General features: G+C 53.9%; 2 protein-coding genes and 3 long non-coding RNA genes across 9 annotated transcripts; 2 read left to right on the top strand and 3 right to left on the bottom strand.

Annotated features, from left to right (window-relative positions):
• Positions 1-14,067: 14,067 nt before the first annotated feature.
• On the bottom strand, positions 14,068-15,354 carry FOXL3 (forkhead box L3). Its single transcript, XM_037137937.2, has 3 exons — positions 15,248-15,354; positions 14,703-14,871; positions 14,068-14,451 (listed from the first exon to the last, which is right to left on the bottom strand). Exons 1-3 carry the CDS (start codon positions 15,352-15,354, stop codon positions 14,068-14,070), a joined length of 660 nt encoding a protein of 219 aa, XP_036993832.2.
• A 7,841-nt stretch (positions 15,355-23,195) lies between these two features.
• On the bottom strand, positions 23,196-45,486 carry FAM20C (FAM20C golgi associated secretory pathway kinase). The gene is made up of 10 exons (XM_037137849.2): positions 44,215-45,486; positions 42,341-42,519; positions 37,271-37,349; positions 29,505-29,597; positions 28,623-28,738; positions 26,382-26,562; positions 25,743-25,852; positions 25,461-25,542; positions 24,695-24,754; positions 23,196-24,143 (listed from the first exon to the last, which is right to left on the bottom strand). Exons 1-10 carry the CDS (start codon positions 44,814-44,816, stop codon positions 23,894-23,896), a joined length of 1,752 nt encoding a protein of 583 aa, XP_036993744.2. The 5' UTR covers positions 44,817-45,486; the 3' UTR covers positions 23,196-23,893.
• LOC119043761 (uncharacterized) lies at positions 45,414-54,574 on the top strand. Of its 3 annotated transcripts, none has more exons than XR_008390042.1 (5): positions 45,414-46,373; positions 48,350-48,443; positions 48,881-49,452; positions 51,076-51,140; positions 52,166-54,574. It is a non-coding gene; the product is annotated as an uncharacterized LOC119043761 (long non-coding RNA). The 3 variants fall into 3 exon arrangements; XR_008390040.1 differs by having other exon boundaries at positions 45,415-46,373; positions 51,076-51,132; XR_008390041.1 differs by lacking the exon at positions 52,166-54,574 and adding an exon at positions 51,833-52,158 and having other exon boundaries at positions 45,415-46,373; positions 51,076-51,132.
• Positions 54,575-61,037: 6,463 nt separating this feature from the next.
• Positions 61,038-131,288, top strand: LOC119043753 (uncharacterized). Of its 3 annotated transcripts, XR_008390045.1 has the most exons (8): positions 69,727-69,918; positions 70,473-70,654; positions 70,826-70,927; positions 78,400-78,505; positions 79,605-80,002; positions 82,400-82,511; positions 127,962-128,018; positions 128,694-131,288. It is a non-coding gene; the product is annotated as an uncharacterized LOC119043753 (long non-coding RNA). The 3 variants fall into 3 exon arrangements; XR_008390043.1 differs by having other exon boundaries at positions 69,727-70,654; XR_008390044.1 differs by lacking the exons at positions 69,727-69,918; positions 70,473-70,654; positions 70,826-70,927 and adding an exon at positions 61,038-61,279.
• On the bottom strand, positions 124,815-126,814 carry LOC128626126 (uncharacterized). The gene is made up of 3 exons (XR_008390046.1): positions 126,656-126,814; positions 126,181-126,248; positions 124,815-125,068 (listed from the first exon to the last, which is right to left on the bottom strand). It is a non-coding gene; the product is annotated as an uncharacterized LOC128626126 (long non-coding RNA).
• Positions 131,289-139,910: the final 8,622 nt, after the last annotated feature.

Raw genomic sequence — 139,910 nt, 5'->3', positions numbered from 1 at the left:
TTGGGTGGGGCGGTGGCCTCTTTCCTGCACAGGCAGATGCACTGGAGAGTGTGAGTGTAGAGACTCCCCGGACCGAACACACTGAACATTCACGCCACCCTGCGCCTCCATGTGAGCTGTCTGCTCCGGGTGCCAAGGCAGGAACTCCACAGTCTGGGGGCTTGTACCCCACAGATGGGCCTCAGACAGGGGGCTAGAAGTCACCTTTGGGACACACGGAGCCACCCTGGCTGTGCAGTCGACACACTGTACACTGCACAGTGGAACCCCCCTCGGGGCAGCGAGCGGCTCTGGTCCTCGACCATCCAGGGGGAGACCCTGGCCTGGCTCCGCCGCTCTGGCCTGTCCCGGGGCACAGGCAGCCCCTGCGGGTCTGGAGCAGAGCCCCCAAGCCCGGCGTGGGGCCCGGGAAGCCCGGACGCTGAGTCACGCGTGCCTGTCAGCTCCCCTGCCAGCTCCGGCTAATTACTCAATTTGCACTAATTCTCGTGCCATTAATACGCTCTGCCTGAAATAACGTTGCCTAGAAAACGAACTCGTCTGCGACACTATTTTTATCACTTTTTGAGGAAAGAAGAGTCGCGCTGTCAGTGTTTCTAGCTGTTCCTCGTTTCGTTCCTTTTATTGGCTCCGTTTGGCGCTAAACTTAGAGAGGGGGGTTCTGGGAGGACATGGGAGGGGCGTCGGCCTGTCCGCATGCTTGCGCTGGACACTGCATCCCTCCGGCCAGCCCATCTCAGTGGACGGGCCCTGTCCCCTGGGGTGAGCTGGCCTGGGACCCGCGACCGGTGAGGAAAGGCAGTGGCAGCAAGTGGCTAGTGCTCGGTTCCTTGGCCAGTCAGCGAGACCAGTGTGCTGTCCCCCTCCCAGGAAGTGCCCACAGCCACAGCGGTCAGACAGGGAAGCACCCACCCTCTCCTGCCTCCTGAGAGGTCCTCCGAGGAACCCAGGTGAGAGAGCTTTCCCATACGTCTCCCTGCTGTGTGCGTGTGTGAATGTGAGTGAGTACACCTGCGTGTGCGTCTGGCCCGAGGACCCCCTGTGCCCACACACGTGTGGCTGTGGCCCCCGTGGGCGGGACACCTGTGCGCACGTGCGTGTGTGCCGGGCTGGGGGGCGGGACAGGATTTCCTGGAGACTCGAGCCCGTGAGTGGCGGGCGGTCTCCATTGTCATGTCAACCAAATATTTTCCGCCTCCACGCCCAGGAGCCTCGGGAGCGGGCTGTCTCCTCGCGGCTCCCAAACCCCCACCAGACTTCCAAACCGCTAGGCAGATTTGAGTCCCTTTTTTAGCTGCTGAATGAAAAGAAAGTAAGCAAACACAAATCTGCTGATCCCCGGCCACCTCCTCTTCTGGAGAATTTAATTTCCAAGCTTTGATCTGATACCAGGACCCGGAGGACTTGTTATTTCTAAATAATGAACCGAATGTTTGTGCTCCAAGCCTGAACTTTTCTGGTTTGGGGAAAAACATGACTTTCCATAGACGGCCTTTGATGCGGCCAGTGGTGGTGTCCACACAGGGATGAAAAGGCCTTTCAGGAGGCCGGCAGGAGGGGCAGCCAGCCGGCCGGGGGGGGGGGGAAGGCACGCCTGCGGGACCGGGGGCTCATCCACAATGTGGTCCCACCTGGGAGGGTGGGCGGCAGTGAGAGGGGCCAGGTGGACCTGTCGCTCCCTTTTGGGGGTCCTGGCACTCTATCTGCAAGACGGTCAGGGACCTCTGGCCTTTTGGGGGTGCCTCCTGGGGCTGGTAGACAGGGAGTGAGGATGAGCCCTGGACCTCACTGTTGTCACATGCAGGGGCCCCCCCGGGACTCCTTTGGAGCAAGTCCTCCTAACGGGGCATCTCAGAAAGGTTGGGGGCTGGAGGCGGGGTGGGCAGCCAAGGGGCTGGCGCTAGTCTTGAGGCACCTTGGGGAGTAGAGGAAGGTGACCGTTGTTGGGGAGGTGGACAAGGACACGCAGGTGCAGCCTTCCGGGTAGGCAGGGCCGGTGGGCCTGGCGCCTCCTGGACCCTCGCCCTGCGCCCCTCAGCCGGGCCCACAACCCTCTTCGCTTCATCTGCGGCGGTCCGAGGCCAGGCCAGGCGCTCAGGCCAGGGAGATCCTGCGTCTTCCTGCAGAACACGGCTCCTTCGCTCCTGCCCCTGGGCTATGGCCCAGGAGACAATTGTCCCAGGTCAGGGCTGGGGTGGTGTCTCGCTGGGGAGTGGCCGGTTTCACCCTTCTGAGAACCTTTCCCCGGGAATTTCCCACAAGCGGCTGCAGGACCCTTGCCAGAGGCCATGAGGTGAGCGCTGCCTGTCCTGGGCCCTGGTGACCATTGTCCTGGCAAAGTGGGGGCTGGGCCAGCAGAGGCCTCTGTCCGGGGGCTCCAGACACACCCGAGGTGCACCTGCCCTTGGCACTGTCTGCATAAAGTGTCTTAGGCAGGGACCCACGGGTCCTCAACCCCGAGTCATGGGTCGGGGCCCACTCCTGGGCCTGAGTAGGATTGGTATACACTTGAAAAAGGAAAGGAAATCATTTAATTAACAGGTAATACAGTCATGTGACTCAAAATCCCAGGAAGGTTGGGAAACAGCAAGGAACCCCGTGGGGAAGCGTGAGGACGCGCTCCGCGAGGGCCCGGTGCCGCAGTGAGTGAGTCCACCGTCTGTGACGCTCGGGCCAGGGGCAGGGCGCCTGGGGGCTCTGTGGAGCAGCTGGCTTCATGGCGGCTCTGCGAGTCCACAATGTTCCGAGGAGAGAGGTTTACTGTATTTATTTATTTTTCACCCTCACCGGAGGACATTTTCTCATTGCTTTTAGAGACAGGGAGAGAAACACTGACTGGTTTCCTCTCGCGCTCAACCCATCTGGGGTCGACCTTGCAGCCTGGGTGTGTGCCCCGAGGGGAAACAGACCTGTGACCTTTTGATCTGTGGGAGAACCCTCTAGAGCCACGCTGGCCAGGGCAAGAGGTTCATGTTTAAAAAGTGGGGGAACAGAGTGGACTAAGGCTCTGGGCTGCAGGACGTAGGGACTGGGGATGACTGTGACCACTGCGGCTGGTGGCTGCTGCTGAGTGACAAATCGCCCCAGCTCCCGTGGCTCCAAGTGACCAGGGTCCTTCCAGGGCCTGGCACAGGGGACAGAGGTGCTCAGGTCAGACCCGCCCAGGGCAGCCGCTGCAGCTGGGGGCAGGGGAGCGCTTCTCGCTCTCTCGCTCACGCATTCTCACTCTGTGCTCTGGAAGCTTCTCCGAATGGCCTGCTGGGTGGGCCAGCTCAGGCTTCCCCACAGCATGGTGGCCCTGGGCGCCCAGACACCAGCCCAGCAGCTTGGGGTTGTGAGCATCTGTCCCTAGAGGACCAGGGCGTGGCTAGCTGCCTTCTCTGACCCCTGAGGCTCAGACCGCAGCAGCACTTCTGCCGATGGCCCACAGCCCAGCCCACAGCCTGGCCCCGATGCCACCTTCCCGAAGTCCTCCAGTCAGAAGAATCACAAACTGTGGCCGTCCTGGAGAAGAGCGACGGGCCACCTGGCATTGCCGTGAAGGTTGGGGCAGCACACAGTGGGGGCAGAGGCGTCAGGGTGCAGGCCCCAGATGAGGCCCACAGGCAACCCAGCCACAGACCAGCACCTGTGCAAAGCCCACAGCTTGCAGATAACCATGGTCTCCCTGAGGCCTCCCGTCGGCCAATCAGATAGGACTGCCCTCGAGTTACTGTGTTGGGAAATGACCTCATAGCATTACAGCTAGTTACTGATTAATTTTGTTTAATGTGGGAGTCTGCACGATTTTTAATAAGGGCTACTTTGTAATCACAGACCAACGGCACCTTCCAGAGTCATGAGGTGCATCTCAGGGCATTTTAAAGGCACAGGACACAAGCCCAGCTCCGCATGCCTGGCTGGGGTGGGGGCTGGGGCTCCAGCTGCTGTGAATGGACACCCTGGGGGCTCTCACCCCAGAGGACATGGAGTCAGGCAGCTCTCAGGCCAGCTGTGGTTTTCTCCCCAGACCCACAATCCGAAGATCTGCGTGCCTTCCCCCGAGAGGTGGAGGTTTCAGCCTGTATGCTCTGCAGGGTGGGAACAGAGAAAATAAATATGGAGAAAACACCAGTTACCAAGGCAGGGGGAGGCCCCGTGGGCCAGCTGCTGTCCTTTACAAAGTTGCTGTGTGACCTGCCCCCAGAGCGGGCCTTGTTTTATGGGCAGTGGGTACTTTGGGAGGCCCTCAGGGGTGTGTGGTGAGGGCCAGCTCGCTGGTGGGCAGGGAGCAGCAGGCGGGGACCTCCCAGGCCCGGAGTGTGCGGGAAGACAGGCCCAAAGGTGCACAGACAAGGGGAAGCACACCCGTGGGGAGGCACTGGGCTGCAGGAATCAGAAGAACCAATCAAGCTGCCCAGCCCAGGGCAGGGACCAGCTCCTGGCGCTGAGGCCCCTGAGGCAGCCATGTCCACCCTGCAGACGTGGAAAGCAAGGAAGGGGTGGGCTTTCGGGGTCATGCAGCAAGCCAATGGCCACATCAGGTCCTGACACCAGGGATCTGCCACTCAGCACAGGAGGCAGCTGCTCCCAGAAAGGAGACCCGGACAGCTGTGCATGTGACAGATAGCAGCGGTCGGGAGCCCGCTCCCAGGGCGGACAGAGGGGGCAAGCGAGGGGTCTTGCTGACTTTGAAATGGGCTCTAACACACCCATCTGGGTTACCCGTGCCTTTCACATGAGGTCTTTGCAGAAACCGGACAATAACGCACAATCTGAGCCGAGGAGATCGGGTCAGTCCATCCAGGGATGGAGCCAGGGAGCCGGCGGGCGGACCTGCTCCGCAACACGGGCATGTTCTCCCAGGCGCCCCTTGTTTCCTGCGAGGAGCGGGCAGCATTTGGATTCTCCTGCTAGCTGGTTCTAGTGCATCCAGTCCCATCATTAAGTAGCAAGTTCAGTAAAACCTTTGATACATTTCCTTTGTAGGATAGTCATCATTTACCACTTAGAAATGAGCCTTCAATACCCTTTTGGTCATCGGAGGGAGGGGAGGGCTGGGAGGCCGAGGAGCCCCGAGGAGGGAGGGGGTGTGAAGCCAGGGGAGGGTCTGGAACAGGGCACCCAGGGCCTTCCCCCAGCACTTGAGTCTGGTGTGTTGCATGGATCCCTCAAAGGGGCGCCTGGGGGACCAGTTTGGGATTTCCCAAGGCCCTGGCATGGGGTCTGAGCAAGACCCCTCCTCAGACAGGCTGGGAGTGAATCCAAGATTGGGTTGGAGTTCACAAGGAGACCTGAAAGGTGTTTGCAGGGAAGGGGGTGTGGGGAGCGCTGCACCGGAGGGTCAGAAGCCTGTGGCCAGGGTCTGGTCAGGGTTTGTCCCCTTAGATATCGGGGGCATCTGTGCTCCAGGCTGCCCCCCAGATCACAGGGAGGGGGTTGGAGGAAGGGAAGGAGCCGGGCAGGTGGGCCAGGACCCGCACCTGAGGGGCCGAGGTGCTGTCAGCTCCGGGGCTGGGTTATGCGTCTCGACTCAGGCTGGGTCACACCTGTGTCCAGGAGGGTGACCTGCAGTGGCCCCTGGGGATGTCCACGGGGGGCCAGCCACCCTATGGGTCCCTGCCAGGGCCCACCGGCACCAGCCCACCCTCGGATCCCTTCCTCTGTCTGTGCCCAGGTGTCGTCACAGGTGACCCGGGCCGTCACGCAACGATTAAGTGACTGTCAGGTACTTAGAACAGTCCTGCCTCGGGAGAAGGCCACTCTCCTGGCAGAGACCTGCCTGCTGCCCGCCGCCCATCCTGGCTCCAGCATCCACCTCATTGATTTCATTTCAGGGTGATGCCTGGAAGCCCCTGGACCCCAAAGCGGGGCGCCAGTCAGTCGGCGGGGGCGGGGCCTGGGCCGCGGGGCGGGGCCTGAGCCTCTACCGCGCGGCCTGACCGCCCATGCCCGGAGCTCTGCTGCCACCTGGTGGGACAGCGTGTGCGTGCGCCCTCTGGGCCTCACCTGCAGGTGCGGCGTGCGGGGGGGGGGGGGCAGAGCGCAGGAGCTAGGGGTGCACTGAGACAGCGATGGGGTTGTTGCTGGGGGCTGCTGGCTGGGACGCAGGGGAGTTCGAGTGCTGACGTGAATGGAGACAGGAGTAGAGCGCATTCCCTAAGGCCCTGGGGCAGGAACAGCCAGGAGGCCCGTGTCGCTGGAGCCCAAAGAGTGAGGAGGGGGTTTGGAGAAAGTGGGATGAGGGGAGCAGACCCAGCCGCGGGGTTCCGGCAGGGGTGAGCTTCATTCTAGGTGCCTGAGAAGCCTGACAAGGGTGGAGGGAGCAGGGAAGGGGGGCACTGGTGTGGTCCCCTATGCCCCACTGTACTGCGGGTTAGAAAACAGCAGGAGGGGGCGGGAGGCAAGCTCACTGCCTTCAGGTGAGCCGCGTGACAACTGGATGGAGGGCAGGGAAGGGCTGGAAGAGGGAGTGGCCCTGGGGCTGAAGGCAGGCAGGATCAAGGCCAACTGCCAGGTGTCAGGTCCAAACCACACACAGGTGTGATGGGAACAGGGCCAGGTGACGTTTTTACACGGCCCCACTGGCTGAGCTTCGTGTCACATTGCACGCGCTATCTCGGTCACTTAGCGCAATAAGCAGGGTGTTCCCGGCCTTATCTCCCTCAGTTGGCAAACAGCCTGTGAGCTGGGCCCGTCGGCCAGATTCAGACCGAGGGAGACGGCCGCCGGAGGCTGACGTGCTCAGTTTCTGTCCCGGGAGCGCCTCCCAGGTGTGCCTGTGTGAGCGTGCGGTTTGAAACTAAGGTACAATCCACGTGACGTGGATTCGCTGTTCTCAAGTGCACAATTCCATGGTTTCTAGTTTATCCACGATGTGGAACAGCCAATACCGCTATCTCATTTCCATCATCTTGAGAAGAAGCCCCCTCCCAGGGGTGGTCGGCCCCCGGGGCCTGCTCCCTCCGCCCTTGGCCACCACTCTTCTGCTTCCTGTCTCTGTGGGTTTGCTGCTCTGGACACGCCACACAAGCAGCATCGCACCACCTGGGCCCTTTGTGGCTGGCTGCTCTCACGGAACGGGTCTCCCAGGCTCGGCCGCACCGAAGCGTCGGTCAATGCTCCGTCGTGCTCTCCAGCTGAATAATGTTCCTCCTCCAGGTGCGGCCACGGTGCACTGTGCTCACCGCAGCCTCTCCACAGTGGGCATTCCAGCTGCTTCCACATCTTGGCTGTTGTGAATAACGCTACCAGGAGCCTTTGTGTATGGGAGGGAGGGAGGGCAGGTGGGCAGGCCTCTCCAGCAGAGACTGAGAGATTATCACGAATGGAAAGAACTCCCTAGGATGCAACTCAGGAAGAAGGGACTTGACTCCAGAGGGAAGGAGTGAGGTGCAAGATCAAACAGTGAGGGGAGGAAAGGGCCAGCGCCTGGAGCCCAGTCCCCAGGGATGACAGGAAGGACGGCGGGAGTCGGGGTGATGAGGCCAGGATGGAACTCGAATCAGCCGTGATACCTAATTGCCAACAGCACATGTTCTCTGGCTCGGTTCAGCAGAAAACACACTTACTGAGGAGCAATCTTCGGGAGCCTGGGCTCTGAGGATGCCCTGGGAGCAAAGCCCAGCAGCGTGTCCTGCACCATCGGTTTTAGGACGGAGCCTCTCAGCAGGGCGAGCTGAGGGCGGTCCGGTTCATCGCCAGACGCCTGGCGCCCCCAGTCGGCATGCAGCACTGCCAGTGCCCTTCCACACTGCGTGATATGGCCAGCTCCGTGCCCCGGGCGGGGCGGCACCGGCTCTGGCCAACCCGAGATTTTGCTGCACTTGCCCTGGGGATGGGCTTCGGCCACTGTGCTCAGCAGAAGTCAGGGTCCCCCCCACCCACTATGGATCACTTACAGACCCGATGAGGGAGGGCCAGGTGCCCAGAGACAATGTGGCTGCCGGCCCAGATCTCAGCTTTGCATCTTCAGCGGAGGAACACGGACTTCTGGGCACAATTCTGCGCTCGGAGCCCACATCCCTGTTGTTACTCGGACAGAGCAAAACGTACTCACCTTCACCCTGAAGGCGGTCTCGGCGGTCTCGGGGTTCCCGGGCCCCTGGGGCTCCGGGCAGGAGCAGAACACCAGCCCTCTCCCCTCAGGGGCTGGACTTACAAGGACCTCGTGCCTGGCTGTTAGAGTGAGATACTTGTGCAGGGGGATGGGCGGAGCCCTGCCCCAATCGGCTCTTGATCGGCTTTAAAAGGCACCTGCCATTTCCCTTTGATTTATGTACTAACCTTTCCACACCATGGGCTGGTTGCGTCCCTCAGCTGCCGAGGTAGCTGCTCAGAGGACCCCTCTGGCTGTGCCCCCCTGAGCCCTCCCGGAAACAGAGCTCCTCTCGGGGAGCCCGAGACCCCCACCACCACGTGCCCCAGGACTCGGTCCACCTGGGAGCTCACAGGTGCCCTTCTTTGCACACATTTCTTGGCACAGAAAAGACTGGAAAAGAGGTTTGGGTTGAGGTCAGATGACACACACGTGTGACTGTCCCCTGTCCAGCCTTTTCTACACAGCCAGTGTGAGGGCTGGAAGTGGGGTCCCAGGAGACCTGATGGGCGGCTCCCAGGCAGAGAGGGTGTGGCTCGTCCAGGGGCCTGGGTTCCTGGGGCCCGGCTGCCTGCTGCGGAGACCCCGTGAGCCCTGCGCCCACCTCACTGGGCCCTCTGTGCAGACCGAGGCCCCTCAGCCAGTCTGCTGGCCAACATGCGGCCCGGTCAGAGACCTCAACAGAAGACAGAGGGAAAACCGTTCTGATCTTTTCAGGAACTGCCGACGCACATGGCCCTGAGTTGTGTGGAACACCCAGCTCTGGGGTCCCAGGCTTCTTGGGAGGTGGGGATGCGCCCGAGACGCACTCACGCTGCCTGTGTGCAGGGTCAGCTGCAGGCCGAGGATGGGGGTTTGGGGGGCTTCGGGGGCTGAGGCCCCGCCCCACCTGCAGAGCTCCTTCCTCCCTGCTTAGGCGCATCTGCCCCCTCAGGTGGCTGTGCCAGGGACGCTCCAGCCCCGACCCAGCCACACACAGTCCCCGAGGGCAGAGGGCACCAGGCTGCACCTTCCCGGCAGGCAGACACTTTCCAAAAGGCCCCACTGAGAGGGTGCACCTGGGCTGGACCCGTGTCTTTGGGGAGGCCACAACTGTTCCCTACCCCAAACACACCAGCCCCCGAGTCGGGGGAGCCCCAGGTATTGCCCCCCAGGTTCCTTGCTGGGGAACAGAGCTTCTTGTTTGCTCTTCCCGGGCTCGGTGGCCCAAAGCACCTGCCCCCATTAGGAGAGCACAGAGGAGTGGCCCTCGGGGCCCGGCCCCGTTTAGTGAGGCTCTTGGGCGCTGAGATGGGCCCAGGACTCGAGGTCTGGGTGCACCTCACATCCATTTTAAGGGATGGAGACATTAAACAAGGGTCTGCAGGAATGCAGACCAACACCGCTTGTGATCAGGACCCAGGGGACCCCCGTGAGCACGTGGAGACAGAGCAGGTCCAAATTGTCTTCTTCTTGCCCCAAACCCAGGAAGAAAGGTGTCCCATGCACTGGAACACAGTTTCTCCACTGTCAATCTGGAGCCCGGGAGCTGACTGGATTTCAGGGCTCAGGTGCTGAGCACTGGCCGTTGTGGTGGATTCTGGGTATGAAGGGTGCCAGCCGGCCCCACAGGTCCTACAGGTGGGCGTGCTGAGCTGGTGGATGTAAAAACGGCCGCTGTAAATGCAATAACCAGGGGTGGCTCGAGAGAGCAGGGGCAGGCCCTGTCCCCTCCCAGACGAGCTGCGGGAGATTCGCCCTCCCATGTGGTCCCCTGGAGGCACCGCATCCCACACACCCGTCAAGAAGGGGAGCAAAGTCCCAGTGCTGCCTCCTGGGTTCCTTGTCTTCATAAAACAGTGCAGCTGTGTGGCTGCCGGTGATTCCAAGCCCGCAGCGCAGGCTGCAGCTGGGTGCACACACCTCTGGCTTGGACCCAGGGCCTGAAGTCGCCTGGGGCCGGTGGAGTCTGATGGCGCAGAAGCACATGGGGGGGTCAGTGCAGGCAACAGTGGCCTGGCCAGCTGCCCCTCCAGTTCCTGGCCCCTCCGGTTCCCAGGAACCGGTTTCTCCAGCAAAGTGGTGACGAGGCCCATGCACGTGCCACGTAGCTGGCCTTTGTGACTGGATGAACACACGCAATTTCACATTGTTCATGCGAATCCAAAAACAAATGTATGGATTGTTCATGTGGCGGAAGACGAAGTCAAATGGCAGATAACAGACTGTCGGCATCTCCCCTTTGTGGTTCCCCTTTAAATAATTAGGTGAGGGCTGCTCTCTAAGCTGATCCCGTGGTGGGCGGAGGCACCTGGCCACACGAGGTCCACACCCTCATTTCATTCTGGGATTCAAGGTTCCCAATGCTCAGGGGTCGAACGGTGGCCACAGCCAGTGGGCAGAGGGGCCCAGGGGTCGGATTGCCCCACCCCCAGCCAGGCACTGGGTACTGGGGACCAGCCGAGGACCCCACTCTGCTCCAACAGGCTCTGGGAGCCTCAATTTTCTTCTGTGAGGGGGAGCAGTGCCTGCCCACCCCCCACTCACAGGGCTGCTAGAACCACAGGAGGAGGTTGGGGAGACGCTGTGGAGAAGCACCCAAGTTGCAAGACCGCATGGAGGGCCCTGGCGAGGACTCTGGCTCCGGGGAGACAAGGGTGGCCGCTCCACACCACCCTCAGCACCTGCACCTGGGCCTTGGGTCCCTGAACTCCGTGCACCAGGCCCAGGATGGGACAGGTCTGCTAAGAAGGCTTGGGGACAAGAGCAGAGGTTGTGGTGTGTGTGTGCTCGGTAAGTCGGCTGGTTTGGAGGCCACATTAACCAAGATAATGTGCTCAGAATATGGGAGGTGATTGTCCAGCAGGCGTTCTGGGGCAAAGTGACACACAGGTGTTTCGACGGTGAAAGAAAAGGGGGGCTTTGGCCAGGACTGGGGGGCCGGGAGGGCAGCCTGGGGTCCTCTGGTGCACTTCTCCTTTCTGGCACCTCCAGCCCACCACACTGGCCCTTGTCTCTTCTGTGAGCCCCTGCCCCGGCTCCTGCCCTACACGGGGGCTCTGCCTGCTGCCCCTGCCCGTCCTAGGGGGTCCTGCCCGTCCTAGGGGGTCCTGCCCAAGCACAGTCAGAGCTGGTTGTTGTGTGCTCACCCCGAGGGCTTTCAGGGCTGCGTGTGCCCGGTGGTGGCTTCGTTGCCTGCGTCGGGAACATAGTCGATGCCTCGGGTTCATAGCTGCCCCCTAGCACCGCGCACTGCCCACAGCGCCCAGCACGGCTCATACGTGTTCAGTGAGTGAGTGAAGAACAGCCCCAAATGTGCTCAGCAAGGGAGGAAGGAGTTTGGAGAGAAAGGCGGCCTTTCTGCTGTCCTGGGGGAGACCGGGGGTCAAAGGCAGTAGCTCGATGTGGGGGAAGTGTCTGACCTGGTGCTGCCCACGGAGAGAGGCCTCCCGGCGGGGGGGAGACCCACCTGAGGCTGGTCTGCACTCACAAGCCTGCCCACACTTCCCACCCCAGCCCTGGCCTTGCACAGGTGGGCTCCCTCCTCTCCCCAGCAGGGGTCAGGGCTGTCCTGGCTCCAGCTGCCTCCAGCTCCCAAGAAGATTCCTTGCTGGAGCCAACCTGTGCGAGCAGGGACACCCTGCAGTCCCCAGGTGGCTCGGGAGAGGAGTCCCAGGCCCAGGTGTGCCAAGCCCGGGAACTTCGCTCTGCACGCCAGCCGTTCGCTGGCATCTCCGCTAACTCGGCTCAGCAGCGCCTCCCGACTTTGTTAATGGAACCTGGTGATCCATAACCGTGCGTGGCAGCCATCTGCTCGGGGTGATGTGGCGGCAATGCACACATCGGTGATCAATCAGTGGATTTGCAAGAGAGGCATAAAGTATTTAATTATAATTGTGCGGGCAAGTCGGCGTGGTCTCGGCGACATTTGAATAGGTCAGCGCCAGCCCTCACCCCGCTGTGTTGTTTGGTATTAAATGCCACTCACAGGAAGGGCTGGGAGCCCTTCTGAAGTCTCGGGATATCGCACGCTGGCAAATTGAAAATGTCCCTTCGCTCTTAAAACATGATTGATATCCTCTGCAAAACAAATGTTACACCTTGTAGTGCACCGGTCTCGCCGCTGGGGCCACCCCCCAGCTCACAGGCAGCCCAGTGGGCTGCGCCCAGGAACGGGGTGGGGCAGGTGGACCAGCGACACTCCATCTCCCTCCCAGGCTGGGGTCCCCAGAGATCGTCTCTTCAGGGCAAAGGGTTTTCTGTTCTTGATCAGGCTTCTCTCCCCAACAAAATGCAGGCATAGAGCAAGAACCGGAAAGATAAAATGCACATTATTTCTGCTCAGTTGAGAGCAGAAAAATAGGCCTCCGGGTGCTCCAGACGCCACTTACTTGTGAATAGCTCACCCTCCAAACTGTGCCTGGCATCGCTTAAAACAATGCCATTAGCCCAACCAGCAAAGGGACGAAGTAAGAGGAATGCAGACAGACACACAGCACACAGTCAAAGCGCACACACGCCCACATCTGGCCGGGCCCTCGTTGCTGCCTGCCCTCGTCTGCAGCATGCAGACTGAGTGCCGGCTCCTGGCGGGGGCCCAGGACCACGCATGGTGGGCAACGAGCTCCCAGCAGTCTGGCAGCTGTCTCTCACAAGGGAGAGGCACCCCTGTGACAGGCCTGCGTCCTGCTCTCAGGAGGACCCTGTGAGGCAGAGGCTGCAGATGGCGGGCTGGGCCAGGCCAGGTGCAGGTGGAAGGGGCATGGGCCCATCGCCAGGGCAGACCCCCAGTGAGGGCCAGGCAGACATGGCATTTCTAAGGATCAGCCTCCTCCTCTCCAACAAGGAAAGGAGCGTGCGAGTCTCTATTTACAGGGCGAGGGAGCATCTCACAAGTCAGGGAAAGGTCTTGCGTCCAGCTCAGCGTGGTCCTGTGTGTGATCCGCCTGCCTCGCTACACGCCCAGCCCGTTTTTCAGTGCTCGACAATGCAACTATGCATTCCCCGCGGGAAGAGCAGCCTCTTTGGGTGTGTTTTTGCCATTTACAAAGCTAGGCAGCCCCAGTCACCTAGTCAGATTGGGGGGCATTCACATCGATGCTCCAGTGAAGCCACAAAGGGCAGTCGACTCTGCAAAAACGGGCTTGTGAAAAATAATAAGTTGTTCAAATAGTTTCACTGTGCACACCTGTGCTTTTTAAAAATGCCCATCTCTATATGGTGATGAAATAATTTACATTTACAAATGGAGGTGCCACCTCTGATGTGCAGAATCATGCATGCCTCCCCAGGGAGTGGGGTTGGTCCCCGCCTGCTGTGGGTGCGACCAGGTGTGTGGAACCTGCCTGGACAGGGGCTCCCTCCTCTTAGAAGAACTGAGGTGAGTTTTGCCCCATGTCGTCCCAAATTTGGGCCCCTGTTTCTTCCTCCCTCCCACCCTTCCTCCTTCCTTCCCTCTTCCCTGTAGAAAAAAGAGGGAATGGGCTTCCTGAACAACACAAGATGTATTTGTCATTTCCACGGACATGACCCTAACAGCAGCACGGTCAGAATGGCGGGGGAGGGGGCAACAGCCACGGGTGGATTGGCATCTGACTTCCGCGTTGGCACTTCATTGTCACTTTCAGCTGTGAGGAAGAGGCCCGCCAGTGTCCCTAACTGTCCCAGCACACACAGGCAGCTCCCGGGCGTGGCCACCGGTGGTGATGACCCTGAGCCTGTGCTCTTGGTCTCCAAGCAGGACTTCCCTGAAACTCTAGAGCAAACCCCAAGTGAGACAGGCAGCCGGTGGGGTGTCCTGCGTGGGCGACTTGTTCTGAAAGGGTGAGCGGCCGCCGGCCACAGACCAGCTTCCCCTCCAGCCCAGGCTGGATCCAGACTCAGCGTGAGCTGCAGGTTTCTCCGACGCTGCAAAACCTAGCTTCTTGGATTGATGGGAGACTGAAATCACCCAAGAGACCCCGACTGCTTGGGTGCCAGCCCCTCAAGGAGCAAACATCCTCAGCACCCCCTCACATTGCCCAAAAGTGGTGGTTCACCTGCTGGGCCTCCTGCCCACTGGGTGGCAACCGGGGCCCAGGAAAGGGGTCAGGGGAGGAGAGGATGTAGTCGATGCTGAACTTGATGTCCTTGTGAGGCTCCTTGCCCAGGCCGGCGGGGCTGGCAGGGGTCGGTGGCTCCTGGCGGAGGGCCAAGGACCCCGCGGCAATGGCCCGCTCCTGCAGACCAGGGGGACCCTGGGCACAGCCCCCTTTTGCCCCCTCACTCTTGACTCCACGCCGGCGTCGGCGCCGCCGGTAGTTGCCATCTTCAAAGAGGTCCAGCAGTGACTCGCAGCCACCAGCGAACGTCCAGTAGTTGCCCTTCCCCTTCCCGTGGCCTTCCGTCCTCGGCACCTGTGCAAGGGACCAGCGAGGGGGGCTCAGCTCTGGGCTGCGCCCACTCCTCGAACGCCCCTCCCCTCATCTGGGCTCACATAAGGCACAGGGTAGTTCCCTTCTCTGGGGGGCGGGGGTTGGCCTTGCTTGAGGAGCAGGAGGGGGGAGCCCAGTTTTCTGAGAACGACCTTTCCCTCGGAGGCGACTTGACCCAGGTGTCCCCAAGCCAGGGACGCTCGGGGATGCAGGAGGGGGGACTCGGGGCTCACTTTGATGAAGCAGCTGTTCAGGGACAGGTTGTGGCGGATGGAGTTCTGCCAGGCCCGCTGATTGGCGCGGTAGTAGGGGAACTTGCGCATGATGAAGTCGTAGATGCCCGACAGGGTCACCCTGCCCGCGGGGCTCTGCTGAATGGCCATGGCGATCAGAGCGATGTAGCTGCAAACCCGGGTGCGTCAGGCCGGGGGCGGGGCGGAGCGCCCAGAGCGAGTCCCAAGCGTCCTCCCGCCAGCCCTTCCCAGACCACCCCTGCGCCTAGCGCCTAGCGCGTTGGAGGGGGAGGCAGAGCCGAGAAGTTGCTCCGGGAGTGGCCTCTGGAGCTCCCTGCTCTTCGCCTCCTCCTGACCCCAGAACCTCTGGCTCACAGTTCAGCTCCCCGCCCCCAGCCCCCGCCCCTGCCCCCGACCTCTAAACGTGTGGACCGAGGTATCCCTTCTCTGAGCTCCGCCCGAGAGAAGAAAGCCCTTCCTGCTTTCGTCCCAGACAGGCTCCCGCTCGGAGTGCCCTGCGATGGGTGCCCTGACCCCGCGGTCACCTGTACGCCGGCCGCGTGAGCCGCTTTTCCTCGTCCGAGCTGCCCGCAGGGTAGTCGTCGGCGTCGTAATTGAAGCAATTGTAGGGGTACTGCGAGCTGTCAAACATCGTGGCGCGCACGGCGCTGCCGCCTCCACCGCGCTGTCCGCCGGTCGCCAGGTCTGCACTGCGGGACGCTTTCCTCCAGAGCTGGAACCTGGGCTTCTGGGGTCCCCGCCCGTGCCCACCCTGTTCTCTTCCATCCAATCCCGGCGCGGGGGAGGCCCCAGCCACCGTTAAAGAGGCGGAGGGGAGCGAAGCGGGTGACCCTCTGACCGTAGGGAAGCGGGAGGAGGGTGGGGCACCGGGTGGTCCCACAGGCGGGCGCCATCTGCTGCCTCTCCTTGCTGTGCAGTGTGCCCTTCCCAGAGCTCCGGGCGGGACCCCAGAGTAGAGGGGCTGGGGCCCTGGAGCCAGAGCTGGGGTCCTCCAGGGCTCCGCGCACTGAGGGGCTTCTCCTGGGAGCTGGTTGGTCTGTGGGGCCTGGGTGCACCTGGAGACAGGCAGGTCCTTCCTGCACACCTAGCTCCCCAAAGAGGACTTTTGGGCTGCAAATCAGAGATGGGGCAGGCTGGTGGCTCCCTTCCCTGCAAGTCCCCCACCGCCTCTTCCCCTCTTTCTGCCCGAGAGCAGAGGAGTCCGTCCACCTGGGGTGGGGTGGCCATCCATCTGGAGTGTCGCTGCCTGGATCAGAGCCTGTCCTGACACACTCGGTCCGCACTTCTCTGGCGCCCTGTGTCCACACAGCTCTGAGCATCAGTACTGAAACCCAGCTCCGGGTGCATGAGCAGCAAAGCCGCTGCCGCTTGGCTGCCCCTGAGGGCCGAAGCTCCTGCTCCCAGTGTAACCAGAAGAGAAGACCAGGGCGTTTAGGGAATATTAGGAAAAAGAAGTGAGGTGGGACTTTGGGGGGGGGCTTTGTTTCCCTGTGGAGGTGCCACCCCAAGGAATTTCCACGAATAATCCACAGAATTCTGCCCGTGATCCAAGCTCGTGCATCTGCCTGGTGCCAGAAAGCCAAATAGCATCCTCCAGAAAACCTTCCTTTGAGCAGTGCCCTGAGCTCTGGAACGGCCTGGGCTCTGTCCAGCCAGCAGGCCCAGGGGTGCCAGTGCCGCCCGAGGCCCCGTGAGGAAGGGTGGGGTGGGCAGGCCCGTCTTGGCGGGCACACTGCGGTCTGCTGGAAGCTCTGAGGTGGCCGTGATACCGCCACTCCCGCTGTGACATCGTGGCCAGCTGGCTTTGCTCAGCGGTCTGAGACCCACTCTGGGGCCCCCTGTCGTCACCGCAAGCAGGCACCCAGGGAAGCGTTCTGGGGTGCAGGGGCACAGTGTGGTGCAGCCCCTCTTTAAAACACTCTAGTGGTTTCCGTAAAAACTGAACATGCTGTGACCACTCACAACCCAGCAGCTGCACCTGGTGCAGTTTTCCAGAGGAAATCCCACCACACCTGTGTGCCGCCTTCACGGCAGCTTCATCTGTGTCACCCCCAGGTGGGCGTTGGCCCAGACAACCTGCCACAGGGAAACGTGGCCGGACACCACCTGGCAACGCAAAGGACCCAGCTGCGGAGAGCGGCGCGCCAGGTGACTCTCCGGCTGGGTGAACCGCGCTGGTCTCAAGGGTCCCATACATGTGGTGCCAAGTAAACGACCTGAAATGACAAAATGACCACTCAGAGAGCAGGCTCCTGCCTGCCAGGGGTTGGAGGAGGTGGGGGTCGGAGGGACGTGGTTCCTGGCTGCAGCAGGTGACCCGAGGGGCTCTGACAGGGTCCGTGTCTTGAGAGCATCAAGGCCCTGGTCCCGGTCCTGGTCCCGGTCCACACTAGGGTTCCCATGATGTTGTTGTGCAGAAACTGGGGACAGGGTGCACGGGACCTCTGGGCTTTATTTCTTACGACTGCATGAAATCTGCAAAGATCCCAAAATGAAGACTTTAATTAAAAATCCTGAAAGGCTCTGGAAGCCCCCAGAACCCTTTGTGCTGTGCTTACAGGAGTTGAATCCCAAAGATGCTGATGCCATGAGGATGTGATGACCCCGCAGGGGGGCTCGGGTGCTGAGTCACCGTCAGCCCCCCAGGGACAGAGCCCCCTCCCCGCCCTTCCGCTCTGTGTGGGGCTCACCCTGCTGAACTATGGTGCCCACACCCACTAGCCTGCCCCCATCCCCTCCTCCTTCTGTCTCCTTCCTTCCAGGAGGCCCGGTCCTGGGCTTGTCCTCCTGGGGACCCCATGGGCAGGCAGAAGCCAAGGGAGTGAGGGATCAGGGACCTGGCAGAGCTCCAGGCCTGTTCCCCATCCCAGCCTGTATCAGTGACCATGTGCTGTGGCTTAAACACTCACCCCTGTGACAGATGAAGCCATGACTTCACTCCAGCCTCTTGGGACTGACCCAAAACGAACCCTGCCTCCGGGGGAATTTCGAGTTGCTCCCACCCAGAGCCCTGTCCTCTGTTCTCCTCCCTGCCCGGTACAGCCCTCTCTTTGCGGGGCAGCACACTTTGGGCTCCCTACATCCGTGTGTGCAGACTGTCTTCCCGCGGCCAGGGTGCACTCTGGCCCCAGGGCACAGGGGACGGCAGTCTGGGCCTGCCTCCCACAGCTGGTGGACCCCGGGGCCCCGGTGTGACACCCACTCTGACTCAGCCGCACGTGCTACCCAAACCCAGGGCCGATGGAAAACCCTGAAGCCAAAGTGGCGTGGAGGTGAGCCTCCCTCCCAGCTGCAGGCTGCGCTCCTTTGTTCAGGTAGGAACAGCCCCAAACCCTACCAGGCCCTTTGTGACTCCACCCCCACCCCCACATGCACACACACCGCAGGTGCAATCCGGCTCCCAGTGTGAAGGTGGCAGACGCGTCCCAGGAGGCGGCCGGTTCTGCAGGAGCCTGTTCAGGGGCGCAGGCAGCTCATCCACCAGCTTCTGTAGGGCCAGACCTCTCACCTGTCCCAGCAGACCCTTGGGACTCCCTTGCACCTGCACGCGGGGCCTGGACAGTTTTTGGGTCACCTGCCGGCTGCTTCCAAAGCCACCAACACAGAACGCGGTTCATTTGCGGCCAACAAAGACAGAAGCCACCACAGAGGACGGTCATAGAGTGACCCGCTGAGCGTACCTTTTGTTGGCCACCCACGAAGACGAAGCCAAGCCCTGGGGCCCCTCTGTGCGAGAAAACGCTCCCACTCATCAGGCACATTCTCTGAGCGCTCGCTGTGGGCCGGCACAGCTCTGGGTTCTCCACGCATGCAGAACCCACTCAACCGCCACCAGCCACCGGTGAGCGGGCTGCTGGGTGGCGCGAAGCTCACACCTGGCAGAGGCAGGTGTTACGCAGACCTCAGCCTCCCTGTAGCAAAGACCTGGAAGAAGCCGCCCTAACCTGGTAACAGAGGTGACCTCTGGGGAGAGAACAGCCTCGGAGCTTTCATTTTTATAAGGAGAGTGTACTTCTTGTGTCATCAAGTGATGTATGAATCCACGCTGGTTTCTGCAGCATCTTTGATTGCTGGGTAACCCACCGCCACAGGCTTTGTGGCTTAACCTGCCACCTACTCACCAGCATTTGGCTCTTCGGTGAGCAGCCAGGCACTGCACACAGGGCACAGGCACCCTCGGCAGCAAGGCCAGAGCTGAGGGCTCAGGGCAAGAAGCCCCACTGCCAGGCAGCGCATCCGAGCCTGGCTTACCTGCAACCTGTAGCCAGTGGGAGGCTGGAGACCCCAGGGAGGCAGAAGCTGGGGGGTTGGCCCAGTAGCTCTTCCCACGCTCCCCCCGGATGTACAGGATGCGCCCCCTCCCCCCATGGTGGAGAAGTAGCCAAACTGTTCACTTGTTTAATGGAAGGCGAAGGCTGATTGGTTAAAAAAATCTTTCTAGTGGATTTCGGTTTCTTAGAATTCTGAAATGACTACTTGACTTCTTTTTATTTTTTTAAAGATTTAATTTATTTTTAGAGAGGGGGAAGGGAGAGAGGGAGAGAAACATCAATGTGTGGTTGCCTCTTGTGCGCCCCCTACTGGGGACCATGCCCGCAACCCAGACTCGTGCCCTGACGGGGAACTGAACTGGCAACCCTTTGTTGACAGTCCAGTGCTCAATCTGCTGAGCCACACCAGCCAGGGCTTACTCCTAAAAATAATTTATTAATTAACTTGGGGCCTGGCAGTGGAAAGAAAAACTCTAACCTTTAGCCACAATTTTCCTTAAAATACCACCAATAATGGTAGCATCGACAGCGAACAGAGGCAGGGATGTCCCACGGCGTTGTCACGAATACCAGCTTCTCGGACGATCTCACAAGTGAGGTGTGAGGTGCTGCTGTTCAGGCCATTGACAGGCGCCCAGAGGTGACTGACTAGCCCAGAGTCACATCAGCCCATGGCCCTGGGGAATCCTCCCATGTGTCCACCGGCCACTTGTGCGAGGTCGTGCTGCAGGGACGTCTGGGAACGGCGAGACTTCAGCCGGGGAGCTCTTGGAGACCTCGGTTAAGTGGACGGGCCTGGGTGGCCCTCAGCACCAGGGCCACTGGAATGTCCAAGTTCAGAGCCACAAATCGGTACTGCTGATGGATGTCACACGTGATTCCCCACACCAGAGTGGTGATAGGCAGGGCCCGGGGACTCAGAACCTGGCGTTGACAGGGATGTGGCACTGCTGGCGGGAGTCTGTGGTCTCCCAGTGCAGCCAGGACACACATGAAGCTCACAGGGGTGTGAATACCAAGAGGAGGGACCTTGGGGCTCTGCTTGAGGGCAGCAGCCCCGTGGGGAAGGCACACCCTTGGCTCTAGCAGCGTGGGGCACGGGGCACGGGGGGGTGGTCGGAAGTGCCGACACCAGGACGTGGAAGGAGAACTGGATGTGGCCAGGGGGCCGGTGCCAGGGCCCAGTGCTGGTGCGGGGTTTGTGGGGGTTGGGGAGGGGTAGGTGCCTCCATGGAACCTGCCAAGCTCAGCGGTAAGAGACAAGCAGCAGAGGTCAGCAGGGCCGACTGTGCAGACCTGCTCCTCAGCCTTGTGCAGCGAGGACCTGAGGTGTGGGGGGCTGTGCGGCAGGCACAGGGGTGCACGCCTTGCTCCAGCCTCATGGGGAAGCCATGGTGGCCATGTCGTTCCGGAAACACACGGCCTGGACTGTGGTGGGACGGCCTGAGGGAAGACCTGCAGAGGACCAGGCAAGTCCTCTCCCGGGGAGACGTGGGAGCAGTGCTCAGAATTGGGGTCAACACCATACTGCTGGCCCCAGGGCGGAGAGCTCTAGGCTGGAAGCTGTGCTTCTGGAAGCTTCCAGGGGGCCAGAGTACTTCTGTAACTTCCATCGACTTCCAGATGAATCCCAAACTTCTAGTTGAAAAGCTAATCTGCAGATATTTATTGTGCAGAACTTGTATTCACACTCAGCAGGCATCTTTGGAGCGCCAGGTCCTGGCAGGGAAGTGGAGGGCGGGATGCCTGGGGCTTCGGGTCTGGCCTGGGCTGGACACATGAGCTGGACACTGACAAGATAGGCTGGCCTGCTTGGAGCCCGGACGACTGGCAGGGGCCTACCTGGCTTGGGCCTGCCTGCCCGGCAGCGGGGGTGTCTATGTCACTCAGACGGGCATCCTGGCAGCTGGTTCTCAGGAGCAGGGGGACCCATGCCCAGGCTGGCTCTCTGTCCTGCCATTCACAGGTTGTCCTCTAGAGGGCGCAGTGGGACTGGGCCTGGCCTTATCCCACCTGCCAAGGGTGAGGGGCTTGCGGGAACCTCTGCCGAGTGCAGTTGGAGGAGGCACTGACCAGGGCTGAGGCCCTGGTGTCACCCCTTGCTGCCTGGCTGCCTGACCCCACACTGCCTGACCCAATTCTGAGCAGTCAGCCCCGAGGGCCCCTCCCCCTGCTTCCTCTCCCCACTTACCCCATGAAAGCCACGAGGCCACGGAGACGGGGTGGGCCCTGTGCCCAGCTCCCAGAAGGCCTGGGCTCCAGGCTGGCAGTCCTCCTGGCCCACAAACCCCTTCCTCTCAGATGCCACCTCCGAGTAGGTGAGCAAGTCCCCTTCTGGGTCCCTGGCACACACATGGGGGCTTTGTGTTTCTGCTGTGCGGACAGGTCTGAGGCCCACCTTCCCCCACCTCGGACCAGGCCCCCACCCCTGCCACCCACAGCAAAGGCCGCTGGGCCTCTTTGGGTGGGGGACCATGACCCACAGTGACTGGGCAGGGGTGGGGGGACAGGGTGAGGGTGAGCGCACTTGGGGGCCAGCGGGAGGGCCCAGCAGTACCCCGGTCTAGAAGGCACTGTTCCCTTCAGCCCCCAGCGGGTGGCCTTAGTCCTCGTCTGTGTCAGACTTCTGGATGGGTGCTGGGAGCGGAGTACGTCCCCGCACCCACGGTGGGCCCCGTGCACACCTGGAGTTACCTGCTCATTCACTGGCTCCGACTCTGGAAATGGCTTCTGCCCTCAGAGCCACCCGGTCTGCTGGCCTCTTGATCCTCCCACGTGAGGTCCCAGCTGACCAGGGAGGGGGATTGGTTTTGATTTTTCTCCATTTTATTTATTTTTAAAATAGTGTTTGGACTCTCGGCCACGGGCTCTCCTGGACCCTCTGGCAAATGCTGCCCTGACTGCTGACAAGGCGGCGGCTCATCTCTCGGGGGAAAGCGGACATTAGCCACGAGGGGTTGGGCGGAAAGCCATTTTCTTCCTCTCGGTCTGCTCCCTCAGTCCTGGGCCCACCCGCCCTCCCCGGTCTCCACTCCACATGGCTCTGCAGGCCCAGTGCCGGAGGCTGGGCACGCTGGGTTCTTGGGCGGGACCCCTGCCATCCAGCCGTCAGGCACACGGGAGCCCCAAATGCCACTGCGTCCGCATGGAACTCAGGAAGCCCTTCCGCCTGCCAGAGCCTGGGTCAGACACCGTAAAACGGCAGGACAGGACAGGGATCCCCGCAGCAGAGCCCTTTCAGAGGCCCGGCACCGCGGCAGGCGGGAGGGCGCCTGGGAAATTGTGGGCTCCGCACGGGCGGGCGGGCGTCACACGCCACAGCTGCGACAGGCAGACGCCGTGAGGTGGGAGGCAGCAAGCTGGGCGGGAACCGGGGTGGGGACAGGCGTCTGGGGCCACTCTGTCACGTCTGCGGCCTGGCACCTGTCGGCTCAGCTGTGTGGGCGAGGCTGCCAGACTCGAGCTCGGCCCCAGTGCATCCGGAAGCCCGGAGCCCAGGCGCTGCCATTCCTGGAGCCCAAACTGACCTCCGGACAGAGGGAGCTCACCCTCCTGAGCCTCAGTTTCCCTACCTGGGAGGTGAGGGACACAATGGCAGCTCAGCTCTGGACACCAGGAGCACTGGACGGGGACTGGGCCACACCAGGGTGAGCGGACGCCCAGTAAGAGGCGGGGAGGCTGATTACCAGACGGGGCTCCACGGAGAGAGGTCTCTTGTGCTCTGTGAGCACCGAGGCTGGCGTGACCCCTTGGGCCCCGGCAGCACAGGGCCCCGTGCACGCTCTCAGGAGACGCTCTAGCGCCTTGGAAAGTGCCTGGACCTTCCCAGGCTGGGCTCACTGAGGCTGCCTCATGGCCCGTGGCCAGCAGAAGAGGGGAGCATTTGGTTGGGGGGCTGGATCTCTTAGGCTCCCCTTCCTACAGCCACCGCCGTCCCAGCTCCCCTGGGTGACCACGATGTGTCCACCTGATGGCACCCATGGGGGCTGGCCTGCCTCTCAGAGCTGTTCCCCCAGGAGTGGGGCAGCTGGTGCCCCGCCGTCCTGCCCCGGGCTCTCTCCAGAGAGCTTAGCATTGCTCCTTCCAGCCCCAGGTGCCTGGCCAGCATGAACACTGTGAGACCTGGGGCCTCGGCCGTGTCCATCGCCAGCGCTTGCTCACCTGGAGGGCGGGCGGGATGGGCCCCATGGAGGCCCCAACACACGCTGGGTGTATCTTTATTGCACTTCCGTTGCATTGCAGACTAACCCACAGAAATGCACCAGGGGCGCGTGGAGGACCCCGTGGGACACTCGGAGGACCCTGTGGGACACGCAGAGGCCGAGTCCCCACAGCAGAGTCAGAAGATGAGCTTCGGCCCCGGCTGCCGCCCAGCAGAGTCCCAGGTACTCATGGGCAGCACTGAGAAACGGAGTCACTGGTCATTTTTGTCACTCTAAAACACACGCTCATCTGTCCACGCAAGTCCATGCCAGCCACCAGGGCTGTGTTCTCAAAGGGGACCCTCCCAGTGTGTCCAGGGAGGGAGGAGAAAGGGCTTTTATTCTCAGTTCGGTCAGAAGCCCGTGGGCCCTTGGCAGGGAACGTGGCCCAGGATGAGACCCTCAGTGAGAGTCTGGGGTCTGTGCAGGCGTCTCTACTCACATACGTGAAATCTGTGTATAAACACACAATGGGGAACAAGATTCCCGTCCATACTGCAGGGCGGGCCGCCCCGTCCATGGGCACCGCCCCCCCCGACGCTCTCTGGTCGGGGAGATGAACAGACACGTCCTGTGGGACCCACTGCCGAAGGGCCGCATGTCCGAGGTTCCGGGTCCAGGCGCGGTCCCGTGGGCTGGCGAGCGCGCGGAGTGGGCGCGTGTGTCCGTCGTCAGCGCCGGCCGGCGGCTGCGGTCACTACCTGTCGGTGGAGCCTCTGTGCCCGGGGTCCAGGTCGTCATCCACCACGCGGTGCAGCCCGTCCTTCCCCACACAGTCCCCGATGGCCTGCAGCACCAGGCGCAGGCGCCGGTCCAGGGCCTCCAGGTGCGGCTGGAGCAGCACGGGGGCCACGCGGTCCTGGCGCAGGGACTCGGCCATCAGCAGGCTCAGCTTGTACTCCTCCTTGGCCAGCAGCTGCAGCCGCAGGTAGGTGGACTTCCTGACCCTGCGGGGCGTGGAAGGTGCTGATGGGCTACACCTGGGGACCGGGACGGGCGGAGCACGGGTGCCTTGTTGGCCCCCGGTGGGTCCTGCCCTGAGGCCCGTGGCGCCCGTGAGGCCCAGCAGGCACTGTTACCCCAGGCAGACTCTGGGGAGAGAGGGACAGCCTGCTTTTGGGGCACAGTCCCCAGCTCAGAGCAGGGTGCACGGCAAGATGCACCCCCAGCTGAGTGCAGGTGGTTTGCCCACAGCCTGCCCCCCAACTGCGGGGCAGATGGGGTGGGGTGCCCCATAGAGGGTGGCAGAGAGGCTCAGAGTCTGGGCCGCCACGTTCCCAACTGCATGATGGGCGGTTAGGGTGACAGGAAGCTGAGCCCCTGAGCTTGGGCTGGGCAAGCGTCAGGGGAGGGCTGGGCATGCTGCCGGGTGGCAGGAGGGGCTGTGGGTCACACCTAGGGCGTAGAGTTCTGGCACGGGGTGGGGGTGGGGGACCTGGTGGCTGTGCCTGAGGCGAGGCTGGGCGGCAGGGCTCCCTGTGTGTGGGGGGGGTGGTACCTGCAGCACTGCTGTAGAGGCACCAGGATGGAGAGCTCGTCATGGGAGTATTTCCCAAACCTGTGGGAGGAAAAGCAGACCTGTCGAGTCGGCGTGGGGGCTGCAGGAGTCCCAACCCAGGCACCTTCTGGGACGAGAGCATGGGACAGGAGGGGGGTGGTTGGGGGCGTCTCATGGGTGCCCAACACAGGGCCTGGGGCTCTCTGGCCACTGAGCAGAAGCTCATGCCCACAGCATCAGGCAGCCCCAGGAGACAGCATGAGGCCAGTCAGCTGGGTCAGTGTGGCAGCCCCTTTGACAGCTGGGACCGAGTGGCCCCCACACATGAACCATCCAGGTGTCCAAAGCTGGTTTCTCTGAGGCACTGAGCCCTTGCGGCTCTGACCGTCGGAACAGGGCTCCCTGCCCGCACACCTGCTCCCCAGGGCACCAGGAACGACTCTCCCGCGTGACCTGGGCAGGGGATGCGGTTTGTCTCTGGGTGCCGGTCCCAGACGCCGGCTTGCGGGGTAGACGCCCCTGCCTTGGCCAGCAGCCTCCCTGGGCCCCAGTTTCCCCACAGCCACACGGGAACGTAACAAGGCCCAGCTCTCACGGTCACTGCGAGGATCGGGTGGGATGCTGTCACAGACCCCTCCTGCCTCCAGGAGCCCTGCGTGGCAGAGTGGGCCTGGGGGGGGGGCGCCTCCTGTCTGGACTGGAATCCAGGGAGGTGGGGGTGGGGTGGCGGCCAGCCTCTCGCAGCATCTGCAGCAGCAGGGCTCACCCCCTTCCGTTGTCCAAGTGGATGATGAAGGTCTCGTTCCCGAACTTCTCAAAGGTCTCGTAGTGGTGGCGGTCCATGTTTCCTGGGGAGAGACGCAACCCCGCCATGGCTCAAAGTCGCGTGCGGCTCCAACGTGGCTTCCCTCCCTCCCCACACCCTGCTGAGTCCTAATCACAAAATCAAAGCGGAGACTGAGGCAGGGAATGGGGCCCCTCTCCCCACCGCGGCTGCAGGGGTGTCCCCTCGGCCTGGTGCCTGGGGCTCAGGGCTGGTTGGATGTACCCATGAGGAAGTCAAAGATGGTCATGTCCATGATGTCCAGGATGCGGTGGCTGCTGTCGTAGGGGGGCGTCCGCTTCACCTCCTTGCAGTACTCGGGGTCCACTTCCCACCTGCAGGGAGCCGGTGTGAGAGGCCGGCCCTCCCAGTGCGGACAGGGAGGCCCGGACCCCCTGCAGGGGTGGCCTCACATGAAGGGCTGGGTGTGGGGAGCAGGCATCACCAGAAAACAACGGATCTACCGATGGACACGCCCCTGGTGGGCTGCCGCCGCTCGCAGGGGTGCAGGCCAGGGGTGAGGCAGCCACGCCGCTCTGCCCTGGAGTGACCACAGCTGGAGGCTAGTGTCGGCCCAGGGTGTGGTGTTTGAGGGGCCGCCGTTCAGGGACACAGGGGACCAGAAGGGTGGGAGCAGGTGGACACCCTGTGTGAACACAGAGGCCGAGCAGGCAGGGCGTCGCCCCTCGGGGTCTAGCTCTCCGAGTGAGGGCACCCCACCAGACCGTGTGATCACACACACTCCTGTGGACGAGGCCCAGCCCCCCTCCGGCCCCTCCTTCCTGCTGGGAGCAAGCAGCAGGCCCTCCTGAGTACCCGGGAAAGTCAGAATCGGCTGCCGCAGCCTTGGCGGCTCACACTCACTCTGCCTTCTTGCGCTTGTGGTAGGAGCGCCGCCACGGGTTCCGCCATGTCTTCCTCTTGGCCAGCGACAGGTCGGGCAGGAAGGCGGCCAGCGAGCCCTCGATCTGGTCGGGCCGCCCGCACAGGGCGTGCTCCGTGGAGCAGTAGTAGGAGCACTCCCCATAGAAACAGACGTTGTTGGCTGCGGGCAGGGGGCACGCTGGTCTGAGGACCCCTGGAGCCACGGCCCGCTCCGGGCCAGGCCGGGTCCTCCAGGGGGGCTCCCTGTGTGCCCCCCTTCCACCTGGTGGCCCACCCTGACCCCACGCTGCAGGAAACTGGCGCCGGGAGGGCAGCTGGCCGCCGAAGGCCACATGAATGTCCGAGAGGGTCTGAACCCAGGAGCTTCCTGCTCAGCCCCTCAGTTAAGGGACTGAGTCTGTGGGAACCCCAGAGTCCGTGCCCGATGGCTGGAAAAGGGGGTTTGTGCCGCGAGGAGAGGGAGGAGACAGCCCCCCGAGTGGGAGCAAAGTCTGCACAGCGTTGTCTGACCAGGACCCGGCCTTTACCCCATGCAGACAGCTCTGGCAACTTGACATGAGAAAGAAAAGTAGCCCCTTCACCAGTGGATGAAGGAATCTGACTATTTCTCCAGAGACCTTCCAGTGGCCAGCAAGGGTGTGAAAAGATGCCCGACCTCACTGCTTGCGGCAGAAACGCACGCCCCTCGGTGGCGAGATGCCACTTCCCGCCCACTGGGGCAGCTCAGGTCAAAAGAACCGCTCAAGAACCGCCCGGCATTAGTGCTGCCGAGGACTCGGAGAAACCGGAGCCCAGCGCGGTGCTGGTGGGAAGGTGACTTGGGCGGCTGCTCTGAAAACAGCTTGAGTGTCCTCAGGAGTGAGACACAGAGTCACTGCAGGACCAGCGAGCCCGTCCCCAGGCTCACCCTGCAGAGCGGGGGGGAGGTGGACCCAAACTGCTCCGCCTTCTCAGCGCTGGGGCAGACCCACCCACGGCTATCAGGTGGTGCGTGGATCCACCTGACGCCGCTCCGCCCTGGTAGCACCGAGGTGCCAGTGAGGGCAGTCGGACCCAAAACCACGTGCCCTGTGACTATATTCACATGCAGTGCCCAGAACAGGCAAACCTGGATGGGAATATTGATGGACGCCGAGGGCTGGGGGAGAGAACAAGGGGGGTGACAGCCAACAGGGACCAGGATGCTTTGGGGCAGGGGAACATTCCGGAATCAGGTGATGTTGCGCCACATCTCGGATTGTTTTAAAGCCACTGAACGATGCACTTCAAAACGGCGACTTTCATGATGTACAAGCTGTTGTCTCAACTTAATAAAAGAGTAATTTAGAAAGAGCACACGGCTTGCCGCCGCGCCTGCTAGGTGCCCCGGCCCGCCCCTGTCCTGCAAGGCCCCGGCAGCTGCCTCCGGTGAATGGGGCCGGTGGTGACAGCTTGCTCCTGCACCTCCCCACGGGGAGCGTGTGCTTCGGGGAATCACCGCACTGGTTTGCTGGAGAAACCTCGGTGGCCTGGGGTGTGCAGGAACGTGGGGGCCGAGCACCCTGAATCCCACTGTCCAGCCCGAGGGGCCACACCTGAGGCACCTTCTCATCAGCAGCGGAGCCCCTGGCCCCCTCTGCCAACTCTGAGACCGTCGTTCGGGCATCTCCACAGTGAGAGCCCTGGAAACAAGGCGTGGACCTGCGTCTGATGCAGAAGGATGCCAAACTGGGTGGTGGGCACAGGAGAACCTGGTGTGGTCTAATTTTAGAAAATAGCCATAAAAACTGCACCAGAAAGCGGATGGGGGAGTCCACATGCCCAGGCAGCCCCGCAGGGTGGTCCTGGGGGCGTGGCCCGGGCCAGACCCCAGGCGGTCAGCACCAGCAAAGTCTCCAGGGGAAGTTTGGAGACCAGTGGTCTCCCTGGCTGGGCCACCTGGAGAAGATTCCGGGGAGCCAGGCAGTTTTCCAAAATGATTTCCTTTTGCCTTTGAAAACAAGCAAGTGGTAGAAACAAGCCCTGCGCCCACCCAGGGGCCAGGCCAAACAGGAGGCCACCACCCACCGGTGTGGTGGCCCCTCGAGGCAGGAGTGCAGGTGCAGGCGGCAAGAGTAGCGGCCACTGGAGGCCAGTGCGCCACACAATGTCTCAGTTGCCAGGAAAGGGAACTGAGCTCCCAGGCGCTGTGAGCAGCAAGCCGGGCGGCGGTGGGGGGAGGGCGCCGCCAGGTGAGCTCACCTGGAGAGATGAAGAAGGTTCTCCACAACTTCTTGTCCCGAGTGACGTCCCGGATTTCCTTGGTCATGTTGATCATCCTGCCGGCCACGGGAGGGACCCGTCGGAAGTCCAGGATCCTGGCAGGACAGGGGTGTGGGAGGGAAGCTTCACCTCACGTCCCTGTCGCCTGCTCGAGGTGGGGCCCAGTGAGTGCACCCCCCGCTGCCTCCCGGGCCTGTGGCCTGCCTGGTCTGCAGGACCAGGGTCAGCCCGTGGCTCTGCACTCCAACCAGCCTGGTAACCTCGTTGCTCTGGGCCCTGCACCGCTCCCCGAGTGTGAGGCCCCAGAGAGCCCCGGCGAAGTGGCTGGACCCCAGAGCCAGGCATGCAAACTCCCCCCCCGGAGGAGGCAGAGCTGAGTGAGCCCAGGAGCTGCTGACTGTCCGTCCCTCCTGGTCACACACTGGCCACCTGGCCACCTCCACAGCAGCAGGGGACTTTGTAGAGATCAAAGAGGAATTCGTTCTGCAGGTGGAGGTGCCCCCAAGGCAGGTGACTACGGTGGGGGTCAGTTTGTGAGAACTTCGTCCCCCAGTGCCTCCTTCACCTGCCAGAGAAAGTTACCCGTGCAATCCCCTGTGCCAAACTCCCAGCACGAGATGCCCCCCTTCCCTCTCCCTTCGTTCCCAGCAGCCCACCACCCACCCTGCGTCCCCAGCCACTCCCGAGTCTGTCCTGCAGATGCTGTTTTAGGTGAGGGCACAGCAGGGCACTTCCGTCTGGGTTGCGTCACCGAGGGCAGGGGCCAGCCCTCCCGCAGGGGAGGGACAGTTATGCACCCGGGCTGCGGGCAAACCGACCTCCACCAGCCTCCGTGGGGAGACACAGGTGGGCCAGGCTCACCTGTCCAGGTGGAAGGCAGCGATCTCCGCGTTGTGCCTCTCGTAGTCGGAGAAATAAAAAAAGTCAGGAGGTGTCTCTTGCTCTCGAGTTTGCCTAGAGAAATTGGACAGAACAGAAAGGGCTCATCCCTGAGAAAACCTTCCCGAAGAAGGGCACTCGTGGCTGAGCCCAGTCCCACCTGGACCCTGGGGCGCGGTCCCCCTTCTCGCCGGCTCCCAGGCGCCTCCCAACCCGGGACTGTTACAGTCAGAAACCTCTGTCCACCCCTCCAGCCCGCTCTCCTGGCCCAGCCTGCAGCTCTGCCACCGCTGACTCCCAGCAGCCCCAGCCCTGGTCCTGCCTGGCCCCGAGCCTTCCCCAGGCTGTGCCCACTTCCCCTGACCGGTCTCGGGCCCAGACAGGCTTCTCCACGCCCCGGGTCACTGAGTGCAGGGCCTGGGTGGGAGGGCCTGGCTAAGCATCTGCTCCGAACCAGCACTCAACAGAGGGTGGGCCGAGGAGCAGCGGGGAGGGGCAGACGTCCCCGTGCAGCGAGAGCTCCCTCCACTGTCCTTTCTTCAAACCCCATGTCACCGCCATCCTCCTCCTCACCACCATCACTGTCACCCCCACCGTCACCTCCGTGGCCCTGTCCACGACGCGTGTCAGCCTCCCCTGCCCGGTGTGCAGTGCGACCGCTATGATGTAGAACGGCGAGCACTTCTGCCGGGCAGCGCTCTGGCCTCTGTCCCCTCTCCTGGCCTCTGGGCCAGTCACACACCCGGGCCATAGGTGGCTCTGGGAAGAACCCAGCTACTTCCTACAGGCGCAGTGACCAGGGTCCAGGGAAGTTCCTGGTTCCCTGCCACCCGCCACCCCAGGCTTTCCTCCGTCCCCTGCTATTCACAGCAAGAGGCAGCTTGGTCCCAGCCCGAGGCCACACAGGCCCCCGTTGCTCTAATGTCCAGACAGATGCTCCCTCCCCAGAAGGCCCGGAGTGCAGGGTCAAGGTCAAATGTTTTTCTGTCCTCACACCTGAGGGGTGAGGGGCCCTGGGGCTTCCAGGCTGTGTGGGCGCCCCTCCACCCACCTGTGCAGGTGGCTGGTGTTAAGGTTCCTCCCGGCCGGGAGCTCCCGGGACAGGGGCCCGATTCAACCTGATCCCAGAGGAGGGTGCACAGGCTGACAGCGGACCCCAGAGGGGACCTCCCTGTCCTCTGTTTCGTCAGACGCCCATGGGTGGAAATGGAGGTGCCCGGGCTGGCTGGGGGCTGACTGGCCCCCTCAAGGAGGCTGCGGGAGTGCACTCTGGCCGGCTCCTCACCCTTGGCTTCCCCGGCCAGGATGCAGGAATCCTTTCTGCACATCTCCATCCTCACAACATACTCAAGCAGGGCTCTGGGGTGCGGCTGGCGGGCCCCGGCCCCGCTGGCCCCTGAGGGGTCCCCCCGCCAGACACACAGGGAAGGAGCATGAGGAAAGGCCTGGACTGGTGTGGAAGGCCCCGTGAGGGGCAAGGCTGAGAGTGTGGTGCAGACCCGTGAGCCGTGGACGACCAGTGATGTAAGGAAAGAAATAGGGCCACACCCCCAGACATCTAGGAGATGACAGCCCCCTCAGGCCACCAGCTCGACCCCCGGCGGCAGCTGTTCCTACCGCCAGCCCACGCCCGAGGAGAGCTCAGGCGTCTCAGAAGGGCGAGAACTTGCTGCAGGGGCCAGGCTGGCTTTTCTCAGGGCCCGACTGCCCAGCAGGGACGGCATGGGGAGCAATGCGGGGAGGCTGCGACCTCCTGGGCTGCACTGCAGGACAGCAGGTGCTGCCGCTGACTGAGCCGTTCGGGGAAAACACTTTGGAAAAGTACTGAACCCGCTGCCCCAGGCCGGAGGCTGGACTCCCTGAACCTGGTCACCTGGCAACCTTCCCTTCCTCCAGGTGTCCAGGCGGAAGGTGTGCCCGGGGTGGGAGGAGGTGAAGGGCAGGGCCCAAGTGGCTTCTTCCTAGGGTGGGGGGTACAGAAGGGGAAGGGGACACTGCCAGACCTGGTGAGCAGCCTGCCCGATGAGGTGGGGCAGACAAGGAGGCTGCGGACAAGCGTTTCCTGGAACAGCACCAGGAGCACAGTGCGCAGAAGTCAGGGTGCCCTGCGGATGACAGGGGCCAGCGAGCGAGCAGCGTCCCGGTCGGGCCCTGGGCCTTCTTGGCCCCTCAAGGGGCGGGGTGAGTGCCCTGAGCCTGTGCAGCAGGAAGTGGAGAAGAAGGGCCAGAGGCCAACGTTCCTGGGAAGCAGCGGCTGTGGCCCAGTGGGCTGTGGCCTTGGCAGCCGGGACAAAGGGACCGAATAGGGGAGAAGAGGCAGAACCTGGAGAAACGAAGAAGAGCTGGGATTGCAGGGTTCCCGTCTGCGCCTGCTCCCCCTGGAAGGCCCCCAGCAGCCTGCTTCTGCCTGGCGCAGGCGGTCACACTGAGCCAGGATGCCCTGAGGTCGCCGGTGCCAATGGGAAACCGAGGCCCAGAGAGGGGCCTCACACACTCCACCCTGCAGCACAGAGGCCACGAGCACCCTCGGGGAAGGGCAGTGTCCGTGGACAGCAGTGCACACGCCACGCAGCCAGACACATGCACACACACCATGTTCACACCAGACTGCCCTGGCACCCTGCCTCACTCTCTCTCACATAGGCCGGTGAACGAGCCGGTGCAGGGCCCTCACTGCGCTGGTACCAGAGCCGAGAGGCCTTGGGTGTCTGAGTTGCCTACAGGGACCCCCTCGGGGTTGTGGGGCAGCAGGGTAGGGGTCTCCCAGAAACACGGCTCCTTTTTTGGCAAATGTCTGCAATGCCATAAGCCTCACAGTGACCACACGGGGCCTATGCGTCTTCCTGCCAGCACTCGGTCAGTGAGGCCCAGGCCTGCGCTGCCCCTGACTGCTCGGTCAGGGCTTCAGAACTGTGGTGGGCCACCACGCAGGCAACCACAAGGGGGCTTCAACCTGCCACGTCCCCAGGGGCCTTGGGGAGACACTGAGACCCCCTTCCGAGTGGGACGCAGAAAGAAAAGGGGCTCCTTTCTCTGGTCAGGAGAAGAAACCAACCCAGGAGAGGCTCCCAAAGCCGTTAGAGTCAGTTCAACGGATACCAGTCATTCAAAGTCGACTCAGAAATTGTGACTGTCGGGACGATGACTGCGGTGACACAGCCCGGGTTTCGAGGGCAATGGGGGACGGACATGCTTTGCAGTCTCAGATCTGCATTTCTAACACCCTCTGTGGCTCGTCCAGTGCTTGCAGAGGTGACTAAGGCACGAGAATGAAGTGGAGACGAGATCGCCCCCCCCCTCAGTGGGGGCCCTGGGGTGCAGGTGTGCACACAGTCGCTGTTTCATGAAACAGGAAAAGACGAGGTCACTGCCGTGCTGGCCGCTGCGCCTTGGAGGAGACCCTCGCTTAGCAGCAGGACCCCGGCCATGCCATGGTTTCCTCCAGCAGGAGGGACACACGGGCTCTGTAGGCGGGCGGCTCTCGGGCGGCTCCTTCTCAGGGCCGTGCAAGGAGCCCTGCTGTCTGCAGAGCTCCTCCAGGAGGAGCCGCGAGCACCGCCAGGCCCAGCCACACCGCTCTTGGGGGCAATGCCCCGCCTTCCACTTTCTTCCCGTACGTACGAGGAAAACGAAGACCACGTCCTCTTCCCCGCCTTTTCACCCCCCAATTCATGACAAGTAGGGTGCTGGCCCACCCCCGAACCAGCCCCTAGGAGCTGCAACAGCCAGAGAGAACACGGAGACACACTCTGGATATTGCCGTGCAGGAAACGACTTGCTTTGATTTTAAACAAAGGGGACGATCTTTTCCAGAAGCCCCCAGGGAATTGTTGTCTCCGTCAGCGAGGCGCTGGGAGTCCAAGGTGGGGCAACGGGAGGTCTGGGCACCGCTCCCCGCGCGGAGGGCAGGCCCAGGGGGCACCCTCCGAGTCTCCTGGGCCCTGCCCATCTTCCCACGTGGGGCTGCAAAGCAGTTACTGTTCCCTCTTCCTTCCACCTGCTAAGCAGGTAGTTCTCAGCGGTCACGCAGAGCAGAGGTGAGCGAACAGGTGTCTGGGGAAGCCAGGTGGCCTCAGTGGGCAGAGAAGCTGGCTTGGCCCCTACAGCCCATGGAGAGTTCGGGCCAGTGCGACGGCCGGCCCCGTCCACAGAGGGCCTCGCACGTGGCCGGCAAGCACTGGCGCCACACATTCTGTGAACCGGCAAGGACAGCCACTTCCCATGAGGGCTCAGAGAAGCCTGTGCCCACCTTGCCTCTGGGTCCTGTTCCTGGGTCACGGCAGAGGCCCGGCCTGGCCACAGGGCATCTCTGCCACAAGGCTTGGCTTGAGTCCTCCCCAAGACTGACCCTCCGAAATGTTCCCATTTATCTGTTTGCCTGGCTATCGGCTCCTGGAGAATTGTAGCTCCGTGCCAGGCAGGGCTTTCTGCGTCTGGTCGCTACCGAAAACTTGGTGCCACAATAGCAGCTACCATCGGCCTTGATGACTATGCCAGGTCAGGGGGCGGAAAACAGGGGAGGGATGACCCTGACCAACAAGGCTGTGGGATGGGTCTTTGGACAGGGTCAGGGAGGCCCCTGGTCGGCCTCGAGCCGGCAGTTCCAGCCCACGTGGGACTTGGGGCCCGGCCGCTTCCGTGGAGCCAACTCAGACCTGAGGGAGGACCCTGGCTGGGGCCCCTGCGGGGAAGATGCTGAGGTCCTGGAAGCCACAAGGAGGGCAGGGGTGGGTTTGGAGGCTGCCCAAACCCAGTGTGGACACAAAAGGGTCCTTGTCTGTCCCTGGCCAGGGCTCTTGCTGGCTCTACACCCAGCGACGGGCTGTTGGGCAATCTGTTTGCCTCCGGGCGGAGGGAGGGCACCGCTCAGAGAAAACACCGAGTGTTTGTCGGGAGAACGCAAGTATGCAGATGCTCCTAACTGCGCGATCACTGGCCCAGAAACCCTTCTTCTCCCCAGGGCTTCCGCTCATGAGCCCAGGGGGTTCCTGCTCCCTCTGCAACACCCCCTCACAGGACTGCTCCCAGGCTCCTTCCCTCCCCCTGCCCCCGGGACAGCTTCCCACGAGGTCCTACACTGATGTGTGCCTAGGTCTGTCCACCCGCCGCCAGGGCGCCGAGCGCCCAGCACACGGAACACAGGACCCGACCTCCCGCTGCCCTGCCCTTCCTCCCTCCTCTGCCTGAGCCTGGCGGCCTCGCTCATTGGAACAGGCGGGGGCTCCAGTGTCTGCGATTAGAAGCACCAGCCGGCAAGGTTTCTGCAGCCGCTGCTGTGCATGCATCTCAGCCACAAAGGACCCCTGAGCCTCGAAACCGCTGTTCTCAGACCCCTGGGCCCTAGAAACCGCTGTTCCCAGATGGTTTCACTGGGACAAATACACACGTGCCTGTTACGTGCAGAAGGAAAGGAAGTGGGTGGCTCGTGGGGAGGCTCTGGGCATGGGACACCCGGCCCGGAGGGGAACCGGTGAGTCGAGGCCGACCAGACACACTGGGTGGGGCCCACCCTGTGCAGACGGGAGGCGAATCTGAAGACCGAGGCCTCTCTGACACATGCGGTGACCCCGGAGTCGCTGATGTCTCAGCAAAGACGCCCCAGCCGGCCTGGCCTCCGCTGGACGTCCAAGCCTGGACTCTGGCCCTGGTGTGAGCCCCACCCCTTGTTGACACAGAAACCCATCTGATCCTCCTTGAAGGACAGCTGGTAGTGAGCCTGCCCCTTGACAGGAAGCCAGGTGACTCCGAGCGTGAAAGCACCATCAGCGGCCCTCGTGAGTGACGTCCGGAGCAGAGACCGTCCCGTGCCACAACTGACACCAGGAAATAGCTTTTGGGGCGGGGCGGCTCCACCCAGCGGAGCAGCCCCCAGACAAAACAAATTTAAAAAGGAGGGAAAGAGAAGTGTTGGGAGGCACCGTGTGGCCCTCTGCACCCCAACAGTGGCCATCAGGCGGGAAAGGAGTGGACCAAGGCCCCGAGGAAAGGCCACCCGGCCTGCAGGCTTCTAGGGAACGCCACTGAGGACTTTGGAATTTTAGCCACTCACACCACCTGAACTCTACCTACAGGGCAGATGTATTTTTCAACCTCAAAACTATTGTACTGCCCTGGGCAGTGTGGCCACCAGTTCGATTCCTGGTCAGGGCACACCCCTGGGTTGCACACCCCTGGGTTGCACATCCCACCCCAGTCGGGACACGTTTGAGAGGCAACTGAACGAAGTTTGTCTCTCCCATTGATGTTTCTCTCCCTCTTTCTCCTTCTCTTACCCTGTCTCTAAAAGTAAACACAATCTTGAAAAAAAAAACCCTTAAATACTACATCAAAATCACATGCACCCAAGTTACACATCCTCAGAATCAAGGAGGACACACCAGATGTGGGAAGGGTTTTGCATCTGATGCGTACAAAGAAGTCTTACGACCCATTCACAGACGCAGCCCACCCACGAAAAGAGAGAGGCCTGAAGCGGCACTTCTGGGAAGTCCTGCCTGTGGCCAACAGGGACGCGCAAACCTGCGGCTGCGGTCAGCCCCCGGGGATGCGCAGGGCGAGCCCACGCGGAGGCACCGCTTCCCGCCCGCCAGCAGGGCCGTAATCAGAGGGTGGTAATGAGGGGTGTCGGCGAGTGCTGAGGCTCATCGAGATTATGGGGTAACTGCTGCAGATGGCGGTCTGGCCATCCTGTGAGCGGCGAAGCCCAGTTACTATGCGGCCCCGTGTTTGCGCCCAGAAGACACGAAAACGTGCGTCTGCTCGGAACTGGCAGGCGAACGAACGTCCCCAACAGCAAGATTCACACAGCGGAGCACGGGAGCGACCCGCATACCTACAGCGGAAGAACACGTGGCATTCGCCTCGGAGAGGGGTCAGGCCTGGCCCCAAGGACATGACGCCGAGCGAGAGACGCGGTCACAGAGAACTCGCATGTCATGATTCTATTCACATGAAGCCCCAGACCAGGAACACCCACAGAGATGGGGCGCGGGGGACCAGGGGTCGTCCGGGCCCAGAGGAGGGTCAGCAGGTCACGCTGATGGGACGCGCAGGGAGCTAAGTCTGGTGTGGGTCACTCAGCCGGCGGTGCCACCTTTCCTCACTACCTGTCATTTCACAGAAAGTTGCAGAGCCTCCTCCTGAGGCCGCTGAGTGAGGACTGGCTGTGCAGCTTCTGTCCGGAGTGACGGGTGGTTCCCAACACCCGGCATGTGACCGACACGCACCCGCGCGCGAGGCTGCTGAACTGTGGGTGTAAGTGGGTGACGTGTGTGCTGGGTGAATTGTACCTTCACAAAGCCGTTAAGAAACCCCACACGGGGTCCAGGGACTCGGGCTAACATGCTGGTTCCTTGCTTTTCCAGACACGTGGTTCTGCAGTGGTTGGGGTGCCCACAGGTCAGGACCCCCAGGCCCCACCCATGTCGCCGGCTGCCCCTCCCAACTTACCTGCTTCAAGATCTGGGGGGGGGGGGAATACTACCATCTAATTAATCCACATTGTTCTATCAAAAACTCACACAGATTATACGTTCACAAAAGAAAGTTTTTAAAATTTGAAGATTAAACAGAAAAAAACTGTATTTGTAGCTTATCTTGAAAATTAGAAATCAGGGCGCATGTCTAAGACCTGCTGAAACCGCCTTTCCAACAGCCCTTGTGCTGTCCCTGGGCCCCTGGCCCCCAGCCCCCGCTCCCCCTTCACGGACCCCTCTCGGCCCCCGGCCCCCAGCCGGCGCCGCACTCACTTCATGGGCTTGAACAGTGCCTGCCCGTAGTTCTGGAACGTCATGATGAGCTTCAGCTGTGTGCCCCCCGACTTCATGGCTGCAGGGGACGGAGAGAGACACAGGGTCACCCGCTGCCCCAGCAAGGTCAGCTCACCATTGACCCCCACGGCCTGGACCCTGGTCGCGGCCAAGGGCTCCCTCTCCTGGGGAAGTGTGGGGTTTCCCACAGTGCGGCAGACACTCCTCGCCCCCTGCCTGTCCTGGGCACCGTCTTTCTCTGGTCTGAGACTTGCGTCTTCCACGATGCCTGCACTCTTGCTGCCAGGCTGCGGCCATGCGGGGAGACATCTGGAACCCTGATCTGGAGGCAGCTGCTGTGTCCCTACAAGTGGGGAGGGGCAGACCTGCCCCGAGCCTCACCCCTGAGAGACGGGCCTGGGGGTGGTCAGGCCGAGGGCCCCAGCAGCAGAGCTGGGACACCGACCACAGGCCTTGAGGGCAGGGTGTGAGTTTGGGATCCTGCCTGCAGAGAAGCTGCAGGTGCCGACCTGAGGCGATCTTGCCCCGGTGCCGGGACGGCTGCTGTGGGGGCAGAGGCAGATCCCAGGTGAGCAAGCGCACGCCCTGGGCCAGAGCTGCTGGGCACGCCTGCACCTGCTCGGGTCTCCAGGTGTCCTGGGGGACAGAGGTCCAGCCAACCTCAGCCCTGGGGAGGGACCTGACGGAGGGGTGAACCCCCAGGGGCAAGAGGTCTTGCACAGGCCAGTGGCCATGTCCCCGAAGGCACTCTCACCCCGAACGTGTCCCTATCACCTGCCCCCTTCCCGCCACCCCTGCAGCCACCGCCAAGCCACCGGCACGCAGGGCAGGCAGGCTGGCTCCCTCCACACCCACCGCAGCCTCAAAGCCTTGTGGCGCCTGTGCCCTCCCTGACTCCTCCCGCTGGCTGGCCTGCTGGGCAGACCCTGGGTGTCAGCTCGGTCGTTCGGCACCCGGAAGTCCCGTCCCCAACTGTGTCCCAGGACGCTATCAATTAACTCTGACCAAGGGCCATCAACAACACACGCCATTCACTGGATGCACCCGCCTACGTTCACAGAACATCGTAACCTGCCCATCAGCACTGGAGACCCTGCAGCTGCCACTGCTGCCAGTTGCAGGCCACAGCCCGCACCCTTGGGACCTGCGAGCCGCAGTTGCCCCAGGCATTTCCGAGAGGCATCACACTTATGTCCTGAAAATGGAGCCCTTGAGGGGAACGGAGAACAGTGGTGGGTGGACGCCCAGTCTCCTGCCCTCGGGTGTGCAGTCGCCGAGTGGCCTGTCGGGTTCCAGGCCGCAGCTGCCATCTGTGCAAATGGAGACAGCAGGTGAGTGGCCTGGGTCGGCACCCACAGGGCTTTTGTCCTTGACCTAGGACCCAAGGGTGGGGAGGAGAGGCCACAGCCTCCCTCCCTCCCTGCCTCCCTCGGCGACCACCCGCAGCCCCTCCAGCCCTGTGCTGGGGCCTGGCTCTCAGAAACTTTTCAGTTATCTTTTTCCAGGTCCTAGACCCGGGGACCCGAAGCTGCCACTCTGCTACTTGGGGTGGGCGGGGCCCAGTGGCATTTCTGGTGCTGGAGCAGAGGCAGGACCACAATGTAGCCCCCTCCAGGCACCCAGGGCTGCCCCCGACACTGCCTCTGTTCCCCAACCAGGGAGTCCTGGCCTCCAGCTCTTCCATCCTGCGGGACTGTCCCCTTTGTCCAGGGACCCCTGTGGGTTTGCCCAGACCCGGCTGCATTGCAGGCAGGGCTGCCCGAATCCTCCCCTGAGGTGCGGCTTTTCCTCTGTAAGTCATTCTGAGGACGGTGTCGTTCAACGTGTCATTTACTCTTTGCGTCCGTGACTGTGTAGGACAGCACTGGCTGGGGAAGGCATCACACGCCTGAACCCATGCTGAGCAGAGGTGACACCTCGAGACTTTTCCAAGGCGGCAGCAAGACCATGCAGTCGGCCTGGCTGCAGACACGGCCCTGCCGGCCACGCACAGGCCAGGACCAGGCGGAAGGCTCAGAACAGGGGCGGCTACTGGAACCGTCCTGAGAGAGAGCTCCAGGGCCTCGCAGGCCCCGAGTTCCTGCGCCAGCCTCCCCGGCAGGGTCAATGTGCAGTGAAGCGCCCAAAGGTTGAAGCTCCTGCCTGGCTGACACCGAGGCCAGAACCTTATGCAGAGACGTGCCAACTGGGGGTGAGTCTCTGCTCTCGAGGCCTCAGTTTTCCTCTTTGTAGACTGGCCCCTGGAAGGTGCTTGGATTTCCGGCTCCTTAAATTTAGAACTTTTGATACCACCCTGGGCGTTGGTGGCACTTCCACGCCTGTCTTTCAATCTCACGCTCAGGCAACTGCGGCACTAACTCTCGAATCCTCAGGTTGGCTCTGGGCTCCTGTAAGGGGCTGCCATCCAGGCTTCCCCAGGGGTGCAGCCCACCTGGTCCCACAACGTCAGGGCCGGGGCCACTGGTAGCAGGCTGCTCCCACCTAGGGGCCCTGGTCTCCAAAGCCGCCTGACAGAATCTGCTAAGCTGAGGGCCCAGCCAGGGTCTGTCTCTGGCATCGGCTGAAGGGCAGACACACCGGGGACGATGTGCCCCCTCGCAGGGGTTGCCTGCAGCCTGGCCCTCTCCGGCCCCTCTCCTGCTCTCAGCAGGCAGGCAGCCTAGGCTGGCACACCTGTGCACCGTGCCCCTGTGCTCAGGAGTGGGAGGGCCTCCTGCTTCCCCGGACACGGGGCCTTTGCACCGATGCGAACACACCCGGGAGCGTGTGCAGACCCAGGCAGTCACAGCGTCTGGCCCGGTTTCTGGCGCTGGCCGGCCCGAGGGGACCCTGCCCATGCTGCTCTCACGGTTTTCTGTTTACTCTGGGGTCCCCTCCATGGCCTCGAGATGCAAGTTTCTAGGACCCGCGTCACCGTCTCTGGGGCAGAACTGTCTGGAGGCTCTGACGGGCTCAGACGACCGAAGTGCTGGGGATGCAGACGCAGCGCAGACGGCGTGACGTCTGGACGGGTCCGGGCAGAGCCCCGGGCTCCACACACTCTGGCTTCACTCCAGATGAAAAGCAGGGTTTATGAACAGTCTCGCCAGTTCAGGTCTGCCCCCCGGTGAGTTCGGGATGAGTCAGGGTCTGGCTGTCAAATCAGGTGTTTGGATTTCAGGTTTGCAGGCTGGAGATGGCAGGGGCCAGGTCGTAACCACCCGATGCTCCCCGTGAGCACTGGAGAGGTTGATCCAGGTGGCTGCTGACTGGTGGATCCCAGGCCCACTGTCCTGCCAGGGTGGGGGGTGGCACCAGGCCATGGGGGACCCCCGCCAGCGCTCATCAGTCCCCACAGAGTGATGAGGAGTGGCCAGCCTCTGCTCTGAAAGGCCCAGTGCCCCAAGGAACAGACAGGGTTCGGGCACGCTCAGTTGGTGCACGTGAGAGGAAGGCAAGATCCACTCAGACAGCCCACAGGGCCGAGACGGGCAGGGACAGCACCCCGGGGTCGGGGCACCCCCAGGCCAGGACCCCGTGGGAGTAGGGGGAGGAGGATGCCCAGGGTGGGCGAAGCTGCCTGTGAGCCCCGGAGGCCCAACGCCCTCCGCCCCTGCCTGGGGCCCAGAGCTCTGGCCCCTGACGTGCCTTTGCCCTCCAGGGGGGGGGCCGTGGAAGCCCAGACTGCAGAACTAGTTAATATTTCACAAGCTCACGGGCATTCACCATCTGCTTAGAACAAGATGCAGAGTCCCTGAGCAGAAAAGAGCCCACTCGCAGATGGGGACACTGAGGTGGAGAGAAGTGCACCCCGAGAGCAGGGTGGACACTGCCCTTCCCTGAACCCGCTGAGACGCTGGCTCAAATCCCAGAAGTCCTGCCGTCCCCACCGCTGGAGAAAGGCTGCCTCATCCAGGCCTGGCCAGTGCCTGTCCTCGCACGAGGTCCCCCTTGGCCATCTCCTCTCTGAACGCTCCCAGGCTGTACCCCATGGCACCCAGAGCATTTTCTCTTGGTCAGCGTGTGTGTCCTGTGCCCGCCTGGAGCTCAGGTCAGGGGGCAGCAGGATCTCTCTGTGACAGGATTCATCCCCCACTGCCCCTGACCCCGGAGGGGCCTGAGAGGCAAGCAGTGCCCACAAAGCCGGCAGAACAGACGAGGGAGCTGGTCAGGGGGCGGCATCTTTCTTTAACAGCCACGGCTGCTCTGGGAGTAAAAGGGGCACCCCTCTGCAGGTGTCTCCCAGCCCCGCCTCTCACAGGAGCTGCCTCCCAGCAGAGCAGAGGTCCTGGGCCCTGGGGGAGGTGTGGCCAGCTGTCCCTCACGAGGTGCACAACACATGCTGAGAGAGACCGTCGTCCTGTCTTCCCCCAGCCCATGAGCTCAGGCTGAGAATGTCAAAACCAGTCTGTAAAAGGGTCTGGAGAACTCACCTGCCTGTTGTACAGGTGACACCTGACTGCCCTTTGTCAGCAGCTGGACAAAACCCCAGGTGGCTGGAAGAGAAACCGCTTACCACACACCAAGCAGCAGTGCCCAGAGCTGCCTGCTCCGTGCACAGCAGGGAGACCTGCTCTCAGGCGTCCCCGCCGGACAGGCATGCCCTGAAAGGCCCCTGGAAGTGGTGCTTCCTAGGCCAAGGCTCAGCCTGCCCCGAGCTTCTCCGAGCCACCGGTGACTAACAGGGACTTTCTCAAAGAATCGCTTACAGGTCCGAGAACATTGCCCTGAAATAGTGACTGGGGGCCCTTCTTTCTCTGACTCCGTGGAGCCCAAAGTGCTCAGCGATGGGTCTCCACCCCAGACAGCAAAGCCCTGGCCACTCCCCGCCCACACGAAGCGGCAGGAGCACTGGGCTGCAGTTGGACGCTGGCCCGGCCGCGGGGAGCCTCAGAGTGTGGCTGAGGGAGGGGCCGCAGCCCCCAGGGACACCCCCTGTCCACTGGAGGAGGGGCCCAAGGTCGAGAACGGCTGGGCCCCTCTGCACAGGTGCGGACAGCAGGACGTCCCCTGACCCTTCCCAAGAGCCCTGCGGCTCCCAGGCCCATGGAACCGCCGGTGGAGACCTACCGACGCTCGTTATCTTCTGCACACCGAGGTCCTGCAGCAGGGCGTCCACCGCCGGGTTCTGTCTGGAGTACAGCTCGTAGCGGTTGATGCCGATGTGGAACTTGAGCCAGTTGGGGTAGTTGTCCACCACTGCCTCCCCCGTGGGCAAGAATCCCTCATCTTCGGGACCTTCCTGGGGCCTGTGGCGATGAAGGTGACTGGTGTCAGTGGGGAGAGGACTGAGAAGGAGAGGGGGTTGGACTCGGGGTGCAGAGGATGGGTTCGTTCAAAGGCACTTCTGTGCTGGCAGGAGCCTGCCGCGTCCCTGCTTTTCTGTGGCTGCTGTTGTGCCGAGTAATAACACATCTCAAGGCTCGTAACCCCTACTTACCCTCAGAGCCGCCACAGACAGCTATAACTACAGCAGGAGCAAGTCCAGGGCGTCAGCGCTGGGCCCCATCAGGTCTGTCCCGGGGTCACCAAAACAGCCCAACAAACATGATGTCAGCTTGGGGGACCAGGGGCCTCGGCGCCTCCTGGGGTGGGAGGACCGGCTCACCTCTGACCGCAGCCTGACTGCGAGTCACTGACACGCCCAGTTGTCAGAGTCGCTCCCTGGGAGCCCTGCTGTGGTGCCAACAACCGGGGCAGGGATGATGCAATACGCTAAATTTGATTTTAATGAGAGCAGGCCTGGGTGGGGAGAGAGAAAGGAGGCAGGATCTGCCTGCCACACACGAGGCCATCCTCACGGGCGGGCGTCTGGACAGAGGGTCTGGTCTGGGGTCGAGCAAGCCCTGCTCCCTGCTGGGCTGCAGGGAAAGGGGGGGCCTCGTCTCTGCTCTAATTCACTGGCACATGAGGCCCTTGGGTCCTGAGCCCCCTCCCACAGTGGCCATGGTGGGGGCCCTAGATGCCATTTCTCCTTTGAAAGTCACAGGCCAGGGCACTGTTCCGATCCCAAAGCTCTAAGCTTCTCCCTGATCCTGGCCAGCAGACAAAGCCCAGAGGCCCCCAGACGCGTACCTGGGGGTGTTCAGACACAAAACTATGGGCCTGGTCAACTGTCAGGGGAGACGGGTCCTTGCAAGATGTTTCGCACACCCGGCCTTCCCCTCCTGGCCTGGGCAGCCCGCTGCGGGGGGTTTATTCCAGCCTTGCTGCTGGTTAATGTTTCACGGCTCCAGCACCTGCTCATTCTGGTCTTTGTGGCTGAGGAGGGCCTGGGGGGAAGGGCTCAGACCTGAGCAGCTTAAAGAGATGTTTCTGGAGGGTGCTTCCTGCCTCTCCAGAGCTGCCACCCCGAGCAGCTGGCACAGCAGGCACCGTGGCTGGGGGCGCCCTGGTGAGGCCGCTTCTGAGCCTGCACAGCCTTGGTGGACCGTGTTCTCCATGCCCGGCTCACACAGCCCCCTAGGCCTCTCCAGACCATCCTGGCGTGTCCGACAAGTATCTGAAAACCTGGCAGCCAGCAGCTCCCCAGGAAGGGCTGGCGGTGGGCACGCCCTCGCTCCCTCGCCAGCTCATTCATTCACTGCCTGACTCCCCTTCCCAAGCCAGCGCCCAGGGCCTCGAAGGCACTGGCCACCCCGGCTCCGCTTGCCCAGCGCCCAGTCTGCCCTCCTGGCCAGCACCCAGGGCTCAGCCCTTCCTGGGGAAGCACAGTCCTCTGCAGACAAAGACAGTGCCCTGAGCAAGTGGCAGCCTGAGGGCGGAGGGCGCACAAAGCTCCCCTTCCCTGGGGCCTGCTGGCTGTCTGCACACAATGCCCGGGTCGCAGAACGGCCATTTCCGGGCAAACGACACAGGTGGGTCTTTACTGTCAAAGGACGTGTGGTCGTCTCAGGCGTCGGACCTGCCAGCACCCACTCCAAGTGGCCCTGGATCCCACTCACCAGTTGGGGTTCTCTGCCGCCGCCTTGGGGTTGAACCTGATGTCGCTGTTCACGTTGAAAAGAACGTCGTCCTCCGTTAGCGGCGGGACGGCGACCTGGTACAGCGGGTGTTCAAACAGCCTGGCCAGGAGGGAGCCGTCCCCGCTCGGGCCAGGGGGCGGCGCGGACCGGCGGGCACCGAGGTCTCGGAGCAGCGGCCGGTGCGCGGGGTCGCGAGGCCTGAGGGCACCGGGATCCTGCCGCCGTAACCCGCCCTCCGCAGGCTCGGCTGCGGGTGGCAGTTTCTCCAGGGAGTGGGACGTGAGGTTGGAGGAAGGGTCGGAGCTAAAGTCCTGCAGGATGCGCAGCGTGTGTTTGTTGGGCCAGCCCGAGTCCCCGGCGGCCGAGGCGGGGGCTGGAGGCTCCCCGGGCCGGCCCCTGGCCTTGGCCCAGCCGGGGGCCGCCGCCTCGGCCACAGGCTGCGCGCAGGAGCAGCCGGGCTCCCCCGATGGCCGCGCGGCGCGCCGCTCCAGCTTGGGCAGCAGGTCCAGCACGATGTGCAGCGCGCAGGCCGCCAGAAACACTGTCAGGACGAGCGCTCGGAACCTGCGTACCAGGATCATCTTCACGGCCGGCGCTCTCCGCCAGCGGGCCCGCCCGAGCCCCTCTAGTATTGGCCAGGCACGAAATCGGCGCCGCGGCTCTGGTCAAGGTCCATCTGGCTTCAGACCGCTACCAGCTCGGGGGCTGTCCCCGAGCCCGCACCACGTGTAAGGAGCCCGCCGCCAAACCGCACGCTCGCCGGGCCATCTCCGGGCCCTTCTCTCTCGACTGTCCGGAGCGGCCGCGCCCTCAGCGGCGGGGCCCAATGGCCTTGGTCCGGGGAGCTGGGGGTGCAGTCGGGGGAGGCCCGGCGCGCGAAGTGGCCGGCTCCGGTCTCCGGCCGCGCTCATCAGGCGCGCAGGGACCCGGCGCGGCGGCTCATGCCGGCCGGGGCGCGGCGGCCTGGAGGTGGTGGCGACCGTGCGGCGCAATAGGATCCGGGGCTCGGTGGGCCTCGCTAGACGCCAGGCTGGCCAGACGGAGAAGGGGCGGCTCCTTCGGGCAGGGCTCGGCTCTCTCGCGCTGCGGCCGGGAGGCGGGGACCTAGAGGGGAACGAGGGCTCAGGATCGTGGGCACGGAGGGGGAGGCGGGGGCGGGGGGTGGGGGCGCACGGAGCGGCGGGCGAGATCCACAGCAGGTGCAGCGGCGTCCCCAGAGCGCTGCGCCCTCCCGGACAAGCCTCTCGGCGACCCGCGCCCCGGCGGGCAGATATCCGAGCGCGGCGGAGCCGCCCCCCGCGTCAGCGTCCGCAGATTGGCGGAGCCGCAGCCCCGCGAGTCACTGCCGGCCCGGCCGACTCCGCTCCCTTTCTCCTTCCTCCTCCCCTCGGCCGCGCCCCGCGATGCCTGTGCAGCTCCGGGCCCGTTACGGAGAGGGCGCCTTCCTTCCGCGGTTTGCCGAGAGGAGCCGGAGACGCCCGAGAGAGGGCGGCGGGAGCGCGCGGGGTCGGCGCTCGGGGCTCCCGCGGCCGCAGAGGATTGCCGCCCCGCGGACGCTGTCCCGGTGGGCTCTCCGGCCAGGCCGCCGCGCCCAGGGCTTCTGCCCGCCCGCCCGGGGCCTGCTGCGGCCTCGGTCCCGCCGAGCCGAGGACCAGAAGCCCAGGCCACGTATCTCCCCGAAGCCTCTGGGCGTCTGCACGACCAAACCGCGACCTTGTGCCCCACCCCCTCGCCGCGGGAGATGGGGCGGAGGAGGGGACGGAGGGGCCACCATCGGAGAGACACTACGAGAGGAGCCAGGAGCGCGGTATTTGATCCACATCCAGAGCGGGCCCTAGAACGGCGGCCAGGCTCCAGCAGCCGGCCGGGCCCCACCCTACCCAAGGGGACCCCACCGGCGGCCTAACTCTGGCCAGGCCGGCGCCCGGAGCTAGGACTCGCTGGGCAGGGAGAGGGGCCGGCACGTGGTGAGACTGTGTGTGTGTGTCACTTTCTCCCAGAAGCCCAGAGTCAGCCACCCACCCCCAGGGGCGCGTTACTTCCCCGTCCTGGCCTCTGCTGGGCCCGCACAGCCTGGAGACTGGCAGCCCCAGCAGGGGCTGTGAACGTGCACTCAGCCCAGGGCCAGCGTGAGGAAGGTAAGGGAGCCTGGCTAGCCTCTACCCCGGCCCAGAGGCCCTGCAAGTAGAACCGCCCCAAACACAGCCTCTCAGCCCACCGAGAGGGCAGTCTCTGGTGGGGAAGCCCCGAGGGGGGAGCCCTGCGCTTTCCCGAGCACTGGGCACCCACCGCCCTGCAGGCCCTCAGCTCCCTCTCAGGTGGGTCAGGGCCCATTTTCTCTGGTCGGCCTGGAGAGGAGGGGCGTCTCCGCTCACCTGGTTGGAAGTGGATGGAAGGGCTGGACTCAGGCCCCCTGGGGCTGGAGGCACTGGAGGCCGGGGGCAGTGGGAGGAAGAGGGCCACGGTGCATCTGAGTGGGTGTGGCCAGTGGGGCAGTTTTGTCCCTGACGTTGGAGCTCCCTCCCTCCCCCTCTGTCCTTCCCTCCAGCCCTGCCCACTGACAGCACCGTCCGTGTACAGGAGAGGCCACTTCGCACCGGTCACTCAGAGAGACCGTGGAAACAGGGTGGCAGCTGAGGCACAGGTCCACCGTCAGGCCCCTCCTGGCTGCACCTGGGGTGGGGGGGGCAGGATGAGCCTCCTGGTGACCCCCCAGCCCCTCCAGGGCCCCGTTAGCTGGTGGTGGGGATGAGGGTGTGTCCTGTAGCTGCCGCCCCCCCTTTCCCTGGTCAGTGTCCTCAGGGAGTGGGTGGGGTGGGCTGGTCCCGAAGACTGTGGACGAGCTGAGGCTCGCTGGGCATTTCCAGCGCTTTGCGCCCCCAGCCCCCGTCCAGCTGAGCTGTCGTTTGGACCCTCCCGTCACCACTGCACGGCTCCGCCATCTAGTGCCTGGTGCATCTCAACTGTCATCCCAGTAACCAGCTTACTTTCTCCTGTACCCCCCTCCCCCCCATTTTCCCGGCACCCCCTGCGACCTGAATTGCCTCTCCTGCCCTTGGGCTAATGCTCCCTTCATGCAGGATCCTCAGAGCATTCGACCTGTGGTCATGTGTCAACAGGCTAAGGTGACACACGTGGAACATGCCTCTGAGAACAGCACGCCCCCAGGAGGGCAGGCTGTGAACAGCCCTCAGATGGACTTTTTGCCTGGTTTCTTCAGACTGGGCTCCGAGGAGTAACTGGATTTGGTTCGACTGGTCCATCTGGGGAACCACAAAAAGCGGACACTCGCGCACACACACAAGGGCTGGGAACCCCGCAGGCCCCTGCCTCACAGCCTGGCGGGTGGGGGCTCTGGGAAGGGGGCCAGGGGGCCAGGGGGTTAACGTGTGACCTCACTGGAGACTGGAGAATGATTCTGGGGACTTTGTCCTCCCAAAACTGGCATTCCAAAGCCAGTATGTGACATGTCAGGTGGTGACAGGAATCCCACAGAAGAATGTGCCCCTGGGAGGGGAAGGCCCCTGAGAAAGCGACATTTGAACAGAAGCTTGTACAGGAGGGAATGGGAGCCCGCAGGTCTGTGGGACAGTGTCCTGAGCGGGGGACCCGAAAGTGCCGAGACCCTGGGGGTCTCAGAGGGGCATGAGGGCCTTGAGGTGGGAGGTGAGTTGGGGACGGGGGCGGAGACTCCCCAGCGGGATGGGCCCCTGAACTGGCCGGCCTCCTTCCCCTGGAACAGCCCTGCCTACACCCCGAGGCCAGGCATAGGGGAGGGGGCCTCGGGCACCCGCCCACCAGCTCGGGTCCTGGTGCCACAGCTGCCCAGGTTTGCGTTGCTTTCCTGACCCACCACGGTCACTCCTGGGGCTGGTGGCCACAGGCTGTTCTGGGGAGGGCTTGTGTCCCAGGCAGCAGGGAGGGGTCTTCACTGAGCACCCACTGGGGGCCCAGGCGCTGCAGGTGTGTGGTTTGACCTTTGTCTGGTGGCACCAAGGACGTGGCAAGAGGCCTGACCCCCACCTGCCTGGGACTCGGCTGGCATGGGGCTGATGGGAATGCAGAGTTACTTACCTCTGGGAAGGGTTCATGAGACCGGCCTTCTCTGTGCTAGGGTTGGGGGCCTGCAGGGACTGTGGACAGAGGGGGCCTGTCCAGTGGATGAGGGCAGCCTCCTCCCTGAGCCGCCAGCACGGACCCCCGAGCAGGTGCGCGTCCCCTTGCTGGTCCTCTGTCCCGTTCCTTTTCCTGCCGCACAGCCACAGCCTGGGCATCTTTGGAGAAGGGAAACTCTTCATTCTAATTCAAAGTGACAGATCAAGAAAGCCCAAAACAGACGAATAAAACAATGAAAAAGCTTGACATTATTTTCTATACCTTGTATTATTCGAATGCATAATTTACATTCTTTTCTAACCACAAAGACTGTCTGTTGACCATTAGGAAAATGTCAAGAATTCTAAAGTCAGACCATGGCTGGTGTGGCTCAGCGGACTGAGCACTGGCCTGCAAACCCAAGAGTCACTGGTTTGATTCCCAGTCAGGGCACAGGCCCAGGTTGCAGGCCAGGTACCCAGGAGGGGGCGTGTGAGAGGCAACCACACATTAATGTTTCTCTCCCTGTCTTTCTCCCCCCCCACAAAAGTAAATACGTAAAATAAAACAAAACAAAAAGAATTCCGAAGGCAGTATTAGCCTGCTCACTGAGGGCGTCCATACACATAGACACCAATGCAGACACACAGTATATGAAATCTACAGTCTGCTCACTGGACGTAATGCAGTTTAACAAAATACAAGCTAAGCCTTTAAAATAGTTCTCTCCAGGAATTAACACCACAAATAAAAACACTCATATACAATTTGTGAGTTTTGAAGGAAACCATGGATGACTGAAAAATGAGCACAGACAGTAACAGCGCCCGTCAGAACCTGGGAAACGCCACCCGCCGAGGATGTGCTGGGGGACACGTGGAGTGACCGCCAGCCTTCATCACGGGAGGACCGTGACTGACAGCGGGAGACCTCGGCTGTCGGCTGGAGGAACTGGGAAAAGAGCAGGCAGCCCAGGTAAAGAAGACGTGGGTTCGTGCAGAACAGACCGAAAACACAGGCAGCCGGAAACAGAACGTGGCCGAACTGATGGAGCCAGGACGCTTCCCAGAAAAGACCAGCACAGGAGGCAGCGTGGAGGCCTGACGGAGGAGGGGAGATGAAGTAAGTGTACGAGCGGGACCACACGCCTCAAGTTGGGGGGGTTCAAGTCCCAGAAAAGATGGTGCCCTCACATTTGACTTTAAAGAAACATTAGAATGACCAAAATTGACTGAAGAACTGCTAGAACACGGGCCAGTCTTCTCAGGAGAAATTGAAAAGGGTCACATATTGATCCCTGAAAGTGGAAGTTGGGCTACATTTTTTTTGGACGGCCTCCTCGGACAACCGAGGAGGAGACGCTTTGCACGCTCCTGGGGGACCCTGTCACCTGGGAGCACAGGTTGCTTCACTGTCTCTCCTTCCTGGGAGAGAATCGTTTGTCAGTAGTGTTGAGAACTGCTCTGTGAAATTCCACACACTCCTGCTAAGTCGAGCAAACCAGGTGTGGTGGGGAGCAGCCACTCGGACAGGCAGCTCTCAGGGACAGCGGCCTGTCCTGGGTGGAGGGGAGTCATTTTAGAAGGTGGCATTTTGTAAAATGGAGTCAAACATTTTACCAAACATTTTCTGCATGACTGTGAAATCTATAGTCTGCGATTAGAGTGACAATGTGAACAATAGGCAAATAAGCTGTGATACTTAGAGGCCAGTGCAAAGTGCAGGTGAGAATAAATGACAGCAGAACACCTTATTCAGACCCCTCAAATCCCTGGGTCTGGAGCAAAAACCTGATGCTGACGCACTGTACAGTGGGGGGGGCCCCAGGCCGCCGGTGAGCCCTGCTCAGTCTGCCTGGGCTCCTGTCTGGCAGGCCTGGCCCCTGCAGGCTCCAGACTGGGCTCTGGGGGTTGTGTCCAGAGGGTCCCCACCACCCTCGCGGGGAAGGTGTTGGCCCTTGTTCCCGATGCTCCCTGAGAAACGAACAGACACAGGATAGGGCCGAGCTCCCCTCCCTGGCCACCTGGGGTCACTCGGGGTGTGCACACGCCTCCAGTGACTCAGTGCATGAGCCGGGCACCACCAGGAGTCACCCACAGGACAGGTCCTGGGCCCCCATGGCTGCCGGGCACATTCTTGGCATGTTGGTGCTTCTAGGGCAGGAGCTGCCGAAAAGGCAGCCCAAGGGCGGCACGGTGACCGTGTGGGTGGACAGTGGCTGTGCAGAGATGGCCCTGCAGACGGCTGCCTGAGGTGCAACTCATGTTGGAAAGTGAGCTCTGGGGTCACTATCCAGACTTCCAAAGGCCACTTCTTGGCTGAGCCCCAGGAGAGCTTGCAGCTTATGGCTTTGCCAAAAGTGACGTGTTTTATGGGTGACAGATGGCTTTTATCACACCTCTGCATTATCCTTTATGGCGATGGGGCTGGCGGGCCCTGCAGCTGCGGGCCGCAGAGCAGGGCCCGTGGGTAAAGCTGGTGGGTCCAGCCCAGAGCGGATCCCAGCATGGGGCTTAAGGAGGCGGGTTCCTTGCTCACTGCAGCCCGGACAGCTGCCAGGGCCCCACGGGAGCAGGAGGGCGCCAGGCTCCAGGCCCCCTCATCAGGCGTCTGCGCAATGGTTCTCATCCAAACCCATTCTGTCTGCCAGATGGGCAGACTCATCCCCCTGTCTTCCTGAGCCCCTAGGCAGGCCACAGGGAGTGGGGCAGGCCGAGCCCCTTGGTCTCCTGCTCTGTCTTGCAGGACAGCGCTGTGCCTGGATCGGCTCCCAGCTTCACCAGGGCGGAGACGGGAATGGAGGTGAAAAGGTGGATGGAGTTCTCAGTCCAAGGGAATCACCACATTTGGCCAAAAGAGGCCAGGGCTCAACTACCCTTGACACCAGCCCTGGCTCCTCATCGGCTCTCACAGCTTAAAGAAGCGTTGGTCCCGCCAGAGGCGGCCCAGCTCCCTTGGCCCCTGCAGTCGTCAGGGTGCGGGTGGGTGGGGCCAGCAGAGAAGGACCCAGAAGCTGGGGGCAGAGGGACTGAAGGGGAGCAGGGGTTGGGACAGATGGTGGGGGTAGGGGGTGCCGTTCCCGCCAGAGGCCTCCAGGCGGAGACACCCGAGCGCCCACCTGGAGGCCCGCTGCCTCCCTCCCTCTCCGAACACTGTTACTACCTGAGTCTCGAGCTCCGCATAGCGCATCCCCCACAGACACCCCACCCGAGCCCGCTGGATGCCCTCCCCACCCACGGCCAGGTGGCATCTCTCCCTGCCCTCTGAGCAGAGCCGGGTCCAGGCTGCCCCCCAGACAGGATCGGACCCTGGTCCACTCTGGTGCCACCCAGGGTGGCCTTTACTTTCTCCGTGGAGCCAGGAGGACAGTGCAGGCCCCCACAGGCAGCCTGCTCCTCCGTCCCATCGTCCCTTTTGGAGTCTCGTCCTCTTCGGGGACAGAAGCCCATGCCGACCGCCTGCCGTCCTCCATGGGGCTTGTTTGCTGCTTCTCCCTCTGCAGGGCCAACAGCCTCCCAGGCCACCTGCGCGGTTTCTGCTGGGTTCTCCGAAACGCCCTCGTTGGCAGGTGGGCCGGCCCAGCAGGCCCGAGGGCGGTCCCTCCGAAAGTGGCCACCAGGCCCCGGAGCCGGGAGATATGTCCGAGTTAATGAAGTGCTTCCACGCACCTTGGTTGTCATGCAGCTTATAGTCAGAGATTCGGGTTCCAGGGAAATGTTTAACAATACCCTTTGCTTGAGAAGATGGAAAAATGTAGCTAGTTAAGCATAAAGCAATGATAGCTTAAGCAATGAAATGGTCACAAGACATTGAGTTTCTGCTTTTGGCTTTGAAGACAGCATCCCTGGTGCACAGTGGGAGACGCTCAGCAGAATCCTGGTCACCCGACCACAGAGATGAAGACACCGGACGTCAGGGCCCAAAGTAACCAGACCAGGAAAACCACTGGCATTTGCAGACCTAAGCAGTCAGCTCCGCCCGTGACCCCTCACCCCAACCCTCAATCTCTGTCGTAAATTCCCTCATGACAGTCACCAGGGGGTTCGGATGTGGGGCGCTGTTGTCCTCTCTTGGTGCCGCTGAAACTGCTTCCACTTCTCTTCTGCAAAACGTGGCGCCCAGTGTGCAGCCCTGCTTCACGGTGATTGGACGAAACCCAGTAGGTTCTGTGGCACTGTCCCTCCCGGGGAACCCCACCCTGGCGGTGGGCCTGGACCCTGGCCCGGCACATGGCTCCCACCTGCAGGGGGATGGGTGCAGCGCAGGGGAGCTGGTGTGTGTGGGGGTGTTGCACCTGGACACGGGCAGTGCTGGCCGAGCACCCAGGGCTGGCTCCCCACCCCCACCCCGCACAGCCGGTGAGGAACGCCCGGCAAACACCGTGCGGACCTATCAGGTCGAAACACTGTCCCAGCTGGGGAAAAAAAAAGGCAGAAACTTCCTCTGTAGGCCAAGGGTAAACCCGCTAAGGACAAAGGCAGCGGGATGATCATTTATCACCAGGAGCCAGAGAGGACGCTGGGAGGCCCGCGCCGTCCCCGGGACTCAAGGTCAGAAGCTTCTTCTTTCCCTCATTATTTCTATTTTTAACAACGGTGTTCAGGCCTTTTGCAAAAATAGCGAGAGGTGAGAACATTTCAGGCACGAACATGCCCCCCTTTGTCAGAAAACTGCAGGGACGGAGGGAAACCGGCCAGGACGTGGCCGCCTGGCTGTGAATGCCCCTCCCCTGGAGCTGAGGGACCCCTGGCGGCTCCCAGACCCGTCTGCCTGCCACACAACTGGGTAAACGGAGGGCAGCCAGGCAGGCACGTGCCCGAGGTCATTTAGGGAGTGAGGCCCCCGAGTCCCTCCTCCTGACCCTCCTCAGGAGGCTGCCCACGGTGGAGCGGCCAGGAGAGTCCGTTTTGCCCTGGCCTCTGCTGTGAGTGGGGCTCAGAGGTGAGGAGGGCGCCAGCCCCTGGGAGCTTCCTGTTAGGGTCTACCAGGATTGAAGAAGAAAAGACCAGTGATGTTTACATTCTCCTTAAATGATGATGGAGAAACTCATGACCGAGAAACGAGGTTTGCGGGGGATGGAAAATGAGTCGTATACATAGAAACATGTTCAGTTTCTCATCAGTTGGGCTTCAAGAGAAGCCAGGGCCTGGTCCCTTCCTCCCTCTGTCCTGGCCGGTTCCGAACCAGCCTGGAGGCCCAAGAGCAGTCATTCCCTTCACTCCGAGGCCCCTGCAGCAGGCGGCGGGTGAAGCCCCGGCATCAAGGAGACCCGGAAATGCAGGCACTGTTCACGATGCCGGAATCAGCACAGAGAGTCTTGGCACGTCGGTGGGATTCCCACCCGCCCAGGGTGGCCTCCGCCCTCTCCGGGACGCGGTGCGCTGGCCTGGGACCCTGCTGGGACCGCAGGACAGAAACCCCCCTGCTCCCTGGGCGTCAGCACAGAGGCCGGGTGACTCAGTGGCCACGTTCTGTGTGTTTCTCACAAAGTGTCCGTGTGTGGAGCTCACAGGCAGGGCCTTCCCGGAGGCGGGGCAGCTGAAGCCCATTCGCCCCCTGAAATGCTCCTCCCCTTTTTTGCAGCATCGAACTGTTTTAGGAATGATGCCTTTTACTCTCTCTTCCTTTAAATGCAAGGACCCGGACATAAAAGTGAATAAAACATAAAGACAGAGCCGCTGTGGGAGTGGTGAGGGGTGGGGGGCCGCATTCCCCCAGGCCTTTCTTCCCGCCCAATCTTGGGCCCGGTCGGTCTAAGAGCCAGGAGAGACCCTGGGCCTGTGCCTGGGGACACCCAGCCCTTTGGCAGACTCTGATCTGCGAGGCGGCGGAGCTCACCATTACAAAGAGGAGAGTCTGTGGCTGCCAGACCGCGTGGGGCCAGGAGCCCCACCCACGGCCTCGGCTGCCTCCGGCCAGCACAGTCGGGACTTGGTCCATGGCTGCAAGGGTCTCCTGAGTTGTTGGCCCCATGACTTCAGCTTGGGATTCACCAGAGAGAGTGAAGCGTGCCCCTCCCACCCATCCCATGGAAAGGCAACCCCCTCCGCCCCCTGGCCTCCTGGAGCCCCGTCCCCTGGGTGCTCTCCCTCTCCTGCACCCTTGCCTGGCACAGACCGGGACAGGTGGCCACGTCTCGGGGAGTGAGAGGTTTACGGACATGGGGGCGTTACCTGAGACGCCCTTCTTTTCACATGCCCTGACCCAGTGGCTCCTTTCTAAGCTCCAGGAAGGGGCTCCAGGAAGGGGCTCCAGGAAGGGGATGGGAGCCCCTCCCCCCTCCTTTCCCTCAAGACCACAACTCCCAGGTCAGAATTCTGGTGGATGGTCGGGTCTGGCCATTGCAGCAAAGACCTGTCACTCAAAGCCCCAGTGTGGTCCTTCTCACCCGGGCTTCGGTTCCTGCCCGTGAGCCTAGCAGCCTCTGACCCCGGGCAGGTGCCCAGTGGGAAGATACCTTGACGACCCCCCCCCCGTTCATGCCCCCTTTTCCCACCTCTTTCTGAGTGGAGTCAGGCAGGGGCGAAGCGTCAGGACAAGGGTCTCGCAGACCAACCCCTCCGAGTGCATCCAGTCCCCACCCCGGCATCGGGAACTCAGCACCCTCCCCTGCTGCTGGCTGGGGCTCAGCACAGGGCTCTCTCCACTCCCTCACCACCTGCTGCTTTCACCTTGCCGGTGGGTGAGTCGGGAGAACATTACCGGGGGGGAGACGGGAGGACCCGGCCTGTCTGCACAGCCCGCCATGTGCCGTGCACCAGCTCTGAACCCGGCCTGCGTGTCAGGGCCCCAGATGGCTGTTCAGGAACCTGGGGAGAGGAAGTGCAGTTCTCCAGGGGCTGTGTGTTGCCTTAAGGAGTTTTGCCTTAATCTTGGAGACGCAGACCTGGGAACAGGTCTCACAGGGGGCTGCCATTCCTGAGCACCCTGGTGCTTTGCGCTTGCGGGCCACAGCAGACGTGGCATGTGGTGCAGCCTGCAGGGACCGGGACATTCAGGGGCTACTCCCCACGCATCCACTGCTGCCCCCGGCAACCACGGGAAGGGCCTCTCCCGACGGGATGCTGGTGGGTGCAGTGTCGGCCATGCGCCTGCTTGAGGGTCAGGTTTCTCCTGTGGAGCTGCTGCCACCAGCGTGGGCCCTGAGGAATGAGATGTGCGGAGCAGACCAGGCCCAGCAGGTCACCCCAGAGCCCCAGGGAAGAAGAGGCAGCCCCCCCGCCCCAGTGGGCTCCCCTGAGGCTGCAATAGAAGCCGTGGCTGCTCTGCACTCGGGGAGAACTCCAGTCCGGGCCCGTGAGGGTCACAGTCCACATCTCCAAGAACAAGGGTGCTCCTGTCCAGCTCCCTCTGCGTCCTCCCAGCCCCTGGCGAACGTGTCCTATGTCCTACCCACAGATCTGTGCAGCACAGGCCTGGCCTAGGACACGGAGATCTGAGCTGGCAGTGCCACAGCCAGAGCAGGAGCAGCCCCTCGGGCTGCCCCCCACCCCCCCGAACCCACGGGGGAGATGGCTGCGGGCCACTGCCGGGGAAGGGTGCCCTGTGCAACCTTTATTCTGTGAAGTAAAACTAAAAAGTCCCCGGGCCTTGTCTACTGGAAGATGATAGTTATCAAAGGCAACAACGTGTCCATTAAACTTGATATAAAGTATATATTTGAAGTGTCTGAATGCTTCCTGATGGAGAGTTTTCAAGGGCGTTTCTGGCAGCTACTGTTGGCCACCACAGAAGCTGACCTTTACCTTGAAGAAAGGCCAGGAGGGATGTGAGTATGTGGGCCGCCAGCCCCGTGACTACGCCGGTTCCGTGGGTGCCCGGCCGGCAGCCGCTCTTGGCCCAGACAGAGCCCCTTGCCTGGCTGCCCTGCGGGCCTCTTGGGGCCACCCCAGTGCCAGGTTTCATAAGCGTCCATCTGGGCTGGGAGGGAAGACACACCTCCCAGGGCCCAGGAAATGAACTTCATAGTTGCTGGCCCAGCGTTCTTGTTCGGACGGCCACCTGCTATAAAGTCGGGGTCCGTGTGCCAGGACCCTGCCCCCCCCCGCGCTCTGAGCTGTCACTTCGGGAATGGAGACCTGAGAGTTTCTTGGCAAATGTACACCTTTCCTTTAGAGTTGCTCTTGACTCATGGTGAATACCTGGGGGCCTGGGTCTCAAAGTCACCAGGGGGAACCAATTGTGCTTTATCAGTAAACAGAGTCCTCAGTTCTCAGTTTAATGTTTGCTGAAAAGCATGGGGGTAACCAGCACATGTTCTCACAGGAAACTGCCATCCTCCTCTGGTCAGAGGCGGGGAGGGGACTCTGAGCCATGCAGTTAGCTTGTGAGGGGCTGTCGGCACTGGACCCTGGCTGACAGCGCCTTCTGGAGTTTCATCGGATGCTGGGACAGCCTCCCTCGTGCCCCAGACAGACGCCGCTTCCCTGAGGAGCTGGGGGAGACCAGTCCCCTCACTTTCGGGCTACCTGCTCACCAGGAAGAACATGCCAGCCAGGAAAGACGAGCTGCTCTCCGCCCTGGTCTCTGGCCTGGACCCCAGGACCCCAGGAGGGGCTGTCTCCCAAGCCAGCTTTGGCAGGGTGTCACACAGACCGAGTCCCCAGCAGTCGGAGAGTTGGGGGTTCTGACAGGGGCGGGACTGGCACCGGGTGAGTTTGCTCAGGGCAGCGTCTCCCAGGAGTCGGCATTTCACCCACCGCTACACTGGGAACACCTGTGTTTGTGGCTGATGTTGGCGGCTGACGTTTGCAGAGGATCCGGTGCCTGGAGCTGGTGGGCAGGTAGGGACATTCCGGCTTCCCGAAGGCTCAGGTGCCCAGGGGGGTCAAGCTCTCTAGGAGCACAGAGCCAGGACAACCCAGAGGAAACAGGTGTCTAACAGTGTCTCCTGGTGGCCTTGGGGACCACGCACCCAGAGTGTGAGGATGGCTTGTCATAGGCTCCACACTGCTGGCCAGGGAAGCACGTGTTGGGTGACCTGACAGGGACACAGCAGCGGCTAAGGGAGGGACCCTCTTGGCTCAGCAAGCAGCAGCGTTGGTCTGAGGTGGCTCCATTCAAAATGAGGCTCCTGGGATGAATGGTTGGGGGCCAGGGTGGCGGGGGAAGGGGTTATCAGCCTCCCACTGAACCCGGGCCAGAGGGTTTTTTGTTAGTGAGCTCCACACACAGTAACATCACTGAGAAAATCACCCTGAACCGTGGCTGCCATGACCAGCACAAATCTCCCTCCTAGGCCTGTGGGTTGGTGGAGGTGGGTGGGGCCTTTCTCTGTGGCCCACAGTCACATTCTGCTTGGCCAGCAGCACTCAGTTGCCCTTTTAGGTGGACACGGTCACTTGAATTAGCGATACTCAAGTGACCAGACTCCCTTGCAGTGGGTATGGTGGGCAATTGAGCTGGGGATGATGATACCGAGCAGGAATGGTGTCTGGGGGCTTCTGGAAACCTCCTTGTAAACTGGGGAGTGGCCGGATGTGAAGGCCGAGCTCTGGCAGCCGCTGTGGGAGGCAGAACAGAAGCCATGGGCAGCTAGACAGAAGCATCCCCGGCTGCCAGTGACCCCACTTCGAATTTCTTCTGAGCTGGGAATGCCGGCCTCCACACTTCCTCTGCTGGACAAAAAGTACACTCTGGTCTTGTTTTAGCCACTGTTATTTTGGGTTTCTGTTTGTGCAGCTGAACCTAATCACAGGGAACACCACACAACACTGGCCATGTCTGATTACTTCCAGGCAGCCTCTCCGGCAGTGCTGCTTCGGCACCCTGCCTCGTCCCAGTGTCACAGTCCCCAGGCTGCTGTCTGGGGTGACCTGCTCCTGGCTCTGCCCCTGCTGGTTTTGTGCTCAAGAGGCAGCGCTCACGTGTGCTGGGAAGCCCACAGCACACGGCTGTGGTTCTGACTCAGTGTCCTCTGACTTTGTCCTCCTCACTCACAGGTGTCCCCTCCCCCCCCAGATAGCTTCAGGTCCCACCTTTCTGATCTTGTCAGTTGTAGAAAAGTTAACTGAGCAACCTGGTCCAACATCTCGCTGCTCACCTGTTTGAATCTGGTCAGCCACAGGCTGAACACACCAGGTAAGGGCTCCTGGGCCAGGCCTTTCTGTGCCGCAGACTGTGTCCCCCCATCACAGCCCTGGAGGGCTGCTTGTCACCCTGAGGCAGGAACAGGGACAGAATAGACGCCTGGAATAGAGACGTGCACAGGGACCGGGTTCGTGGAGGCTCTCCAGGTGGCCCCTGGGGTGGGTGTGTTACCATCCCAGCTTTGGAGACAAAGGGCCAGGAGACGGGTGCACAGCAGGTCTGTCCAACTCTACAGTCCGCCCTTGCCACCCCGCTCTGTGTGTGAGCCACTGTGGAACCCACACCAGGTGCTGCTGTTAGGTCACAGGTGCCTCTATCTCCTGTGCCCTCTGAGGGAGTATGTCACCTGCACACTCATCCCTGAAACAAACATGTGCTGTATTTTTTATTCATTGATTTTTAGAGAGAAAGGAAAGGGGAGAGACATATATATCAATTTGTTGTTCCACGTATTCATGCATTCACTGGTTGCTTCCTGCATGTGCCCTGACTGGGGATTGAACCTCCAATCCCGGTGCATTGGGACGATGCTCTAACCAACTAAGCCACCTGGTCAAGGCCAACACATGCTGTATAGAAGGCAGGTCTGGCACATTCCACAGGACTGGTGGTAGGATATCAGGGAAAAAGAAGCAAAAGGGTACTAAGAAAATCCATGTTCTCAGACTAACGTTTGCTGGAAGGTTGGGCAATCTTTCTAGACTTTTCATGTCTCGATAATTAAGCAGCTGGTTTATGAATCATTAAGGTTACCGGGCTCATGATGAGAGGACCCCCAAGGGGTTTGGAAAAAGGGAAGTTACCTTGACTTTCCAAAGGTGTGTCATCAGAGATGCAAAAAGATGACAGGATCCATTAAGGTAAAGAGTTGCCCTTGTCAGGAAAAAATGCTGGCCTGAGACATGACTAGCTGCCTTTAGTTAATAAGTTTCCATTTCAGACCATCCTATGTGGTTCCTTTGGGCTCTGGGTTTGTGAGTTGGAAGCTTCCGGAAGGAGTGGCAGAGGCAGTTCCACTGGCTGGGTCTTCCCACCAGGCTACACCACCGTAATTCCAAGCAGGTCACCAGTAATGGACATGCTCTCCATTTCACTCTCCATTTGCAACAGTGAGAATTGCGTAATGGTGTCGTTAAACATCCCAGAATTATAATTAACTGTAATTAGCCAATAAAATCTCAGTGTAGGAAGATCTTGATTAACCAGAACTGAAATAGCCGTGCTGGAACCATTTTTTTTTTTTTTTTAAGAGAAAGAGAGAAATCAAGCAGAAATAGAATCTAAAACCAAACGGTAATGCAAAATGCCAGGAGACACTCTGGGATTGGTATGTATTTAACCGGATCTAACAGTTGCCTTAGCTGTAATGCAGGACACACTCGAGTTTGGCCTGGGAGGCCCTGCTTTGGCTGGTTGGTCTCCTCTGTCCTGCCAGCCCTTGGGGATGCCAGGTGCTCGCCTCTTCCCCACCGGCCTTCCCGTTCTCACTTGCAACACCCCGCCGTAGGCCTGGCGTGATTGGTGCATCTCTGCTGTTATTGCCCTTCGTGGATACACGCTCCTGCCCAGGAGCCATTAGGACAGACATGCTTCCCACCCTCACCCCCAATACCGCAGCCCCACATATCTCAAGGAGCACGCGTGGTGACCAAAGTCTTGGGAGAGCGTGGGGGGTGGTGGTCAGGGGAGCGGAGGGGCACCGCAGAGGGCAAACCCTGGGGAGCAGCCGCACCTGTAACCCCACCCACGGGGGAAGCAATAGCACTGTAACCTCCAAGCCTCGGGAGCCACTTATTTTTCAGTCCCGAAGTGTGACAATTTCTCAATGTGATTTTTCAGTCCCTGGGCTCCAAGAGCTCACATCTGCGTTTAGGCTTCTAATGGCAGTCGCTGTCCACAAGGACACAAATTGTACTTGATTTTTAGCGCAAGGTTTTTCTGTCGCAAGGACTTCACAAGAATTACATTTTTCTAATACACACTAATACTATTCCTTGTACGTAGTTAGGGACTGTCCCCTAGGGCCTTCAGTGGCACTCGTCTTATCTCCGCGGCGAGATTTCTTCGAGCGGTTCTCTGCCAGCTGAGTCCCTGCCCCAGCCAGATGTCTAGCCGGGGCTCTGCCCGGAGCGCGGGGGCCCGGGAAGCGTTTGGGTCCCGGAACCAGCAGGTGGGCTGAGACGCTCTGGGCCAGTCGCGGGTGGGTTTAGCACGAGACCGGACCCCAGGCCCGGGCTCCAGCCCGGAGAGAGCGGTGCTGGGGGAGTGCCGGCCCCCGGATGCAGAGCCACCCTGTACCACCCGAGGCAGAGGCGGCCCCGGGAGGCCACGGTGCAGGCAGGGGCCCCGCATCCCACCGCTCTGACGGCTGGGGAGGTGCGCAGGCCAGGTGGTTGGTTAGAGGGAGCGAGCGCGACGCAAGAGGGGGCTTCCGAGCCATCGAGCCAAGCCGGAAGCCTCCGACAGTGGTCCGAGAGAGAACCGGAGGGCCCTGTTCCGTGGGGAAACCCCGACGGAGGGCGCGATTCGTAACTGCCCAGCCCAGGGGTCTCAGCCACTCAAACTCCTACGTGCCTAAAGCAGCAGCGCGATCACGCACTGCGCAGGCGCGGTGTGGCGGCCCGTGCGCACGCGCAGATCTGAGGCCGCGAGCCGACGTCGAGGGAGCCGGGTCCCCCGGCACGTCCCGCTTGTGTCCTTTTCGGGGCACCCCTTCCCAGGGGTTTTTCTGCGCCTCATCGGCGCGGCCGCCCCAAGCTGGGGCGCACACTGGAGCCGACCCACCCTCCCTGAAGTGCACTGCAGTGTGGCGCAATCACTTGTGCAGCTGTGACGCCAGCAGAAGGCGACGGGACTCTTGGTACGCTCCCCGCCCCGCCCACCCGCTTCTCTCCGCCCCTCCCCTTACGTCACCTCAGCGACAACGAGGCGATTCCAGCTCCCTTCCCGCCTAGGCCCCTCCTCTGCCCGCGCGCCTGTGGCGCCCGCGGTCCCGGGGCGCGTGCCGCGTCCTGGGGTCAGTGAGTAGTTCCGTCCTTGCGCGCGCCTGTGGGTGCCGCTCGCGCCGGAGGAATGCCCCGGGCCTCTGGCCTTCCCTTCCGTTGTTGACGTGGGCCCTCCTCCCGCTCGGGAAGCAGCGTGGCGCTGCTCTCGCCGCGCCCCACCCTCAGAGCAGTAGGATCCCTGCTAATGGCAGGTTGAGGGCCGTAAATCCCCAGTCCAGTCCTCCAGGAGCTCAGAGTCCTGCAGAGAAGCACGAGCCTGCGCCCCAAAGTAAGAGGAAAAGAGCTCTGAGGCCCTTCAGGAAAACCCCGAAGGGGCATAGCGTCCTTGGATCTGTTTCTGCGCCGCCTGCACTTTCCTCCCCCCAGCTACTGTGGGCACGTGGCTCGGTCTTTCCCGCACAGACCGGCCTCTCACCGGCTACAGCTCATCTCGACCTGGTTCATCGTGACCAGAAACCAGGGGCCCAGGATCTCCCCACTCCCTGGGTGAGCTGCGGGGCCAGGAGTCGGGGTGGGAAAGAAAGGTGTCTAAACGTGGAACTATGTGTGTTCCCTTTGTTTTTCCTGTGCCCTGTTTTCAAGCCTGTGCTTTTTATAATTCTTTGTTCCAAGTAGTTTGAGGTGTAGCAAACCAGGATTACCTTGGAGAGAGTAGGCGGACCAGGGTCAGGGGGCGTGCTTTTGAGAAGCTCTGATCTAAAAATACGTCCGGACTACCATCTCTCACCTCCTCCCCAGGGTAACTGACATACACCTGGGGGGAGAGGCTTTCAGGCTCTGCCAGCCCTCTGTTTCCCCGATTGATTTTCGTCCAGCGGCGGGAAACAGTTTCTACGATGTTGTTTGCCTCATGCTTGTGTTCTGTTGCCCTCAGTCCCTCAACATTTATTAGAGTTTTTCTGCAGGAAAGCACTATTTCTCTTCCAAAATTTAATGGTTCATTTGAGTATTTCATCATACCAGTATCGACTCAGAGACCTTTCTCTTTGTGGGCCATCATCCAATATTGTTTGTGTTCCTTTTCCCCTCAAATCATTCAGACTCTGGCCCTTGGGAGCCCTTTGAGACCCCCTGACACTCCATGAAGTCTTCAAAGCCACCCTTCTTCCTGGATAGTCGCACTACCCTGATTTCACACATGAGGAAACTGAGTCTGGGAGCTGCCGCCCCTCAGCGGGGTTCGCTCAGCCTAAGAAGATGAGGGGCCCTGGGAAGGCACGCTTCCTCCCGGTTGCTGGCTGGCATTCACAGTGGACCTGCTCGCCGGAGCCCAGCAGCCTAGTGCTCATCCTTTAAAGACACTCCTGCCTCAGGGGTCCACCTGCTCAGAGACAAGGATCCTGCGGTGTTGGTGCTCACACAGGCACTCCCTCCCAGTGAGCTCCGGGAGCTGAAAATAGCCACGTGTTTTCTGTTTTGTGCAGAAAATAGGAAATGTGCAGTTTGTTTCGTAACATTTACTATTTTTGAAAAGCTGAGGTTTTTTCCCCCCACGTGTATTCTTAACGTGTCTGTGGAGGTGTCTTTGGAGGAAAAGACAGGATGCAGGCTTCACCACGGGTCCCTTCATTGTGTGATGCAGACCCTCAGTGAGCCACCTGGGCAGGCCCTGGTGGGGCAGCTCGGCTGCTCAGAGCCTCCCCATGCACCCAGGTTGTGGGTCCGACCCCTGGTACAGGAATCAACCAGCGAATGCGTGGGTGGCTAGAGCAAGAAATCGATGTTTCTCACTCTTTCTCTCTGAAATAAGCTTAAAAACTAGAGATAAGGTACAGGGTTCTGGGAGAAGAAAGCCTGTTCCCAACATAGCCAATGGATGTACTTGACACAGATCACTCGGGCACAGGAGGAAGGAAAGCTGGCTCCTGAGGGGCCAGGGATCCGCAGCCTAGGGCAGAGGGGAGAAGTGACTGGATCGGGGTCTCTCCGCAGCCCGTTCCCTGGGCAGGGGAGGGGCGTCTGTCCCGCAGCCCCAGACTGGGAGAGGCTGGGCTCCCAGTGGTCCTGAGATGCCAGCAGGAGGCTGCAGCCCAGCTCAGCACCCACAGCTTTTTCTTCAGTGCTTACTTGTCCCTTGAATGAGAACGGCCCTGAGACACGGTGTGTGGAAGGTCTGGGGATGGTTTTCTGTTGACTTTATCAGGGAGACATTGCCTAGTAAGAGTATATATGTTTCAGGTGAACAATTCGGTAACACATCCTGTGTCTATTGTAGTGCGTATTCCCCGCCCCAGGCCCAGTCCCCTCCCATCCCCATTTACCCCCCATCTCAGCAGTGTTCGAGGGTGTTCCCTGGCCTTTCTTCTCCCTGAAAGAGTGGAAAGCTAAAAATATAAAAATAACTAACTAAAAAGAGACACAAATTGCCTGCAGCACAGGAAGCTGGGCACTGCAGGTGAACAACCAGAGCACAGAGCAGGAGGGCTGTGTGTGGGCGTGGGTGGGGCTGTGGGGGAGGCCGCCAGGGCGGGCACCCCCATCCAGATGTGCAGCCCAGACATGATGTGCGGACATGAGCAGAGCTGTCTGGGATACCGAGTAGGAGCAGGGGCTCGGGAAGTAATTGGTAGAAATATGTGGAAAGAACAATGGCGTCCAACTGTGTCAAATGAATGCACTGTCATAGAGAAACAAAGTCATTGGTGATGTGGACCACGTAATGGGGACGACCCCAATAGGGACAGCCAGGGACCAGACTCACTGGGAAGGCCACATTCCCGCTGTGGCTTTGAAACTGTCAGGGAGGCGGAGATGCACTGGCCTTGAGCAGACTGAGCCACAGATAACTCGAATTCTCCTGGGTTTTTCCCAAGACTCAAAGCAAGATTATACCTGATCTTTTAAAACCTGTGACTCAAAAGCTTATCTGGAAGAATAAGTGAACAGGAAGCCACAGTGTTTTAGGAGAATGGCGTCAAGGGCGGAGGTACTTCACTGGGAGCTGCAACCACTGGGAAGACAGCTGCAGGAAACACCTGCCTCGTGCTGGTGACAGGGGCTGGCACCAGGCACGTGCCAGGCCCCTAGGTGGCCTTGGGCCACTCAGGGCAGGAAGGTGAAGGGCTCTGGCTGGACTTGTGTGACTGTCCACCGATGATGGGCCACCCTCTGGTGGTGGCTTCTATAGGACAGACAGTGATTCGAGTCTTGCCCAGCCCGTCACCCCAGCTCGGTGCCCAGGAGTGAGGGCCCATCTCACAGGGCAGCTGAGACCAAGGGGTGCAGAGCCGTGGCCGCCTGCGCCCACAGTTCCTGAGTTGTCTGCCATGCTCCTGTGCCCCAGCCCACAGAGGCCAAGCACCCAGCTTCCAGGTGCACCCTGCTCATGACTTAGGGCCTCGGTGCCTTCAGGGTTTCTTTCGGAATTAATCAAGGTTGTCCAGCTGGGTTCCCTCTGAGGGCCGCAAGCACCAGCTGACAGCCAGACAGTGCTGCCTGGTGTCCAGGGGCTGCCCTGACCTGGGGTCTGCTAGTGAGTGGGTCCCGAACGCACTTGAATCCTCCTCGTGCACACTGACCTCACCCACCATGCTCGGTCCACATTAGTGAAAGACGAGCATTGAAGAGGCTGCTCTTCAATGATTTGTCCTTTTGCACCTTGCGGGTCACAGCTCTACAGAACTCCTTCATCGGGCAGAGCGCCCATCTCTGGCCAGTGCCGATGGCCACAGGGACCCCCGCCATCCCACCAGGAGACCAGGCAGGGAATGAACGCACGGCTTGACTGGCTTTCCGAGGTGTCCCCATCTTGCTTTGTCACGCCAGATTCAGTTTCGTGAGTGAGGCCCGGAGCCGAGAGGGGCCTTGCAGCGAACTGTTCCTGGAGAAGCACATCTGCCCTGCGCCTCCTCTGAGCACGAGAGGGGCCGTCTGTGGGAGGGTCACAGTGTCATCAAGAGCCTAGTGGTTGGGTTCAGACGTCCCTCCTCTCTGCCTTGTCCACTTTGGGGTTTTGCGCAGGACACAGGGACTTGTCTTAGCGTCCCTTCCCCAGGAGACCTGCCCCGAGGGCTCTCTATGCAGCAGGTACTGTGCTGTCCACTTGGCAGAGGAGGACAGGACGTGCCCGAGGCTGACCTGCAGGGTCCTCTTCTAAGCCACTAGACCAGGGGTGGAGGGAAGAAGGAAGGAAGGAGGAAACAAGTGATGGTGGGGATCCTGCTGCCGGAGTGACAGGCGAGGGAAGCGGAGGGGCCTCAGGGCTCTCCTGGGGTGGAGCAGGGTGAGGGTGGGAGCAGGAAGCAGGAGCCAGTCACTGATGGACCTCAGGGCCTGCGGAGCATCTGAGGGGAGACCGTGAGGCAGACACCCCAACTGCCTGAGCAGGATGCTCCTTCCCTGGGCCTGGAACCAGGCTCCAGCTCCTGAGACAAAGGTTTCGACCCAAATCTCAGGGTAAAGCTTCTGAAGTGCATTTCCGACTTGGGAGATGGAATCTGTCTGTAAAGGTCAAGAGCGCACCTGTGGGGGCCGCTGTCACACGCCCCTTGGAGGCTGGGCATCCCAGCGGAGCCCGGCCCTGCCCCCACCCTCGCCCACTCCCCTTGGCACAAACGGGGGGGCTGGCCTCTCCACCACACTCCTGGGGACAGGGCCTGACCAGGCCTGGAGCTGAGCACCGTCCTACTGACAGATCCGACTCTACCCAGCCTGTGGCGCAGACACACAGAGGTACATGCATGTACACACACACAGACACACTGAGATACATGTGTGCACACACACACACACACAGATAAACAGACACACCCCCCTCCAGCTTGAGGCCCACAGCCACCTGCCCCTGCCTTTCCAGTGAAGGGGAACAGAAAACCTGGAGTCTTAAATACACTAAAAATGCTCCAACTCTAAAATAAGAAATGCATAGCTCTGGCCGGGTAGCTCAGTTGGTTAGAGTCTCATCTCCATAGGACAAGGTTGTGGCTTTGATCCTGAGTCAGGCACATGCAAGAATCAGTTGATTCGCATAAACGAGTGGGAAACAGACCAATGACTCTCTCTTTCTGTTCACTTTCCTCTTCATCTAAAATCGATAAAAAATAAAATAAGAGGCAGATAAATTTGACTTAAAAAAAACCCAAAGCCCGTTCATCAAAATCACCTTAAAGAAGCTGAGAGAGAAGTTAAATATGAGGAGACATTCACTAAGGACACACTGACACAGGGTGAGCCTCAGGAATTTGTAACAGAATTTCCGTAAATCTGTACGAGTGAGGGAAAGGCCCCGAGCAGAAGCCGTGCAGATGTGTGTCACGTGAGGAGAGGGGGACACGCAGCGAAAGGGTGGATGTGACCTGTGTCCAGGGTACAGGCGACCTCAGAGAAACACAAGGTTCCAATCTGTTCTCCAGCCTCACACGCCCCCAGCCCCAACCAGAGGCCCCACGGGTGGGGGTGGGGGTGCTCAGGACCCAGACAGACCCTGGGATCCGCCTCCGCATGGGCTCCTTCCTGTGTCCCTGAGTGCCCTTCCCGGGACACATCCAGCTGGAGCCGGCCAGGGATGAGTCAGGGCTGTGGGTCTGAGCTGTGGGCGCCTGTGCTCCCCAACGGTGGGGGTGGGGGTGGGTGCGGGTGGGGAGGAAGTGGCTCTGAGTCAGCGTCCTGCGGAATCGTTTTCCAGGACACTGACCTCCCCGTGGCCCTGACCGAAAGCCAGACAGAGAAGGGTGTGGGCTGTGGCTTCAGACTGTCCTGTGAGCCAGGACACAGACAGACACACACAGAGGCCCACAGACCCGCAGATGTGCACAGACCGAGACAGACACACGCGCCCTCCCGTAGGCCGACCTCAGAACCCAGGCTGGGCTGGCCCGTGGCTGTGGAGCTCGGGCAGTGGTGGCACTCAACTGCCCCCTCCAGGTCCCTCGGCTCTAGATCCACCAGTCAGGGCGGGAGGGGCCCTCGAGGCCATCTTCGAGAGTGGGGCTCTGAGCAGCAGGGACGCGGGTGCAGGGCCACCAAGGGATTCGGGATTCCCCGCATAAAAGCAATGGAGTCTTCAGGTGGAGACGGCAGGAAGCAGCCTTCGGCCTGCCCACCACCCGGGGCTCGGATCACTGGCAGGGCTTTTTTGTCCACTAATCGGGAGACCAGTCTTTATGGCAAAACAGAGCCCCCAGTTCAGGGGCACTGGGCCAGAAAGCCGCGCCCATTCTGGGTGCCCCTGGAGCTCTGTGTGTGTGTGTGTTTAAGGGAAATGACCAGCTGCATCTGCATCTCCCACCCACTAAAGCCAGCCAACCCCTCCAGGCTGTTCACGAGTCCCAGTGCTGGGCCCAGGCCGACGCACAGAGCCCAGGGCCTGCCTCCTCTGGGTGTCTCTGCTCCCCGTGGCTTTGAGGGTCAGGGGACAGGGCAGCAGTGCCTCCCATGGCAGCCCGTGCATCTGCCTGAGGAAGTGTTAGAGAGGCCCCGGGCTCAGGTCTGGGAACTGGCCCCCATGTGGCCCGAGGATTTGAAGGGCAGGTGCAGGGCCCACCCAGACCCAAGGCCCCACTGCCCACAGCTCTGGGTGTACATGGTCAGTGCCTCGGTGGCTCAGGTGGAGGACGAGCAGCTGATGACTTGATGGGCTGGGTGTCCAATCTGAGGCCGTGAGAGGGACAGCAACCGGTGTGAGCAGCAGGGAAGGGGTCAGTGCAGAGTGGGCTCCAATTTTCTCAGCTTAGAACTCTTCCAGGGGCATAACAGCAACGAGCTCAACCAGAAGACACTAGCCTCTAGGGGTCACAGGAGCTGAGGCTGGAGAGCAGGGCACCTTCAAGGGTCTCGGCTGGACCCGGCTCTGGGTGGCCAGCCCTGTGCCCGCATTAAGCCTCTTGTTCTCAGTGGGCATGCAGTACAGAGTCCCTGGTCTGGCTCAAGGTCAGGCCCGGATGTCACCATGTCTGTTGCGGGCTCTCCTGGGTCTAGGTCTCTGTGCCCTGGGCTGTGCCCAACCCCAGTTCCCAGGGACACAGGATGCTGGTGGGAAAAGAGCCAGTGAGCTCTTGCTGGGAGCAGGTGTGCTGTGGGGGCAGAGCCGGGCGCCTTCCTGGGAGGCAGGCCTGGGCGGGGCTGGGACATACCCGGTGACCCATCTTCCCACCCGGAGTTTCCACGGGAGCCACCGGATGTGCCCAGGGACACGTGGAGGGGAGGTCCAGGTATGTGTCTCCAGAGTGTGCACCCAAGGGCGAGGGAGGGTATGACTGAGAGTGAGCGGCCTCACCTTTCTGTGCGGGTGTGTGGCCAGTGTGTGAGGCTTCGACTGTGTGACAGCATGTCCCCATGGGACCCCGCAGTGTCTGCCTGCGGTCCCTCATTCCAGGCGCACCGTCAGCCCTGGGTCTTGTCTGTGCAGGGGGAGGGGACGAGGGGAGGGGATGAGGGCGGGGTGAGGCCTGGCCAAGTGCAGCGCTCGGAACAGATGTCACCCCAGCAAACGTGCAGCCTCCTCAGCTATCGTTGCGCCCAGGCACTTCCTGTGGTCAGCTGGCCAGCGGCGCCCCCCCATCCAGCAGCCTTGTCTCTGGGCAGCACACCCCACGGCTTGAGAACCGGCCAGGCAGCTGCACCCACACCGACGCCCACACCCCGGCCCACTTCTGGCTGCCCCGCCTGCCTCCTGGCCTCATCCTGCAGCACCCCCCCCCAGGACCCTCACACCCCCCTGGAGCCTGGCCTCCGCCCTGGCCTTAGGCTGCTTCTCCCTGGTCCAGCACACCGCTCCCTTTCTCCTGCCACACTTTGCCAAGTCCTCACACAACATTAAGTCGAAAACAATTTCAGGCACTCCCAACTCTGAGACAAGTTTTAAAGTAGTGGCAGGATTAACATTCAGCTTCCCAGCCCAGGTCCAGAAGGTGGTCCCTAATGCCTTTACCACTCGCAAACGCCAGTGCAAGTCCCACCAGGCAGAGGAAACTGCTGATCTGTTTCACCTGCGAACACCTGCTTGGATGCGCCCACTTCCCTCCCGACGGGTCCTGTGAGGCCGCACACGTTCTTGCTTGTCTCTGCCCCTTTCGTTAAAATTAAACGTGTAAATCAGCTCATTGCCTTTATCGATCGAGTCCAAAATTACTCATATAAATTACCCTGGGGGGCCTGTCGATCCTGCCAGAATTGAGAGGGCGGTCTCGTCATCAGTAACACCCTCCCGGGGGGAGTGGGCTCCTCCTGTTTCCGGGGAAACCTCTGCACACTTCCTGCCATTCCCCTCCAGCCGGGATTGGAGGTGCGGGCGCCAGGCTGGGCTCCACATCGGGCTTGCCCTGAGTCTCGTCCCCATGGTTGTCTCTGCCCCGCACAGACTGGGGGTGTCCGAGTCCCCGATGCAGGTTTGGAGCAAGACGGGAAGGACACGGGGTCCACCCTTTCCTGCAGCCTGTCTGTGGGGAGCTGTGTGTGCCCTGATCCTGCCACGCTTCAGTGGGAGAGGTGGCGGGCGTTCCGGAGCAGCCATGCACACACCGGGCAGGTCCAGGAGAGCCCAGGTTTCGGAGCCCAGGTCTGTGTGGCTGCTCAGCCGGCAGGAAGGCCCCCTGGGCAGCTGGTTGGAGGGTGGAAACTGAGGAAGCGGGGGAGCGGCGTGGCGGGCAGAGTCACGTGGGTGGGTGACATCCCGCACGAAGGCACCGGCTGGGGCTCTCGGAGCTGGGCCCGAGCACCCCCAGTTCTGCTCTCAGCGTCTACCCACTGCCCCCTGAGCCAGGACATCCCACCGAGGCAGGGCGGCCTCGATTTCTCAGGAGGAAGGGCTCCAGTAGCTCACCTCTGGGAGGCCCGTTGCTTGGGCGGACACTGTGGACACGCCTGCTGTAAGCATCTGCTGTGGGAGCCCCCCACTCTCCGAAGGGCCTGCTCTCGGTCCCTCGAGGGCAGTGGCACCCCCTCATGGCGCCGGGGGCGGCTTCTGTTATATGAATTGGTACGAAGTATGAGAAGCAAATGGCTCTGGGTGCGCACTCGAGAAATGGAAGGAAAGAAATGTCAGTGTGGGCTGTTAAACAGAGTCGAGCTGTGGGCAGGGCCTGGCTGTGTCTTTGTTCCCTCCGCCGCCAGGTACCCACTGCCGCTCACGCACCTCGGCTGCTCAAGATGGGCCAGCAACGTGCAGAGCAGGAGGAGGCAGGACGAGCTCCCTGGGGGACTCGCCTTCCTGGGCTGCAGGCCGTTGGCCCGGCAGTCCCTCTGGGGCAGGGCAGCCTCGGGGGGCCGGGGCAGCAGCAGCTCCACTGTAGCAGGTAAATGGCCAACCTGTCAGAGTGTGCTCTCTCTCTCCCTTCCCCTGTCTCTCTAAAAAAAAAAAAAAAATCAATACATGTATTCTGGACTTCCGCCAAGATGGAGAAGTAGGTGGAGGGTCCACCTCGCCTCTGTGCACAACCAAATCTAAGAACAACTATTTTTAACAGCAGTCACAACCAAGCCACACGGAAAATCGACAATACGGAGTCCAAAGGACAACTAGATACTCGGCTGGACCGGTACGAGGAGCGAGGCCAGAAGCAGAGCAGGTTAGCAAGAAAAAATTCCCAGGGTGGTGCGTGGGGCGCGCAGGCAACCGAGGGCTGATCGCCAGCGAGCTGGCTGCTGGAGCGCACAGGGAATAGGCGCGGTGGGTCGCTCAGTCGCGCGCATTTACGTGCGGAGAAACCAGTGAGAAGGGAAACCCGCGCGGTGCAGCAGGCTCGCAAAATTAGGATCGGATAAGCAAGCCCGAGGCGTTTGAGTGACTGGATGCGCTGGGCTAGCGGAGAGGAACACCATCGCTCCCTCTCTGACCCCGCCCCCACACACAGCGTCACAAACCAGCGACCTGGGTCACCCCGGCCTGGTAAACAACTAAGGCTTCGCTCCGCTCACTAAACAGCACGAATAAACCAAAAATGGCTCTAGAACAACTCAGAGCCCCAGAACCGATAGACCTAAGTGATGAAGAAATAGCCAGTCTTTCAGATGCACAGTTCAAAACACTGGTTATAAAGATCCTTACAGAACTGGTGGATTTTAGTCACAAATTAGAGAAACATATGGAAGCTAAATTAATTGAAATGAATGCTGATACAAAAGATACCAATAGTGATGGAAAGAAAATTGGGACTCAAATCAAGGGAGAGGACCAGACAGAAGAAAAAGATGATCAAGCAGAAAGGAATGAAGAAATAAGAATTCAGAAAAATGAGGAGAGGCTTGGGAAACTCCAGGACATCTTTAAACGTTCCAACATTCGAATTATAGGGGTACCAGAAGGGGGAAAGGCACAACCACCAGTTGAAAAATTATTTGAACAAATAATAAAGGAGAATTTCCCCAAGATGGCAAAGGAAATAGACTTCCGAGAGATCCAGGAAGCTCGGAGAGTCCCGAGGAAGTTGGACCCGGAAGGAACACACCAAGGCACATCATAATTACATTAGCCAAGATTAAAATGAAGGAGAGAATCCTAGAAGCAGCAAGAGATAAGGGAACAGTCACCTACAAAGGAGTTCCCATCAGACTGTCAGCTGATTTCTCAAAAGAGACCTTACAGGCAAGAAGGGGCTGGACAGAGGTATTCCAAGTCATGAAAACCAAAGATCTACAACCAAGATTGCTCTACCCAGCAAAACTTTCATTTAGAATGGAAGGACAGATAAAGTGCTTCTCAGATAAGGTCAAATTCAAGGAGTTCATCATCACCAAGCCCTTACTATATGAAATGTTAAAGGGACTTACCTAAGAAAAAGAAGATAAAAAAGATGAACAGTGAAAGGACAGCAAACTCACAGTTATTAAGAACCACACCTAAAACAAAAGCAAACTAAGAGGATAGCTAGATCAGGAGCAGAACCATAGAAATGAAGATCACAGGGAGGGTTAGCAACAGGGGAGTGGGAGGAGGGGAAGGGGGGAGAAGGTACAGAAAATAAGTAGTATAGACAGTAGATAGAAAATAGATAGGGGGGGAGGGTAAGAATAGTAGGGGAAATACAGAATCTAAAGAATTTGAGACACATGTTCATGAACTAAAGGGGGAAATGGTGGGGGAGGGGTATGCAGGGTGGAGGGGAAGGGAGGGGGGAATAGAGCAAATGTAATGGCATAATCAATAAAAAAATTAAAAAAAAAAAGACGCTAAAAGAAAAAAAATACATGTATTCTCTGGTGAGGATTAAAAGAAGACAAAATTTAGTAAATGATGCTTGTATGCAAGGTGTCTGTCCCCAGAGTGAGGAGATGGGCCAGTGAGCCAGGACGAGTGGAACGGGAACCCTGAGACAGACAGTTGAACGAAGTGGCCAAGCAATGTATAGCCAGATGCAGAAGGTCACCTCCGTGGAGACAACATCAACGCCTTGGTTGGACTTCAGCTCCAGCCCCAGAAAAGCAGCAAAACCAGCCGCAAGGACTGACAACCCCTGCCCTGCCACTGACCTCCAGTGAGACCATGACCCTGAAAGTGCACACCTGGGGCATTGATGGACACCTGCTGAAACCCTCCCTGGAGACCTCACCTAAGATTCCCAAGAGAGATGAAATCTCCAAGACACAGGGCCCAGTGTATAGCTCACTCACTGTGGGGAGCGGCCTGTGCCCACTCCTCCCCCCTGAGATTTGCAGTTGGGAGCTGTGGGCAGCGGCAGTTAATCCCAGGCTGACCCTCTGACTGTCCCCAAAGCCCCGTTTCTCCCACTTCCCAGGAGCTCAGGCAGCCCTGCCTGGCCTCTCCTGTCGCTTCTTCCACACTGAGCCCTTCCTTGTTTCACTGTCCCAGTTTTAATAAATGTACCGGCACAGTCACCTGGACTTGTGTTGCGAATCGTTTCTACATGAAGTCAGGAGCCCGCACACTGCTGGCCAGCCCTGGCCAGCCCCGCTCAGGGCCCGGCCCCTGCCCAGCACCAGGAGCTCTGGTGGCAACGCCATCACTTGAGCCAGTGGTGCTCCAACCAATGGTGCGCCTTCAGGCAGAGAGAGCCCCAAATTCAGTGAAATGGCAGTGCCTGTGGCCTGAACCGTCTTCCTGCCCAGCAGAGCTCACGGTGGCTCACTCCCCCTCTCTTCCTTCTCAGTGTTCCCAGCCTGTCGCCAGCCCAGGACACTCCCCCTGGTGACACAGAGTGCTGTTCTCACGCACCGTGTCAGTTCCTGGGATGAACTTGCCGCCTCGAGGTCCACCTGCTTTCGTAAACTTTCCCAGAGAAGATGGGCTCCAAACCATCACCTGAGGGACAGTCACAGCCAAAGGTCCTCGGGCCCTGGGCCTCCAGGCAGCTTGTTCTCAGGATTCAGAGATTCTCTCGTGTCTGCTGGCTTCTTAAAAATATTAATCAGTCCAAAGTAATCCTTACACCACAGAAGCATGTTTTGGGGCCCAGGGCACACTAGGGGAGGGATGGCAGATGGGGATGTCCTGAGGTGAGCGGGGGTGGGGAGCACATACGGGGCCAAGACTGCCCCGGGGCACCCGTCTCAGGTCCCCATGTAAGTGACCAGCTCCTCGGCCCACTTTGCATGAGCACGTCACCCGGACAGGACACTGGATGCTGTGTCTCCACTCTTTGCGCAAATAGCAGACATTTGTTTCTGTGCATTTAACTGTGCATCCCGTTCATGTCAACCAGTGAGCTGAAAACAAGTGTGTTTCCGTGCCAGAGATGCTGATGACGTTTTAATCTCCATCATAAACAACTTCATAAACAACTTTGGGAAATTGACATCCTAATGTCTTTTGTCACTAGAACATGACATTGTTTTCTAGTGGTTCAACTGTCTCACATTGGGTGTCATTTAAATGTTGTTCACATGGATCATGCACATTCTTGTCGAGGTTGATCTTAGGAATTTTATCTCTTTTGTTGCTGTTGGTGCTTTTCGATTCTGTCTTTAACTTACAATATCTACGTACATATAGAGGATATTTATTTCTGTATACTCCTTCCCCTCACTGTCACAAATTCTGTTATTTGTTATTATTACGTTGCTTCTCATGACTGATCAAGGTAAATAAAATTGTGTTACTTTAGCTATGTAAAAATAGATAAAACTTGGAAGAAATCATGATGAGGTAATGTGATAAGTTAGAAAAACTTTTGTTGGTGGTGAGGTCATTAACGATGAAATAAAATAGGAGCAGGATACTGATTTTTAAGTGAGTTCAGGGTTTGGAGCCCTGGTCTTGTAGAGAGCACAAATGTTTTGTAAGTGAAATGGCGCCCCCTCTAGGTTATCTGAGGAACTCACAATACTGCAAATGTGCGCATTTTCGGTGAGGGAGATTTTTTTTTTAATTGATTATGCCATTACATTTGTTCTATTTCCTTCCCCTCCATTCCCCTCCACCCTGCACACTCCTCCCCCACCATCCCCCCCTTTAGTTCATGAACATGTCTCAAGTTCTTTAGATTCTGTATTTCCCATACTATTCTTGCCCTCCCCCCTATTTTCTATCTACTGTCTATGTTACTTATTTTCTGTACCTTCTCCCCCCTTCTCCTTCTCCCACTCCCCTGTTGCTAACCTTCCATGAGATCTTCATTTCTATGGTTCACTCCTGATCTAGCTGTCCTCTTAATTTGCTTTTGTTTTAGGTGTGGTTGTTGATAACTGTGAGTTTGCTGTCCTTTCACTGTTCATCTTTTTTATCTTCTTTTTCTTAGATAAGTCCCTTTAACATTTCATATAATAAGGGCTTGGTGATGATGAACTCCTTGAATTTGGTCTTATCTGAGAAGCACTTTATCTGTCCTTCCATTCTAAATGAAAGTTTTGCTGGATAGAGCAATCTTGGTTATAGGTCTTTGGTTTTCATGACTTGGAATACCTCTTTCCAGCCCCTTCTTGCCTGGAAGGTCTCTTTTGAGAAATCAGCTGACAGTCTAATGGGAACTCTTTTGTAGGTTACAGTCCCCTTATCTCTTGCTGCTTCTAGGATTCTCTCCTTCATTTTAATCTTGGCTAATGTAATGATGATGTGCCTTGGTGTGTTCCTTCTTGGGTCCAACTTCTTTGGGACTCTCTGAGCTTCCTGGATTTCCTGGAAGTCTATTTCCTTTGCCAGATTGGGGAAGTTCTCCTTTATTATTTGTTCAAATAAGGTTTCCACTCGTGACTGTTCCTCTTCCCCTTCTGGTACCCCTATAATTCGAATGTTGGAACGTTTAAAGATGTCCTGGAGGTTCCTAAGCCTCTCCTCATTTTTTTGAATTCTTGTTTCTTCATTCTTTTCTGTTTGGTCATTTTTTCCTTCCTTCTGGTCTACTCCCTTGATTTGAGTCCCAGTCTCCTTTCCATTACTATTGGTTTCCTGTGCATTTCCCGTCATTTCAATTAGTTTAGCCTTCATATGTTCCTCTAATTTGTGACTAAAATCAACCAGTTCTGTGAGCATCCTGATCACCAGTGTTTTGAACTGTGCATCTGAAAGTTTAGCTATTTCTTCATCACTTAGATTTATCGGCTCTGGGGCTCTGAGCTGTTCTTGGGCCATGTTTTTATCTGCTTGTGCCTGTTACCAATGAGGAGCGGAGCCTTAGTTATTTACCAGGGCGGGGCCACCCAGGTCGCTGGGTTGTGATGCTGTATGTGGGGGCAGGGTCAGAGAGGGAGCAACGGTGGTCCTCTCTGCTGGCCTAGTCCGTCCCACCTCTCACCCCCGCCTGTTTATCTGAGCAGAAATGTGCGAGCCCGCTGCCCTGGGCCACTTGGTCTCAATGCTCGCCTCTTCACTGGTTTATCTGCAGGCAAATGCAGGACGGACCACAGACAGCCAGCCGAGCCTCTTCCCTGTGTCCGCCTGTAGCTGGCCCACACCTGGGATCAGTGCCTTCAGCTGCTTGCGCACCACCCCAGTCGGGGATCTTTTTGGCCACCCCGCTCGGCTGCTGGCTTCGCCCCTCTTAGTGGTTTAGCTGAGTATTTTGTTCTTTTCAGACTCCGTATTGTCGATTTTCTGTGTGGTTGGGTTGCATTTACTGTTGTTAAAACTTTATTGTTTTTAGATTTGGTTGTGCCCAGACGCAAGGGATTTCCACCTACGCCTCCATCTTGGTAGAAGTCCGGTGAGGGAGATTTTAGATGGTGAAGTTTGGAATGTAGAAAGCCAGAGTATTTACTTTTAGTGATGTCACAGAACAGTTATTAAGGAGTGAGGGGTGAGCAATGACAGGAAACCTGTCATCCTCGGCAGCCTGCAGCGCTTCCCCACCGTGACTCAGTCTCCCCAGGTGTGCGGTCCCTTCCACCTGCGCCAGCAGGTGTCCACACAGCCTGGAGGCTTCTCTGCCGGATGCCGGGCCCTTCACTGACGTTTAGGTCTCAGCGTCCACTCCGCTTCTTCCGAGAGAGGTTGTTTTTTCTGATCACTCATTTTTCTATCCTAATATTCTGTTCTGTTTCTTCACAGCAGTTACCTGCCTATAAACTAATGTATTTATTTCCTTATTCCTGTGAGCCGTGCGCCCCGCAAAGGCACATGTGTCTCTCCCACCAGTGTGGGTCCCGTACTGCAAACGAGACACCCATGCCCGGGCCTGACACCGGGGGACGCCTCCCATGTGTTTACCGAGTGAACGCGCTCCCTTCCCCGGGCGAGACCGCTCTCGGGTCCGTGTCCTCCGCGTCCGGGTGGGGCCGCACCTGCCCCGCCCTGTTCTCGGCCTCCCCGCGGTTCTGTCGGTCCGGAAGGTCCTGTGGGTCCCGGAGCCCTTCTCAGACCCAGCCTGATCCCGGTCAGCGTGCCCGTCCCTTCTCTTCCCTCCCAGCGGCCACAGGACCGGGACACGCGGGCAGAGGAGCCCGCGTGGGCAGAGGGGCGTCTGCAGGGCCGCGGGGGCGAAGGTCTCCGGATGGAGAGTGGAGGGGGCGCGGAGATGTCCATCCAGAAATTTCGGGGTCTGCAGGGGAGGAGTGACCAGGACGCTGACCGGTGCGGGGCGCCGAGGCTGCGGGGGTGCAGGCGGGGTGTGGTCCCGGGGTTCGGGGTCAGGGCTCGGTGGGCGAAGCCCAGGTGAGAAGGGCAGGGCGGCGCGCGTCTGGAAGGAGGACCGGCTCTGGGAAGTGGGCGGTACCGACCGGGTAAGAGCGTGAACGCCTGGGTTACGTTGGGTGGAGCGCAGAGAACTGAGGTTTGGGATGCGGACCTGCGGGTGGGCGGAGGTGCCGGAGGACAATAGTCTAGAAGGACAGGTTGGGGGGAAAAGGACGACGGGGCGAGAGACCGGACACGGCCCGCGCGCTCGTACAGTGTGGGGGGCCCCTCTGCCCCGTGGGAAGGAGGAGAGAGCGGAGTGGGGCGGGCCCAGCGCGAACGGGTCTGCGCTCCCGACCTCCGCCTGTAACGACTGGCGGGCGGGTCGCCGGGCTGCGAATTCGCGAAGCAGAGCGGGCGAAGGTTCCGTGGACGCGCTCGGGAAGGCCGTCCAGTTCACCCCTCTCCATCCTGGTTATGAACAGAAGAAAAAATGGGAAAACCGGCGTCGCGGGGCCGAGGTAAAGAGCGAAGGAATCCTCACCTTTTCCGCGGTGTGAGAACGAGGAGAGAGTCCCCACGCGGAGGCTCCGGACGCCTGAACCGGGCCTGGCGCGCACGGGCGGCCTCCGGTCAGCGGGCTCTTTACACGCGCGCTTTGTCTCCAGACCTTTCTTTGGCTGTTCGGGTGCCAGTAGGGAGGGTCAGCGTTCATACATCAGAAATGTCCCTGACGAGACAAATGTCCCTGTCCGAGCGGACGCCGCCCCAGGGGACGGTGCTCACTGCGCTCCGCCAGGGGAAGGGCCGGGATAGAGTTTGGGGACAGTTCTGGTCCCATAAATGACATGATTGGCGGAGAGGGTCTTCTTTGCTGTAGCCACGGTGACCAGTTCTCCCGAAAGACGAAGGTTAACGTTGATATGGTAACAAAATTGGGCGGGTCCCGCATGGTCCTGAGGAATCAAGTAGAAGGTGTCAGAGGATAGAAGGTGTTGCTTCTCCCGCGGTTGTTCAATTTGGGGCCTTTCTTGCCAGGAGTTACTGCGTCTGGAAGTTCTCCGAGCTGGTGCGGTTCTGCGACTTGTCGTTACCGAGTAACTGGGACCACAGCGTTGGTGGCCTTTGTCCTTATTTTCCAGCGGTGAGTGATGTGGAGACTGGGATGCTTCACTTCCTGGGGCTGTAGTTTCCAATCGTGCTTTAGCTATTTTAGGAGAAGTCACGGAATATGTAGATTCATTTCAGTTGGAATTTTTCCAAATTTAATGGGTTTAAGCAGGACTCCTAGGAGGGGGTCCCGCTGAGCTATGAGGTGCGGGCTGCAAGGCCTCTGGGGGGGCAAGGGGGAGTGCCCCAGCCACCTCCACGTCCCAAGTGGCACTTGGACATTCGTGTGGGGTGGTGGCATGTCTCGATGCCCAACAGTCCCCAGCTGATGCCTCCTGGGACCAGGAGGAACAGGTGAGGTGCAGGGCCCATGGATCTGCAGAGGTCTGCTCCTTGTGGAGAACTGTGGCTTTTTAAGGTGTTTGTGTGGAGCAAGTGAGTGAGATTATGTGAGGAGTAGGCTGATGGAACACAGATATAATTGTGTTTTGCTACAAATTATAGAGGAACTAAGGATATTTGAGGCTATTAGTAAACTTTTCTTGTGGAATATTAACAATTGTGCCATAAGTAAATATATCTTTAGAAGTAATTGAATTTGTTTATAAACATCGATCAAAAGAATACTGGTGTAACAGGCAATTCACAATTCCTTATTCTTGGTTTTAATTAGAAACTGAGGTTTTTAAAAATGATTCGGAATTCTAATTAAAGTATACAAAAAAGGCAACAGAGAAAAATGACTGTGTGTAATAGAAAAACAAGATATGTTGCTACTGAATAAGAAGATGTGAAATATGGGCATGCATTTTTCAGAGAAAGGGAATTAATTTCGTCCACAGTGAGAGGAAAAGCAGGACACAGAGTGTGAAAAGGGAAGTGGTAAAGGGTCTGTGAGGGGAAGTTTTTATCCACGGCGAAGCTGAGTACAATGGGAATAAATTTCATTAAGTGAATGAATGTAAATAGGAAAAGCGAGCTGACGTAGAAGCAGAGTTTGTTTCTATTTTACTTTGATAACAGGACAAAGTTTTCCCGAAACATCAGATAAGATAGAGTGAAACATTTTCCACCTGTAAAGCAAAGATACTATGTTTCCTTAAAATGTCTCTGTTTCATATTGTTTTAAACAGGTCTTCGATTACTGAAGAAGACAATCTTCTCAGTCCCAAGAACCAAAGACGTGACAACCACACCTGAACCCACAGCCGACGTGTCTGGACCTGGTCTCTTAGAGTGAGACCCCTTTTCACACTGCTGCACTCCGCCATCTAGTGTTCATCTTTGGAATAGCATCTGAGTTGAGACCAACAGGAAATGCTCGTTTTTGTTGCCACCTTGTGGACATGTTGGGGATAGCAACTTTCTCCCAAGCAGCTGCCCTTATTTTGCAAGGACACTTTGAAGCCCAGCGCACCTCACACCTTCACGGCCTCGATACTTTTTATGTGCCCACGTCTCCGTTCTATGTCTGATGCTCGTCTGCATGTGGGGTTTTTGACTCTCATGTGAATGAAGTTCTTATGCCTGTGTATGTCTCAAATTTGGTTATTTCATTTGGTAATCTGTGTCATACCTGTTGGATTGTAAGACCAGCCCAAAGTTTCTTGAGGTTAGAAAAAGGATTGTTTCTCCGCCATGTAAGCAAACAGATATTTAATAGAAGGTGGATTTGGGGATTACATGTACATCAACATTTACTTAAGTAAGATTTAAGTAAAATAACTGATTCTCAAAACTGAATGATTACGTCAGTGAAATATGGACCAATGGACAAATATACCTTGTGGATATACAACTTCTATTTTAAAGTTTCAAAGGTGGTAATGAGGAGGGCCACCATTTTGCACTTGGTGTGTTGATGTTAAACTGGCTGTTAAGAAAGAGAAGACTGAGAAATTACTTAGAATTGTCACCTCATTTCTTCCTAAGAGGTTTAGTTGCCACAGTTTGGTTTAGGAAGAGAGCTTCAGCACAATCGCCTCAGCTTCAGACAGTAAGACTCCTAGCAAGAGCTTGTTGACCCTCTTCCCATACTCTTTGTGTCTTAAAGTTTTCAGGGTTGCCCAACAAAAATCAACCTGGCAAGTATGCTGCCTTTTCTTCTAAATTACCTGCATGTCCCCCACTTCATCTTTGAAATCTAAGACTCTGTTCTTCCATTTTCCAAAATTCCCCATATACCCAATATTACCTCATTGCATTTGGTATTCATTTAACTAAGAATTCTCTTTGCACATGTATTAAACACTGAATATCTCCTGTTAATATGATTATGTCAATTCAATTATTAGCCCAGCTGCCAGAACTTAGAAGGTAGGACAAGAATGTTTTAATCTCCCACAGGTTTGGTGAGCTGGCCGTGTGACATTCATGGCTGGGACACTAAATTCTGCAAAGTGCAGCCTCTGAGAGATCATAAACTTCTCCCGGCAAAAGTATGTGATTATTCTTTTTTCTGTCAGCCTTTTTGGCCTATTTCTGCAGGGCTTGGTGTAATTTAGCATTTCTGTGAGTTATTTTCCTCCCTTGTACACTTACATTGGCATGAAAATGTACTTGTGAGCCAGCTGCTCGGACTTAGAGAGTCTGGAATGTTCTTTGTTGACTCCTGGTTCTGTTTACATTGTGAGGACTTGGTTCCACTCCTGCATCTGGCAACTGGGCTGAATAGTCCAGCTCCAGCCCTGGAGTCTGGCTGTGGGTTCTGTCACCCAGGTCTGTGGCCTGGGGTAAATCTATGTTTAGCTGTGTGTCTGGAATCTGGGGCCTCTTCGGGTGTGGCTTTGTGTCCAGGGTGGGGGTGTGGGGTCCATGTGCAGCTCTGGCTACAGTGTCTGATGCATAGAACCTGGTGTCCAGGGTTCACTGTCGGTCTTTGGTGTCTGGGGTCTGGCATTCAGGGTCGATGGTCTGGCCTGGGTCATGGGGACAGTTTTGGGATTGGGGCCTGGGTCTGGGGTTCAGCTTTTGGTTCCTGGTGTATTCTGGGGCCCAGGTTCTGGAGTCTAGGGCCTGCGTCTGGTTCTGAGTCTGTCTGTGGCATCTGGTGTCTGTGAACTGATGGTTATTGGCTCCAAGTCAAAGCCAGCAGGAGTTCCAGAGTTGGGGTGTGGGGAAGAAGGAAACTCTATTTGATGCAAATAGCTGCATTTTGGTACTAATGGGTGTGAGTGCAGCATGGCTGTTAGGAAGCTCAGTGTTGTTCCAGGTGAATCATGAAGCAGCCCCTGTGTGGGTCAGCCCAGTGGTGCTGCTGCTTAGTTGTGAAGAGTCTTGGCTGTGAGGGGACCCTGAAGTGAGGCAGCCCCGGGGCAAGTTCCCCCTCAGGCTGTGCTGCCCAGCACTGCTGTGCCCATTCTGGTCTGGTGCTGTCATTTCCTCTCTGCTGGGCTGCATTTGCACACAAAGGAGCCACTTTGGAAAAGGGGCTCCTCTGAGATCAGCCTGGGGGAGCAGAGAAAAGGCCTTGGTGTTGTTTACACAGCAGTCCAGTTATCATTGTCTTAAATTATGCCATGTTTTCCTCTCATCCCTTCTTTTTTTTTTTTTTTAACCCAAACCAAGACTGCCTTTTTGGTGGCAGCTTACTTGAATTATACAGAAAAATAAAAATGAATTCTAAATCCTACCCAAACAAGTAATAACTGCTATTGTTTTAAGTACATACCGTTCCAGACATCTCTCCTTGCCTATTTCCATTCTTCTGCTTTCTCTGGATTTAATTTATTATTCTTGGCTTGTAATATGGATGCAAAACTTGTGAATGTTCAGCTGTCTCCCCCTAATGTGCAGATTTATCACTACATTTTCCCATAGGTATTCAATGTATCATTTTCATTATTCAGTTTCAATTATTTGTTACTCCAATGGTGATTCATTCTGAGGGTTATTTAGACGTGTGTTTCATCATTTTTTTTCTTTACAGGAGAATGCAAACGTGGTTCCCAGTACGACAAAGTATGCAGCCAAGGCCCCCACATTTGGGGAAATTGCGGGGGTCAGCACATCCTGCGTGATCACGGGATTTCCCCTGGCAGGTAAGTATATTATTTCATAACTTTCATTTTTCGTATATTTTATTTATTTATTTTTAGAGAGGGGGGAGGGAAGGAGAAAGAGTGGGAGAGAAATATCAATGTGTGGTTGCCTCTCATGTGTCCCCTACTGGGGACCTGGCCTGCAACCCAGGCATGTGCCCTGCCTGGGAATTGAACCGGCGACCCTTTGGTTCGCAGGCCTATGCTCAATCCACTGAGCTACACCAGCCAGGGCTATTTCATAACTTTTAAATGTAAGAACTTTCTAGTTACCTTTTATAACTGATATCTAGGTTAACTACAATGAGAGCAAGAAACATACTTCATGTAATTTCAATCCTTTGAATTTTTTGGAAACTTGCTTTATTACAATATGGTCAATGTAAAAAATGTTCCAAGCAGATTCATCTCTTCTGCCATCTCGTGGTCATTTTGGGAATAACACCTTAGGGCAGGTCGGCAGGAAAATTTGTGTATAGTCGGTTAGCTGTGACTGTTGAATCCAATTTGCTGCTCATGGTGTTTCTTACCTTCTTACTAAATTTTGTGAGGTGGTCTCTTGTTTCTGAAAGAGGTATGCGCTACCCCTGATGAGAGAGGTTTGTTAAATCTATTATGATTATAAGTTTTTCTTTGTGTCTCTGTTCTATATATTTAAGTGTATGACATTGTTTATGGATTTGGATCTTCCTGGTCAATTAAACTCATTGATATGAAGTGCCCTTCATCTCTAGTCATGCTTTTTACCGTGAAGTCCACTGCATGTTAGTATGTAATTTTCATGTGGTTTATGTTTGCATAGTAGAGGGTGGGGCAAAATTAGGTTTAGAGTTCTGAATACGAGAAACAATGTTTGTTGTTGTCCTATTACTTAATAACTATGACATTTTCTATGTGAACAACTATAAAGCTGCTTCTGCAACAACCTGTGTATCTTTTCTCATTCTTTCACTTTGGATCTTCTTTCACCCCATGTTTTAGGTAATTCATATTTTCTCCCAGTTTGTGTCTTTTCTTTTTATTGTGTGAACAAGTTCTTTTTCAGAGTTGTCTTTAATTTTGTAAAGTATATGTTATTAGTGCATTTCTTCCTTACACTGCATGTCCACAAGTATACCTGATTCCTGGCTGGTTTTGTTTAAATGGACCACTAAAAATCCAACCTACAGATGAAGGGGCGGGGCCTGCCTAAGGTCAGAGCCGGGACTGGGCTGGAGGTGAGAGAGGGACAAGCCACAGAGGTGGGTGGGGCTGGGAGGGGGCCATATTTAGGCGGGCAGGGTGAGGGGTGGGCAGTTCTGGGGGAGAGATGAACAGCTACCCAGACTGGAGGTTAGGCGCTGCGGGCTGCTGGTCTCTGTGGTCACGAGGTGATGCTCACAGCCTAACGTGATGCAAGCAATGAAGCCCCGGGGCAGCAGGTGAGCTGCGAGGGGGCTATGAGGTGAGGGAGTTGGGGGACAGATACAGCCACCCTGTGGGGAGCAGGGAAGGGGGACCAGACTTTCTGGGGCACATGTCTCGGGTCCCAATTTAACTGACTGCTTCCTGTTGGATGACTTTTCTATATTTATCTGGATATTTCTGTTGTAGATAACTTTGGTAAATGGGTATAGAAAGATAGCTATTTTTTAATCCCACAACAAGATGATATTTTTCATATGTTCGAGTTTCTGTTATTGTGTAGCAATTTCCAATTTTGTTTGTAAAGATCCTGTACATTGTTGTGAAGTTTATTCTGAGGGGGTTTTTTTTTCCCGAGGGTTTTTTTTACCTGTTTTGTTGCAATTGAGTCTTATTAAAAAAAATTATATAATTAATGTACTTTTTCTACATGTTTCTGCATGTTATTTCTCCATTTGTACTAAATTCTATTTGTGATACTTTTCAGTTGATTCTCATGAGTTATGAAGGTAAACATGCTCTCATGCAATAATGATCATTACATGGTTGTAGGTGTAGGTGACCTAGAAATAGTTAAAGCTTGAGTAAAAACAGGAAGAAGTGAGGTAATGTGAGGAGCTAGAAAAATTCTCTTTGTTAGTTATAAATATATTAATGACTCAACAAAAGAGTAACATCATTCTTAATACTTTAAATGAGTTTAGGGCTTGGAACCATGGTTCTAGAAATCTCAAGTATTTTGTTACAGGAAATGTGCCTCTGGTAGTAATCTGAGGAACACAGAATGTAGCAAATGTCAACATTTTCAAAGAGGAAAACTTGAGGTGGTCAAATCTGGAATCTAAAAGAGGAAGATTACTTGTTCTAAGTATCACTATGAAACAGTTATTAAAGTGACTTATGAGCTATGGAAAGAAGCAGGGATCCTCAGATAACTACTCTGTGTAGTCAGAGTGTGATGCGGTCTCCTAAGTGGACAGATCTTCCTTTGCCTCCTGACCTATTGCCCAGGACGCTTCTCCCCAGTGTTGGCAAGATGGTCCGCATTTTTTGTTCTTTAAGCTTCAGCTTCCATGCTGCCTGTTCCAAGAAAGGCAGCCTTTCAGATCTAGGATGCAAAGGGACATGCTGTTTGTATTCTAAGGGAATCTTCATGATACACAGCAGGGTTTGTCATTCTCAGCACCAGGGATGTTTTGGGCCACATGATTCATCCTCCTGGGGGATTGTCCTCTGCATTGTAGGTGCTTAGTAGCATCCATACCTCTATCCACCGTCAACACTCTCCCTTCCCTTCCCCTCAGGACAATCTAAAATGACTCAGTGCATTGCCTAAGTCCTCTTGGGGGCAAAAATCACCTTTGGTTGAGAAAGAGTTTGAAGCTTTTATCATTTTTGAAACTAGAAAGATCCCGGTCTAGTATGCAGTATTTTTATTATTTTTCTATGCAAATTATTTTCCACTACAATTGTGATTTATTTTGGAAAGGTATTTAGAAGTGTATTTTAAAACACCTAAATATAGGGACTTTGTAGTTACCTTGTGACTGGCTTTCAGATTAATGGCAAAGAGAGCAATAAACATAGTTTGTGAGACATTTGTTGAAACCTGCTTTATAACTAAATATAGTCAGTTTTTAAAAAGTTCCAAGTGTGCTTGAAAAGCATTTTCAATTTACTTTGTTGCTGCTTACTTAAACAATGAGAAAACATTTACTGAAAATTTTACCCCAAGAGTTAAAAAGAACTACTATCATTTTATGTATATACACTTGCAGATAGATCAACGTGAACGTTTCTGTCTACTTTCTCTGGATTTCATTTACTATTTTAGGTTATAAGTATGGGCACAAAAGTTGTATATTTTCAGCTTTTATTTTTGCTACTGTGTGTTTAAGGGTGAAGATGTTTTTCATAGGTTTTGGTATGAAGTTTCTTTACCCCATTCAGTTTATTTTGTAATTCAAATTGTTTTATTTTTGTGGTTATTTAGAAGTGTATTACATAACTACCAAATATAAGGACTTTCCCGTCACTCAGTTTTAGTGAATTCTAGCTTCAGTACAATAGGAGCACTTAGAGAAACATATAGTATATACTTTCAACGCTGCGTTGCTTGTTGAAACTGGCTTTATATTGGCTTGGCCAAAAAATAAAAACTTTGGAGAAGATGGAATTTTGAAGATGCCTGAAAGACTGCAGAAGGTAGTGGAACAAAACAATACATTGTTCAATGACATTATCCGTGAAAACACAAAACATCTCTTTCACGGTGTCTTTACCTAAAAACCGAATGAACCCTTTGGCCAAGCAAATAGTAAAATGTTCCAAGTGTGCATCTCTGCTGCCATCTCGTGGGCCTTTGGGGAATAGCATGTTAGTGGTAGGTCAGCAGGAAAATTGGTGGGCTATAGTAGAATATCAATAAATGTTGATTGTAATGTTATTTAGACCTGTATTTAGTAAATATCAGGAGTATCTAGTTACCTTTCATTTATGATTTCTGTGTTAATAGCCATGACAGAAAGAAACATACTGTATATAATAATTTCAGTCCTTTGAAATTTGTTGAAACTTGCTTTATAGCTCATTATAATCACTTAGAAAAATGTCCTAAGTGTGGCTCTTTGCTGCCATCTCATATGCAACCTGCGGATAACACTTAGTGCAGGCCGGCAGGAAAGGTGGTCAGCTGCGGTGAATGATGTACAAATGTTGAATGGAATGGTACTTAGTCACGGACATTATTACTTTTATATAAATGACTTTGTAGTTCATTTTTCCTTCTCTCCCCCATGTACAACAGCAGTGTCTTTATGTCAGGTAACTGGGCGTCCTTTGTGAACCAGACCTGTGTTCATGTTTCCGCTGTGTCCGCGTGTTTGTGGTCCAGTGTCCCGTGGGTGTCACATCCTGGCAGTTTCTATATCTCTCCCATGTCCACATCCCCACCACGCTAATGTCCCAGCCTCGCTGAAGTCAGGATTGTGTCTAGGTCCCCTCTGCCTTGGTGTCCTGGCTGTGCTGCCGTCCTGTGTGTGTGTGTGTGTGTGTGTGTGTGTGTCCCTTCCACATCACTGTCCCGTCTGCGTCGATGTAGAGGTCATTGTCAGCCTTGAAGTCCTGGCTGCACCACTGGCCCACCTGCATGGATGTCCTGGCTGCTTTGCTCCCTTCTCCACACTGATGTCTCAGCCGTGCCATTTCCCTGTCCCTCAGTGATGAGCGGCGGGGTCCTTATGTATCATGGTCCTGCCTGTGTGGCGGTGGCTCTCCTCCTGGTTGGGGCCGCATCATCACCTGCCTTGTATCCGTGGGCCCCGCTGCCCTCTGCTGGCTGCAGACAGAGGATGACAGTCCCCTGCACTGGACAGGGACACTCAGTCCCTGTGGGCGGGCAAGGCCCTCCTGGCAGCTGGTAGCTCTCTCAGGCTGTGTCTGCTGCTGTCGCCACAAGATTTAACAATTTAAGCAAAGTAACCTATTCTCAACTGAATGATTATGTTAATGAAATTTGGAAAAATTTATTACTTTAGCTTTGTGTCCTATAGTTTGTAGGATTGCCTAACAAAAAGTAACATTCCACCAATGCTGCACTTTTCATAAATTACCTGCCTATCACCGATTTTACCGCTATAAGATCCTGTTTCCCCAGACTCCCAAAGGTCCTATGTACCTGATATCACCTCATTGTCTGGTATTCCTTTGTACTCATGCACATATTAAATGTTGAATATCTCGTATTGGTCTGATTACGTTATTTTGATTATGATCCCGCAGGTGTTAAAGCTGCAAGGTTTGTGGAAAATAATTTTTATCCCCCACAATTCTGAAAGCCGGGGGTGTGGGGTGAATGGTGACACAGTGCCAACTCCTGGACCTGTTGCAGCTGAGGGACCATGGACGTCTGCCCTCCAAGGTCAGCGTCCTTTTTGTTCACTCTGTCTTTTGGCCCATTGCTGCTGGGTTTGGCAGGATTTTGAAGTTTGCATTTGGAGAGACATGGGTTTTATCTTATTGAATCACAGGGTTGTTTACAATGGGAAGATCCGGTTCACCTCCTGCCTCTGGCCTCTGGCAACGGGTGCCCGGTGTCTGGCTCCAACTCCAAATTCTGGGCATGGCGTCCTGGTTAGAGACCAGCATCCTGTGTCCAGGGTCTGTGCTTCAGAGTCAAAATGTATTCAGTTGTGGGTCTACAGTCTTGCACCTCTTAGCGTGTGGTTTTGTGTCCTGGGTTCACATGTGAGATTCATGTGTAGATGAAGGTTTTGGTTCTGGTGAATGGAATCTGGCATTAAGAGTCCAATGTCAGTCCCTGGCATCTGTCTTTGACCTTTGGACCTCATGGTCTGGCTCAGGTGAGGGCACATGGCTTTGGGTTTGGGGCTTTGGGCCTGGAGTCCAGGTTTTGCTTTGGGTCCACTCCAGGGTGCAGGTTTTGAAGTCAAAGGTCGATGTCCAGGATCTTGAGTTTGGCTCTGGTGTCTGGTGTCTGTCAACAGATGATCATTGTGTCAAATTCAGTGCCAGTGTGAGTCCCCAAGTGTATGGAGTTGAGGCAGGTTAGTAAAAAAGGTGGGAAAATACCTTGGCAAGTAGAATGGGAAAAAGTGAGTTTGATAGCTAAATAAGGACAATGATTTACAGCGAGGTAATAAATCTGAGGATCTTACCTTCCCTGAGTAAGGACGTTGTAGAGCAAATGGTTCAGACATTGCAGACCACACAGGGGAAGACCCACCTCAGTCCCAGCCCTTCTCTGGTGACTTTTCTGAAGCAGAAATTCACCAGGGAAGGATCCTGATCACTCTGTGTGCTTGCTTTGTTGCATGAGCACATCAAGGGCAGCCCTGGAAGGCTGAGTGTTCTGTGGAGATAACTCTTCTAAGACCTCCTCTAAAGTCCTCAATGTTATAAAACAGGTAAAACCTTAAAGCAAAGGACCCGGCATGCACTGTGAGTTGAGCACACATACACCTTCCCTTCTCTTCTTTCCTTAGCTGAGTATCTTTGCAGTTGCCCCATGGGTCTCAAAGATCAGGTGCATCTTGGCAGCGTTGATGTCCCTCCTGTGTCCACGTCCAGGGCACAGGACGTGGCCCTGGACCACATCCGTTCATCCAGGGCAGATGTGAACTGAGGACAGACCATGTTGTGGCAGGCAGGAGACAGGTGACATACTCAAAGTATCCTGATCAGGCTTCGAGAATCATTGGCACCAGCTTGGTTATGTTAATCACGTTGACACTTGGGCTCCACAGAGGTAAAGCCGGGTGGCGGGGGACACTTTCTGACCACATTTCCGCATGTAGTTCTTCACCGAAACACAGGGGTAATGTTTTATTTCCATGAAGATTGTGGGGCAGAGGAAGGATGAATCCTTGCTATTTGAGAATAACGTGGAACAGGAGAGATTGTGACCAAACAAAGGAAACATCTCCAAGCAGCCCCTGCAAAGGGCAGTCTTCATCCAGAGGAGGTCATGTTGACCTTGTGGTGGATTCAGGAGGGGGTCCTGCAGTGGGAGCTCCTTGCTGAAAGCCAGCAGGGGACTTGCAATAAGTACTGCTCCTTGTCAGACCAACCGAAAACTCTGTGGAAGGAAAAGAGTATGGAATCTGTCAGAAGACATGTAAGCTTCAGGACAAGCTGAGAGTGCACGTTTCTCTGTGATGACCAGGGGTAAATGGTTCCAATGTGGCCGCACAGTCGTGATTCATCCGCAGTACTCACCAGACCTTGCACCTTCACATGGCTTTTTAGTTTGGTCTTTCTGAAAAAAAAATTTAAGGATTCTATTTATCTTTAGAGGAAAGGGGAGGAGAGAGGGAGAGAAAGATGAGTGTGTAGTTGCTTATCGTGCATCCCCTGCTGGGAACTGGCCTGCAACCCAGGCATGTGCCCTGACTGGGAATTGAATTACAATTCTTTGGTTTGCAGGCCCGCGCTCAATCCACTGAGTTACACCAGCCAGGGCTGGTCTTTCTGAAAGCTTGTTAGTGGAGAGAAATTTCCATTCCCTGGAAGATTGCAGAAGGCACCTGGAAGAGTTCTCTGCTCTGAGAGAGAACAATGTTGTGGGATTGATGGAATGGTGAAGCTGCATGAAAAGTTGCAGAGGGCAGTGGAACAAAACAGCTACCATGTTTCCTAGTCACGTTGTTGAGGAGAAATTAAAAACGTGCTTGTCATTGTATCTAACAGTAAATGCCATGGAATCTTTCAGCCAAGCCATTAGTGGGATATAGGTTCCAGGTGTTGGCTCTCTTCTGCTCTCTCGTGGCCAATTTTGGGAATGACACCTTACTCCAGGTCAGCGGAAAGAGTGGTTGATTCCACTGGAATATCAGTGGATTTTGATAGTAGTGTAATTTAAAAGCGCAATTGAAAACGTCCACATGTCAAGACTGTCCAGTTACCTTGCAGCTGGTCTCCAGATATTGGCTAATGGAGCAATTAGCGTGTTTTATGTGACGTTTCTTGGAGCTGGCTTTGTAGCAGAATAGAAGCAGGTTTTTAAAAGTGCCAAATGTGCTTGGATATTACTTGTAATTTGCTTTGTTGCAGCTTCCTGAAATAACACAGAAGTCAAATTTATTTGAAATTCTCCACCAAGAGGTAAAAGAAAGTAAAATACGAGCGCTCTCATTGTACGTATGTGCCCCCTCAGGACACGTGTATCACCCGTTTCCTCCACTTTGCCTGGACTTCGTTTACTATTTTAGGTTCCTCTTAGGGGTAAAAAGAGAAGGAAACTTTCTGTGAAGCCAACGTTCCAAGTGTCGGTCTCTGCTGCCATCTGGTGGTCATTTTTGTGAATGACATTGTGGTTGATCAATGTCAGCGCTGTCCAGTTACCTTGTGACTGCAGCTTAAAGGGCAAAAGGGAGTTATGAATGTCATGTGATGTTTCTTGGAATTGGCTTTGTAGTGTACTAAGGTCAAGGTTTGACAACTTGCATATGCGCTCAAAAATTATTTGTAATTTGATTTGTCTCTTGCGACTTCCTTAAACAATGAGAAGAGGAAAGTTTATTCTGTATTCTCTACCATGGTGTAAAATATAAAATAAAATACATAAATAAAATTAAAGTGTCACCATTTTGTGTATGTGGCCTTAGGGACATGTCTTCGACCTCTTTTTTTTTTCTGGATGTCTTTTTCTATTTTAGTTTCCTCATATGGGTGCAAAAACTGGTACATTTCTTGTTTCTACCGTGTGTATTTCTGAGTGAAAATCTCTTCCTCAAGTTTTAGTATGTAGTATGTTGAGCATATTTCAGTTAAAGTTATTTTGTATCTCAAATGGTGGTTCATTTTGGAGATTATTTAGGTGTCTGTTTCATGAATACCAAACAATAGAACTTTCCAGTCACCTACTTTCAGTGAATTCTAGCTTAAGTGCTATGAGAGCAAAAAACTCGCTGTGTATGATATCCGTGCTGGGATGCTGGTTGAAGCCTGCTTTATCCTGGGGGGGGCAAAAAGTCAGTTGGGTTCCTCACCACCCCTGCCTTCACTTTCCCATCACGTGGACTCTGGTTCACGTATTTGTCTGTAACTTCATTTGAAACCCTTTGGTTAAACTGTATCATGACAGATGTACCGTCAGCGTGCATTTAAAAAAACCTCATCAGAACTGTTGAGTGTGTGGACATTTTCATATTGAAGATGGATGAACAGAAGTAATCTTTTCAATACATTACACTTTGGCATATCAAGAGGGTTAAATGGCAGTCGAATGGAATACCAGATTCGTGGCATGTACAATAAAGTAGTGTGATGGCTTGAACATGTCAGAGTGGTTTGCGAAGTTTCTCGTTGGAGATTTCTCATGTGAGGGCTCCCCACACATCGGATGGACCAGTCACAGTTGACAGCCATCCAGTCCAGACATTAATGAAGGACAGACCACACGGGAGACAGGCGACATACTCAGAAAACCCAAATCAAGCATTGAAAATAATTTCCCCCGGTAAGGTTACATTAATCTATTTGATGTTTGGGTTCCACAGTAGTTAACTGGGGAGGAGGGGGGAACCCTTCCTGACCACATTTCCACATGAGATTCTCTACTGAAATGCAAAAAAAACCTTTCCATTTCCAAGATAAATCATGGAGAGGAGGGATGAATCATTGATATTTGACATTTATATGGAACGGGAGAGATGGTGGGCACAGGAAGGGACCCACCAGCAGCCCCTCTGAAGTGTGGTCTGCATCCAGAGAAGGCGATGCTGTGGACATGGTGGGATCACTAGGGAGTCCTGGAGTAGGAGCTCCTCGCTGGAACCCAGGTGGTTACTTCCAAAGTACTGCTCCCCATTGGACCAATGGAACTCACTGCCCCAGGGAAAGAGTCCTGAATTTGTCAGCAGAAGATGTAATCTTCCATCAGGATAAGGTGAGAGTGCTTATTTATCTTTGGTGACCAGGGGAAAGCAGTTCCAGCCTGGCTGAGCAGTCCCGACTCATCCACAAGACTCATAAGACATTGCACCCTCGGATTGCCAGTTATTTCAGCAGCCTTTCCTAAATTCTCTTAGTGGAGAAAAATTTCCGGACCGTGGAAGACTGCAAAAGGCACCTGGAAGAGTTCTGTGCTCTAAAAGATAACAATGTTGTGAGCAGATGGAATGTTGAAGTTGGCTGAACGATAGCAAAGGGCAGTTTCATTAAACAGTGAAACTGATGTCCGGTCACATTGTGGAGGAAAATGAAAAAAAAAACAACAACAAAAAAAGTGCTTGCCATTGCATATTACCAGAAAAACCGAAGGAACTTTGTGGCCAAGTGGATAGTACAGTATGTGTTCCAAGTGTCGGTCTCTGCTGCCATCTTGTGGCCATTTTCAGGAATTACACCTTAGTGCCAGTCAACAGGAAAAGGTTGATTTCAGTGGAATTTCAATGACTTTTGTTAGTAGTGTAAGTTAGAAGCGAATTTGAAGATGTTCAATTGCCAGGACTGTCCAGGTACTTTGAAACTGGTCTCCAGACATCAGCCAAAGGAGCAATAAGTGTGTTTTATGTGACATTTCTTGGAACTGGTTTTGTAGAGGAATAGAGGCAGGCTTTTACAAGTGCCAAGTTTGCTTGAACATCGTTTGTAATTTGCGTTGTCTGTTGCAGCTTCCTTAAATAACATAGAGTTCAAGTTGATTTAAAATTCTCCATCAGGAGGTAAAACACTAAAGTAAAATACAAGCACTCTCATTTTATGTATATGTCCCTCTGGACGTCTCTACAGGCCCGTTTCCTCCACTTTGCCTGGACTTTGTGTACTATCTTAAGTTTCTCTTGCGTGTAAAAAGTGAAGGAACCTTTCCTTGAAGCAAATAATAGAATGTGTTCCAAGTGTGTGCGTCTCTGCTGCCATCTCGTGGGCATTCTGGTGAATGGCACCTTAGTGCAGGTCAGCAGGAAAAGTGGGTGATTGCAGTGGAATGTCAATGACTATGGATGACAGTGGTATTCACAAGCGTATTTGAAAATGTCTAAATGTCAGCACTGTCTAGTCATCTTGTGACTGGTTTGCAGGTTAAAGGCAAAGGGAGCAAGGAATGTGTTTTATGTGATGTTTCTTGGAACTGGTTCTGTAGCGTAGTAGAGTCAGGTTTTGACAAGTTGCAGGTGTGCTTGAAAATTATTTGTCATTGTTTTGTCTATTGCAGCTTCCTTAAAAACTGAAGAGGTAAAATTTGTACATAATTCTGTCCCAGGGGGTACAAAAGAAAGCAAAGTAAAATATCAGCACCATCAGTGTGCGTATGGTTGTTTCCTCCACTTTGCCTGGACTTCGTTTACCATTTTAGATTCCTTGTATGGGTGCAAGCCTTGTCCCTTTCCAGCTTCTAACCTGCACATTCCAGAATGAAGATTTCTTTCTCAAGAGTTGGTAACTGGCATCTTTAGCATCATTCAGGTCAAGTAATTGTGTAATTCAAAGGGTGGTTCATTTGGGAGTTCTGTAGGAGTCTGTTTCAGCAGTCCCGAACAACAGAAGTTTCTCCTCATCCATTCTCTGTGAATGCTGCTTAAGTGCTATGAGAGCAAAAACATACTGTACAGGATTTGGAAGCGGCGATACTGATCGAACCTTGCCTTAAATGGGGTTGGCCAAAAAGCCTATTCAGACCCCACCCCCACTGCCACTGACGCCCCCACCACACCATCACCTGGCTCCGGTTGCCCATACTTGCCTTTATCGTCGTTCAAAACTGTTTTGTTAGACTGTGTGAGACAGCTGTCTTAACGGTGTGTGATTTTAAAAATGTCCTCACAAGTGGTGAGTGTGTGTGTGGCCCTTTTCACACTGAAGGCACAGGAATGTAAGCAACATTTTGGGCCCCTTAGGCCTGCTATTTAAAGAAAGGCACACGTGCAACTGTGAGGCCAGACAAGGTTTGTGGTGTGTATGGAGAAGGCGCTGTGACTGACAGAATGCATCAAAAGGGGATTGTGAAGTTTCATGCCGGAGATTTCTCATGCACAGTTGCCCCATGGGTCTCATAGAGCAGGTGCAGTGGAGAGTCACAAACAGCAGACATCAGATGAGGACAGAGCACATTGTGGCACATGGGAGACAGGCAACATGTTCGAAGTGTCCTAATCAGACTTCGAGAATCACTTGCACCAGCATGGTTACATTACTCTTGTTGATGCTTGGGCTCTGCAGAAGTTAAGTGGGATAGTGGGGGATGCTTCCTGATCGCATTTCTACATGCAGTTCTGCACTGAAACACGAGGAAAACGTAGTGTTTCCATGAAGACTGTGCATCAGGGGAGGATGAATCATTGCTACTTGAGAATAATGTGGAACAGGAGAGATTATGGCCAAACAAAGGAACCACTACTAGCCCCTCCAAAGGGCAGTCTTCATCCAAAGGAGGTGATGATGCCCTGGTGGTGGATTCTGGAGGGGGTCCTGCGGTGGGAGCTCCTTGCAGGAAGCCAGCAGCTTATTGGCAACAAGTTCTGCTCCAGGTCAGACCAACTGAAAGCTCCACTGGAGGAAAAGACTCTGGAATTTGTCAGTAGAAGACACAGGGTCTTCAGGATGAGGAGAGAGCGCACGTTTCTCTGTGGTGACCAGGGGAAAATGGTTCCAGCCTGGCTGCGCAGTCATGATTCATCCACAGTGCTCACCAGCTCCTGTACCTTTGCATGGCCATGTAGTTCATCTCTCTGAATTTTTCTTCATGGAGAGAAATTTCCATTCTCTGGAATACTGTAGAAGGCACCTGAAAGAGTTCTCAGCTCCGAAAGAGAACAATGTTGTGCGGCAATGGAATGGTGAAGTGTGCAATGTGGCAGGGGGCGGTGGAACAGAATGGTGATGATGTTGTGTGGTCACGTTGTTGGGGGAAAATGAAAAGTGTGCCTGCCATTGCACACTTCTCAGAGTAAAATGTGAAGGAACCTTTCATCCCAGCCATTAGTGGGATACATGTTCCATGTTGGTCTCTGCTGCCACCTCGTGGCCTCTGAGGGAATGACATCTTAGTGTAGGGTAGCAGGGAAAGTGGTTACAGTGGAATATCAATGACTTCTGATGTCAGTAGAATTTTCAAATGCATTTGGAAACATCCAAATGCCAGCACTGTCCAATTACCTTGTGACTGGACTCCAGATTTACAGCCAGGGACCACCAATAAGCGGGTTTTATTTGGCATTTCTCGGATCTCGCTATGTAGTTTAATAGATTCAAGTTTCTACAAGTGCCAAGTGTGCTTGAAAATCATTTGTAATTTGCTTTGTCTGTTGCAGCTTCCTAAAACAGTGCACAGGTAAAGTTTACTTAAAATTCTCCATCAAGAGGTAGAATAATACAGTGAAAGAGCAGCGCTTTCATTTTATGTGCATGCCTGTCTGGACATTAGGGGCTCATTTCCTCCAGTTTCCCTGCACTTTGTTGACTAGGTCAGGTTCCTTGTACGGGTGCACAATGTGTACATTTCCAGCTTCTGTTTGTATCCTGGGTATTCAAGGGTGAAGTCTTCTTTATCCAGTTTTGGAACGCAGCATCTTCACTATCAGTCAGGTCAAGGTATTTCGTAATTCCAATGGTGGCTCATTTCAGAGGTTCTGTAGGGGTTTATTTCACAAGTCCCGAATGACAAAACTTTCTAGTCATCCATTCTCAGTGAATGCCAGGGTAAGTGCTATGAGGTCAATAACAATATTATATAGGATTTCAATGCTGTGATGCCGGTTGAATACTGCTTTAATTTGGCTTGGTTACCAAGTAATTTTATTCCATCCCCACCTGTCATGTGACTCTGGTCCCGTATACTTGTCATTAAAGTCATTTGAAACCATTTTTGAAGACTATTGTGACACCTGTCATATCTGCTTGCATTAAAAAAACTCATCAAAACAGGTGAATATTTGTGTTGCCATTTTCACACTGAAGATGTATGAATATAGGCAATGTTTTTCAGCACATTAGACTTTGTCATTTCCAGAAAGGTACAAGTGCAACTGTAGGGCCAAAAAAAAAAAAAGGTTTGTGGTGTGTATGGAGGAGGCGATGGGAATGATGGAATGTGTCAGAAGTGGATTGCCAAGTGTCAGGGGGTAGATTTCTTCTGTGCAGTTGCCCCATGGGTAGGCACAGCAGTTGCAGTGGAAAACCATGGAGGGGAGACGTCCCTGAGGACAGATCATGTTGTGGCACGTGGGAGACAGGGGACATATTCAAAGTATCTTAATCAGGCTTCAGAAATCACTTGCACCAGCATGGTTACCTTAATCGCTTTGCCATTTGGGTTCTGCAGAAGTTAAGTGGGGTGGTAGGGGACTCCTCTTGATTGCATTCCCACAAGCAGTTCTTTACAGAAACATAAGGAAAATGTTCTGGTCCCCAAAACAAATTGCGAGAGGGTGACTGTTGGTATTTGAGAATAAGGTGGCATGGGAGACATTGAAGGAAATGAAGGACCCACCACCAGCAGCCCCTTTGGTCTTCATCCAAAGGATGTTGTGTATGTGGTGGATTCCCAAGGGTGTTTCTGCAGTGGGAGCTCCTTGTGGAAACCCAGTGGGGTACTCCCAGCAAGTATTGCTCGCCATCAGGGCAACTGAAAGCCACCTGTGGGAAAGGGTTTAGAATTTGTCAGCAGAAGACACAGAAGCTTCAAGATAAGGCAGGAGCACACATGTCTCTTTAGTGACCAGGACAAAACAGTTCCAACCTGGCTGGGCTGTCCCAATTCATCTGCGGTGCTCCCCAGAGCTTGCACCTGTGCAGGTCCATGTAGTTCCATTTTTCTGAATTTCTCTTAGTGGAGAGAAATTTCCATTCCCTGGAAGACTGCAGAAGGCACTTGGAAGAGCTCTCTGCTCCAAAAGATAACAATGTTGTGGGACCATGGAATGGTGAAATTACCTGAAAGGTAGGTGGCAGAGGGCAGTGGAATGAAATGGTGACAATATTGTGCCATCACGTTGTTGAAGGAAAATGAAAAGTGTGCTTATCATTGCTTCTCATGGTGAAAAGTAAAGGAACCTTTCAGCCAGGTTATTAGTGGGATATGCGTTGCATCTGTCGGTCTCTGCTGCCATCTCGTGGTCATTTTTAGAAATGACACTTCAGTGCAGTTCAGCAGGAAAAGTGGTTGATTCCAGTGGAATATCAATGGCTTTTGTCGGCAATGTTATTTACAAGTGCATTTCAAAACGTCTAAATGTAAGGGCTGTCTGGTTACTTTGTGCCTTGCTTGCAGGTTAAAGGCAAAGGGATCAATGAACATGTTTTCTGTGACTTTTCTAGGAACTGGCTTTGTAGCGTAATAGAGTCAGGCTTTGACAAGTTGCAGGTGTCCTTGAAAATCATTTGTTGTTGCTTTGTCTGCTGCAGCTTCCTTGAAGAAGGATAAAAGTAAAAATTACTCAAAGTACTCCCCTTAGAAGTATAAAAATGAAAAGAATGCCAAAGCGCTGTCCTCACATGTCCGTGTCCTTCCGAACACGTCTACATGTACTTATCTTCTGTGTTTTATCATTTGTTTATCCTTTCAGCTTCGTAATATGGATGCAACCCTTGTACATTTTGTGCTTCTGTTCCTAAGTTGTGCATTTAAGGGTGAAGATTTCTTTGTGAAGTTTTTGTATGTGGCGTTTTTAGTATCATTCAGGTCAAGTTATTTTGTAATTCAAATGGTGGTTCATTGTGGAGGTTCCTTTGGAGTCTACTTCAGAAGTCCCAAATGACAGAACTTTCTAGTTGCCCATTCTCATGGGCTTCGTTGCAGCTTCCTCATACAACACATCCATTCTCATTGAATGCTAGCCTTAAGGTCTATGAGAGACAAAACATATTGTATGGGGTTTCAATGATGTGATGCTGGTTGAAACTTGCTTTAAATCAGGTTGGCTACAAAGTTTGTTGAATCCCCTGTCTCCTCTGTCACCCCAACCCTGCCTGTCACATGGTCTGGTTGCTCATACTTGTGTTTAATATCATTGAAGACCATTTTGTTAGACTGTATCAGGACAGTTCTCCTATTAGCATGCATTAAAATAAAACTCACCACATCCTTCGAATGGTGATGTGTCTATTTTCATACTGAAGATGGATGAACATTTTCAGCACATTAGGCTTTGTCATTTCAAGAAAGGTAAAAGCACAAATTTAAGGCAAAAAAAATTTTTTTGCATGTATGGAGAAGGTGCTGTGAGTGATGGAATGTGTCAGAAGTGGTTTGCAAAGTTTCATGCAGGAGATTTCTTGCACGGAGATGCCTTACTGGTCTGGCAGACCAGTTGCAGTTGATAGCCACGAAGACCAGATGCTAGCTGAGGACAGACCACGATATGGCACACTGTGACATACTCAAAGAATGGAAATCTAGCACTGAGAATCATCTGCACCAGCATAGTTACGTAAATCACTTTGATGTTTGGGTTCCTCAGAAGTTAACCAGGGGAGGGGGGATCCCTTCCTGATGGCATTTCTACATCAGGTCGTCTATTGATACACCAGGAAAACATTGCGTTTCCAAGACAAATTGTGGAGAGGGGGGATGAAGAGTTGACATTTGACACTAATGGGGTTTGAGAGACATGGTGGGCACACGAAGGGAACCACCAGCAGCCAATCCAAAGTGCGGTCTGCACCCAAAGGAGGCAATGCTGTGGACATGCTGGGATCACTAGGGAGTCCTGTACTAGGAGCTCATCGCCAGAAACCAGGAGGTTACTTCCAAAGTACTGCTCCCCATTGGACCAACGGAACTCACTGCCCTAAGGAAAGAGTCCTGAATTTGTCAGCAGAAGACATGTAATCTTCATGATAAGGTGAGAATGCATGTTTCCCTTTGGTGACCAGTGAAAAAAGGTTCCAGCCTTGCGTCGCAGTCCTGATTCATCCGCAGTGCTCACCAGACTTTGCACCTTCAAGTGGTCAATTACTTCAGTCTGTCTGAATTCTTCTTGTTGGAGAGAAATTTCCATTCCCTGGAAGACTGCAGAAGGCACCTGGAGGAGCTCCCTGTTCCAAAGATAACAATATTGTAGGAGGATGGAATGGTGAAGTGGCCTGTAAAGTGGCCGAGGGCAGTGGAGCAAAAATGGTGACAACTTTGTGTGGTCACATTTTGGGGGGAAATGAAAAGTGTGCCCGTCATTGCATCTCATGCTAAAAAGCCAAGGAACCTTTCAGCCCAGTCATTACTGGGATGTGTCCCATGCGGTGGTCTCTTCTGCCATCTCGTGGCTATATTTGAGAATGACACTCTAGTTCAGGTTAGCAGGAAAAGGGGTTGATTCCAGCGGAATACCAATGACTTTTCATGGCAGTGAAATGAATATACAAGTGCATTTGAAAACGTCTAAATGTTAAAGCTGTCCAATTACCTTGTGACTGGTTTTCAGGTTAAGGGCAAAGGGGGCATTGAATGTGTTTTATGTGATGTTTCTTGGAACTGCCTTTCTAGCGTAACAGAGTCAGGTTTGACAAGTTGCAGGAGTACTAGAAAATCATGTCTTGGCTTTGTTGCAGCTTCCTCATACAACACAGAGGTAAAATTTTTACATAATTCTGCACCAAGAGGTAAAAAAAAGGGAAAGTAAAATATCAGCGCTATCGGTGTGTGTGTGCTTTTTCCCTCCGCTTTGCCTGGACTTCATTTACCACTTTCGGTTCCTCGTAGGGGTGCCAACCTTGCACATTTCCAGCTTCTGCTTCTAACCTGTGCGTTGGAGGGTGAAGATTTCTGTCTCAAGAGTTGGTAACTAGTATCTTTAGCATTATCTGGGTCGAACTATCAGGTAATTCAACTGGTGGTTCATTTTGGAGTCTCCGTAGCAGTCTATTTCAGAAGCCCCAAATAACAGAACTTTCTACTCACCCATTCTCTGTGAATGGTAGTGGAGGTGTTATGAGAGCACAAAGCATATTGTGTAGGATTTCGAGGCACTGATGCTGGTGGAACCTTGCATTAAATAGGGTTGGCCAAAAAGTTTGTTCTACCAAAATGTCATTTGGCCGAAAAGTGCGTTTGGCCGAAAGTCCTTTTGGCCCCCATGCCCCTCCCACTGCTGCCCTCTTACCCAGTCACCTGGCTCCAGTGGCACAAACTCGCCTTTTACATCATTTGAAACCGTTTTGCTGGACTGTATGGTGACGGCTGTCATGTCAGCATGTGTTATAAATATCTCATCACAACTGGTGAATGTGTGTGTGGCCCTTTTCACACTGAAGATGCATGAACATAAGCAACATTGTGGGCCTCTTAGGCTTTGTCATTTCCAAAAAAGTACAAGTGCAACTGTAAGGCAAGAAAAGGTTTGTGGTGTGTATGGAGGAGATGCTGTGACTGACGGAATGCGTCAGAAGTAGATTGTGAAGTTTCATGCTGGAGATTTTCCCCGCACAGTTGCCGCACAGTAGGCAGACCAGTTGCAGTGGAGAGTTACTCAGAGGAGATGTTAACTGAGGACAGATAACATTATGGCTCACGGGAGACGGGACATACTCAAAGTATCCTAACCAGGCTTTGACAATCATTTGCACCAGCCTGGTTATGTTCATTACTTTGATGTCTGGGCTCCAGAACAGTGAAATGGGGTGCTGGGGGACCCTTCCTGACTGGATTTCCACAAGCAGTTCTCCACTGAAATGTAAGGAAAACGTTCCATTTCCATGAAGATTGTAGGGCGGAGGGGATGAGTTGTTGGTATTTGAGAATAATGTGAAATGTGAGAGATTGTGGGCAAACAAAGGAACCACCACCAGCAGCCCCTTTATGGGGCTGTCTTCATCCAAAGGAGGTGAGGTTGCCCTTGTGATGGATTCAGAAGGGAGTCCTGTGGTGGGAGCTCCTTGAGGAAAGCCAGCAGCTTACTTGCAACCTGTCCTGCTCCCTGTCAGAGCAAATGCAAGCACCACTTGAGAGAAAGAGTCCAGAATTTGTTAGCAGAAGACTGAAGCTTCAGGAGGAGGTGAGAGTGCTGATTTCTCTTTGGTGATCAGGGAAAATCATTTTCCAGCCTGGCCATGCAGTTATGGTTCATCTGCAGTATTCACCAGACCTTGCACCTGAGCCTAACCATTTAGTTCAGTCTTTCTGAATTTCTCTGAGTGGAGAGAAATTTCCATTCCCTGAAGACTGCAGAAGGCACCTATAAGAGTTCTGTGCTCTGAAAGATACCAATGTTGTGGGAGGATAGAATAGTGAAGTCGCCTCAAAGGTGGCAGAGGGCAGTGGAACAAAATGGAGAGGACGTTGTCTGGTGACATTGTTGGGGGACGATGAAAAGTGTGCCCATCATTGCATCTCTCCGTAAAAAGCCAAGGAACCATTCAGCCCAGCCATTAGTGGGATATGCACCCCATGTGGTGATCTCTGTTGCCATCTAATGGCCGTTTTGGGAAATGACAGGTTAATGTAGGTCAGCAGGAGAAATGGTTGATTCCAATGGAATATCAATGATTTTTCATGGCAGTGGTGTATACAAGTGCATTTGAAAATGTCTAAACATCAGCACTGTCCAGTTACCTTGTTACTGGCTTGCAGATTAAGGGCAAAGGGAGCAATGAGCGTGTTTTATGTGACCTTTCTTTGAACTGCCTTTGCAGTGAACTAGAGTCAGGCTTTGACAAGTTACGGGCATGCTTGAAAATCATTTGTGGTTGCTTTGCCTGCTACGACTTCCTTAAAGAATATTGAAATAAAATGTATACATAATGCTGCACCAAGAGGTATCAAAAAAAGCAAAGTAAAATATCAGCACTATCATTGTATGCACATGCCCTTCCAGACATGTCTATGGGCTTGCTTCTTGAATTTGCCTGGACTTCATTTACCATTTTAAGTTTCTTGCATGAATGCAAAACTTGTACATCTTCTGCTTCTGCTTCTAATGTGTGCATTCAAGGGTGAAGATTCCTTTTTCAAGTTTTGGTCCGTGGCATCCTTAGCATCATTAGGTTCGAGTTATTTTGTAATTCAAATGGTGGTTCATTTTGGAGGTTCTGTATGAGGCAATTTCAGAAGGTCCAGAACTGTCTACTCCTCCATTCTCAGTGATATGTTGAGCTTAAATGCTATGGAAGGAAGGAAAGAAACATGTTGTATAGATTTCAGGCTGCAATACTGCTTAAACCTTGCCTCAGTGGGGTTGGCCAGAAAGTGAGTTTGGCCGGAAAGTCCGTTCTGCCAAAAAGTTTGTTCGGCAAAAAAGTCTATTCTGCCAAAGACTCTGGTGAAAAAGTCTGTTCAGACAAAAAGTCTGATTTCCCAAAAAGTCTGTTGGCCAAAAAGTCCGTTTTCCCCAGAAGTTTGTTCTCCCAAAAAGTCCACTTGGCCAAAGATTCCAGCTGAAAAGTTCTTTTGGCCAAAACGTCTGTTCAGCCCAGAAGTCTGTTTGGCCCCTAACCCCCCTTCCACCACCCTCCCCCATCATCTGGATCTGGTTGCCCATTCTTGCCTTTAATGTCATTTGAAACCATTTTGTTAGACTGTGTCGTGGCAGCCATCATATCAGCATCCAATAAGAAAACCTTGTCACAACTGGAGAATGCGTGTGTGGCCTTTTTCACACTGAAGATGCCTGAACATAAGCAACATTTTGGTCCTTTCAAGCTGTGCCATTTCAAGAAAGGTAAAAGTGCAACTGTAAGGCAAGAAAAGGTTTGTGGTGTGTATGGAGGAGATGCTGTGACTGATGGAATGCGTCAGAAGTAGATTGTGAAGTTTCATGCTGGAGATTTCCCCCGTACAGTTGCCGCACAGTAGACAGACCAGTTGCAGTGGAGAGTTACTCAGAGGAGACGTTAACTGAGGACAGATAATGTTATGGCTCACAGGAGACAGGGGACATACTCAAGGTATCCTAATCAGGCTTCAACAAGTATCTGCACCAGCATGATGACATTATTTGCGTTGATGTTTGGCTTCCACAGAAGTTAAGTGGGGTGGTGTGAACCCCTCTTGAATGCATTTCCACAAGGGGCTCTGCACCGAAATGTAAGGAAAACATTTCATTTCCAAGGCCATTTGTGAGGGGGGATGAGCTATCAACTTTTACAACATGCAATGGGAAAGACTGTGGGCAAACAAAGGAATCACCATGAAGCAGCCCCTCCAAAGGGTGGTCTTCATCCACAGGAGATGATGTTGCCCTTGTGGTGGATTCAGGAGGGAGTTCTGCAGTAGAAGCTCCTTGGGAAAACCAGCAGGCTACTTGCAACAAGTACTGCTTTGGTTCAGACAAACTGAAAGAACCACCGGAGGGAAAGAGTCTGGAATTTGTCTGCAGAAGACACAAAAGCTTCAGGATGAGGTGAGAGCGCATGTTTCTCTTTGGTGACCAGAGGATAAATGGTTCTAGCCTGACTCGCAGGCGTGATTCATCTGCATTACTCATCAGACCTTGCACCTGCTTATAGCTATTTAGTTGGGTCTAATTTTTCCCTTTCCGAATTTTTCATAGTAGAAAGAAACTTCCATTCCCTGGAAGACTGAAGAAGGCACCTGGAAGAGCTCCGCTCCAAAAGATAACAATGGTTTGGAATGATGGAACGATGAACCTGCCTGAAAGATGGTAGAGGGCAGTGGAACAAAATGGTGATGATGTTGTGCAGTTACGTTGCTGGGGGAAAAGGAAAGTGTGTCCATCACTGCATCTCATGGTAAAAAGGGAAGGAACCTTTCAGCCCAGCCATTAGTGCGATATGCATTGCATCTGTCAGTCTCTGCTGCCATCTCGTGGCTGTTTGGGGGAATGACACCTTAAAGTAGGTCCGCAAGAAAAGTGGTTGATTCCAGGGGAATATCAATGACTTTGGATGGCAGTGGTATTTACAAGTACATTTGAAAATGTCTAAATGTCAGCAGTGCCCAGTTACCTTGTGATTGGTTTGTAGGTTAAGGGCAAAGGAAGAGATGAACGTGTTTTCTGTTATGTTTCTTGGAACTGGCTTTGTAGAGTAATAGAGTCACGTTTTTACAAGTTCTAAGTGTGTATGAAAATTGTGAATTGCTTTGTCTGTTGTAGCTTTCTTAAACAAGGGGAAAATAAAATTTATTCAAAAATCTCTAGCCAGAAGTAAAATACAATAAAATAAGATAAAATACAAACATTATCATTTTATGTACCTGCCCTTTTAGACGTGTCTAGAGGCATGTTCCCTCTAGTGTGTCTTGGCTTCATTAACTCTTTTGGGTCCCTAAAAAGAGTGCAAGTCTTGTAGAATATGAGGTTATGTGCGTAAGCTGTGTATTGAAGGGTAAAGATTTTGTTCTCAAGTTTCGGTGTGTGGTATCTTTACCATCATTTACTTTAAATTATTTTATAACTCAAATGGTGGTTTCTTTTGGAAGTTCTGTAGGAGCCTATTGCAGAAGTACCAAGCAGGAGAACTTCCCAGTCACCATTTTCAGTGAATTCTAGCTTACATGCTGTGAAAGCAAAAGACATGCTGTAAAATATTTCAGTGGAGTGATTCTGGTTAAAGCTTTGTTTATACTGAGTTGGCCCAAAAAGCAATTCATCCCCCACCCCCTCACCGTCCTGCCCCATCCTGTGACTCTGGTTTGTGAACTTGTCTAACTTCATTAGAAAGCATTAGGTTAGACTGTATCCTGACAGATGTCATAGTAATATGCATTGAAAGAAAAAAACTCATTGAAACCATTGTGATTTTGTGGCCATTTTCATACTGAGGATAGATGAATATGAGGAACTCTTTTGGCACATTAGGCTTTATCATTTCAATAAAAGTAAACACAACTGGAATGCAAAATAAAGATTGGTAGTGTGGATGGAGAAGGTGCTGTAGGCGATGAAATGTGTCAGAGGTGGTTTGCAAAGTTTCATGCCCAAGATTTCTCACACGAAGGTGCCCCACAGGTCTGGCAGACCGTTTCTATCTAGTTCAGAGCCATCGAGTCTATATGTTAACTGAGGACAGACCACGTTACGCCATGCGGGAGACAGGTGACATACTCAAAGTATCCAAATCAAGCATCAAAAATCACTTGCACCTGTATGATTACGTGAATTGTTTTGATGTTTGGGTTCTACAGAAGTTAAGCGTGGTGGGGGTTGGGAACTTTCTTGACCTCATTTCCACATGTGGTTCTCTATGGAAATATAAGGAAATCATTCTGCTTGCAAGCAAATTGTGAGCGGGGTATAAACCATTGAAATTTGAGAATAATGTGGAACAGGAGAGATTGGTGGCAAATGAAGGAACCACCAGCAGCCCCTCCAAAGGGTGGTCTTCATCCAAAGGAGTTGATGTTTCCTCTGTGGTGATACCAGAGGGCGTCCTGTAGGAGGAGGTCCTTGGGGAAATTCGCAACACCTGCTGCCCCATCAGACCGACTACAAGCACTGCCTGTGGGAAAGAGTCGAGGCAGAAGACGGGAAGCTTCGGGATGAAGTGGAAGCGCACGCGTTTCTCTTTGGTGACCAGGGAAAAACGGTTCCAGCCTGGCTGCGCAGTCGTGATTCACCCGCATTACTCACCAGACCTTGCACCTTCGTATGCCCGTTTAGTTTGTATTCTGAATATCTCTTAGTGGAGAGGAATTTCCGTTCCCTGAAAGACTGCAGAAGGCACCTGGAAGAGTTCGCTGCTCCTAAAGGTAACAGTGCTTTGGGACGATGGAATGGGAAGTTGCCTGTGAGTTGCCTGAAAGATGGCAGAGGGCAGGGGAACTGATTGGCGATGACGTTGTGCATTCATGTTGCTGGGGGGAAATGAAGTGTTCCCGTCATTGCATCTTAAAACAGTAGAAAGCGAAGGAACCTTTCAGCCAAGTCATTAGTGGGACATGCGTTGCCTCTATCGGTCTCTTCTGCCATCTCGTGGCCATTTTGGGGAATGACACTTTAGTGCAGGTCAGCAGGAAAAGGGCTTAATTACAGGGGGAATATCACGGACTTTTCATAGCGGAGTAATTTAGAAGTGCAGTTGAAGACGTCCACATGTCAGGACTGTGTAGTTACTTTGAAATTGGTCTCCTGATATTGGCCAAGGGAGCAATAAGCGTGTTTCATGTGACGTTTCTTGGAACTGGCTTTTTAGTGTAATAGAGGCAGATTTTTACAAGTGTCAGGTGTGCTTGAAAATCGTTTGTAATTTGCTTTTTCCATTGCAGCTTCTTTAAATAACATGGAGGTCAAGTGTATTTGAAATTGTCCACCCAAAAGTAAAAAAAAGAAAAGTAAAATATAAGTGCTCTCATTTTAAGTCTGTGACCCTAAGGACATGTCTATGGGCTTGTTTCTTCCATTTTGACTGGATTTTGTCTACTATTTTAGGTTTCTCATATGAGTGTAACACTTGTGTATTTCAAGCTTCTGTTTCTAAGCTGGGCATTCAAGGGTGAAGATTTCTTTTTCAAGGTTTGGTCCATACAATCTTTATCATCAATCATGTTGAGTTATTTTTTTAAATTTATTCTAATTTTTTAGTTACTTAATTTTATTTATTTTTTAAAAGTTTTTATTGATTATGCTATTAGTTTTCCCAATTTCCCCCTTTTATCCCCCCTCTTCCCTGCACCCCCAACCCTTCAGCTTCCTCCCTGCTTTAGTTCATGTCCATGGGTTGTACATATAAGTTCTTTGAGTTCTCTGTTTCCTATGCCATTTTTTATCTCTCCCCGTCTATTTTATGCCTACTAATTATGCTTCTTCCCTGTATCTTTTCCCCCATTCCTCTCTCCCCACACCCACTGAAATCCCTCCATGTGATGTCCATTTCTCTGATTCTGTTCCTGTTCTAGTTCTTTGCTTAGTTTTTGTTTTCTTTTTGTTTTTTTTCTTTTCGGTTCATTTGTCAATAGTTGTGAGTTTGTTGTCATTTTACTGTTCATAATGTTTAATCTTCTTCAATTTCTTAGATAAGTTCCTTTAAGGTTTTATATAATAAAAAGGGCTTGGTGTTGATGAACTCCTTTAACTTGACCTTATCTGGGAAGCACTTTAACTGTCCTTCCATTCTAAATGATAGCTTTGCTGGATAGAGTCATCTTGGATGTAGGTCCCTGCCTTTCATGACTTCAAATACTTCTTTCTAGCCCCTTCTTGCCTGTAAGGTTTCTTTTAAGAAATCAGCTGATAGCCTTGTGGGCACTCCTTTGTAGGTAACTGTCTTCTTTTCTCCTGCTGCTTTTAAGATTTTCTCTTTATGTTTAATCTTGGGTAACTTGGTGATGTGCCTTGGTGTGTTCCTCTTTGGGTCCACCTTCTTTGGGACTCTCTGGGCTTCCTGGACTTGCTGGAATTCCATTTCCTTCACCATATTGGGAAAGTTTTCCTTCATTATTTGTTGAAATTAATTTTCAACTTCTTGCTCTTGTTTCTCCCCTTCTCGCAACCTGATAATTCAGATATTGGAACGTTTAACATTGTCCCAGAGGTTCCTAAGCTTCTCTTCATTTTTTTTTTTAATTCTTGTTTCTTCATTCTGATCCAGTTGGCTGTTTATTTCTTCTTTTTGTTCCAGACGGTTGATTCAAGTCCTGGTTTCCTTCCTGTCACTTTGGTTCCCCGAATATTTTGCTTTATTTCACTTAGGGTAGTCTTCATTTGTTCTTTCATTTTGCAACCAAGCTCAATCAGTTCTGTGAGCATTTTGATTACCAGGGGTTTGAACTCTCCATTAGATAGGCTGGCTATCTTCTCACAGCTTAACTCTATTTCTGGAGTTTTGCTCTGTTCTTTCGTTTGGGCCATAGTTCTTTGACTTGGTACACCAGTCTGGTTGGTCCGGTCGACTGTTTCTTTAATTCCTTGTTTGTTAGAATTCCATGCAGTTCGGTTTTCTGACACCTCTGGTTGTTTATTAATTTTAGATTGGCTGTTATCCTCCTTTTGGTTGTTCGAGGAAGCAAAGGGTTTCTCCATCTTGGCTGGAGCCTCAAAGAATCTGATATTGTTTTTTGAAACTTGCTCTATAGTACGATATGGTCAATGTGTTAAGGAAAAAAAAATCAAAGCATGCTTCTCTGCTGCCATCTCTTGTTCATTTTGGTAATAACACCTTAGTGCCTGTCAAGAAAAATGGTTGATTCTAGTGGAACATCAATGACTGTTGATGGCAATGATATGTAGAAGTATCTTTCAAAATGTCTAAATGTAAGGACTGCCCTGTTACCTTGTGACTGGTTTCTAGATTAGGGCAAAGGGAGCAATAAACATGTTTTATGTGCCATTTGTTGGAACTTGCTTTATAGTGTAATAGAATCAGGTTTTTAGAAGTTCCAAGTGTGCCTGAAAATCATTTGTAATGTGCTTTGTTTGTTGCAATTTTCTTAAACAATGAAGAAAGTAACATCTATTTAAAATAAAATTTAACCCAAGAGGTTAAAAAATAAAACTGCTATCATTTTATATGTAAAAATTGAACAAACCATTTGTCCAAGCCACTAATAACATGTCCCAGGTGTGCACCTCTGCTGCCATCTCGTGGAAATTTTGGGAATAACATCTTAGTACAGGGCAGCAGGAAAAGTGGTTGATTATAATGGAATATCAGTGACTGCTGATTTTTTTAAAAAGACTGTTTCAAGGTACAAGTCTCAGTTCCCAATGTCAGTGATTAGTTCCTTGGGATCACTTTTTATGAGCACATCATCTAGACCAGACACCGAATTTGGGGGCTCACCATTGGTTCTTTTCTTCGATTATTTCTTCAAATTATTCTTTGTGGATTAGAAAAGATATTTATTTCTGGATGTTATTTACCACACAATTTACTAACTTGCATTATTTACAATAACTTTAGGTTGATATTTTGTGAGTTGTCAAGGTAAATAAGACATCATGCCATAATAAAATTATGTTAATTTATCTGTATAAAGCATGAAAAAAGAGTTAAACCTTGGAATAAAACATGACAACATGAATAGTTAAAATGTGCTAATTATAAGTTCATTAATAATTAATTAAATAGTAACACGATTCTTAGCATTTGTAAATGAGTTCAGGACTTGGAGCAGTGGTGTTCTAGAAATCAGAAGTATTTTTGTAAGTAAAATTGTGCCCCTTGTAGGTTATCTGAGGAACTCACAATATGGCAAATGTCCACATTTTCAAAGCGGAGAATGTTAGATGGTGAATTCTGGAATGTAAAAGAAGAAGGTTGCATGTGTTAATTTATTATGATGCTATTACAATGAAGCAGGGGTCATGTAATTTCTTCTGTTCAGGTGCATTCATGAGTCACCATGATTCAGTGCTTTTCCAGAAAGCAGGGACAGCCGGTCTTAGAAGAGGGTCTGTCTTGTGTGGGTGTCCTTTATCTTAGCCCTGGGGCACCTCTGGACTTTCCTCCTTCCTGACTGTCTCCTGCCTCAGAGGTATACAAATGACACTTACAAAGAAAATAACAACAAAATACCAATGCACCCAAGTGAGATGCTGCACAGAGACAAACCACAGTCAGGGGCAGTGGCAGAGGTCGGGCGGGGAGCCAGGGGCCGGGGCTGGGTGGCTCCTCACAGGCTCCTGGCTGACAGTCAGCCTCATCTCACCCCAAGACCCAGAGTCCAGTCAGACAAAGAGCACTGATCCTGCCTGCAGGGGCTGAACAACTGGCAGCCCGGATCCCAGGTGCACCACTGGCAGGAGGAGGCAGCAGTGGCCGTGAGAAGCTGTGTCAAGACTGAAGACCCTCAGGCCCTGAGTCTGGCTGTCAGCCCTGCAGGGCTGGGGCTGGAGCCAGAAGTCAGAGCTGGAGTGTCCTCTACTGCCAGTCTCCCCACCCCCACCACCTCCGTCACAGCCCCTCTGACTGTGTTTCCGGGGGGAGCAAATTTCCTTGTCCTGAGCCAGGCCTGTGCAATCTTCAGTACAGCCCGGCTGGAGTGCCCGGCAGCTCCAGGTGAGACCCCGACAACCGTCCGTCACCTTGGGGGCAGTGCTGGGTTTACTGCTCAGGACCATTTAGATGGGAGAGTAGTGTCCAGATGTGCTTTCATATTTCAGTCACTGGAACAAGAGCACAAACCCCTGCCATTCTGTGTGTCTCCTGGCATCTCTGTCTTGGGATCACAGGACACAAACGGTGGCTTCATCCAGAGAGGGGAGGGCTCCCCAACTGTAACAAGCCCAGCAGTAGTGGCCTCCCAGTTCAAAAGAAACTGGCTCCCGCCCCCTCCCTCCCTGTCTCTGGGACTGGACGAGTGTGATGCTGGAAGTGCAGGGGCCCCTTGCTGCCAGGAGGACAAAACACAGGCCCAGGAAGACAGAGCGGAAGGACAGGTGAAGCCGTGTGCCTGGTGCTGCTGCCAGGCTGTCTGGCAGCCGGGCCTCTGGGCCTGGACTGTGTGATGGAGCCATAATGCAGCTGTGCTCTTGAACCATCTTGCTGACGTTTGCGGGCACGTGGCTGAAGGTGTTTCTGCCTCACAGATTTGAGACCATGCAGGTAAAACATGCAGCACACGCTGCTCAGTAACCTGGAACCGATGGTTCTTCCTGGTTGGCCAAGACCCTGAGCAGAGTCCTGAGAACTTGGCTGGTCTGGCTGCTGTCTGGACAAGCATGGACCACAGGAAGACCCACACGCCACAGTGGCTCGACTGTCACAGGAAGGATGCCTGTGCCCATCCCCAACACCACTGTGATGGGAATTTGTGGTTGGAGTCAGAGCCCCTCGCCTGACCCCAGAGCATCCGGATTTTGTCATGGACTCTGTCTGCTGCCCTTGTCACTGCCCAGGCCAGAGATGGCTGCCCTTGACCTGGGACAGAGAGTCGGTCAGTGCGTCCCATTGAGACCCAGAAGGTTCTCATGAGCCACCTGGCTGAGGACCACGGGCCTGGGTGACACTGTGGCCCAACACAGTGACGCGTGAGCCACCAGTGAACACAGTTCACAATACGTTCACTGGCTTCTGCTGGGCATGGTCAGGCTGGAGATGGGAGGGTGGCTGTTGGCATCAGTGAGTGTGAATCCAGCTGTCACTGTGGAACTTGACTCATTACCTTGGAGGTCGTCACCTTGAACCCTCGGGCTGTACACGGGCACGCTCTGCAGACAGACACGTGGTGTTCTGCCCTGGGGATCAGAGGCAGGTTGGGCTCATCCACCCAGCGACACCCAGAGAGCAGATGAGCCCCTGAGGCACCCACCTAGAAAGACCATCCTCTCCATTAAACAACCAGCTTCTGGGTCAGGTCCTGTGAGATGTTCAAGGCAAGGCTGACAGGCAGTTCAGCTTCTGCTTCTGCCCCCCGGCTCCACAAAGGGGCAAAGTTTGGTGATTTCAGACCATCCCCTCCCGGAACTGACCTGAGGAGACTTTACCTGGATTGGGATCTGATCCATGTATTCCCAGTCCCAGCACCAGACAATGGGTTCTGGAACCCCTTCAGTTATGTGTTCCACACTTATGGTGGCGGGTGATGCAGGGAGTGTTTTCTATTTTCAGCAGAGAATGTGGTCTAATTTTGTGAGAGGTCATTTCATCCTGCTATGTACAGGGAAGTCTTGTGAGCACATTTCTGATGTACTCTGGTGATTCCTTAGGGCTTACTGTGCTCAGGTCTCAAAGTCAGCCTGTGGGTACCAGCAGGACCCAGTCTGCAGCAGATGCCCCTTCTGACTGGTTGGTGCATGTTCTAAGAGTCTGTTCTGATTGGCTGGTGTCTGCTTTGATTGGCCAATGTCTGCTCTGATTGGCCAGTCTGTGCCCACCAGCTGAGACAAATATACATGGCCCACACTCCACCCAGGGGCCCCTCCTGCCCCCGACCCTGTTGGTCTTGCCCTGAATTGAGCACAGCGACGATGCCCGTGTGCGGGTTGATGGTGACTGTGCTGTGCTGAGGCACTGTGGTGTAAGCCGTGGCTGCGCTGTGGGTGTTCTTGTCATCGGCTGTGTCCATTGCTGTGACTTGCATCCTGGTGGTGCCTGCAGGAAACGCGGAGCGGAGTTGATATCCCAACAGCTGACAACCAGCATGGCAACAAAATTAGCACAAAAGTCTGTAGTGCAAAGTGCTTCTGTTTCAGTCCCCTCACTGTGCAGACGGTAATACTGCCTGTGAAGTGATACAGCAGTATAGTCCGGCACATCACTGCAGCAATTTCAGTATTATTTGTTCACTCACTTGGAAAGATTTAGGGCTTCTTCTGACATGGCTGTAGCTGTGGGAACACACTCCCTCATTAACATGAAACTATCAGTGACCTGAGGGAAGGGCATGTGGCCGTCCCAGGTCTCATCCCTCCACCTGTCCCACGGCTCCCAGAAACTCATCCCGGTTTCCCTGATGACGTCAGGGGCGTCCTGTCTGGACACTGGCCTCACAAGCCAGAGGGGTGAGCTGGGTCGGGGGAGTGAGTCCTGGTCACTTAAACCAAGACTTTGGAGTTTGGTTCATGAATGGACCTGAGGTGGCTGTTCCTCTCATGGGGTCATTAGGAGACGGTTGGTGCTGGCTGGTGAGCAGGGGTTTGCTGTGGGGACAAAGCCACCATGATGACAGGAAAGGGAGGAAAAGGGGGAGAAAACAGCAGTGGCTGCCACTGGCAGGTGAGGGGACTGGAGATCAGCCCATCAGAATGACCTTTCACGTGGAATTTTCAGTTTTGTTTACTTTTCAGCTGCTGCTGTCTACTCTGAGCTCAGAGGCTGGCCTCTGGCCGTGTAACCTTTGTGTCTAGCAAGGCCCAGAGCTTGTCCATGACACACACAGCTCAGATCTCTGCCCAGCCCTGTGCCCCTCCACCCTCTGGACCTTTGTGAGCAGCCCCTGGAGTGTGAGAGGGGCTTACAAATGTGTCATGAATGACTTCACAAGACGAGGGGCTGTCTGAGGTGTTTAGGAAGTGAGGCCGTCACCCCTGGTTCTAGACCCCCTTGAAGCCACACAGGAGACACTCACAACAGTGTGGATCACTTCTTCCCATCCAGGGATGTCATCTGCAGCCACTGACTTTCCTTTCTTATAACAAACACCTAAGAAGGTTTGTCAGCCTTGGCCAGATGCTCAGTTGGTTGGAGCAGCAGCCCGTAACTGAAAGCTTGAGGGTTCCGTTCCCATCAGGGCACGTACCTAGGTTGAGTGTTTCGATCCCTGGTAGGCATGTGCATGGGAGGCAACCAATCATTGCATCGATGTTTCTCTCTCTCTCTCTCCCCACTCCCCCCTCTCTCGAAGCAATGACCAAAAACTGTCCTTGGGTGACGATAAAGAAAAAGAAAGGCGGTGGGTCAGCACCTGGGCCAGTGATGCTGGAGGAAACCTGGACTCTCTCATCCTTGTTTGATTTGATCTGAAGATGACACAGGAATGGAACCTGCAAAGAACAATCCCAATCAGGTCTCACTCCCCTCAGTGGGGGTCCCTGAATGAGACCAGCGTTTTCTCTTTGTCTTTTCTGACCTACATTTTGGGGAATGGACTTCAGTCTTTCATTGTCTGGGAGGTAGATGGAGGGATAGACCAGTCTCTCCTTTGCCTCTTGAGACCAAGGGGGACATTGGGGGACATCAGTACATCCATCTGGTGCCCAGAGAGAGCTTCGTAAAGGGACAACAGGAGAGAGACCACAGCAGAAGTGTCCAGTAAGCCCAGCAGTTGTCAGCACCACACTGACCTGTGGGAAGGGCTTAGGTTTGCTGCATCCTGACCTTCCATCACCAGTCACAGCATCTGAGGCATCTTGGGGGCCCTTATTAGAAGGCATCACCTGGGCAAAAAGCTGCAAAACCAAAGAGAAATAGGCTAGGGCACAGAGGACAATGCCCATGGTCCCACCTGAGAGCCACCACTCAGCCTCGTGTTTCTCCTCTGCTCCCCAGAAAGCAGTGCCCCAGCCCCCACCCTGGCCTCAAGGATTTTGAAACACCTTCCTCAGGAGAAGAAGGCTGAGAGGAGGATGCTGACATCCTGTGAGGCCTGAGGTGGAGTCCTGCCCTTAAATGCAGGACACTGGAGCGCTTTCCTGGGCCCTGAATGCACTGCACACACTACACATTCACGTCTCTACCAGAACTAGGCTGACGTGTGCTGTACAGACTCTCCCTGAAACACCATTCTGGTCTGACAAGGGGGGTTGGTGCAACCCAGTGTAACTGTGGAAACTGAAGGAAGGTGTTGAAGGCGTTTGGAAGGGAAAGAGGCTGCTGAGGAAGTCAGACAGGGCTCGGTACCATTTGTAAAGGAAAGGTGTCTGGGTGTGCCCCTTTGTGCATTCACAGAAGCTCTAACTGGCCGTGGTAACTGCTGTGCCTTCTGGATTATGGAATAATGGGTGCTTTTATTTTCTGTATTTCCCAAACTCATGTTTTAAAAACAATAACTACATATCGTCAGGAAAAAAGTTTCCATCAAATATGAGAGTCTGCAAAAGAGGATCTTAAAGTGCAAATTTCAAAATGTTACAGTTTCCTCCAGGTGATGAGATTAACAATCTTAGGGTAAAAAATTATTTTTTAAAAAGCGTTCTTTAGTGACTTTTCAGAAGTCTGATATTTGAAGTCAGCATCTACGAGTAACATACCTCCCCAAGGGCAGCCCTCAGAGGCTGGGTCAGGAACTTTCCAGAGCAGTTGGGACCGAGGCCAGACCAGGGGCCAGAACAGCAACAGACAGGGAAGGTCCGCATGTCAAGACAAATCTGCCGAATTTCAGAAAGGCTTACCTGGCCCCAGCTTGGAGGGCAGTGAGCTGGTCTGTGTCCCTGGCTGACCATTCTGGCGAGTGACCCCCTCAACAGCCCAGCTATGGTCCCCAAGCCAGCCCACAGCCCCCTAATCTGGGTGGCAGACAATCAGAACATAAAACAGGTGGGGCTGACCACAGCTGCGGTGGCCACTGTAGTCACAGAGTCAAATATGTGATGGAGGCAAGTGGCCAGGCCATCCTGTCATCTCAGCCACTGATGGATGTCCTTTTTGACCAAGGACTATTGACCTGCCCCATCCAGGTCAATCCCAGTGTCATGTGTAGGAGTTGGGAAGCCGGCAGGGGCAGCTACTGTGGCCTTGGAGGCATACCAGGTGTCATGGGGACAGGACAATGACTTCAGATGCCTGTCAGTGGCAGGAGACTCAGAATCCAGCAGATGTCAGGTTGCACTCACGTCTTGGAGCCTCCACCTCAAAACAAGGATGGTGGCTGCCAGTCACTGATGGCTGGGCAGGAGGGGTGTGTAAATACCCAGCTCCCTGCATAAGGGGGTCTGAGACCATGTGAACTAAGTGAGCAAGGCTGAAACAAAAGGGCCTGTTTATGACTTCACTTTGAGAGCCACACACCATTTTCACAACACAGATCAGCTGGGTTGTGTGAAGGAGGGACTGTACAAGGTCAGGGGTGCCAACATGTGGATTTGGGGGACACCTTGGAGGCTGCCAGCTACACTAGGAATGTGGTTTGCTGCTGAAAGGGAGAAAGTAGGAACAGAACTCTGTCTACTCATCTTGGATTTCTAAGCCTTCTGGGAGAGCTCCAGGGTCTGTTGTGATGGGGGTTGTGGTGACCATTGCCTGGAAGTCTGTGGGTTCCCCTCCCTACTGTATCTCAGTCCCAGACCCTCCACCAGCATTACATCAGGACTCTGCTCTTCTCCCATGGCAGATGCTGAAAGCCACAGAATATTGAGTTTATGGTGTTCTCTCCAGGCTGTGCTGGTGGGGGGAGAAACAGGGAAGGGAAACAAAATCCAAGAAAGACACACACCTTCCTTTAGAAAAGAATAAGAGAACATAATAGTGGATTTTTAAAAATATTTTATTGATTATGCCATTACAGTTGTTCTATTCCCCCATTCATTCCCCTCTACTCTGCACACCCCTGCCCCACCATCCCCCCTTTAGTTTATGACCACCTGTCTCAAGTTCTTTAGATTCTGTATTTCCCCTACTATTCTTGCCCTCCCTCTATCTATTTTCTACCTACCATCTATGCTACTTATTTTCTGTACCTTCTCCCCCCTTCTCCTTCTACCACTCCCCTGTTGCTAACCCTCCATATGATCTTCATTTCTATGGTTTGCTCATGATCTAGCTGTCCTCTTAGTTTGCTTTTGTTTTAGGTGTGGTTGTTAATAACCGTGAGTTTGCTGTCCTTTCACTGTTCATATTTCTTATCTTCTTTTTCTTAGATAAGTCCCTTTAACATTTCATATAATAAGGGCTTGGTGATGATGAACTCCTTGAATTTGATCTTATCTGAGAAGCACTTTATATGCCCTTCCATTCTAAATGAAAGTTTTGCTGGATAGAGCAATCTTGGTTGTAGGTCTTTGGATTTCATGACTTGGAATACCTCTTTCCAGCCCCTTCTTGCCTGTAAGGTCTCTTTTGAGAAATCAGCTGACAGTCTGATGGGAACTCCTTTGTAGGTGACTGTCCTTTTATCTCTTGCTGCTTCTAGGATTCTCTCCTTCATTTGAATCTTGGCTAATATAATTATGATGTGCCTTGGTATGTTCCTTCTTGGGTCCAGCTTCTTTGGGACTCTCTGAGCTTCCTGGATTTCCTGGAAGTCTATTTCCTTCGTCAGATTGGGGAAGTTCTCCTTAATTATTTGTTCAAATAAATTTTCCACTGGTAGCTGTTCCTCTTCCCCTTCTGGTATCCCTATAATTCGGATGTTGGAGTGTTTAAAGATGTCCTGGAGGTTCCTAAGCCTCTCCTCATTTTTTTGAATTCTTGTTTCTTCATCCTTTTCTGTTTGGTCAGTTTTTTCTTCCTTCTGGTCCACTCCCTTGATTTGAGTCCCAGTTTCCTTTCCATTACTATTGGTCTCCTGTGCGTTTCCCTTCATTTCAATTAGTTTAGCCTTCATATGTTCCTCTAATTTGTGACTAAAATCAACCAGTTCTGTGATCATCCTGATCACCAGTGTTTTGAACTGTGCATCTGAAAGTTTGGCTATTTCTTCATAGCTTAGAGTTATTGGCTCTGGGGCTTTGAGCTGTTCTTCTTGAGCCATAATGTTTTGCTCTGTTCGCAGCTGTTATGTATGAGGAGCGGAGCCTTAGGTGTTCACCAGGGTGGGGCCACCCAGGTTGCTGGTTTGTGATGCTGAATGTGGGGCCGGGGTCCGAGAGGGACAATAGTGGTCCCCTCTGCTGCTTCCTGCTGGTGGGGCCTGTGCAGTCTGTCTTACTGCTTGCTCCTTCACCAGTTTATCTGTGTGCGAATGTGTGATGGTGATCAGCCCTCAGTGGGTCTGCCCGCTACTCCACACCTGGGATCCACCCACTGCCTGCACACCTGGGTTGTGCGCCCGGGTAGGTCTGGTGGATCTTTCCTGCCTGACCCACTCTGCTGCTGGCTCTGACCCTCTTACCGGTTTGGCTGAAGGGTTCAGACTTCTGTATATTTCAATTTTCTGTGGTTTGGCTGTGTTTTTGTTGCTAAACTTTGTTGTTTTTAAACTTGGTTGTGAGAGAAGGCAGAGTGTTTCCACCTACGCCTCCATCTTGGCGGAAGTCTGGATATTTGTAATTGAAATTCACATAGTTTATGTAGTCACTCTTCACAAGCCTGGCACTGGAAGGACAGAAAGGTCCTCATTTCAGGTCATGGGGTGGGTGTCCCCCTTTGGCGAACCCACTCCAGCAGGAACAGGGTGGGTCATGCTCAGGTCTGCCTCATGCAGGAGAGGGTATGATGGGGTCCTCACTAATTGTTCACCTTCTCCCTGTATTGAACTCAGCTCTGGTTCCTAAGAAAAGTGTGACCTCTGGGAGTTGTTGGCACCCTTACCTATGCTTATGTAGATGTAGATGTTTATCCTGTCCTCACCCTGAGTCTTACTGGACTCCCACCCATTGGGTCCATGGGAATGTTGTGTTCTTGGGCCACTGTGGACATTATCTATGAATGGGTGGCCAGGAATGACCAACATTATGCATGCCCATTATGTCATCAGACTTCACAAACAAAAGTTTAAATAAACAAGTAATAGTTTTGAGATGGTGTCAGTGGTGTATGAAGCCCTGTGGGGCCCAATGTGCATTACAGAAGCTACTATGTTGTGAGCTTCATGAATTGCCACATGCAGATTGGGTGCACCTGTCACAGGGGAAACTGTTCTTGCCAACACAGTAAAGAATTACAGACCAGCAAGTGTATTACCATACAAGCAGGGTTTATTAGTGATATGCTCTCATGAAAGAGGACAGGTCTTTCTGAGATGGGAGTAAAAAGCAAGTTTGTTTGGGTGGCAAGAGCACCAGGTCCTTTGTCCTGAGGATTTACATGGTTGGTGTGAAGAACTTACATTTGATTAACAGGTAAAGTGGTGCCAGCTCCCATAATGGATGTGACTACCCAAACTTAGGTATGTGTGTGTGGACCTGTTAGCCTGAATCCTTATCTGGCTTCAGACCCCACTTGGCCATCTTGTAAAATAGATCCATGACAGGAGAAGGTTAAAGTTGAGCCAGTTACCAGTTGAGACTTCTACCAATGGGCTCTTTCTGTAAGCACTATGGACCCTCTCATAAAACAGATGGTGGCCAGAGGCAAGCAATTAGACAAATTTGTTTTATGGATTCTTTCCTTGAGTGCTGTGGACCCCCTCCCATCTTCTAGGCCTTGGGGTGAATAGTTTTAAAGTTTTCTTTCCCAGTGGAAACAATAGCTAGAATTTCAACGTGTTAGCATGGTATTTCTTGTGATGGGGGAACATCTGGCAATGGAATTGGACCAGGCTCAGGACTGTTGAGTTAGTGGGTAGACATGTCTTCCTCATCCTCCCTGCCTTGGCTCACCATCTACCCTAACACCCCAGTGCAGGCAGGTGCTGCTCCCCGTCAGTTCTCAGCAAGGGGTGGGAGAGGGTCTTGTTTCACAGGTCACTCTCAGCACCGCCTGCCTGTGTTAAGGAGGCCTGAGGATGCCCAGGCTCAGTGAGAGGGTGGTGATCAGGAGAGAAACATAGCCCCCCATCTCAGGCCTCCTTCTCAGGGGAAAGCAGTGGTGTCTGCTCAAATTCTGAATTTGGCTATAGACTCCTACCCTCTCCTCATCTTCCTTTGTCCACCACTAAAGACCAGGAAGACATGGGCAATGAAGGCTGTTCAGCAGGACTTGCAATCTCAGCGACCCTCTCACCAAATTCTGTCTGTGCTGGCTCCAGTTTGAATGTCAAACCAAAAGGCTGGAGTTCCCATTTCCATTGAACAGACTAGGAAACAGGCAGAGAGAAGTTGAGAATTTTGCCTCGGGTCACACAGCTGGAGAAGACAGAGCTGAGACTCACACCCACTATGGACTGATGTGGAATCTCTATGCTGTGCACCAGCAAATGCTGACCCTGAAGGGGCAGCAAGGAGAGTGAGGTAGACCAGGTGCCCAGACTGAGTCAGGCTCATGTCTGTGCACAAGCAGACATCCCTCCCTGCCGTTCACCTGAGGCTCCAGAGGTTGTAGGAAAATAGAAGAGCCAAGAGAGGCAAAGGGAGGAGGATAGGAAGCCTATTAGGAGAAAAGGCCCCACTTCCCAGGAGTCTGGGGAATTCCCTTCCCCAGTAAGTCTGTCTTAAATTCCTCTCTCTGGGAAGAAACCAAAGTACATTGGCTAAAGACTTAGGCATTTGCAGGAGTTGAATTTCTGTGGCTGACAGTATGAGTTCTTTGTGGCTCTTCTGGAACTCTGTGCTTTCAGTGATGGGGGAAATGAGGGATGTGGGCTTCATATTTGTATAGAGACAAAACTTTTTAAAATAGGACATCAAAAAAACATGAAGGAGATTGGTGCTGACATCCCCATATCACTCATGGAACTGTTTGTGTATCTCATCTCTTGTCATGAAACTGGAGGGTTTGTTTAACCAGTTAGTTTTGTAGTAATTAAAATCTTGGAGAGACCGAGGGGCCATAGACTTCATGGTAGTGTCTCACTCAGTCCACCTGCAAACATAGGGCTTCTTCCGAGTGTGTCCTCTGGTGTCTGATGAGAACTGACTTCTGTATAAAGCCTCGCCCACACTCCCTGCAAACAGGGCTTCTCCCCTGAGTGTGTCCTCTGGTGTGTGATGAGATTGGACTTCCTTGTAAAGCCTCTCCTACACTCCATGCAAACATAGGGCTTCTCCCCTGTGTGTGTCCTCTGGTGTCTGATGAGAACTGACTTCTGCGTAAAATCTCGCCCGCATTCCCTACAAACATAGGGTTTCTCACCTGAGTGTGTCCTCTGGTGTGTGACAAGATGTGACTGCTGTGTAAAGCCTCGCCCACACTCCCTGCAAACATAGGGCTTCTCCCCTGAGTGTGTCTTCTGGTGTCTTCTGAGAACTGACTTCCAGGTAAAGCCTTTCCCACACTCCTTGCAAACATAAGGCTTCTCCCCTGAGTGTGTCCTCTGGTGTCTGATGAGAACTGACTGCTGTGTAAAGCCTCTCCCACACTCCCTGCAAACATAGGGTTTCTCCCCTGAGTGTGTTGTCTCATGTATGATGAAAACTGACTGCTGTCTAAATCCTTTCCCACACGCTCTGCAAACATAGGGCTTCTCCTCTGTGTGTGTCCCCTGGTGGGTGATGAGAACTGACTTAAATGTAAAGCGTTGCCCGCACTCCCTACAAACATAGGGCTTCTCCCCAGAGTGTATCCTATGATGTCTGATGAGAACTGACTTCCGTGTAAAGCCTCGCCCACACTCCCTGCAAATATAGGGCTTCTCCCCTGAGTGTGTCCTCTGGTGTGTGACAAGATGTGTCTTCTGTGTAAAGCCTCGCCCGCACTCCCTGCAAACAAAGGGCTTCTCCCCTGAGTGTATTCTCTGGTGTCTAACAAGAATTGTCTTGCATGTAAAGCCTCTCCCACAAACCCTGCAAACATAGGGCTTCTCCCCTGAGTGTGTCCTCTGGTGTGTGATGAGATTTGACTTCCAGGTAAAGCCTTTCCCACACTCCCTGCAAACATAGGGCTTCTTCCCTGAATGTATTCTCTGGTGTCTAACAAGAATTGTCTTGCATGTAAAGCCTTTCCCGCACTCCCTGCAAACATAGGGCTTCTCCCCTGAGTGTGTCCTCTGGTGTATGACAAGATGTGACTGCTGTGTAAAGCCTCGCCCGCACTCCCTGCAAACATAGGGCTTCTCCCCTGAGTGTGTCCTCTGGTGTGTGATGAGAACAGACTTCCAGGTAAAGCCTTTCCCACACTCCCTGCAAACATAAGGCTTCTCCCCTGAGTGTGTCCTCTGGTGTGTGATGAGATTTGACTTCCAGGTAAAGCCTTTCCCACACTCCCTGCAAACATAAGGCTTCTCCCCTGAGTGTGTCCTCTGGTGTTTGATGAGAACCGACTTCCAGGTAAAGCCTTTCCCGCACTCCCTGCAAACATAAGGCTTCTCCCCTGAGTGTGTCCTCTGGTGTGCGATGAGATATGACTGCTCTGTAAAGCCTCGCTCACACTCCCTACAAACATAGGGCTTCTCCCCTGAATGTGACCTCTGGTGTGTGATGAGATTTGACTTCCGTGTAAAGCCTCGCCCACACTCCCTGCAAACATAAGGCTTCTCCCCTGAGTGTGTCCTCTGGTGTATGACAAGATGTGACTGCTGTGCAAAGCCTCGTGCACACTCCCTGCAAACATAGGGCTTCTCCCCTGAGTGTGCCCTCTGGTGTATGACAAGATGTGACTGCTGTGCAAAGCTTCGTGCACACTCCCTGCAAACGTAAGGCTTCTCCCCTGAGTGTGTCCTCTGGTGTCTAATGAGAAGTGACTTGTATGGAAAGCCTCGCCCACACTCTGTGCAAACATGGGGCTTCTCCCGTGAGTGTGTCCTCTGGTGTCTAATGAGAAGTGACTTGTGGGGAAAGCCTCGCCCACACTCTGTGCAGACATAGGGCTTCTCCCCTGAGTGTGTCTTCTGGCCTCTGATGAGATGTGACCTGTCAACGACGTTTTGCCAACACCCTCCGTGCTCAGTTGTTACAGTTCTTGACATTCCTACTTTCAGAAATACCTTGTCTGTGTCCTCTGGACCCTCTTTCTGGCCTCTATGGGACTCTTCCTCCATCATTCTCTCATGCTCACTAGAGCTCGTCATTTGTTCTTTGGAAGGTTGGAAAAAGGGTTTTGAGATTCTCTCTTGTGTGATTCTTTTAAGCAAAGGTTTGGACCTTTGTTTAGCCTCTTGACCTTCAGCTTTATCATTCCAGCTGTGCGTACTAGTATGTTGCTGCTGCTGATTCTGATCCTCTGGGCAGGGTTCCTCTGCTTGGAGATGTTTTCTTGCAGATGTTCCTGGGAGAATCTGAAAGGGATGATTGAGTTTCACATCTTGGCCAAGGCATTTCTGACTGGAGAAGGCCAGAGAACAGGAGGAACATGAGTGCACCTCTGGCTTTGGTTCCGCTGAAAGAGAAAGGTTTGGTCAGGGCAGATGTTGACAAGAATGCCTGGGCCATATGATTAGTTTCCTGGTAAGACCTGCCCCATGAGTCCTTCTTACTATGGTGACAACACAAGCTCTCTCTCCAACAAAGTGTCTACTCGCCGTCTATTTTCCTTTTCACTTTTTGCGGTTCATTGTCTTCAGAAATCTAGAAAGCCTACATCAAGGGTCTTTTCTAATAATGCCCAGACTAGGGGATTTCAAGGAGCATGAGAGAGGCCATTTCACTCCCTGTGTGGATGGAACTGTAGTGAACTTTCCTTCTATCGGTATCTTCTAAGTCATGTTAAAGAGGAAAACCATAGGCCCAACTAGGCATTGCTTCTCTCTGGTTTCCAAAACAGTAAAATAAAATGAACTTCCTGCCCTTGCTCGTGTGACTCAGTGCATTGAGTGCCAGCCTGTGAAGCAGAGTCAGAGGTTCAATTCTCAGTCAGGGCACATGCCTGGGTTGTGGGCCACGTTTCCAGTAGGGGGCTTGTGAGAGGCAACCAGGCATTAATGTTTCTTTCTCCCTCTTCCCCTCTAAAAATAAATATATAAAATCTTTTTAAAAAGTCCTTCCTCAAGCCACACACCAGATATTTATGCTTCATTTCATTCAACATTAGCCCATTTCAAATATACTGAGAAGTCCTGTTTCAAAATATTTCTCCAACCACACATCTTACACACCTGACTCCTGTTCCTCTGGCCAATCTACCATGCGCTCTCACTTGGAGATGAAGTAATTAATATGAGGGGATTCCTCACTGGAGTTTATTTTCTAAAAATTAACAAAGCCTAATCAGAACAGAGAACACACCACTCTACAGCTGACAACTGTACACTTTCACTCAGGAAAGTCCCAAAGTCTCAATTCAGATCAACACTGCATTTCCGGGCTGATAAGCATCTGTCTGATCTCCATTCTTATCCTCTACGCTGAGATGAGACCCAAGTGACCCTCAGCCAATCCAATGCCACACCTCTTTTCTTCCCTGCACTAGCTGCTCCCTCTGCCTGGGATCCTTTGCCTGCAGTATTGTTGTAAATGTTATCTCCTGATAGCCCTTCCCGGTCCACCTGCCGCACCGCACTTCCCCCCACACTGATCCCTAGGTTCTTGTCCTAGATTAGTTTTCTCCAAAGCACTAACCGCTGTGTAGTGTAATGCACATTCAAGCACATGCGTCTGGGTTTCTCTCCTTCATCCGTCAGCTCCTCAAGAGCAGTGATTCTGATCCTCATGTTAATCTGTATTTCCAGGTCCCAGGATGCTGTGCGCCACAGAGTAGGATCTTACATGACAATTCACTGAAATAATGAATGAATGCGCCCTGCCTGAATGGTGTGGCTTGGTGGGTTGGGTGTTGTTTGAAAACTGAAAGGTTACAAGTTTGATTCCCAGTCAGGGCACATGCCAGAGCTGTTGGCCAGTTGGGGTTGGACCACAGACAAGCGATTAGTATTAGTATGTCCCTTGCAAACCGGTTTTTCTTTCTCCTTCCTTTCCACCCTCTGTAAAAATAAATAAAATCTTGTTTAAAAGTATTTATGTATTTATTTATTTTCAGAAAAGGGGGAAGGGAAGGAAGGAGAGGGAGAGAAACATCAATGTGTGGTTGCCTCTCACATGCCCCCTACTGGGGACCTGGGCCAAAACCCAGGCATGTGCCCCAACTGGGAATCAAACTGGCAACCCTTTGGTTCATAGGCCAGCGCTCGATCCTCTGATCCATACAAGCCAGGGTGAAATCTTTAAAAAATAATGAATGCCTATCAACAAAAAATGTTTTATTTAGAAGTATGGAGGGAAATTAAGAAGAAACAGCTGTAAAAGTGTCAGAAAAACTGCCTTGGTGAGAACTTGTTAGTGCTTGAAAACTTTTTTTCCCTCGCCTCTCAGTCTTTTAGCACTTTATGTGGTTGTGTATTCTGTTCATGAAATATTTAAAAAATAAAAATATAAAAATTTTGCCTAAGAGTCAAAGGCATAGGAATGAATTGTGAATTTCTGAAGCATGTGATTTGAAACTTTACTGACTTCAGAGTGGATTTTACTCCACGTAAGAGTTGGGTCATGAATATTTCTATGGAGAATTCTCTCTTTTCTTTCTGTTTTGAAGAACAGTGGTGCCCACCTCTCCCGGCCGCGAGCTCTGTCTTCCACTCGCTGCCCCACTTGCTGCCCAGCTCCTGGCCATACTCATCCCCGAACCAGACCAGCAGCTCACAGCCTGGCCTGACGACCCGGCAGGTTCGGTAGAAAATCTGCCCATGGTATTGAAAGGCCACCAGGTTCTGCTCTTCATCATCCCGGGCACAGTTCACAAACCTGGGATCGAGGCAGATGAAGAGAAAGAAAATCACAGTAATGAATTCCCAGTACCTTAACATCCATGTCCAGCTCCTCACTGATTCTTAAAACTCTCAGGCTCTGGTGTTGCCCACTGCCCGCAGTGTTCCCAGGGAACCTTCTGTTCAGTGTCTGAGCATCTGCCAGCATGTCATGTGAATTCCTACCTCCAAGTCCTGCTTGCAGTGTTTATCCTGCCTAATACCATTTTCTAAAACCCAGTTCTAGACTTAACCTCCACCCTGATTGGCCATAATATCCAGCGATATTTTGCTTCTCCAAGTTCAAAATCAAGTTGTCTTACACCACAGAACCTAGTCCTTGATCTAGGGCTCTGCTTCTAAATTAGTTCACTAATTATCCAGTACTCAGCCCATGTCTGTTTTCTCTTGAGAAGCCTTTCTCCAACCCCCATACACTTTATTTAGGGTGCATGCCGAAGGATAGCACAGAAAATCGAAGGTCTTTTTGTCTTAGTATGATAAATCAGAACAATAGTGGTTGATTCACATTCTGTTATCCCTGATAGAAGAGAGCCCCTCTCAGGAAAGGGGACCATAACCATTCCTCTAGAGCCCAGCTCTAGTCTGAAGTGAGGCTGGGATGGTTTGCTGCCCGCACAGGTTTAGGCCACCCTTGGTTTGTGCTATCTTGACACTATGCACTTCTTGGAAATTACAGTTAAATGTTTCTAAAAGCAATTGTTTTATGTCTGTCTGTGAGAAGTCATTCATAAGGACATGGGTTGTGTGATCTGTGTAATATATTCCTTCATCTAAACTGGAATGTAGTAAGTGCTTAATTAATGTTCATGTGATAAATAGAAGCATAATCCAGTGTCCCTGGTGAATCTGGGCTCTTCAAGGACCTTTCTAGTGCCCATAGTGTTTCTAATAGAGAACTTTATATTTTGAGGACATATGCTATACTTTTTCCCTAAAAGTCCCCTGAAATGAAAGAACACTGTATGGAGAAAAACAGGGGAAAAAGATTGAGGGAGACCACTGAGGGAGGCATGATGAGAGGGACAGATATATGGGCTTGTGGGGGATGAGAGTCCCCTCTGGCACCCAGAGACCTATTGACCTCACCTCATCCAGTTGGCCCAGGATCTGTCCTTTCCATCCACATACTCATAGCAGTTTCTCCCTTTGGTGATCTGTGTTTCAGAAAAGAATTTGCAGAGCTTTTATTTTGTGTGTGTGGCGGTAACAGAAGAATTATTTTATTCCACTGTCGTCAAAACTCTTTCTGCCTGCATGGGGATTCTACTGCCAATTGTGACCACATGATATTTTTCCTACTCATCACCTACACAGCCGAGTCTACCTGTCCAATCAGAGCAGGAGCCCCACAAGGGAGGAGCCACTCCTTTGTGTCTGTACCACTTTGCTCCCACTTACCTTCTGATCCTTCAGGAGCTCTGTGTCCATGTAAAGTCCAGTCAGTACACAGAGCTGACCACATTGTCCCCTCCATGCCTAGCACGTAAGAGGAGAGGTCCCCCCAAGCCTCAGAAGAAATGTGGGAAGCCAGAGGACAGTGGAAGAAGTAAATATTTCTCACCAGCCAGGAGTATCTGCTGTTGGCTGCCTCCTCATCTTCTGTGATGTGTCCTTCATAAGGGCCAAAGTGCAGACCCACAGGCAAATCAGCTGCCTCATTCCACACTCCAAGCCCAGCCTCAGGGATGCTGGACGGCCCGATTCTCAACCCAGGGGGCAAGGTGAGGGCTGAGCGGTGGGGATGCCCCTTGTCCACTGCACTGTCCTTTACAAACGTAGGGGGCCCATGCACAGCACAGCTGTCGATGAAGAAGTTCTGACATTTCTCACAATCTGGAGGTGAGAGCAACAGGGGTTGGGGAAGGTATAGCGCATGTTCCTGGACACAAAGGGCTTCAGAGGGAGTCTGGCACTGACATCAGTGAGACTCAGTCCTGTACTCCAGGTCACTACAGGAAGGGAATGATTTGGGGACCAAAGGACTAGATGGAATTATTGTAGCATAATACACTGTTGTGGACCACTCTGCCTGGTTTCAGGAATTGTTAACTACTCCCCATGGCTAAGGATGAGTGAGTGACCTCTGCATGCGAGCCACAGGAGACAAAGCCTATCTCTGGTAGTGAATGTTGCCTGTTTCCTCCCTGCCCTCAAAGCATGGTCGGAAGTCAGAGACAGGCAAGACCCCTCAGGGGAGGGGCAACCTAAGCCACACTCGATCACTTGGGAGGCCATCATGGAAGGACTCGGAGGTCTGCAACAAAAAGCGAGCAAGAGATCATTACCCCCAAGCTATGTGACATAGCCTGAGTCCCCATGTCCTCTGGGAGAAGCACTTCCTGGCTCTAAGCCACTTAAGCCTGAATACCTGATGGGGAGGGGTGCAGCTCCTTGCCTTGCCAGAGCAGATCCCAGGGAAAAATCTGGCATCACAAAGAATTCCTCAGAATCCTGTGAAACCTGCTCTGCTTAAGAGTGCTTTCATTCATGTAAAGGGTCCAAGCAGGAAACCCTAAACTTTTTGCAAACTCCCTTCCTGACAGACTCTGACTCAGACTAAGCCCTCAGATTTCTTTGAAATGTTATCTACTGTTTGATTCTTGTCGCCCTGTATTCCTGTGTATTACAACCCAATAAAATCCCCTGGAGGAAGGGGATTGAGGCCCTTCCCTTTTGAGGGATCGGCCACCTCTGCTCCCCAAGCAGACCATGTCTTCGTAGTGTTTACTTTCATCCATGGCGGACGGGGGGACTTGCAGCAAAAGTTGCCCCCACAATACACTTCTTAGTGAGGGTCACTTACAAAGGTAGTCATCATCCTGGGGCTCATTGACCTCTTGATACATGTGGTCCTTTCTTTCTTGTAGGCTGTACATCTTCACTTCCATCTCCTTTCTCCTGAGTTCTAAATTGGAAAAGAGCAGGTGAGCAAGGTTGGTGGGGTCTGGAGTGTTAGTTCCCATTTTGTCAGATAACACAACCTCCTCCCATCAAATTATTATCTTCCCTTTTGCATACTCTGGTATTTTACTCCATTAACTATTGGTTCAGAAGACTAAGATGCCACACTAACTACAGATGACTGATTGAATTTTAGTTTCTAGATCTTCCCATTACTAGTTTTAACTTGCCAACCTTTAATCAGTCATAACATATTTATTGAGTGCACTTTGTGTGTTAGGCATTGAGTAAAGGCCTGGGCACACAGCACCAATAAAGTGTGGTTGCTATGATCATGTATGCATTTATTGGACAACTTGCATGTGTCAATTGTTTTTAATTTAATTTAATTTAATTTAATTTAATTTAATTTAATTTAATTTAATTTAATTTAATTTAATGTTTTCAAACAATATATGAGTGATGTTTCCTTATCTTCTCTTTACACATTAGCATTCAGGAGCTCAGAGAATTTATAAAATTTGCCCAAAGCTCCATTGTTAACTTCAGTTTCAGCCTAGCCCAGCTTAAACCCAGTTCCATCCATAGTCCTCCCCACATACCTAGGTCATATATCAGCCCTTATACAGGACTTAGAGGAACTAAGGTTTCCAAATTATTTTTTCTTACCTGATTTTCATCTATTCTGTTTTCCAAAGGCACATGCTTCTCCAGGAGAGGACACGGGTTTCTGGGCATGCTCTGAGTCACTTGCAGTCATCAAATTCGCTGTTCCTGACAATTCCTTCAAACTATATTCATTGCTTAATGGCACCCTGGATGTCTCCTTCAATATTAAGAGTCACATATTAGAGATTAACATGTATTTAGTTTTTTAAGGCTTAGGGTACATTTTACATGCATGTCTTTAAAACTTCAACCCTTGGAAATGTCCAGGGAGTATACATATTAGAGGGGATAGGGCCAATGTGGGTAATGAATCTAAGATTAGAACTCATGCCTTATGGCTCTTTTCTTTAAACTGTCTCTATAATATTGAGAGTGAAGGATATTTGGAAGAGAATAAGGAAATAGTTGGCAGAAACATATCTAGACAATAAATAAAATGGTGATAGAATTTGTAATACCTTACAAAGAACATTTGTTCTTAGATGAGCTGGTTCCCACCAGTTCTGTTTGAATAAGGCTGCATCAGTAGCTAGTTATCTTCAATTTCATGATCTATAACATGCTAATTTTCAATGGTCTAGTGAATGTGCAATTAAATAATGCTCACCCAAGTTTTCTGTGAATTGTGTAATACAGTATGAATGTGAGATTACAGTCCTGCTATCAATTTACCCCTCAGCTCTCTCCATATTTCAAATCTCACAGAAATTACCTTTAGTGTCCATTGACCATCTTCTAGTTTAATTTGTAATTGTGAAATCATTCATTCAGCAAACACTTGGGGGGACCTCAGGGGCCCTAATCTGGGCCTGTGACCTCTGAGAAGCCTCAGGTATGGACCAGCCTCACAAAGAGCTCACAATGCAGAGGCAGGCAGGCTGAACAAATGATTCTAAACAGGATGAGAGTGGCCTCATTGGAACTCAGAGAAAGAAGCTGTTACTTCACCTTACAAGAAACAGCATTTGAAATCAGTTCCAAACAGATGAGTTTCTGTTGAAGAGTGTGTAACCTTTATGAAGACCTCATGTCATTTTATTATTTGTTGTTTCTCAATCATCAAACCTGCCATTGTGGGGGTGGGGGAGATGCTGTCTTTGATTAGAGTGGGAGGCTCTGACCCTGGGGATTTTACATTCTCCTTCATCTGGGACCATCCACTGTACCAACTGACTACACTTTGTACGCTTTCCTTAGTCAGAAGGTCTTAGTGTATCTCTCACTTAAGCATAGCAGAAAAGAACTTTGGTTGAAATCATCAGTCAGATGAATGATGTAATGATGTATGGATAAGACAATGTAAACTTTAGAAAACTATGAAAGTTTATTTTTCTAATTTCTAAAAAAGATTTTATTTTGAGAGCGGGGAAGGGAGGGAGAAAGAGAGGGAGAGAAACATCGATGTGGGAAACATCCATCACTTGCCTCTGGCAGACACCCCAACCGGGAACCTGGCCCCATAACCCAGGCATACGCCCTGATCAGGAATCAAACCAGTGAGCTGGTTTCCTGATCAGGAATCAAACCAGTGTAGGATGACACCCAACTGCATCATGCTGGCTAGGGTAAAACTATAAGTGTTTTAATGAGTTCGTAAGTGGTTTAGAGAAGCAACTATGGGTTAGATTGCACTACCACTGATACTGTGATCTTAGACATACAGTCAAACATTTCTATATCTCTAAAAGCTCACTTTCTTCATCATAAATAGTGATGGTTATAGTACATGCCTCATTGGGTTGTTGTAATGTTTAAGTGAGTTTATTCACATAGAATTCTTGAAGTCTGAAACATTGTGAGAATGAAACAAATGGTAGTTACTATTATTGCTATAGTTATTAACATTTAAGATGATGAGCCCTGGCTGGTGTGGCTCAGTGGAATGAGCACTGGCCTGCAGACTGAAAGGTCACCAGTTCCATTCCTGGTCAGGGCACATGCCTGGGTTGTGCAAGAGGCAAGCTATTCATGCTTCTCTCCCTCTCTTTCTCCCTCAATTTCCCTCTCTCTAAAAAATGTATAAATAAAATCTTTAACAAAAGATGATAATATTGGACAATGTTGTGAAGAGACCAGGAAAGGAAGGCAACAGTTCCTAGTATACTTTCTGGATTTTCCTATTCTTACCTGCGTTTCTATCCATGAGGAAAATTTTCTTGTCAACAGGATCTGGGAAACACTCAACTTCTGGTGTTTACTCTGTTCCCTTCTGAAGGCCACCCAAGATGGTTTCACTGAAAGATGTGGAGAAATCAGTGTTTTGGTTGGTAAATGTTCCTAAAATGTGGAGATTCTTATTAGGGACACAGACTTCTGAATGAGAGTAATCCAAGAACAATCCAAGGATGGATGGAAAATGTTTTCTGGGGTATCATTAAGGCCTATACTTTTACTGGGGTCATCAACTAATTTCATTAGAATGAAAAAAAATAAAGTATCACCTACACTTCCTTCTATGTTCATAAAGCATCTATGATATAAATTGGGGACTTCGGCCAAGATGGAAGCATAGGTAGACACACTGTGCCTCCTCACACAACCAAAATAAGGACAACAATTTAGAAACAAAATAACAACCACAAATGACAGAAAATTGAACTGTATGGAAGTCCAACAATCAAGGAGTTAAAATAGATACATTCATACAGACTGGTAGGAGGAGCGGAGTGGGGCAGCCAGGCCCAGAGGGGCCAGGGCAAGAAAAACCAGTGGCTGCACAAGCCCACCCACATGGGAATCAGCACCAGAAAGGCTCAGTTTGCTAGGGGGAAGCAGCGGAAGGGACTGAAATCTGATAGACAGCAGCAGAGCAAGCACCATTGTTCCCACTCAGACCCTGCCCCCACATAGTGAGTGTCACAAGCTAGCAACTGGGTTGCCCCACCCCAGTGAACATCTAAGGCTTCACCCCTCATACTAACAGGCACAATAAGAGCTGGTGAGGGGGAGGGAATGGCCCAAACAGAAAAACAGATCGAAACTCCAGAGCAAACACAACTAAGCAACCAAGAGATAGTCAACCTATCAGGCACACAGTTCACAGCACTGGTGATCAGGATGCTCAAAGAACTAGTTGATTTTAGTCACATATTAGAGGAACAAATGAAGGCTAAACTAACTGAAATGAAGGGAAATGCACAGGAAACCCATAGTGATGGAAAGAAAGCTGAGACTCAAATAAAGGAAGTGGACCAGAAGGAAGAAAAAACTGACCAAACAGAAAAGGATGAAGAAACAAGAATCAAAGAAATGAGGAGAGGCTTAGGAACCTCCGGGACATCTTTAAACATTCCAGCATCTGAATTATAGGGGTACCAGAAGGGAAAGAGGAAGAGCAACAAGTGGAAAACTTATTTGAACAAATAATAAAAGAGAAATTCCCCAATCTGGCAAAGGACATAGACTTCCAGGAAATCCAGGAAGCTCAGAGAGTCCCCAAGAAGTTGGACCGAGGCGGCTTTCAAGATGGCAATGGAGTAGGACAGAGCAGATACCAGTTCCTAGTACAAAAGGGAGAAAAACCTGTCCGATCGGAGGAAGAGAAGCCAGCAAGCCAGCAGTTGCCAAGCATATATGAAAATAAGGGACCAGAAATCTCGAAGGTCACGGAGGAACCATACTGTAGGGAGACAGCAGCGGTACAGTAGTCTCGGGACGGAGTAAAGAGAAACAGCAGGGATCTCTGCCGGTGCATGACTGGGGGACTAATGCCCAGCAGCGAGTGCCCAACGGCACCTGGGCCAACGTTGAGTGCCCGGATGGCTCCCTCCCTGGGATTTTTTGGCCAGGGCAGCCAAGTGGCCCATGCAAAGAGGAGCGGAAGGGATTTCAGCCTGCGCACAGTTCGGGGGGACTAAGCGCCTGATGCGAAGTGTGTCTGGGCGAATGCCTGACAGCGCCTGGGACAGCAATCAGCGCCCAGACGGGTTCCCCGAGCGGCTCCCTCCCTAGGGTTTTTCTGCAGAGGTTGGCCAGGGTTCTGCGGAGGTTGGCCAGGAGACCCAGACAAACACAGGAGCAGAAGGGATTTCAGCCCGCGCACAGTTCGGGGGATCAGTACACACCACGCAGCGTGCCATGATGTGCGTACAGAATTTCTAGGTCAGCGCCCAGTCCTCAGATCAGCTCCTGGCTTCCAGTCCATCCCCCTCGGACTATCTGGAAGCCCCGGGCACTGAAGGGTCCTGGGGAAAGAGCTGAAACCCTCAACCCCCTCCCTTTCTGGCCAAGCAAGGTGGGGTGCCTGGACAGACTTGTTTGATAGAGTTTGCGGAGAGGGTGCTGAGGACAAAGGGCCCCAACAGAGGACTCTGTGGTTGCCAGCCCAGGAGAACTGATAGGTAGGGCGTGGGGCTCTGAATCCAACAGACACAATAGCCTGGTCTGCTCCACACCCAGCTTGGCAGCAAACCCGAGATTGGGCAGAGGGCCTAGAGCTTCCCCACAGAACAGGGGCAGGTCTGCGCTCAATCCCAAGGGGACCAGGCAACTAGGCTGGTGCAGGCGCCCGCAAGCACCACAAACCAGTCATGGCGGTAACCCCTGGGAGGGGAGCGCTGTGAGGAAGTCCTAGTTCCCCATTGTAGGGAGCTGGGGAGAGGCGCCAAGTGTCTGGTTCCTGAGTGAGGACTGGCAGAAAAATCACAACAATCGACCCTCAGCCAACTTCAGCCAGAAAAACCGGTTTGGCAAGTTTGAAACCAAGTGACATTTCCTTTGTTGTTGTTGTTTTTGGGTTTCTTCCTCTTTATTTTACTTTTATTCTTTTTTTTTTTTACTTTTCTTTCTTTTTCCATTCCTTTTCTTTATCTTTTTGCTTTTTAAAGTAATCTGTTATTTCTTTTAAATTTTATTACTTTATTTCTTTTAAATTTTTAAGACCAGAGCTGGACCCATAGAAGAGGCCTCCCAATAGTAGAGTCAGAGAGACAAATTGCACTTTGCTGTAGGAGAGAAGCAAAAAGTTGCTGCATATTTGAGTAGGTGGAAGCAGAGAACAACAGGATAACCGAAAGAGACTGCACCACTGAAATTCACAGGCATTCCACCACAGAAGTTCACACCATAAACCCAAGAAGTCAAAACAGATTAATCTAAGAAGCTGAGGCTAACAAGAAGAGTCCCACAAACAATGGGAAGACAAAAAAACAATCCCCAAATGAAAGGAAAGGAGGAACCCTCAGAAAGAATGTCAGATGGAATAGAGGCAAGTCAACCATCAGATACTGAATTCAAAGCACTGGTTATCAGGAAGTTCAAAGAGCTCACAACGAGCTACCAGAAACTACAGGGGAGCTATAAAGATCTCACCGCGAACTATATCAACGTGAAAAAGGAAAAGGAAATTAGCAAGGGCCAAGAGGAAATGAAGAATACAATTTCTGAATTGAAAAACACAGTAGAAAGCATTAAAAATAGGGTAGATGAGACAGAAGATTGGATTAGTGAGTTGGAGGACAAAGTAGAAAGCATTTCACAGAAAGAACAGAAAAGGGCAAAGAGGCTCAGAAAGAATGAAGAGGGATTAAGAGAAATGCAAGACAATATGAAACGTAATAATATCTGAATAATAGGAATACCAGAAGGAGAAGAAGAACAAGGGATAGAAAATGTATTCAAAAGAGTAATGAGAGAAAATTTCCCTAATTCGATGAGAGAAAAAGTCACACAAATCCAGGAATCACACAGAGTCCCAATCAAAAGGAACCCAAGGAGGCCCACTTCAAGACACATCATTATTAAAATGGCAAAATTACAAGACAAAGAGAGAATCTTAAAGGCAGCAAGGGAGAAAAAAGGAGTAACACACAAGGGAGCCCCAGTAAGGTTAGCTACTGACTTCTCAATGGAAACACTTCAAGCAAGAAGAGAATGGCAAGAAATATTCCAAGTAATGAGAAACAGAGGACTACAACCAAGACTACTTTACCCAGAAAGGCTCTCAATCAAGATAGAAGGCCAAATAAAGAGCTTTCAAGACAAAAGAAGTGTAAAAGAATATGCTGCCACCAAGCCAGCTCTACAAGAAATACTAAAAGGACTGCTTTAAGAAAAGGAAGGAAAAGAGACAGACAGAGAGGAACACAGATACAAAAATGGCAATGAATAAGTACCTATCAATAATAACTTAAAGTGTAAATGGATTAAATGCTCCAATAAAAGGACACAGAATAGCTGCATGGATAAGAAAGCATGACCCACACATATGCTACAAGAGACCCACCTCAGGACAAAAGACCATCACAAACTAAAAGTGAAAGGCTGGAAACAAATTTTCCAAGAAAATGGACAAGAAGAAGTTGGACCCAAGGAAGAACACACCAAGGCACATCACAATTACATTACCCAAGATTAAAATGAAGGAGAGAATCCTAGAAGCAGCAAGAGATAAGGGGATTGTCACCTACAAAGGAATTCACATCAGACTGTCAGCTGATTTCTCAAAAGAAACCTTAAAGGCAAGAAAGGGCTGGAAAGAGGTATTCCAAGTCATGAAAGGCAATGATGTACATCCAAGATTGCTCTATCCAGCAAAGCTTTCATTTAGAATGGAAGGGCAGACAAAGTGCTTCTCAGATGAGGCCAAGTTAAAGGAGTTCATCATCACCAAGCTCTTATTATATGAAATGTTAAAGGGACTTATCTAAAGCAAAAAAAAAAAAAGAAAAAAAAACATGTTCAGTTAAATGACAGCAAACACAATTATCAACAACCACATCTAAAAGAAAAAAGCACATTAAGCAAACAACTAGAACAGGAACAGAACCACAGAAATGGAGATCACATGGAGGGTTAGCAACAGGGGAGTGGGAGGAGAAGAGGGGGAAAAGGTACAGATAATAAGTAGCATAGACGGTAGGTAGAAAATAGACAGGGGGAGGCTAAGAATAGTAAGAGAAATGTAGAAGCCAAAGAATTTATGTTTGACACATGGAAATGAACTAAAGGAAGGGAATGTGGGTGGGGGGTCCAGAGTGGAGGGGAGTGAAGGGGGGGGAATGGTACAAATGTAATAGCATAATCAATAAAGTATATTTACAAATTTTTAAATAAATAAATTGGCCTCTCCTGACAAAAATGTAATAAAAGTAATGGCACAGAAACTCCATGTCTTTAACATAACCCTTTCTCCTTCTGGTTTTCTTCATTTAAACTGGCCTCGTCCCGGGTAAGGGTACCACGACTACCTTGCCTCCTCTCTGGTATCCTCCCCCCTGTGCACATACAGGCTGGCGTCCACATTCTGATGACCACAGAAACAGAATTCCAGTCAAAGATCACATCTTGCCTTCAGCTGTTTCAGCCCCAGACCCATGAAAGTGGACTGACTCCACCCACCGAACACTCATGATACAGGATGGAACGCGCACCATGGCCGACATTAGGAAATGATATAGGGATCAACCACTTCTGACCCTGGCCCTCTCCCCAGCTCCCATAATCACCACGGTCAATGCTGTTCCCTGTCTGTCTCCGTGCAGGCCATCGGGCAGTGGGGTGTGGGGACACTCCTCACCTGTCAGACCTGCCTTCCTCTCTTGTGACGACAAAAATTCTTAATTAGTTATTTCTTATTCACTTGTATGTTCTTATACATTTGAACACAGGGCTGGATAGGGCGGGGCCGGACGGAGCAGGGCTGCACTGCAGCAGACCCGCCGGCCCGTGCGGGCGCTGTTGTTTTCGACCTTCCCTCCACTCGCTGCCTCAGCGCGAGCTCCGCAGGCCATGGCCCATGTGTCCGAGGGGCCTGGTTAGCCGGGCCGGCCTGTGGCAGTGCCAGTAAACTCCCAGGGAAGGGCTCGGAGGTGCACTCGGGGATCGGGAGAGGCCTGCACGAGACACAGGTGCGGTATCCAGCAGACCGCCATCTTTCAGGCTGACAGGCTCGGGGTCCCTGAGAACATGAGCCTGCGTCTTCTGGGCTGAGGACACTGAGGCCTGGGGGGAGGGTCACGCCCTGCGGCTGAGGAGATTTGGGGCGTCCCATCGAGGGGCTTCAGGGTCCCCACCACTGAGTTAGTTTCCAGGATGACGGCATTTAGCGTCTCTGGGTTTGGGGAGATTTGGTCTTTCCGGGCGAACTGCAGATAGGGTGCCCTGAGCCGAAGGGAACTGGGGTTTCAGGCTCTTTGGGGGTCTAAGCATTGGGGGTTAGGGGATGTGGGTCCTCCGGGTTGGCGGACGCGGGCCCCTCGATGCTGAAGGGACTTGGGGCCCCCTCAGGATGAGGGCATCTGGGGTCCCTTAGGCTGGACTTTGAAGGTCTCGGGCTAAGGGTTCCACACGGCAGGGATCCCCGCTTACCTGTCCCAGTGCCCACCACCGCCGAGCGTCCTCTCCGAGATCCTGGGCTTCCCACCCGCCCTCAGAAAAAAGGAGATTGCCTGGGGCGAGGTTCCTGCGTGGATAGCCGTGCCACAATCCACCAATCACTGCTGCGATCCCGGGGCGCTTGCCCGCCAATGAGCGGTCAGAAGAAACTGAAAGGGCGGGGCAGGGGGGCAGCGCCTCCTCGTTTCCGGGATGGCCGGCGGAAGACCCTCCCCACCCCACGCTGATTGGCTACTTTGAGTCCACCAGTGCCTGTCACCCAGCCTGCAGCGAGGACTATAGCTTGTAGGTTTCCATGGCTCTTTTTGCCCCAGGGGCTAGTGAGGGATTCACCTCACAGGATCTGGGAGCCCAGAGCCGGGGCCAGACCTTAGGGTGGATGTGGTCCTCCTGCCACCTGACAAAATGTCTGTTTCATCAGACTGTGGTCGGGGATCCCCAACTTTCGTCTAGGCCCGTCTGCCCTTCTTTGTCAAACCCACTTTCATCTGAAGTTGCATAAGCAGTTGCATAAGCAGTTGTATAAGCAGTCAAGACCTCATTGCATTCTGTGGAAACTTAAGTCAGTGAATTCCAACCACGCAATTCATAGACATAAAATAAGTCCCAGAAGGCTCAAACATTTAAACGCAACAAATATAATAGTAAATATACTGGAAAACACAGGGAGAATTTCGCGGCTCAAAAAAGTGGCGTTATGAGTAGTATGTATGTTTAAGTAACTCAGGTGGAAAAACATTTCAGAAATAGGAAGACAAGATAAAAACAAAACTAAATCAATTTAGAAATACTGGAAAAACACAGGTATTTTGCATAAAAATAACACGTCAAATTTGAGGACAGGGTCCACAGAGCAGGGTCAGTTTAGCTGCTACTGGCTTTCACGGGATAAAGTGGGAAGAGTGTCTCTAGTCCTTACCTCGTTTTGAGCGGGTAAATATAACTTGATTTCCATGGACTGGAAATGTGCCAACTCCCTGTAATTATTACTGTGAAACTGCAAAAAAGGGAAACCTCACTAAAGTTGTGTTGGGGGCCAGTGGGGGTGCTGTCCACTGACAGCAGCCCCCAGGGTCAATTACAGGAAAGATTGTCACAGGTCCCAGCATGGAGATGGTACCATGTGCTCCCAGGAGAAACTGACTCCTTGGCAACTCAGCCAGAGAGAAACCATCCTCATCCTGAACTGAGAATTTTCTGCACTGCACTTTCATTTGAAATGACCCCTCCCAACTTCCTCTTTTTTCCTTGTAATATAACGTTCCTCTCTTTTACTTCTGGAGCTTGCCTATGACTTTTGTTACAGCTTGCTTGCCCTAAATTGCACTTTTTATTTTACTGTTTCTGAATAAACCCCTTATCTGCTGTTAACATAACTGACTGCTATATTGATATGAGAAACTTTGAAAAACCTCTGTTTAACCTTTATTTGCCCAGGCCCCAGGCGCCCTGGGGAGAATGATGGGGCTGTCTAGGATAAGTAAACAACAGTGCATTAGCTAGGACTGAGATTAACACCCCTGCTGTTAAAACTGACCCTCAGGTTTGGCCTTTGTCCTCTGCTTCTGCCCCTTAGCTAGAACTAATTGCCGCATTCTGCTTCTGTATCCCGCCTTGCCACGTAGACAAGAAGACCCTGTAAACTATAAAAACCCCAGGAATCCTTTGTTCATTGCTCAGAATTTGGAGGCTGACTCCTCTGAGCCCATGCATGTAAAAGAAATAAACCTCGTACTCCAAAATCCCTCGGTGTTTGGTCGCTTCATTTCCCACAACATTTGGTGCGTTGGCCGGGAAGCGCACGCGACCCCACACTAATTCAGGCCGTTTGTCACCGTCTGGAAACGCCGGGAGGTGGCCGCAGGACCAACTGGGGAAAGCGGGGGTGCACGTGCCCTGAGATTTCTTAGGCCCCGTCCGGTTGGGGCAGCGGCCGCTGACCCGCACGGCCAGGCGGGAAGTGAGGGATCCTGGACTACGACTTGATTGGAGGCGCCAAAAACTTGGTGAGTGCCCCGGGGACTTGTCCCGAGACTGGAAGAGGCTGATCACCTCTCATTGGAACCTTGGGTTGGATGCATTCTGACCACTAGACCCCTTCTGGGGGGGGGGGGATTGTTCTGAGTTTCGGTCGATCCATACTGGGATCGACCACTTGACCCCTTACTCAGGGGGGTATTGTCCTGAGCTTAGGTCGGATCGACCACTTGACCCCTTACTCAGGGGGGGATTGTTTAAACTCGGAGTGCTTGAGCGTGAAAGTGTGTGCGACTGTGTTTGTGGCTCCACGGGCTGGTCCTACGGAGCAAGAGTGGGTCCCAACCTGTGGTTCCTGTGTCAGGTCATACGGCATAACAGTTGGCAGCTAACCCCGAATTCTGCTGGGGCAACCTTATCCAAGACCGACTTCGTCCCGCGAGGGAGCAGGCCAGGCGGAGGAGCGAATCTACCCCACCCTTTGTGTGTCCATGTCGTGTGGGGCTCGGCAGGTATGAGTGAAAGAGCTGAAGTTGTGTGAGAACCTCGGTTCGCCTGTGTGAGAGGAGAAACTGTATCTGTGCAGTCTTTGTTTGTTGCGGCTATGTCATTGTCTGTGAGTTTCTATGTCTAATTTGTGAAGAAAAAACACAACTATGACTGGTTTCTGAGCTTCCAAAGGTCTTACAGGTGGAGGGATTGCGCTGCAAGATGGAGAGAGCCCTGCAACTAAATGGCGCCCTCCACACCCCCACCCAATAGGCAAAAGTTTTACAGGCATCAAAGAGGGGCCGGGCCGGCCATCCGACCAGCGCCGGCCGCGAGCGAGCCCGGCGCGATTGCCTCAGCTACAGCGGGCCTCTCCGCCACTGATGGCAGCATGCCAGGCCCGGGCGGGAGGGCAGGTTTCGGTCTCCACCTTGCTGCGCACTGGC

This window comes from Artibeus jamaicensis, unplaced genomic scaffold (genome assembly GCF_021234435.1).
Source record: "Artibeus jamaicensis isolate MK-2021 breed Jamaican fruit bat unplaced genomic scaffold, CSHL_Jam_final scaffold_3151, whole genome shotgun sequence".
Taxonomy (NCBI): domain Eukaryota; kingdom Metazoa; phylum Chordata; class Mammalia; order Chiroptera; family Phyllostomidae; genus Artibeus; species Artibeus jamaicensis.
Note: the sequence above shows the minus strand (reverse complement) of the source record. Positions and strands in the feature narration are given on the sequence as shown.

Bases quoted from the DNA above. Each gene is read 5' to 3' on its own strand.
- FOXL3 (XM_037137937.2), bottom strand. From the start codon at position 15,354: ATGTTTGACAGCTCGCAGTACCCCTACAATTGCTTCAATTACGACGCC. The intron at 14,872-15,247 runs GTGACCGCGGGG...CCGGGTTTGCAG, and splicing joins CTCACGCGGCCGGCGTACAG to CTACATCGCTCTGATCGCCA. The intron at 14,452-14,702 runs GTGAGCCCCGAG...TCCCTTGCACAG, and splicing joins TGAACAGCTGCTTCATCAAA to GTGCCGAGGACGGAAGGCCA.
- FAM20C (XM_037137849.2), bottom strand. From the start codon at position 44,816: ATGATCCTGGTACGCAGGTTCCGAGCGCTCGTCCTGACAGTGTTTCTG. The intron at 37,350-42,340 runs GTAGGTCTCCAC...CGTCCCCTGCAG, and splicing joins GCAGAAGATAACGAGCGTCG to CCATGAAGTCGGGGGGCACA. The intron at 25,543-25,742 runs GTACATCCAACC...GTCTCTCCCCAG, and splicing joins CATCTTTGACTTCCTCATGG to GAAACATGGACCGCCACCAC.